Source organism: Neoarius graeffei, chromosome 27 (genome assembly GCF_027579695.1).
Source record: "Neoarius graeffei isolate fNeoGra1 chromosome 27, fNeoGra1.pri, whole genome shotgun sequence".
Lineage (NCBI taxonomy): Eukaryota > Metazoa > Chordata > Actinopteri > Siluriformes > Ariidae > Neoarius > Neoarius graeffei.
The window spans coordinates 56,393,158-56,537,336 of record NC_083595.1 but is presented as its reverse complement, the minus strand read 5'-3'; the positions used below and the strand labels follow the sequence as shown (position 1 = coordinate 56,537,336).

Here is a 144,179-nt window from a genome sequence, read left to right as displayed (position 1 = left end):
GGTCCTGAAAAGTCAGCTGAATGGTAAGAACAAGGTCCGAGCCATCAACATGTATGCACTACCAGTCATCAGATACCCCGCTGGTATCATAAACTGGCCAAAGGAGGAGATAGAAGCCACAGATATCAAGACTTGAAAGCTCCTCACCATGCATGGAGGGTTCCACCCCAAGTCCAGCACCCTGAGACTATACAATAAGCGGAAAGAGGGAGGCCGAGGGCTAGTGAGCATCAAGACCACGGTCCAGGATGAAACATCGAAAATCCGAGAATACATCAGAAAGATGGCCCCAAAGGATGAACTGCTAAGTGAATGTCTCAGGCAGCAGAACCCTGATGAGAGTGCAGAGGAGGAGGAGGAACAGACAACCTGGAGGGACAAACCCCTACATGGCATGTACCACTGTCAGATAGAGGAAGTGGCTGATATCAAGAAATCCTACCAGTGGCTGGATAATGCAGGACTGACAGACAGCACAGAGGCACTAATCACGGCAGCACAAGAACAGGCCATAAGCACAAGAGCCATAGAGGCCAGGATCTACCAGAGTAGATCAGACCCAAGATGCAGACTGTGCAAAGAAGCCCCTGAAACAGTCCAGCACATAGTAGCAGGGTGTAAGATGCTAGCTGGATCAGCGTACATGGAGAGGCACAACCAAGTGGCTGGGATAGTATACAGGAACATCTACAACCAGTATGGAATAGAAGTACCCAAGTCCCAATGGGCCATACCACAGAAGGTGGCTGAGAACAACAGGGCCAAGGTTCTGTGGGACTTCAGCTTCCAGACTGACAAACAGATCCTGGCTAACCAACCGGACATAGTGGTGGTGGACAAAGAGCAGAAGAGGGTGGTGGTGATAGATGTGGCGATCCCAGCTGATGCCAACATCAGGAAGAAGGAACATGAGAAACTTGAGAAGTATCAAGGGTTGAAAGAGCAGCTGGAACGGATGTGGAAGATCAAGGGTTGCATGGTCCCCGTGGTAGTGGGGGCACTTGGGGCAGTAACCCCCAAACTGGGAGAGTGGCTCCAGCAAATCCCAGGAACAACATCTGAAGCCTCAGTCCAGAAGAGCGCAGTCTAGGAACATCGAAGATACTGCGCAGAACCCTCAAACTCCCAGGCCTCTGGTAGAGGACCCGAGCTTGAGGATGACATGGATACCACCCCCCCGCCGGGGGTGAGAAGGAGATTTTATATATATATATATATATAAAATTAAATGAAGCGAGTCCTCCTGGATACAGTTATATACACCAGCCTCGTCTAACTGGCAGAGGAGGAGGCGTTGTGGTTATTTACAGTGGTGCTTGAAAGTTTGTGAACCCTTTAGAATTTTCTATATTTCTGCATAAATATGGCCTAAAACATCATCAGATTTTCACACAAGTCCTAAAAGTAGATAAAGAGAACACAATTAAACAAATGAGACAAAAATATTATACTTGGTCATTTATTTATCAAGGAAAATGATCCAATATTATATATCTGTGAGTGGCAAAAGTATATAAACCTCTAGGATTAGCAGTTAATTTGAAGGTGAAATTAGAGTCAGGTGTTTCCAATCAATGGGATGACAATCAGGTGTGAGTGGGCACCCTGTTTTATTTAAAGAACAGGGATCTATCAAAGTCTAATCTTCACAACACATGCTTGTGGAAGTGTAGCATGGCACGAACAAAAGAGATTGCTGAGGACCTCAGAAAAAGCGTTGCTGATGCTCATCAGGCTGGAAAAGGTTACAAAACCATCTCTAAAGAGTTTGGACTCCACCAATCCACAGTCAGACAGATTGTGTACAAATGGAGGAAATTCAAGACCATTATTACCCTCCCCAGGACTGGTCGACCAACAAAGATCACTCCAAGATCAAGGCATGTAATAGTTGGTGAGGTCACAAAGGACTCCAGGGTAATGTCTAAGCAACTGAAGGCCTCTCTCACATTGGCTAATGTTAATGTGAATGAGTCCACCATCAGGAGAAGACTGAACAACAATGGTGTGCATGGCAAGGTTGCAAGGAGAAAGCCACTGCTCTCCAAAGAGAACATTGCTGCTCATCTGCAGTTTGCTAAAGATCATGTGGACAAGTGAAAAGGTTATTGGAAACATGTTTTGTGGATGGATGAGACCAAAATAGAACTTTTTGGTTTAAATGAGAAGCATTATGTTTGGAGAAAGAAACACTGCATTCCAGCAGAAGAACCTTAACCCATCTGTGAAACATGGTGGTGGTAGTATCATGGTTTGTGCCTGTTTTGCTGCATCTAGGCCAGGACAACTTGTCATCATTGATGGAACAATGAATTCTAAATTATACCAGCGAATTCTAAAGGAAAATGTCAGGACATCTGTCCATGAACTGAATCTCAAGAGAAGGTGGGTCATGCAGCAAGACAACGACCATAAGCACACAAGTCATTCTACCAAAGAATGGTTAAAGAAGAATAAAGTTAATGTTTTAGAATGGCCAAGTCAAAGTTCTGACCTTAATCCAATCAAAATGTTGTGGAAGGACCTGAAGTGAACAGTTCATGTGAGGAAACCCACCAACATCCCAGAGTTGCAGCTGTTCTATACAGAGGAATGGGCTAAAATTCCTCCAAGCCAGTGTGCAGGACTGATCAACAGTTACTGGAAACATTAAGTTGCAGTTATCGCTGCACAAGTGGGTCACACCAGATACTGAAAGCAAAGGTTCCCATACTTTTGCCACTAACAGATATGTAATATTGGATCAGTTTCCTTGAAAAATAAATGACCAAGTATAATATTTTTGTCTCATTTGTTTAACTGGGTTCTCTTTATCTACTTTTATGACTTGTGTGAAAATCTGATGATGTTTTAGGCCATCATTATGCAGAAATATAGAAAATTCTAAAGGGTTCACAAACTTTCAAGCACCACTGTATAACGATTATCTAGGTGTAACACAAAAACCTGGTTATAAATTTAATACATTTGAAGTTCTTCATACTCATATAATGTATGTAGCCTCAAAAAATAAGTCTACCCAGTTAATTCAGTTATTTATTATTTACAGGCCCCCGGGGCCATATTCTGAGTTTCTTTCTGAATTTGCAGATTTTATCTCAGATCTGGTTATTTCCTTAGACAAAGCGTTAGTTGTAGGAGATTTTAATATTCACTTCGATAACCCAGAAGGCCCTTTAAAAACAGCCTTTGTGTCCATCTTAGATTCAGTAGGGATTAAGCAGAATGTCATAGGACTGACCCATAATGGTGGTCACACCCTCGATCTAATACTAACATTCAGATTAAACGTAGACAATATAGTCATACTTCCACAGTCTGAAGTTATCTCAGATCATTATCTCATCTCATTCAAACTATGTCTGAGTAATAATATATGCACCTCACCACGCTACTGTATTAAACATACTTTCACGTCAACTACTGCACAGAGCTTTATAAATGATCTCCCAGAGTTATCAACTTTGATTGGGTCACTGTCAGCCCCTGCAGAACTTGATCAGGCAAGTGAATGCTTAGAGTCAACATTCCGCCATACTTTAGATAATGTAGCTCCTCTAAAAAGGAAAATAGTCAGAGACAAAAAATTAGCACCCTGGTATAATGATGACACTCGCACATTAAAACAGACCACTCGAAAATTGGAACGTAAATGGCGTCAAACAAAATTGGTAGTGTTCAAATTAGCTTGGAAGGAGAGCTTCCTGAAGTATAGAAAAGCTCTTAGTGCTGCGCGATCAACATATTTTTCCTCCCTAATAGAAGATAACAAAAATAATCCTAGATTCCTATTTAATACTGTAGCAAAATTAACCAGGAATAGGTCCACTATTGACACATGCACACCTGCAGTATGTAGTAGCAACGACTTCATGAATTTTTTTAATGACAAAATTGAGAATATCCGACAAAAAATTCAAACTACTAATTTAAGGTCAGACAATGAAAGTGACCTTGTAGTTAACTATATAACTGTATCAGATCATCAGTTAGAATGTTTTACTCCCCTTAAAGAAACGGAATTACTTTCATTAATCTCTACATCAAAAGCCTCAACTTGCGTACTAGATCCCTTACCTACACATCTATTCAAACAGATAATGCCTGGAGTAATTGAACCGCTTCTAAAAATAATAAATTCTTCTCTTACAATTGGCTATGTACCCAAATCCTTTAAACTAGCAGTTATCAAATCCCTGATTAAAAAACCTGACCTTGATCCCTGTCAGCTGTCCAATTATCGGCCAATATCAAACCTCCCCTTTATCTCCAAGATCCTTGAAAAAGCTGTGGCACAGCAGTTATGCTCATATTTACATAGGAATAACATCCATGAAATGTATCAGTCAGGATTTAGACCTCATCATAGCACAGAGACAGCACTGGTTAAAGTAGTAAACGACCTACTGTTGGCGTCTGATCAGGGCTGTGTCTCGCTGCTTGTGTTGCTTGACCTTAGTGCAGCATTTGATACCATTGATCATTCCATTCTTCTGGATAGACTAGAAAATGTTGTGGGAGTTAAGGGAGCGGCCCTCTCCTGGCTCAGGTCTTATCTAACTGATCGTTATCAGTATGTTGATATAACTGGTGATATTTCTAGACATACTGAGGTAAAGTTTGGTGTTCCACAAGGTTCTGTCTTGGGTCCACTGCTTTTTTCTCTATATATGTTCCCTCTGGGTGATATTATTCGTAAACATTGTATTAGTTTCCACTGTTATGCTGATGACACACAGTTGTATGTCTCTGCAAAACCTGATGAGAGACATCAGCTTAATAGAATTGAGGAATGTGTTAAGGACATTAGACACTGGATGCTTATTAATTTCCTTCTGCTTAACTCTGACAAGACTGAAGTACTTGTGCTAGGACCACATACAGCTAGAAGTAAGTTTTCTGATTACACAGTGACTCTGGATGGCCTTTCTCTTTCTTCACGTGCAGCAGTAAAAGACCTCGGAGTGATTATTGACCCCAGTCTTTCATTTGAAACTCACATTGATAACATCACCTGGATAGCTTTCTTTCATCTCAGAAATATTGCAAAGATAAGAAATTTAATGTCATTGCATGACGCAGAAAAACTAGTCAATGCTTTCGTGACTTCCAGGTTGGATTATTATAATGCCTTACTGTCTGGATGTTCCAATAAGTGCATAAATAAGCTCCAGTTAGTTCAAAATGCAGCAGCAAGAGTCCTTACTAGAACTAGAAAATATGACCACATCACGCCTGTCTTATCCACACTGCATTGGCTCCCAATCAAATTTCATATTGATTATAAAATACTACTATTGACCTTTAAAGCACTAAATGGTCTCGCACCACAGTACCTGAGTGAACTTCTGCTCCTCTATGACCTGCCACGCCTACTTAGATCAAAAGGTGCAGGTTATCTGCTGGTACCTCGTATAGTGAAGGCTATATCAGGGGCAGAGCCTTTTCTTACAAAGCCCCACAGTTATGGAACAGCCTTCCAAGTAATGTTCGGGAATCAGACACAGTCTCAGCATTTAAGTCTAGGCTGAAAACATATCTGTTTAGTCAAGCCTTTTGTTAATGGTGTTTATGAGGTAAAGGTGTAGATCTAGAGGGTCCTCAGACATAGAGTGTTTTGGTAAACTGGGCTGTATGGATGCTGTCAGTCCCCACTCGCTTGCTCACTCGAGTTTGTTGATGGTGTAGAGGCTGGCTGCTTTATGTCCCAGGGCTCCCTCATGCCTGTGTTACCTTCTGGCTCTCTCCTTTTAGTTATGCTGTCATAGTTAGTTGCCGGAGTCCCTGCTTGTACTCGGTGCAATATGTATACTGCTCCTACTTATTCAGGTGACATTGAGCATACCTAACAACCTGCGTTTTCTTCCCCCCCCACCCCAAATCTGTCCCTCTGAGTTACATGGTGTCAACAGGAAATCTTTTGGTGGACAGGGTGGAGACCTCGACTGGCTATCGTAGCCTGCAGGGAATCGGCTGTCAGACATTCTGTCGCATGTCCCAGACCCAGTGAAATGTAACTGAATTGTCTTGGCCAGCCCTAAGGGTCCCATCTGCATCTCATCATTGCTGAGGAGTGTGCTCCCATCACCCAATCAAGCATCCAGCCAGAGCAGGTCATGATATTTTTTAACCATATTAACATGCCATTGTTGTGTTATGCCTGATGTCAAGACTCTCATCTCTGCGAGCCTACCACACAGATTTAATACTTGTCATTTTTAGGGCATACCTAACAACATGTGTTTTCTTTCTCTCTCTCTCTCTCTTCCCCCCCCCAATCTGTCCCTCTGAGTTACATGTTGGTCCTGGGATTGAGATGCTGGCCTCTTCTGCCCCTCGGACCTGCTTGATCCATCCTGGTGCCCTGTGTCTGGTCGGAGTTTTATCGCGTCGCTCCTGTGAAGGACGGCCCCATGAGGACAGTTGAGGGTTATACCTGGAGGATGCTCTGGACTCTTACAGTAATGCTTTTATGGCTGAGGACTACAGTTGACTTGCTAACTTTAGGACTGCAGTTGTCATGAACAGTTTTGCACTCAAGTTTCCATCAGTGAAGAGTTTATAACATCAACAAAACTGACTTCATGTTAAAACTGTTAATATTATAGTCATGCTGTCTGTTGTTGCCCAAATGAGGATGGGTTCCCTTTTGAGTCTGGTTCCTCTCGAGGTTTCTTCCTCATGTCATCTGAGGGAGTTTTTCCTTGCTACCGTCGCTACAGGCTTGCTCATTGGGGAAAGATTAGGGATAAAATTAGCTCATGTTTTAAGTCATTCAAATTCTGTAAAGCTGCTTTGCAACAATGTTTATTGTTAAAAGCGCTATACAAATAAACTTGACTTGATATATATATGAGCTAAATTGCCAGCAGGCCAGGAAAAACAAGAAATTCCCTCTTAGCTTGTTCTCTCTGCCAGGTGGGGAGAGGAACATGGCTATTGTGCTGAATCATTGTGTCCACATGGCTGTCCCTCTTCTTCTACATCCCAGGGCATGGAACATTTGCTCCTGCCTGCCCCTTCTGTTTGGGAATAAAATTGCAGCATGTATGTGCCTGAGTGTCTTCTTCATCCCAGGGCATGGAACATTTGCTCCTGCCTGCTCCTTCTGAATGGACCAGGCTGAGGGAGGAGAAACAGGCCCAGCAACACCTTCAGCAATTCCTTCCCTCTGCTCCCGCACCTGGTCCCTTCACCTGTCGTCACTGTCCCAAGATTTGCCAGTCCAGGCTCAGGCTTCTATCTCATGAGCGGGTGCATGAGAGACAGTGACAGACAGTGACAACCCCAACAGCAACAGCAGCAAGACCTGGGAAGGCAAAGAAGACAACGAAGAGGAGGACCTCGTCATTGTTGAATATCAACAGACAGCCATAAGCAAAATAACCATAAGCATAATAAATAATATCCCATATATAAGAATGTCTTATTGTATACATGTGAACACTCTAAAGTGTTAGATGAGTGTATAATAAGTATTATGACATTATATACATATTTCGTACATATTTATAATAAAAAATAATGTCATATATGTGTAAAATAAGTTTTGTATACGTAAAACATACAAACACTAAAGACTTTTATAAGTTTAATAATCCTTGGTATCTAAGTTTAATTCTAGTTGTACCAGATAAACTTTTCTGTTTGAAGGTAAATTGTGTTCACCTGACGCAGAAGAGACAGCCCCTTAAAGCATATACACAGAGCCTTGGCCTCACTTTTGTTTATAAATGCCTTGAGACCTCAAGAATGGCACAGGAATAGTTTTAAGCATTAACAATAAATCTAATATAGTAATTTTTATGATTAAAGTAATTTATATAGGTAGCGGTCTGAGTGAATGACCTTGACGTCCGTAATGTCACAACAGGAAGTCTATCGGTCTCATTGCCATTTCTGCTATACTAAAACACAGAGCTGACTGCAACTCCGATCCTCCATTTTGAGCTAATTTATTGCCATGCCATGTAGATGTGTTTTTGGCCAGTGCAGCAACATGACAGAAGCTGGAATTACATTGCATTAATGGTCCAAGAATGTTCAAACTGCAAAGATTTGGACACATTTTGTGAGAAGTTCACGGGCACATTGGGCGCCTATGAAGTGGTCTCTCCTCTGCTCTGTACATTTTACTGAGGACTCATAAGAAACCTCTGATCTGTTGGCTATAAGCCCATATTGAAAGAGGGTGCAGTATCAACAATTAAAGAAAAAGAAAACTACAAGAAAAGGAAAGTATTTATTTATTTATTTATTTTAAAGGAAAGTGAGTTCAGTTGCACCAGTCCTCCCGGAGTGAGCTGAGGGTCGTTGCTAAAACCCGGGATGGAATGTGACGTGACATATCCCTTGGGCAGTGACCTCCCCGCGGTTGTTGCTAAAACCGGTGACATCCTGTTCTGTCCTGGGTTTTAGTAATTGCCTGAGCCGAGCAGTAATGGGGGACTACACGGTATGAAGAAAAGTGAATGAGTGGCGCAGCCATCTTATTTCTAAACTGGATATTGCTGCCATCTCTCCCTTATGTGGAAGATGTACTGGGGACATCTTTGGGGGTTACACACAGGAAGTGTTTTAATAAAAACAGTACACTCATCTGATGGACGCTACTCTCAGCCTCCGTGATTCTTACCGATAATAGTACATGGTGTCAGAAGTAAAAAAATGTGTTCCTGTAAAATTTTGTAAAGGAAAGACTTTAACTCCGGAGCCTCACGATGGAAAAAAAAAAAAGGAGGAGGATCGGTAACAGTATGGGACTTACTTTCATGAACGTGAACATTCTTCAGGTTAGTGTGTTCAGAGCTAGCTAAAACCTGGCGGGCTAGCGCGCACTCACGACATCGCTGGCAAGGACAAAGACCGGATTTTTTTTTTTGTGTGTGTGTTGCCTTGTTTGTTTCCCGGAGCTTCGTGGAGCGGAGGAAAGACCACATTCTTCAGGTGGAGCACAGTAAATGGATACTCCATCGCCAGCCGATAACCAGCAACAAGAGGAAAGTGGTGCTTCACTCTCGCCAGAAGATAGTCAAGTGGAAAGAGTTGATCCACCCTTGCCACAGGACAACCAGCCAGAGAGGAGTGTAAGCATACCCCAACAAGTACAAATACACACGATGGCTACCGCTGCTGTACAAATTGCACCACCAGATAGCTTTGATTTTTCAAACTCTGCTAATTGGCCAAAATGGATAAGGAGATTTGAACGCTTTCGTATAGCATCAGGACTCATTGATAAACCAGACGAGTACCAAGTGAACTCTCTCCTGTATACTTTAGGAGATGCAGCTGATGACATTTTAAGTGTCTTGCCACTGTCAGAAGCAGATAAAAAGAAATATGACAAAGTGAAAAGTGCTTTCGAAACCCATTTTGTAGGAACACATAATGTAATCTATGAAAGGGCAAAATTCAATTTGAGACACCAGGAGCAGGGAGAAAGCGCCGAATCCTTTATAACATCAGTACACACTCTGGCCGAAAACTGCAAGTTTGGCGCACTCCGCGACGAACTAATAAGAGACAGGATAGTTGTAGGGATCCTGGACAAAAAGCTGTCAGAACGCTTACAGCTAGACTCAACTTTAACTCTGACTAAAGCCATCACAACTGTATGTCAAAACGAAATGGTGAAGAAACAGCAGTCGCTACTCCATGGCGAAAATACCGATCACAATGTTGATAGCATCCGTTACAAAGGAAAGGGGCCAAGACCTCAAGGAGAAAAGGGGAAATTTTCCAAAGGAGGGAAGCCCCTCAGTACAAGTGGAACAGCTTCCGTGCAGAGAGAGAGTGCAAGTGGTGCGGCGGAACACAGTACCACCAATGGAAAGACTGTCCAGCAAGAGATGCAAGCTGTAGAAAATGCAAAAAAAAGGGCCACTACGCTGCACTTTGTCGGTCCGCGAAAGCAGTCCACACTGTCATGCAGCAAAGGTGGCAGGAAGACGATGAGGAGGAGTACGAGTTCCTCGGGTCAGTGACAGTCAGCACAGTCAGCGCTCGCTCAGTGACAGAGTGGATGGAAACACTATCCTTTAATGGAGAACCTGTCACATTCAAACTGGACACTGGCGCAGCAGTGACCGCCATTCCCCAAGAACTATTCAAAGTGGAGCGCGATGGTCCTCTCACAAAACCCAGCAAAGTCCTGTATGGTCCGGGAAATAACATTCTGGAGGTCCAAGGTTGCTTTAAGAGCACACTGTCAGCGAAAGGCCACAGCGCAGCACAGGAGGTGTATGTGGTGACAGGACTCTCAAAGCCCTTACTGGGTTTACCTGCAATCGAAGCCTTGCACCTGGTACAAAGAATCGAGGAAGTGAGAGACACTCCAGACGATTACAAGGCTGCATACCCGACAGTGTTCCGCGGCTTGGGATGTCTCAAGGAAAGCTACACAATTGAGTTGGAGGGGAACACCATTCTGTTTGCTCTCTCTACGCCATGCCGAGTTCCAATTCCCCTATGAGGTGAAGTCCGTGAGGAGCTCAAGCGCATGGAAGCAATGGGAGTCATCTCAAAAGTCACACAGCCCACAGACTGGTGCACGGGGATGGTCGTCATTCTGAAAGCAAATGGGAAGATAAGGATCTGCGTTGACCTCACCCACCTCAACAAATGGGTGAAACGAGAGCGGCACATCCTACCTTCCGTTGACCAGACTCTGGCGCAACTGTCTGGAGCAAAAGTGTTTTCCAAGCTTGACGCCCGGTCTGGTTTCTGGCAGATACCTCTGGCCAAGGAGTCAGCGCTGTTGACAACTTTCATAACTCCCTATGGCAGGTACTGCTTTAACAGACTCCCTTTCGGAATCTCGTCGGCTCCTGAACATTTCCAGCACCAGATGTCCCAGATGTTGGAGTCACAGGAAGGCGTGCTCTGCCACGCCGATGACATCCTTGTCTTTGGAAGAAATAAAGAGGAACACGACAGACGATTACACCAAGTATTACAGAAAGCAAAAGAGGAAGGGCTGACACTCAACGAGAAGTGCGAGTTTGGGCGTGACAGCTTGATCTTCGTCGGCCACACAGTCACAGCTGCGGGGATCGAGCCCGACCCCGGAAAAGTGAAAGCCATCATGAACATGCCTGAGCCCAAGAACGTAGCTGATGTACGCAGACTGCTGGGGATGGCCAACTACTTGGCAAAATTTATTCCCCAACTTGCAACAATCACCACACCACTGAAGGAACCTCTCAGCAACAGAAATGAGTGGTGTTGGGGTACAAGCCAAGTCGAGGCATTCAAACAGGTAAAACTGGCTTTGAGTTCTCCACAAGTGCTGGCGCAGTATTCACCAACAGCGGAGACGAGAGTTGCAGCTGAAGCATCTTCTTACGGCATCGGAGCCGTTCTCACACAGAAACAACCAGACCACACATGGTGGCCTATCACGTACATCTCCAGGAGCTTAACAGAAACTGAAAAATGTTATGCTCAAATAGAGAAGGAGGCCCTGGCCATCACCTGGGCTTGTGAGCGCCTCTACTCTTACCTGCTTGGATTAAGGTTCACACTCATAACAGACCACAAACCCTTACTACCGCTGCTGGGATCCAGAGGCCTTGATGAACTTCCTCCGCGCATATTACGATTCAGCCTGAGACTGCTAAGATTCACCTATGAGGTTCAGCATGTCCCTGCGAAGTCGCTCATCACCGCCGACACGCTATCACGGGCACCCATCAATGATGCACCTTCAGTCGCAGAACGCCAACTTGAGAGGGATGCCCAGGTGTTCGTGGACACAGTGCGTGCTGCGCTGCCAGCATCAGAGCTGCGCCTGCAGCAGATAAGCGAAGCCCAGCGGGCAGACAAGGCGTGTACCTGCATGGTGAGGTATTGTCTTCAGGGATGGCCAGAGAAAAGCGAACTGGAGCCGGAGGCTAAACCTTTCTGGTCAGAGAGAGGAAACCTCCACCTGGTCGGCAATCTGCTCCTGAAAGACGAGAGGTTAGTGATACCTTTATCTCTTCAGAAAGAAACCCTGCAGCAGCTCCACAAGGGCCACCAGGGTATCACTAAATGCCGCGCACGTGCCCAGCAGGCAGTGTGGTGGCCAGGACTGTCAAGGCAAATCAAAGACATGGTCATGAACTGTAAATCTTGCCAGATCCACCAGACCACCCACAGAGAGCCAGTGCAGTCTACCCCCACTCCAGATCGTCCATGGCAGAGAGTGGGCACAGATCTGTTCACCTGGAAAGAGAACACTTACCTGTTAATTGTGGATTACTTTTCTTGATACATCGAGGTAGCCCGCCTCACAGCCACATCCTCATTGGTCGTCATAGCTGCACTGAAAGAAGCCTTCTCCAGGCATGGCATCCCCGATACCTTGGTGTCAGATAATGGGCCCCAATACTCTTCAGAGGCCTTCAAAGACTTTGCCACTGCGTACCAGTTTCAGCACGTTACCAGCAGTCCCCACTACCCTCAAGCGAATAGGGAAGCTGAACATGCAGTAGGCACAGTGAAAAGCCTCTGGAAAAAAGGGACTGATCAGTCCGAGGCCCATCTTGCTTACCGAGCAACACCCTTGGAGCACGGGTACTCTCCAGCCCAACTACTTATGGGGAGGCACCTCCGAACAACTGTCCCACAGCCAGTGAAATCACTCGTCCCATGATGGCCTAACCTGGAGGAGTTCAAGAAGGCTGACAGACAAGGACGTCTTAAACAGGAGACACGTTTCAACCATCGTCACTTGGCACGCCCGCTGCCAAACCTGCCACAGGGGCAGGAGGTCTGGATCACAACAGACAACATTCCTGGAGTGGTTGTCAGGCAAGCAGAGACCCCTAGATCTGTCCTTGTTCAGTCGGACAGGGGTGTATTCAGGCGAAACTGCATTCACCTGCGTGCAGTGGGAAACCCTCCTGAGGTGCCACCTGAGCCACACCCGGGCCCGCTGCAAGCAGACACCCAACCTGTCACCACCACCCGTTCAGGGAGAGTGTCAAGACCCCCAGATAGACTGGACTTTTAGGGGGATAGGTTTTGAGACTGTGAAATGTTCATCTACACTGCTGGGTTAGATACAGCAAGGAAAAAAAAAGATGGTTGACAAGATGTGCTATTGACATGTTTACTTAAAAGATGTTTTACAGATGTTCCAAGACGTTTACTCTAAAAGGTGTTTACAAACGTTTACAAAAAGGTACTTACTCCAGTAATGATAATTGATTTACTTTTATTTAGGAAGTTAAATGTTTTATTCAGACTTGATTTACTTTTTATTTAGGAAGTTAAAAGGAGGAGGTGTACTGGGGACATGTTTGGGGGTTACACACAGGAAATGTTTTAATAAAAACAGTACACTCATCTGATGGACGCTACTCTCCGCCTCTGTGATTCTTACCGATAATAGTACAGAAGAAGTGAATGAATGGAGAACTGAACGAACAACTGAAAGTCATATTTGTTTCAAAACAATCGGCCACAAGATCGGCCCTCAAGAAGTGAGAACACAGATGGGTAAGCTACGACTTTCATTTGGATAAAAAAAACAACAAAAACAACACATTGTTTACCTGCATTTAGATTAATACATGTAACTTGCATTGTGTGTTTAAGTTACCGGAATACAATTATTTAATTTGCTTCAGAATCAGTGGTGGCTGGTAGTCTTTCAAACAGGGGAGGCTGGTCAGTTACGATATTTCCAGATTTTAAAAGAAAAAACACATCAATTTTGCCCATACTCTTGCCTCTGATCTGACTGATTGTTGGCAGCATCACAAACTGTGAAATAACAGGTTCTTTTGGCCCATTAGCCTACTGTCCAATATACACGATGGTGGTGTTGGGGGGGAGGGGTATATTTTAACATTTTATATTTTAAAATTGTGGCATGTTGTTTAAAAATTGATCATTATTGAAAGCAGCTTTTTGTCAGGAACCTCAGCAGTAACAGCAGAGTGTTCTGGAATAGGCACAAGCACTGACCTTGGGGAGCCAAACATAGAGCTGGGTGCCACACATTTCATTCAATGACACTTTCCCTATATTTTACTTATTTTGACTGAGAAATGTTTTATTGACAATTTTGATAACCCTTCACTTTTAATCCAGGTCTGTAGTGTGAAATGTTCTCAGCTGTGTTTTTGTTTAAAAATGTTTTCCAAATTGTAGCTGTGTTTAATTCATATCCAGAGAAATATATATTCCAATATAATATATTCAGCATAAACATTTTAAATAGATTCTATATTTTTGGTCCATCCATTACTAAAGTAGCCTATTTACTGTTGTTGATGTGGGTCACTTGCTGTTAGCCAATTCACTTTCTCATACCAGGAGAGCTGAAAGGAACGAGTATTATTCCCTACCTTTTTCATCAAGTCAATTTGAGGCATTGGTCTACCCTGCTCTTTAATTTTAATTTTTTCCTCGAAAGGAAGACTGGCAAATGGCTTCGCCAAAATTAAATCAGCAATGCTTGGCATCCGTGAGCAGCTTTCTTGCTAGCTGACTAGCCCCCTCAAGTTCAAGTTCAGTCACTCAAATAAATGAAATTTCTGGAACTAAGATAGCAAACTTGACAACACTATATTTACACTTTATTTACAATGAAAATATATACAAACTAAAAAAGCTGGTAGAAACCGTATGTAATGAATGAAATCGAAATGTAAGCTGATCTCTTACAATACACCACAGCACTTGTGAATCCGCATGGGACTGAACTGAAATTCACCGCTGCCTGTCTATATTTGAAACGAGCTGTCAATCAAAGAAAATATCCGGCCGCTTTCACCAATCACCAGTCTCCTCGCAGAAAGCTTTGCCATGTCCCTCCCACTGTGAGGTTGGGAGTCCGTGGGGCGGGCGTTTTCGCAGTATTTGTCCAATAATCGTCTTGCATTTTGATATTGAAAAGCGCATAGCTCCCAAATGCCATTGAAGTCCACTGAGGCTGGGAGTCCGTGGGGTGGGCGTTTTCGCAGTATTTGTCCAATAATCATCTTGCATTTTGATATTGAAAGCGCATAGCTCCCAAATGCCATTGAAGTCCACTGAGGCTGAGCTGCATCGCGTTGTCACGAGGGGGAAAAACTCACGCGCACATTAGGCGAACTGGGGAAAGTTATAATGGAATGATTTCCCACTGTAGTGGGTTGAGCACATATATTTCTATGATTCTGGATCTGAAATAGCAATGTTATAAGGTTGGCTATAACATAAGCCTAGCGCAATTCATCCTACACGATGTTCAACATTTTTAGAGGAGGTTGAGCCTCCCTTGTTGTCTTAGAGCAATCGCCTGTGTTCAGAATGTGATTGTCTCAGTTCATCTGATTATTAAATGACATAAACGCTGTCTAGTGTGCATACTCTCTACATACTCCTTTGCGCCTGTGATGTCACTTCCTCTGGCGGGAAACTTCGGAAGAGCAGTGAGCTGGCTGTGCGGATACAGCAGACCCGGTGCAGGTAGATCTCCCAGCAAACAGCTTTATTGTGCCAATAAAAATTGGCGACATGGGTCCGAAGAAGAATACGACGGCAGAGGAAGTCAACGATATTAAAAAATTGCTAGACTTCATAACGGAGGAAGTGTCTGCTGTTCGGCTGCAGCAAAAGAGCATACTGAATCTGGTGGAAGAAGTGAAGGCTTTGCGGCTGCTGAATGCCAAAAAAGAAAAGCGCATCAACTACCTGGAAAGCAGAGTGGTGGACCTGGAGCAGTATATGCGGGTCAATGATGTGATCATCACCGGTCTCAAAATAAATACCCGGTCATACGCTCGAGCGGTGACCAAGAGCAACGGGGGAGAGCCCGGTGAGCTGGATGCTGACTCCGCAAAGCAACAGGTGGCTGACTTCCTACAGTCCAAAGGAATCAAGTTGGACTGTAATTACATCGAGGCATGCCACCCTCTGCACAGGAGGAATGCCAGCGACAGACCAGCCGTAATACTGCGATTCACAAACAGAAAACACAAGAGCGCACTTCTGAAACAAGGAAGAGAGCTAAAGGGAACAGATGTCTTCATAAACGAGCACCTAGCCAAACACAATGCTGATATAGCCAGAAAAGCGTGTCAGCTCAAGAAACAGAGGAAAATACAAAACACCTGGACTTCAAACTGCAAAATATTCATAAAACTAAATGGGACCCCTGAGGAAGCCAAGGTGATCTGCATCAGGAATATTGCTGAACTGGACAAACTCCAATGACTGTTGTGAACTGGACTACAGCTACTGGAACAATGATCGTCATGATCCGGACTGGTCTGGGTGAACTGTACTGGACTCTGGGTAACAACAGAACACAACCATGACAAACAACGACAGAACTCACTCTACATCTGGGGAATATAGGCACATAACACAGAGGATAAGTAAATAACAACTGCAAATGGAAGGATTTGAACACTCTGATTACAATATGATGGATTTGGAATGGGATATAGATCCTGACAGCAATTTTTTTATCCGCCATAAAAAACAATTGCTGCTACTACACAGATGATCAATACAACCAGAACATTAATCCTGAGGGCAAATTATCAATCATTCATTTCAACAGTAGAAGCTTATATGCAAATTTCAATAACATCAAGAATTATTTTCATGCATTTTATAAGCCATTCAATATAATAGCAATATCTGAAACATGGTTTGACACTGAAAAAGGTATAGACTTTGAATTAGATGGCTATGAACTCAGGTATATAAACAGACAAAATAAGGGTGGCGGAGGAGTTGCTATGTATATTGATAAATCTTTAGACTTCAGGGTTTTGAATGGAATGACAGTTGGGATTGATAATCTACTTGAATGCTTAACAATTGAAATCTGCATGAAGAATAAAAAAGTTATTGTTAGCTGTATTTATAGAGCACCAGGGTCAAGCATAGATACATTCAGTGAGTGGATGGAAAGTGTATTTTTGAAAATAGGTAATAAAACTATTTTTATGTGTGGGGATTTCAATATTGACATATTAAATCCAAATAAACACCATGCTACAGACGAATTTATCAATACAATATATAGCATGAGCCTAATTCCAAGAATCACTAGACCCAGCAGAATTACATCTCATTCTGCCACTCTCATTGATAATATTTTCACCAATGACATTGATAATAATACAATAAGCGGATTATTAATCAATGACATAAGCGACCATTTGCCGGTTTTTACAGGTTGTGACATCAGACACAGGAAAAAGTCAAACAAACAGTATATAGGCAAGGCAAGTTTATTTATATAGCACATTTCATACACAGTGGCAGTTCAATGTGCTTTACAGAAGTAAAAGCAGAACAGTAAACAATAGAAAATAAAATTACATAAAATAATTGGGGAAGAAAAATAATAAGAATTAAACAATAGTAGAAATAAAATAATAAAATGAAATAAAAGTTCAAAAAAGGAATCAGCCTCGAGATTAATTATTATTATGGGTTTAACTCATAAAGTGCGCTCTTCCCGTGGCTCTTCCACGAGGATCACCAAAAATCATCCCGCAGACACAATCTACGAGGATCACCAAATAAAATCGTCCCGCAGACAAAATCTACGAGGATCACCAAAAATCATCCCGCAGACAAAATCTACGAGGATCACATAAAGCGCGCTTCCTGTGGCTCTTCCACGAGGATCACCAAAAATCGTCCCGCAGACACAATCTACGAGGATCACCAAATAAAATCGTCCCGCAGACAAAATCTATGAGGATCACCAAATAAAATCGTCCCGCAGACAAAATCTACGAGGATCACAGTAACAAAGAATTAAAGTAAAAGTAAAATCATTAAAATCCAAGATTAAAAAGAAATTAAAATAAAGAAAGTAAAATCATTAAAATCAAAATTAAAAGAAATTATGTTAAAGGAAATTAATTACTTAGGTAAAAATTAATCAAGTGAAAGCATATGAAAACAGCTTTGTCTTGAGCCTGGATTTAAAACTAACAACAGTAGGAGCATTTTTGATCTCATCTGGAAGTTGGTTCCAAAGCTTAGCAGCATAGCAACTAAAGGCTGCTTCACCACACTTCGTTTTGACAGCTGGTATTACTAGCAAGTTTTTCTCCTGTGATCTTAGAGACCTAGTTGGTGCATATAATTGAAACATATCCAGTAGGTAGCTGGGTCCCATCCCATTTAATGTTTTAAATAGAAGAAGTAGTGCTTTAAAGTCAATTCTATAGCTCACTGGGAGCCAGTGCAGAGACCTTAGGATTGGAGTGATATGGACTACCGTTTTTGTTCTTGTAAGAACCCTTGCTGCTGCATTTTGGATTAGTTGAAGCTCTTTGATGGTCTTTTTTGGAAGACCTGTGAAAAGGCTATTGCAGTAATCAACCCTACTGGAGATGAAAGCATGAATAAGTTTTTCTAGATCATGTTTTGACATGAGACCCCTGAGTTTAGAAATGTTTTTTAGGTGATAGAATGCAGACTTTTTTACCACTTTCATATGACTGTTGAAGTTAAGTTTGCTGTCAATAAGGACACCAAGGTTTTTGACAGTATTCTTTGCTTTAAGCCCCTTAGTTTCAAGAACAGTGGCAATCCTAAGCCTTTCCTCCTTTTTGCCAAATATAATTGCTTCAGTTTTATCTGCGTTCAGCTGAAGAAAATTGTGAGACATCCATTTGTTAATTTGGTCAATGCATCTATGAAGAGACTCAAGAGGGGCATAGTCATTAGGTGACATAGCTAAGTAAAGCTGAGTGTCATCTGCATAGCTATGGAAGTTTATTGAGTTATTCTTAATAATTTGTCCAAGTGGGAGCATATAAAGGTTGAATAGTAATGGTCCCAGGATTGAGCCCTGGGGAACCCCACAGTTCAAGGACACGGGTGATGAACTGTGGCCTCCAATGGCCACATAAAAAAAATCTTTGTTGTAGGTAAGATTTTAACCAGTTGATTACTATACCAGTAAATCCAACCCAATGCTCCAGTCGATGTAACAGTATGGAATGATCTACCATGTTAAATGCAGCACTTAAGTTTAAAAGCACCAAGACTGATGTTTTACCAGCATCAGAATTAAGACGTAGGTCATTCATGACTTTAGTAAGAGCTGTTTCAGTGCTATGATTGGCACGAAAACCTGACTGAAACTTATCAAAACATCCGTTTAATGTCAGGAAGGCAGTTAATTCTAATCCCATCTCTAGCCGCTTTATCCTGTTCTACAGGGTCGCAGGCAAGCTGGAGCCTATCCCAGCTGACTACGGGCGAAAGGCGGGGTACACCCTGGACAAGTCGCCAGGTCATCACAGGGCTGACACATAGACACAGACAACCATTCACACTCACATTCACACCTACGGTCAATTTAGAGTCACCAGTTAACCTAACCTGCATGTCTTTGGACTGTGGGGGAAACCGGAGCACCCGGAGGAAACCCATGTGGACACGGGGAGAACATGCAAACTCCACACAGAAAGGCCCTCGCCGGCCATGGGGCTCGAACCCAGGACCTTCTTGCTGTGAGGCGACAGCGCTAACCACTACACCACCGTGCCACCCCGGCAGTTAATTGATTAAAAACAATTTTTTCAATTATTTTACCAACGAATGGCAAATTGGATATGGGCCTGTAGTTATTGAGTACTGAGACATCCAGATTATTCTTTTTCAGTAGGGGTTTTACAACCGCTTTTTTCAGAGATGAGGGAAACATGCCAGTTCGTAAGGAGGTGTTGATAATCTGAAGTACCTCGTCTGATATTAGGTGAAGAACAGATTTGAAAAAGACTATAGGTAAAATGTCCAGTTCAGATGTGGAGGAGCTGAGACTTTGTACTGTTTTTCTCAGAGTCTCAACATCAATTAAACTAAATGTTGACATTGTATTACGACCCCCTCTCTCGTTATCCAATGGTTCCAGATTTTGAAGTGTTTGCACCTGTGTGGCTATATTCATACGTATTTTATCAATCTTTCCTTTGAAAAAAGATGCAAAGTCGTTGCATGTGTTAACTGAGAGAAATTCAGAAGGCATTTGTTTTGATGGGTTTGTTAGCTTTTCAACTGTAGAAAATAGCACACGGGCATTGTTGATATTCCTATTAATAATGTCAGCAAAAAAAGACTGTCTTGCTTTAGAAATTTCTAAGTTGTATTTACATAACATCCCTTTGTAGATTTGATAATGAATCTGGAGTTTAGATTTACGCCATTTTCTTTCAGACTTTCTACATTCCCTCTTTAACATTTTAACTGTTGGATTTAGTTTCCAGGGTGCTTTTCCTTTGTCTATGACTCTTTTGGTTTTTAAAGGAGCAATAGCATCCATAATATGATTCATTCTTGAATTAAAAATTTCCATTAGATCATCTGCACAATCTGAAGATTGACATGGGAGTTCTGAGAGTGCCTGCTCAAAAAGAGCTGCTGTGCCATTGGTAATTACCCTCTTTTTTACAGTCACAGTTACAGTCACACTTGTTTTGAAAGTGAGGGGAAATGGAAACATCAAAGAAAACAGAAATGATCGGATATACCCAGGTCCATGACACTAGTAGATACATTAAGACCCTTAGTGATGACAAGGTCGAGGGTGTGGCCATGGGAGTGTGTTGGCCCTTGTACATGTTGTGTTAGGTTGAAGGCATCAATCAGTGTAAGAAATTCATTTGCATACGTGTTATCTGGATTATCAACATGGAAATTAAAATCCCCAGAAATAATAAGATTGTCAAACTCTAAACAAATATTTGACAACAGTTCCCCAAACTCCTCTAGGAACAGTGGTGCAGAAAGTCTTGGTGGTCTGTAAATAGTCAACACTAATATGTTAGAAGAACATTTTAGGATTGCACTTAGGTATTCAAAAGATGTAAAATCACCAAGAGTTGTCTGTTTGTACTGAAAACATGCCTTGTATATATTTGCTATTCCTCCTCCCCGTTTATTGGCTCTTCCAACACTCATGAAATCAAAGAATGGGGGAGTTGCTTCAATAAGAGTAATAGAGCTACTTGATTGTTCAAGCCAAGTTTCAGTAAGAAGCATAAAATCCAGTTTGTGTGTACCGATGAAGTCATTAATTAAAAAAGGCTTATTAAGTGATCTTACATTCTGAAGAGCTAGTTTTACAGTGAATGTGGGGATAATTTCCACAGAAGCGTTCTGTGGTTGTTTTGGAACTGGAAGGAGATTTGACGAGTTTACCCCATTGATAGGATGAATAAGAACACCTCTCCTTCTTGTTAGCACAGGAATAGAAAAGTACATCATGGGTCCCAGCTTATTTTCAAAACTACCATCTGGACCCAGATTATATCAGTTCGTTCCAACATGAAGGTCTTCACTGCTGCTGGTGAACTGTAGCTGTGCACATGGTCCTTGAGTCTTATCTGTAATCACAGGGGGAGGTGGTGCCCTCTGTTTCTTGGGTGCTGTGGCAGTTGGATATATCATATCCAACATATATAGATGAGTAAGAACAGAAGAATCCATTAACACACTAAAAAATGAATTATTGGAGTATAATTGGGATATAATATATAAAGAAAAAGATGTTGACCTTACATATAACGAGTTTCTAAGAATATTTTCCTCATTATATGATAAGCATTGTCCAATTAAGAAATATAACAGAAAACTAGCATATACGAATTGCCCATGGATTACAAAAGGTCTACAAAATGCTTGCAAAAAGAAAAATACACTCTACAGAGATTTCATAAGACAGAGAACTAAAGAGGCAGAATATAAATATAAAAAACATAAGAACAAGTTAACTGATATTATAAGGGCAAGTAAGAAAGATTACTATAAGAGGATATTAAATGACAATAGAAATAACATTAAAGGAATATGGAAAATACTAAACAATATTATAAGAAATGGATCTAAACACAATAATCTGCCAAAGTATTTCATTGGTAAGGATATTGAAAATTATAACATGAAAGATGTGGTAATAGCTTTAATGAATTCTTTGTAAGTGTTGGATCTGATCTTACAAGAAAAATCCCTGATTCGGGTACATATAATGAACAGTTTGAGAGAGAAATCCTTGCTCATTGTTTCTTCAAGCAGTAGACGAAAATGAAATTTTGAATATTGTTAAAAAATGTAAGAACAAACAGTCCACTGACTTTAATGATATCAATATGTCACTGATAAAAAAGGTCATTGAGGGCATTGCTTAGCCATTAACATACATCTGTAATTTATCATTTCAAACCGGTTCATTTCCAAATAAAATGAAAATAGCTAAAGTTATACCTCTGTTCAAGGCTGGAAACAAACATCATTTCACAAACTATAGACCTGTCTCCTTGCTCCCACAATTCGCAAAAATACTGGAAAAACTCTTCAACAATAGATTGGACACATTTTTAGAAAAACACAAAATTTTTGCAGAGAATCAGTATGGGTTTAGGTCAAACAGATCAAAATCATTGGCAATAACAGAGGCAATAGAAGAAATCACAAATGCTGTAGATAGCAAGCAATATGCTATTGGAGTATTTATTGATTTAAAAAAAGCTTTTGACACAATCAACCATGAAATATTAATCAAGAAACTGGAAAGATATGGTATCAGGGGAATAGTGCTGGATTGGGTGAAAAGTTATTTAAGCGAGAGACAGCAGTTTGTGAAATTGGGTGACTGTGTTTCTTCATGTTTGGACATTGCTTGTGCGGTTCCCCAGGGGTCTGTGTTGGGCCCTAAGTTTTTCATTTTGTACATTAATGATATATGTAAAGTCACTAAGGTATTACATTTTGTGTTGTTTGCTGATGACACAAATATTTTGTATTCTGGGGATAACTTACAAAAATTACAGAGGGACATCACTACAGAAATGAACAAACTAAAAAAATGGTTCGATAGAAACAGGTTATCACTAAATCTGAGCAAGGCAAAAATAATGTTATTTGGTAATTGTACACTGAATACACAGGTACTAATAAAAATAGATGGAGTTGAAATAGAAAGAGTTCAAGAAATTAAATTTTTTTGGGTAACCATAGATGACAGAATCAATTGGAAATCGCATATCAGACACGTACAAACTAAAGTCTCAAGAAGCATTGCAATAATAAACAAAGCAAAAAAGGTTTTGGATCAGAAATCACTCCATACTCTTTACTGTTCCCTAGTCTCACCATACTTTCAATACTGTGCTGAGGTTTGGGGCAACAACTACAAAACATCAATACGGCCACTAACCATCATTCAAAAAAGAGCAATATGGATCATTCACAACGTTGGCTATCAGGAACACACAAACTCATTATTTTTACAGTCCAAATTACTAAAATTTACAGACATCGTGGATTATCAAACAGCTCAAATAATGCTCAAAGCTAAAAATAATCTATTACCAATAAATATACAAAAATTATTCAGTATCCATGAGGGGAGTTATAATTTAAGGGGAAAAATTAACTTTAATTTAACTTTATTTTGTACAAACAGGAAAAGTTTTTGTGTTTCAGTTAGCGGGGTGAGACTATGGAACAGGTTCATCATGGAGTTGAAGCAGTGTCCAAACATGAAACAGTTTAAAATGAGGTTCAAAGATACTATTTTCAAAAGGTATAGGGATGAGGGAGGCTCACCAAAAGTAACAGAAAAGTAACACTTTTCTCTTACTTTTCGTGTCTGTGTGCGTGGATTGTGCATGCGTACTGTATGTGAAGATGTATGCTTATAATAGATATAATTTATATGGGTATATGTATGTATGGGGAGGTGTGTGTATATAGGGATGTACAACCCTGATTCCAAAAAAGTTGGGACAAAGTACAAATTGTAAATAAAAACGGAATGCAATAATTTACAAATCTCAAAAACTGATATTGTATTCACAATAGAACATAGACAACATATCAAATGTCGAAAGTGAGACATTTTGAAATTTCATGCCAAATATTGGCTCATTTGAAATTTCATAACAGCAACACATCTCAAAAAAGTTGGGACAGGGGCAATAAGAGGCTGGAAAAGTTAAAGGTACAAAAAAGGAACAGCTGGAGGACCAAATTGCAACTCATTAGGTCAATTGGCAATAGGTCATTAACATGACTGGGTATAAAAAGAGCATCTTGGAGTGGCAGCGGCTCTCAGAAGTAAAGATGGGAAGAGGATCACCAATCCCCCTAAGTCTGCACCGACAAATAGTGGAGCAATATCAGAAAGGAGTTTGACAGTGTAAAATTGCAAAGAGTTTGAACATATCATCATCTACAGTGCATAATATCATCAAAAGATTCAGAGAATCTGGAAGAATCTCTGTGTGTAAGGGTCAAGGCTGGAAAACCAGACTGGGTGCCCGTGATCTTCGGGCCCTTAGACGGCACTGCATCACATACAGGCATGCTTCTGTATTGGAAATCACAAAATGGGCTCAGGAGTATTTCCAGAGAACATTATTTGTGAACACAATTCACCGTGCCATCCGCCGTTGCCAGCTAAAACTCTATAGTTCAAAGAAGAAGCCGTATCTAAACATGATCCAGAAGCGCAGACGTCTTCTTTGGGCCAAGGCTCATTTAAAATGGACTGTGGCAAAGTGGAAAACTGTTCTGTGGTCAGACGAATCAAAATTTGAAGTTCTCTATGGAAATCAGGGATGCCATGTCATTCGGACTAAAGAGGAGAAGGACAACCCGAGTTGTTATCAGCACTCAGTTCAGAAGCCTGCATCTCAGATGGTATGGGGTTGCATTAGTGCATGTGGCATGGGCAGCTTACACATCTGGAAAGACACCATCAATGCTGAAAGGTATATCCAGGTTCTAGAGCAACATATGCTCCCATCCAGACGACGTCTCTTTCAGGGAAGACCTTGCATTTTCCAACATGACAATGCCAAACCACATACTGCATCAATTACAGCATCATGGCTGCGTAGAAGAAAGGTCCAGGTACTGAACTGGCCAGCCTGCAGTCCAGATCTTTCACCCATAGAAAACATTTGGCGCGTCATAAAATGGAAGATACGGCAAAAAAGACCTAAGACAGTTGAGCAACTAGAATCCTACATTAGACAAGAATGGGTTAACATTCCTATCCCTAAACTTGAGCAACTTGTCTCCTCAGTCCCCAGACGTTTACAGACTGTTGTAAAGAGAAAAGGGGATGTCTCACAGTGGGAAACATGGCCTTGTCCCAACTTTTTTGAGATGTGTTGTTGTCATGAAATTTAAAATCACCTAATTTTTCTCTTTAAATGATACATTTTCTCAGTTTAAACATTTGATATGTCATCTATGTTCTATTCTGAATAAAATATGGAATTTTGAAACTTCCACATCATTGCATTCCGTTTTTATTTACAATTTGTACTTTGTCCCAACCTTTTTTTGGAATCGGGATTGTATGTAGATATGTATGTATGTATGTATGTATGTGTATACATATGTGTTTATGCTTATGTGTATATGTATGTATGTACGTATGTATATATGGGTATGGATATATGTAAATTACATTTTGTTTTTTCTAAATACAAAGTCAGAAATGCATTTTATTTATCTATAAGTATCAGGCATGAGCATCTAGATAGGTAACAAGGAAGCTTCTCATCTCATCATCTCTAGCCGCTTTATCCTGTTCTACAGGGTCGCAGGCGAGCTGGAGCCTATTCCAGCTTACTACGGGTGAAAGGCGGGGTTCACCCTGGACAAGTCGCCAGGTCATCACAGGGCTGACACATAGACACAGACAACCATTCACACTCACATTCACACCTACGCTCAATTTAGAGTCACCAGTTAACCTAACCTGCATGTCTTTGGACTGTGGGGGAAACCGGAGCACCCGGAGGAAACCCACGCGGACACGGGGAGAACATGCAAACTCCACACAGAAAGGCCCTTGCTGGCCCCAGGGCTCGAACCCAGGACCTTCTTGCTGTGAGGCGACAGCGCTAACCACTACACCACCGTGCCGCCCCACAAGGAAGCTTGTTATTGTTATTCATTATTTAAGGAGAAGAGGTGGGAGTTTATAAGTTATACTTCTTCTCACTCCTTTTTGAATATGTATTTCTATGTATTATGTTTAAATGTTTACTTTATTTTTCTTTTTATTATTTTGATTTTCATATTCAAAATAAATACTTCAATCAAATCAATAAAAAAAATCAAATTAGCCTTTTACATTTTATCAGTGAAAATGCATGCATGTACATAAATGTTGCATAAGTTATAACATCTATCCTGTTTTAATGAAAGTCAACCCACAATCAGTGAAGTAAAATCAGTCTTAGTTAGCCAACCAGTAACGGTATTTCTTACTTTCACGATAAATTTTTTATTTATATGACTTTGATCTATAGCTATACAGTAAAAGGCCTCAGCCTTAAAACCGGTTCCTGCTGTGACGTCACGCACTCAGGCATGGCTGGCTCAGCGGGGCAGTTCAAATGCCAACTTTGAGGTCGATTTTAACTCTCAAAAATATATATATTTTTATTCTCATTTATGCAGCATACAAGAGTCAAGGATGGAGATACTATCCACTCAGAAATGTATTTAAAAATAAAGCCTCTGTGCATCTCCTTTAAAGACTTAGAAGAGAACAAGAAATGTATTCTTACCTTAGCGCAATTTCTTTTGACGAGATGTCCATGGGGTCTTTTTATTCAGTGAAGTCTTCAGATCAATTAATAATCTCAATACTAAGCTTTGTCTTTTAACAAATCACCCTCAAAGGTTTTCGGTTTATTAAAAGTATATAATGTAATTAGTATAATATTTGAGTACAAAAATAATCTGAAACAATATTAAATCTCCTACCTTTCTTCCTGCTTTGGGATCTAAATGCACAAATCCTATAACAAAGTATAATAACATAATATACATATATGCCTTATAGTTAAATAAAAATAATTAAAACTCAACAATTGGCTCACATGAACTGGGCCACAGCATAATGCAGCATGCCGATTTTGGTGGACATGCGTCACACCACTGGACATTTACGACCCTTTCATTGGGACATCTTGGCCCCAAAAAGGCTAAAGGGATGGAATGATGATTAATTAACAAAATTACATAAAGGATTATAGTTATACACATGTGGTTTGGATTATGTCATCTGCATTTTCCACAGTTTTCATTTGACATATTTCAATGCTCTTGGTGCTTTGCAACATGTCTTGAAATTCTGTGTAGGCCTCAGTTTTATTTATTTATTTATTTATTTTAAAAATATTTATATAAATTCCGTGAATACAGTTACATGCCTGTTTTTTGGGCTATGTCATCTACATATTCCACAGTTTGGGCATGCAGAGTTTCAAAGCTCTGTGCTTTCATTGCCAGTCTATGTAGGCCACAATATTGTAGTTACCGTATTTCTTTGTAGTTTCTCACAGACGCCATGATATGATGCCCATATATTATAATACAACATAAAACAAATAAAACAAAAGCTGACAAGAAACCTCCCTGTAAAACAAAGAGATAAGTAATGGTTTGAAAACAAAAACACTTATACTGAGATGAAAGCTCCAAGAGCATCAATAAAGATTTTACAGTAGCAGGAATGTTTAATATTATTTTGGTGTCCTGCTCTTGCCACATGTTTGGCTTACATGCAGTAATTAGATGTTGTGCAGCTTTATCTGCCATCTAGTAGTGTGGATGAAGAGCTTCACTGTAATCTGTGCTACTGTGCATGTTATAAAGGCTATGTTTAGGCTGTCAGTCAAAATCAGATTTAGGTGCATATCTGATTGGAATCCGATCATATGTAGTGTAGTAAGTCTGAACAGACAAAAATCACATGAGATCTGATTTTTACAAGTCTGTTTCAGACCACATTCTTAGGTGGTTTGAAATATGATTCAAATAGCATTTTTACAAATCCATTTAGATGTGATGGCTGTGATCGGATTTCAGGGTTTTTTTTTTAACACCTGTGACTTTTTATGCCACATAAACTTCATGTTTATGTACAGGAAACACATGTACAGGAAAGCAGAGCTGTCAAGGCTCCTCCGTCTGTAATGCTGTATCATTATTTTTATAAACCCTGCGCTGCAGCTCCATATTGGCCCATTTTATTACCATCCATTTTGATTTGTTTATCTCCACTGCTTCTACATTTAGGTGCAATGTTATTACTATTTCCAGGGGCAATGTCATTACTCCAGCAACCAATGTGAATATGGCTTATGTGAATGAGCTACAAAGACCCACAGATTGGATCTGATCACTTGCAATATGTAATGCAGACAGTCAATCAGGAAGATAAGATTCAGATTGCATATGCAAAATTTGGATTTGATCTGACAGTCTAAACATAGCCATATTATTTTAGGGTGTTTTCAGACTTAGGTGGGGTTTACATTAGACCGTATCAGCGGATCATCAGATTAACGTTTTTAAAAGGATTAGTGTGCACACAGCAACACCAATACACGATTCGCGTGCACACAGCAATGCCAATACACTGATACGCTCGCCTCCGCAAGCATCCTGCGCTCCAAATCACTCCGCCCTGAACAGCGAGTGCCCTCTGGAGGGTGCGCACTCCGGCCCTGCGCAGCTCACAGATCGCGCGAGTGAAGTGCACAAGCAGTGATTCGGGACTGAGCCGCTGTGTGTGTGATCCCAGCGCACATCACTTACTACTTGCAAGTGGAAGGATGGCAAGCCTAAAGACAATCATAACTACACAATGGGCAGTATTTGCATCAGTATTTGCAGTATTTTCATACTTTTATACTCTTTAATGAAAGATAATACAAGGCGGAAGTCCGCACCGTTTTTCAGCAGTCGCGTCACATGACCAACGCCAGCGAATCAGGAAGGTGGATGTCACAGTGACGTTGTCCAATGACGACGCCAGCTAGAGCTCAGCACAGCGTATCCGCGTATTCTCAATGTTTACACAGCACCGGATCAGACACGATCTAGATTGAATACGTGGACCCTGGTGGATTCCCGTTTCCCGGCGTTTTAATGTAAACGGACAGTGCATCCGCGAAGAAAACGAGACAGATACGGTCTAATGTAAACTTGGCCTTACTCAAAATGCCTGAGTCCACACTTAAGACCAAATCTGTTTCAGGAGGAGCTCATCATTGCAGGTTTACATTCACATAAAAGATTGTTCTGCAAACCATGTAATGATTGCACACTTCCATATGTCTCTGTTATGCACACAGGTTTGCAAAATGGTAGGCACTAGGTTCATCCATTTGCAATTTTTATTATTTTATTTGGTACCAACAGTCAAGTGGCAAAAAACCCCAAACAAACAAACAAACAAACAAACAAACAAACAAACAAAAAGAACCCAGACCCCCCCCCCCAAAAAAAAAAAATTTAATTTAAAAAAATTAATAAAATAAAATAAATAAATAAATTGTGTGCAGGCCATGGCATCATGCAAAATTTCACAAGATCTCCCTTTTTTTTTTTTTTTTTGCTGGGATCACTTTACAAGTGGTTGTGCTATAAACATGAGCTAATTACAATACGCCTGTGGTATGAAGATCTGTTTTATTTATCAATAAACATAATATGCATTTCCTTGTGTACATGATGTGTACACAAAATGTGACAGGGTTGAACCAATCATGATACTTGCCATGCAGTTCCAAGTGCAAATAGATTCCACACCTGATGACAATTTGATTCAATCTGCTGCTGATCGAACCATGTTAACTGTTGGAGATAATAAATAAATCTGTTGTTTAAAAGTAAACATACGTAACCATTTGATTGCCTTTTCAACAAACATGGAGAAATGCTTAAAAATTTAAATGTAGGTTATTATATCACACTTTCAAGATAATATTTTGATTTGTTATATTAATTACATAACCCAAATATTTTTGATAATTCAATGTGCTTTACTGCAAAGAGAATATTCCAATAGTTTGAAGGATAAAATGACAGCGTTCAGCTGCTCCATGTACACTAATGTCTCTGATTAAAATGTGTCCCCTCTAAGGATGTAACTATACACTCTGGTCACAATTCAAATTGATTTACAATACTGGCTTCGTGATTTCAATTTGATTCTCAAAATATTGTGAACATCCATCCTGGACATATTGCCAATCTATCGCAGGGCTAACACAGAGACAAACAACCATTCACACCCATGGGTAATTAAGGCCAAGTTTACATTAGACCGTATCTGTCTCGTTTTCTTTGCGGAAGCACTGTCCGTTTACATTAAAATGCCTGGAAACGCCGGGAAATGGGAATTCGCCAGGGTCCACGTATTCAATCCAGATCGTGTCTGGTCCGGTGCTGTGTAAACATTGAGAATACGCGGATACGCTGTGCTGAGCTCTAGCTGGCGTCGTCATTGGACAACGTCACTGTGACATCCACCTTCCTGATTCGCTGGCATTGGTCATGTGATGCGACTGCTGAAAAACGGCGCGGACTTCCGCCTTGTATCACCTTTCATTAAAGAGTATAAAAGTATGAAAATACTGCAAATACTGATGCAAATACTGCCCATTGTGTAGTTATGATTGTCTTTAGGCTTGCCATCCTTCCACTTGCAAGTGGTAAGTGACGCGCATGCCCGACATGCACTGAGATCACACACACACAGCGGCTCAGTCCCGAATCACTGCTCGTGCGCTCCACTCGTGCGCTCTGTGAGCTGCGCAGGGCCGGAGTGCGCACCCTCCAGAGGGCACTCACTGTTCAGGGTGGAGTGATTTGGAGTGCAGGATGCCTGTGGAGCCGAGCGTATCCATGTATTGGCATTGCTGTGTGCATGCGAATCGTGTATTGGCGTTGCTGTGTGCACGCTAATCGTTTTAAAAACGTTAATCTGATGATCCGCTGATACGGTCTAATGTAAACCCCACCTTAGAGTAGCCATTTGACCTAATTTGCATGTCTTTGGACAAAGTCAAAGTCAAGTTTATTGCATCCATATCAATGGAAATTACATCTGGAAGTGGAAGGAAACTGGAGCACCCAGAGGAAACTCACACAGACATGGGGAGAACATGCAAACACCACACAGAAAGACCCCAGTCAGCCATGAGGTTTGAATCCAGAACCTTCTTGCTGCGAAGCAACAGTGCGAACCACTGTGCCACCCACTTTAGGAGAAATTATTTATTAAAATATTAAGAACAGTGGTGTTGTCTTTTGCGGAACAGATGAACATTGTGATAAAACAATTTGTTTGGAAAGCAGTATAGAACTGGGAGCTTTCATCAGTGCACAAAATAAATGCTAATAATGAATGCTTTGTTTTTACTCATTTCATCTGGGTGATTTAAATATTTATTCCAGCAAGCAGATGATTCCTCACTATGTGTGTTATAGATGAACATAATCAGTGTCAGGCAGTGAGGGTTCATAGATCATTGCTCCAGGCTAGAATTAAAACCAAAAGCAGGAATATTTTAGTGAAAAAAGCAAAAACATCCATTAATCCATGAAACCAAATGCTGAGTGAAAGAGTATCAGTGACAAAATCCTACTGCACTGCAACCCCGCTATCACAAACTCCTTGGAGGATGTCCAAATATTTTGTTATACTGAAAAGTTTGTAATACCAAATGAACCCACTTGTCATACCAAACACTTGCTCTTACATAAAACAAGACCAACTGTGTTTAATTTATGTTTAATTAACTTACATATTTATGAAGTAAAGGAAATGTCACTTGAAAGGGAAGGAAATAAGTCACATTCACCATTGGTTGCTTATTGCATCTTCTTTCTTTTCAGCCCATCATATTGATTGAAGTTATGGACAACATCTTGGAGCTCTTTTCCTTTAAAAGTTGAAAGTGAAGTTTTCAGGATACCATTTTCTTCAGCCAAATTTGTTGCTTTCTCACCATGCTTTAGACGGTGCAGAATATGAAGTTTGTCTTCGACAGAGATGGTCTTACATTCATGTGCAGCAGTAAAAGACCTCAGGGTTATCATTGACTCCAGTTTTTCATCTGAAACTCATATTGATAACATTACCTGGATAACTTTCTTTCATCTCAGGAATATTGCGAAGATAAGAAAAATAATGTCACTACATGATGCAGAAAAACTAATTCATGAAACAGCCTTCCAAGTAGTGTTCAGGAATCAGAAACAGTCTCAGTGTTTAAGTCTCAGCTGAAAACACATCTGTTTAGTCAAGGCTTTTGTTAATAGTGTTTATGAGGTAAAGGAGTAGATCTGGAGGATCCTCAGGCATAGAGAGTTTTGGTAAACTGGGATGTATGGATGCTGTCAGTCCCCCCCCCCCCCCCCCACACACACACTGGATCACTCGGGTTTGTTGACAGTGGAGTGGGTACTGCTTTCAGTCCTGGGGCTCCCTCATGCCTGTGTTACCTTCTGGCTCTCCCCTTTTAGTTATGCTGTCATAGTTAGTCTCGCTGGAGTCCCTGCTTGCACTTAGTACGAAATGTAGCCTGTTCTTATTCATTAGGTGATGTAGGTGCAATAGGCTTATCAAATCAGTCTCATGTAAAAAGGGATCAGTCTCATAAATTCATTAATCATTAATTCAGGTGTCTAATAGTTTATAGCTAAACTATTAAAATCAATGGAATAACTGAGTGGTGATGTTGCTATAGTTTATTGAGTATTGTAGCTCTAATGTAATATGTTTACTCTAGATCTATAACATTCATATAACAACCAAATGGGTGAAGGCAATTAGAATACTTATTTGGCAGAGGTTGGCATTCAGTGGATGTTGTAGCAATAAACAGGACAGTTTATTCCAAAGATACCATTTATTGAAATAGCTGACATGAATTAGCAAACTAATACTGATCAGATATAGCAACAATAGCAGCCAAGGAATAATTCAATATAAATGGTGATACAATGTATACAAATAAGAATCAGTAGTGCATATGATAATTAAGGCACTAGTGGTGATCAGAAGTAATAAGTTATATGTCAGTGTTACAGTATAGGGGTGAGTGGATGTTAAAATGTGATAGGGAAATCATGTGTTTGTGTGTGTGGGTGTGTGTGTATGAGTAGGTGTGTGTGAGAGACTGTTTGTGTGTGTGTGAGTGTGTGTATGGAATGCAAATGGAATGCGCGAGCCTTGTGCCAGACCGCACCCAGAGGGGGATGGTCAACACAGGGAGAGCACGCAAAAAAGAAGAAACAAAGGAATCTGTAGTTTAAACTAGTCTCGGCTAGGCCTTAAACCCAACTCCTACTTAAGCCTTAGCTACTCCTGAAATCCCAATGTTGAGGAGTGGAGTACGACGGAGGGAGTTAAAAGAGAAAGAGAGAGAGAAAGCATCCACGATCTAACTAAATACAGATAGTAAACAAAGTAAATCAAACAACACGCGGTCTAAGACCGACTTTCATGTGAATCAAAATGCATACATTTAAACCATAAATTTAATTTGAATAAACAACACTCTTCACATTAACTAGCCACAACTAAGACTAACAATTGCCCAGATGCCAGCCTTACTTGAGATCGCTCTTGCTTGAAAGTGCGCCTTCTGTTATCCAAAGACAGCATGGAGTGCAGGTCCAGGGAGAAGACAGTTTTGTTCCTTTCGCTTTTACAGCTCATCAGCTGAAGATCTTCGGTGCCCTGTCGGTCATCCTATAATCTGGAAGGAATCTTGTTTATAGTTCGTTGACGTGAGAAAGGGAAAAGGGATCTGGTTGCCTTTTCTCTTTGAAATACTGTGTGGGCTGCAGTAACTAACTGGTTCAGTTATTATTACAACTCTGCAAAGGTCAAATACATTGAACTTTGGCTAAAGGTCCGGTATCAATAGCTCATTCTTTGTTCTTTGTCGTTCTGTAGCACAGATGCACGGCTTCTCTTTCACGCGTGGAATCCGCCACCAGAGAGAAAGAATTTCGATTTCGCCACGGGCTTTAAGCACAGTCGTGATGTCACTGTATTTGGTATCCAGTATCATATCTGTAGCCAATACCATTACCGGGAGTCAGAAGAATGGGCAGAGAAAGAACATGGCATCGAGTACAAGGATTGGTGTGTTCAGTGGTTACTATGGTTATGGGCATGGCAATCCATCCTGACAGTGACATTGGGCATACCTAACAAGTCAAGTTTATTTATATCGTGCTTTTAATAATAGACATTGTTGCAAAGCAACTTTACAGAATTTGAAAGAATTAAAACATGAGCTAATTTTATCTCTAATCTATCCCCAGTGAGCAAGCCTGTGGCAACAGTGGCAAGGAAAAACTCCCTCAGATGACATGAGGAAGAGACCTCAAGAGGAACCAGACTCAAAAGGGAACCCATCCTCATTTGGGCAACAGCAGAAACATGACTATAACATTAACAGTTTTAACATGAAGTCAGTTTCGTTGATGTTATAAACTCTTCATTGATGGAAACTTGAGTGCAAAACTGTTCATGACAACTGCAGTCCTAAAGTTAGCAAGTCAACTGTAGTCCTCAGCCATAAAAGGATTACTGTAAGAGTCCAGAGCGTCCTCCAGGTGTGACTTTTAACTGTTCATCTGGGGCCGTCCTCCACAGGAGCAATGCAATGAGACTCCAACCAGACACAGGGCACCAGGATGGATCAGGCAGGTCCAAGGAGCTCACAACCTGTGCCCCCATCTCTTCCCTCTATCTGTCCCTCTCTGTTGAGTTACATGTCGATCCCAAGAAACCAGTGATGCTATAAACCAATAAAGCAATACACATTGACACAGCAATACACAGGCTGAGTAACGTGAGACACAAGGCACAGTGCATGTACTTCAGAAATTCTGTGTGTATAGGGAGTCCTGATAAGTGTGAGTGCTGTGATTGCATTCTAATCCAGAATAACTGCATGGTAATTAGTCCTAATGGTGTTGTGTGTATACTCAGTGCATGAACGAGTAGCCATGATAACAGTGCTTACGGAGTAAAAACTCAAGTAAAACTCTTTTTAGCTTGTAAAATAAAGTCCTTTTAAGGGATTTTTTGAAGTCAATGATTGCCGTTCTTGATAATTGTTAGTGATTGACACTTAAGCAAGGCTAGTTAGGATTTTTTTTATGGCAGTAAAACGTTGTTAACTTGATTGCTGATCTGATTACTTATTTTTTCTCTCTGGTGTCAAATGTCAAAAGAAAAGTTCAGAACAATAATTTTATTATAAAGAAACAACTTTATTTTAACTGGTGTTTGCAACATGGCATTTTTTAAATAAATGAATGAATTACTCAATCACCATCTTAATAAAAATAAACATTATCAAAGACAAACATCAACAATGGACATGTTAATTTACTTATTCAAAAAATAGCACAATTTCTACAGACTGAAAATAAAACCTGGTGAAACACACACACACACACACACACACACACACACACACACACACACACACACACACACACACACACACACACAATTACTCACTCATCAAACACAGACACACATAAATGAAGTCATGAGAAACTGATCAACAGCTCATGCAAAAATAAAACCTTGAAACACGTTGTACTATTTTACTGAACAAACTTTTTCCAAAGACTGAAAAAAGTAATTTATTAAAATAATCAAATACAAAGGCAATAAAAATACTCTAAATTACAATGTAAGGGAGATTAAATTATTAAATAATATGTGAGAAACAGTGGTGCATCCATTCTGTGTGTGTGTGTGTGTGTGTGTGTGTGAGAGAGAGGAGTGCTAATTCACCTAGACACACACTCTTGCTCACTCGCTTTCCCTCATATATATATATATATATATATATATATATATATATATATATATATATATATACACATCCATTATCTGTAGCTGCTTATCCTGTTCCACAGGGTCGCAGGCAAGCTGGTGCCTATCCCAGCTGACTATGGGCGAGAGGCAGGGTACACCCTGGACAAGTCTCCAGGTCACTGCAGTGTGTCAATATAGTAAAAAGAAAATCACACGCTGGCTTGAAGAAGTGGAGTTTATCTTCTAGTATTTAAAAACTCACATTTTTCATACGAAATACATCGCAGACCTGAGTGACATATTTCCCGATATTTCACTCTGATGACATCACTCCCAGTGTTTTCCCGCTGACTAGACGTGCGTCGTCAAAATAGTGAACTGATTCAAAATTTTAATTATTTTGATTAACTTGCGTATTTTTTTTGGATGTGTCCATATAATATAAAGAATATTACATAGTGGGGTGAAGATATGAAGTTCATCTTCTTGTGTTGAAAATATTTTCACTCATTCGTTTCACTTACTTGTGATATATATACTCCCCACTCGAAGATAAACTTCATATCTGTGTAATATCATATATATATATATATATATATATATATATACACACACACACACACACACACACACATTATATTTTTCCATGCTTTTTATATGGTCCAATTATCATGAAACTGTGGAAATAATCAAAAATTTTCCTGTTTTTTTTTTTTCTCTTGCTTCTTTTTGCTCTGCTGTGAATCATCTTTAACGTGTTGAAACAGTGAACTAATCATATTTATTGATCTGTTTGTGTGGTTATTGATGTCCTGGTATTTGGTAGGTAAATGATTGGCATTAGTTTTTTGTTTTTTTTGTAATTTTCATTCAGAAGACCATGTAAAAGATCAGCAGCATGATGCACATCAGTGGCTCCACAGTCACCATGGCAACGGAACCTAAACAACAACACAAATACAAATAAACATTGTTACTATTCAATTCACTGAAACCAGAGCTTATATACCATGTTAATTATCATACATGATACTGATTAGGCTTGAGTGATTTTACAGTATATCAGGGTGTTCAGAAATACTGACAGTCTGATTTTTCATGCACCATCATTACATGACATGACAGGCATTTAGCAGATGCTCTTATCCAGGGAACCATGAGCTGCCTTAGTGGTTAGCATGTTTGCCTCTCAACTGGGAGATTGTGATTTCTACTCATGCTCCGGTCATACCAAAGACCATAAAAAAATGGTACCTACTGCCATCATACAGATGTGAGTAGGGAGTCAAACTCTCACGATTACTGGAAAACCAGCCTCCCACTGTAACCGGAGCTATGTGAGAGGCCAAGGGCTACTGAAACAGTGATCGGTGCCACCCAATGTGACATGGAAAGGATTTTTCTTATCCAGAAAGACATACAGTGAACACACACACAGAGCGCAACCTGGGGCAAAGTTGGGGTTAGGGGCCTTTCTCAGCCATTGATGTTCCTGCTGGTCCAGGGAAACGAACTGGTGATCTTTTGGGCACAAGGCTGCTTCTCTAACCTTTAGGCCATGGTCAGGTGAGAAAAGAGTTGATTACATTGTGTGTTCTACAACAATGAGGAAGTAGTGGTGTTGTCTGTGAAGATTCTCAGTCATCCAGGTCATAGTAAACTGAGGGTGGTAAAAGAGAGCAACTGGACTTGCTTGAAGATTCTTGAAGACATTTCACCTCTCATCCGAAAGGCTCCTTCAATTCTGTCTGACTAATAGGGAGTATTAGGTGTTTATCCTCTCATGGATAAAAAGCAGTCCTAAGGTGTCGTTGAGTCATCCTGTTGGTGTGGGTCACTGGGGGCTGGGTGTGAACGGCCTAGAGAGTCGTTGGGGTGATCGGTGGGTTGTTGGTTCTCTCTGTCCTCCTGTGAGTCACCACGCACTGGAACACAAATTGGGGGTCATTAGGGCCTTGCAACACAGGGCTCAGAACATTCCTACAATGGTAAAAGGAAAAGAGAAGGAGCAACATCACATCAAGAAAGAACTTCAGAACTGCAGGTATCCCAACTGGGCTTTCTTCAAGAGCAGAAAAAGGAACATAATGGACAAGGAAGATAATAGGAACAAACGCAATAACATTGTCATTCCCTACATTTCTGGTCTATCTGATAAACTCAGGAGGATCTTCTACAAACACAACATTCCGGTACATTTCAGACCCAGTAACACCCTGAAGCAGAAACTGGTCCACCCTAAGGACAGAATACCCAGACACAAACAGGACACCATAGTGTATGCAATTCAGTGCAGTGAGGAATGCACAGACTCGTATATTGGGGAAACAAAACAATCGCTTCACAGGCGCATGGCTCAATACAGGAGAGCCAGTTCCTCAGGCCAGGACTCTGCTGTCTATCTTCATCTTAACAACAAAGGACACTCATTTCAGGATTGCAACGTATGCATTTTAGCCAGAGAGGATCGTTGGTATGAGCGAGGAGTTAAAGAAGCCATTTTTGTCAACCTGGAACGGCCATCACTGAACAGAGGTGGGGGTCTAAGACACCATTTATCAGCCACCTACAATGCAGTCCTTGGCACACTTCCCAGACAACTGAATGCACACCAAAACCTAGCTGTTTTCAGGGACTCACAGGAGGACAGAGAGAACCAACAACCCATTGATCACCCCAACGACTCTCTAGGCTGTTCACACCCAGCCCCCAGTGACCCACACCAACAGGATGACTCAACGACACCTTAGGATTGCTTTTTATCCATGAGAGGATAAATACCTGATGCTCCCTATTAGTCAGACAGAACTGAAGAAGCCTTTCGGATGAGAGGTGAAACGTCTTCAAGAATCTTCAAGCAAGTCCAGTTGCTCTCTTTTACCACCCACAGTTTAAGTGGTGGTGTTGAAATAAACCAAGGGGATAATCGAGCATTTGAAATGTATAGCAGTCATGTGAGGGTGAGGCAGTCAACTATCATTAGCCTTCCATTGAGTTCCATTCATTTTGGCTTTTTTTTAACATCAGATAACTTTATTTTTGAAACCTTCTGTCCTTTTATATGATGGTTGTTATTTTCTAGAGAAACACAACACTGTATGAACAGTTCCATAATCTTGTAACTCACTTTATGGCCATGTAATATATATTTTTCTCCAATATTTTTGCTAAAAATTATACCACAAACCTGCGACATCCAGTCGCACAGGAGAGCAGTGACTGTACTGTTTGGATAAGAAGCTCTCAGGGAATCTGAAAGACTTATTCAGCCATCACTGCATAGACAGCAGCATCAGTGATGTTTTGCTGGATTGTGTTTTGGCTAAACTCAGAAAAAAAGATGTTAAAGTCGCATTCAAAGTCAGGAAGTGAGCCAAAATAACTTTTTGGGGTACAGCTACTAGACAAGAAATGTGTTTCCAGGTGTGTTCTTCCATTGCTTTACATTCCCAAACTGAGTCTCATGCTGTGCAGCAGACGATCAACACAAGTAGCCCCAATCCGACTTCACAGCTCTCCATTCAAACCCTATGGAGTGGCTCCATCTACTCTTTTTACTGTCTATGAAATAAATGAATGGTGATCTTTTAAATTCTTCAACAAGGAGTTGTCTCTGCATTTCCTTAGCACTTAACTTTTCCTCCTCCCATTTAATCTCAAATGATTCTGGAGTTTCCAGTGCATAAACCGATCAACATGAACCGAGCCTGAGCTGTTATTAATGATTGTCGCTATGGTTGCAGTGTGATCTGTATAAGTGAAGGAAATTTCCCCATTGTGGGACAATAAAGGTATTCTTATCTTATGGCTAATGCTAATGACTTTTTTAATGATAAATACCATTATATACCATATACCCTGGTGAAATATCATGCTGATATAAAGGTATGAAAAAATAGATACCGCCCAAGCCTAAACCCAATACACTGTTGTCCCTTAGTTCTTTATCCAAGACCCTGAAATGTTCAGCTACATTTTATACATTTTATAGAGGTGATGATGATAACAAGGTTAGGAAATGTGTAAAAGTCTCATATGCTAGCTTGTTATGCTGTAAATATAATTAATGTAATGTAAATCCTCAAAGTTGTACTTTAAAAATATCCCAGTTCTGCAGGAAAACTGTGCACTTGGAACTGCTATGTTTAAACTCTGACCAACATGCATGGCACTACCTCAGACCTAATTTTACTAATTTACACAAAACCAGCAGCACTAATTGCTGTACTTCTCTTTTTCACTTTCTGCACCGTTTTCCTGCAGAGACAGAACACTTTACTGTGAGCGTTTAAGCCTCATGCACACTACACTGTTTTATCCCCAATAATCCCAGCATGACTCATTTTCATGACTCATTTTCCCTTGGTGACTACTCGCTGCTTGCTCCAGTGTGCACCATCCAGTGGTGCAATTTTCTCAGTCTGCGAGAGATCACAAAGTCTTTGATATTTTCAAGCATGTTTGATTTTGTTTGCAAAGAATCATGTAGTTTGACACCCATGTGTCTAGTAGCAAGTAAAATGAAGAGAAACAGCCAGTGAAAGCCTGTAGTATAGTTATAAAACGCGAGCTACAGGGGCTGGGGAGGATTCAGTTAGATTAGAACCAGGCGTGCACGCCATGTCATGTTATAGGGTTCCAAATAAAGGAAACTAAATGAAGACAACATGTTTCGTTATTGACCAACACTACATTTATGGCGACGAGGATAAACAAAGAATCGAGAGACATTGAAATGAACAGAAGAACAACACGGATTTAACGTTTCAAACCGACTTTGAAAACTTTTGGATCTGACTGGATTCCGCTAGCTAGCAGAGTTAGCTAAGTTGGAGCAGCGAAATGACGGACGAAGCTGGTGGAGATGCCGCTGCTGCTGGCCGTGGTCGGGGAGGTGCACCCCCTGCTCCTGCCCCTACACCCGGACAAGCACAGCAAGGTGGGAATACGATTGTACAAATATCACCGCCCAACCCTTTGAACATGGGAGCTGCAGATCTGTACACGGAATATATGCTTTGGATGGACTCTTACAGGATTTTTGAAATAGCCAGTGGATCCATATGTAGCACAGATGAGGTGAGGAGAGCTACTTTGCTACATTGTATAGGGACTTCAGTCCAACGGATTTTTGCCAATCTACAAGGTCCGAAAGACACTTATCAACAGACGATAGCCATGCTAGATGCATACTTTACACCACGCAGAAATGTTGTGCTTGAGAGGCATAAATTCAGGCAGAGGACTCAGACTCAAGACGAGACTATTGATGCCTACGTAAATGCACTCAGAGAACTGGCCAGATCGTGTGATTTTGGAGCGCTAGAATCAGACATGATATGTGACCAAATCGTGGAGAAATGTGCAAACAGAAAGCTACGTGATAAATTGCTGCAGGAGGAAGGGCTCACATTGGAGAGAACGCTTACAGTTGCAAGAGTTTTCGAAGCTGCACAAGCAGAAGCCAAAGCACTGTCAGACAGCACTAGACAAAAGGATAGCACTGTGAACTTCACCAAAGACAGACGCACACAGCCTCGACGGTCTGAAAAGAAAGGCGTCGGGAAAGGTGAGAGTGACAATGAAGACGGTAATATGTGTTACAGATGTGGATTGACTAACCATAAGGCAGATGACTGCGGGGCCAGAACAGCTAAATGCATGTACTGTAAGAAAGTGGGTCATTATGCTCGAGTTTGCAGCAAGAAGAACAATTCTGCTACAGACAAAGAGAGCAGTAAGAGCAACACTAATTCAAAACAAAGAAAATCAGAGTCAGACAGAACCAAATCGGAGAAACTAAGAAATGTGGATGAACACACCTCAGACAATTCTGATGAGTTTGTTTATTCAGTCGACCCTGAAGGAAAAGAACCAATTCAGATTAATGGACAAAGAGTGAGAATGGTAATAGACACAGGAAATAGCAGAAACTTCATATCTGACAGTCTTTACCACAGACTACTCAAAACAAACACAAAGCTGAAAGCGACAACGAAAAAGTTTTATGCATATGGGCAGAAAACACCATTGCCGTGCATTGGATTTTTCGAAGCTGATCTTTGCTGGAAGGGAAGCAGAATAAAGCACGATGTCTATGTGATCAGAGGTGATGTTGAGCCACTTTTAGGAAGGATGTCCAGCTTTTCGCTGAAAATACTGAACAAGAGAGAGACAGTCAAAGCAGTAGAACATTCTCAAAGATTTCAGAACCTGTTTGAGGAATATGGAGAACTATTCAAAGGATTAGGAAATGTCAAAGGATACGCACACAAAATAACTGTGGATAAATCTATACCACCTGTGGCACAGAAATTAAGACAAATTCCATATCACATGAAGGAAGCTGTGAATCAAGAATTAGACAAAATGCTTGAACAAGATATAATTGAAGAAGTTAATGAAGGATCTGAGTGGGCTTCGAATTTACTGCTCACACCAAAGAAAGACACGGCTGAAATGAGGCTCTGTGTAGACCTTAGAGAGGTGAACAAAGCTGTGATTAGGGAAAGGCATCCAGTACCGACTGTCGATAGTATTCTGCAAGCAGTCCAGGGATCAAAAGTCTATGCAAAACTGGATGCAAGGAAAGGCTTCTGGCAAATTGACATATGCCGCTTTTCCACTACAAACGCGGCTGAGTCGGGCTGAGCCGTGCCGTGCTGAGTCGGGCTGAGCGGGGCTGTTGGAGTTGCATTTCGACTACAACCGCGCTGAACCGTGCTGGCTGGAAGTGGGTGGACACATTGGGTGGAGTTAGCGAAAGTGGGTGGACGTCAGGTGATGTCGTTAAGCAGCGCAAACAGTGACATCAGTGAGCTTTTAAGCGGTAGTCTCACGACCCGAATAGTAAACAATAAACATGGAGGACATGGAGTCGTTAGTGTTGCTGGTCTTGGTGCTGTGGCATGTTGTCACCGACAATGCGGACAGATACTGGCAAGAGCGTATAGATGAGGCGAGGCACATAAGGCTTCAGAAATTCTCGTAATTCTTCTTCTTCCGGGTTTACGGTGTTTACAGATCCCAGCGTGCTCGCGGGGCGTGTGTGGGCATGTGAGGACACTCCTCCTCACCAATCAGTGCACAGGGGAGTGTCTGCTCACGCCCCCAGCCTCACTCGGCACGGTTTGGCTCGCTTCAGCCCCACTCCAAAACGGTGCGAGTTTTAGGGGCTAAGCAGGGCTGAAGCGAGCTGAGTCGTGCTGGTTTTTGGTAGTCGAAACGCGAGCCGTGTCGGGCTGAAGTGAGCTGAAGCGAGCTGAAGTGAGCTGAAAAAGGGTAGTGGAAAAGGGCCATTAGACCCAGAGTCAAGACACCTGACCACATTCATTACACACAGAGGCTGCTACAGGTACAAAAAGGTACCGTTTGGATTATCTTCAGCACCAGAGGCTTATCAGAAGGCTATGGATTCTTTGCTTAGTGGTATGCCTGGAATTGTATGCTACATGGATGACATGGTCTTATATGCGGATGACGAGGAACAGCTGGAAGAGAGACTGAGGAGAGTGTTCAAAAGATTTCAGGAGAGAGGACTGACACTTAACAAAGACAAATGTGTGTTAGGATTGAAACAAATTGAAATACTAGGTCATGTGATCTCAGGAGAGGGAATAAAACCAGATCCAAGAAAAGTGGAAGCCATAAGCAAAGCACCAAGACCCGAGAATATTGCACAGCTACGTTCATTCTTAGGCACATGTGGATTTTTGATGAAGTTTATACCAGATTATGCAAACCTGTCAGAACCACTCAGACGACTGACACGAAAAGGCGAAGAATGGCAGTGGACCACAGAGACTGAAAAGTCCTTTAAAGACATGAAAAGAGCAATGGTAAGTCAACCATGCCTAGCTTATTTCAAGTTAGATGCACCGACCACTGTAATTGCAGATGCCAGTCCAATAGGATTAGGAGCTGTCCTACTTCAGAAACAGTTCAATGGACAAAACAAACCAATAGCGTATGCAAGTCGCTCACTGACCGCCACAGAAAGACGCTATTCACAAATCGAACGAGAGGCTCTTGGATGCGTCTGGGCCATAGAGCACTTTAGAACATACCTATGGGGCGGCAAGTTTACCTTACAAATGGATCATAAACCACTGATATACATGTTCAATCCAGAAAAAGCAACAATGTTGCCACCACGAATTCAGAGACTGGGGATGAGACTGCACCCATTTGAATACAAAATAGAACACGTGGTAGGCAAGTGTAACATAGCAGATTCTCTCTCCAGACTGCCTTTGTCTGCAGCAGAAGACAGTGAGTATGTTGACACATATATGGAGAGGGTACTCTCCATCATCACAAGTGAAGTACCAGCCATGACACTCAATGACATCAGAAAAGACACACAAGAGGATGATACTCTGAACCAGCTCATCTCAATTATCGAGACAGGACAATGGCCAACACAAATGACAGAGGAGTTGCAATCATATAGGAGATGTGCAGAGGAATTGTCAACACACAATGGACTGATCCTTAGGGCACACAGGATTGTGCTGCCCAAAAGTAAAATAAAGCAGGCCATGAACATAGCACATGAAACACATCAAGGAGTAGTGCGGACAAAACAGTTTTTGAGAAACAAATTTTATTGGCCGAACATGGACATTGAGAGATTAATTAGAAACTGCAATGCATGCATTCTGAACCAACCTTTGCATGAAGATCAACCGCTCCAGCCACTAGAGCTACCCCCAAAGCTGTGGACAAAGTTAGGCGTAGATCTAGTAGGCCCAATTGACAACAAGCATATACTGACAGTCATTGATTACTATACGTCTTACCCAGAAGCAGTTGTATTGTCAGATATATCATCACAGACAGTCACTGGAGAACTAATGAAGATATTTGCAAGATTTGGATACCCCCTAGAGGTAGTGACTGATAATGGCAGGCAATTTGTGTCCAATCTTTTTGATTCTTTTCTCAGAACCTGTGGAATCAAACATATCCAGGCATCCCCTTATTACCCAAAGAGTAACGGCAAGATTGAGTGCTTTCATTGTTACCTGAAGAAAGCCTTCAGGGCATCTACGTGTGAGGGAAAGAACTGGACAGAAGAACTGTCAAAGATCCTGATGGCGTATCGTACGACCACTCACAGAGCATCAGGAGAAACCCCAGCCTATCTCATCTTTGGAAGGGATATGCGCACCAAACTACCAAATTGGGAAGAGGAAGAAAATGAGAACAGCGACATCAGAAAGCATCATGACGAATACAAGAACAAAATGAAAGAGTATGCTGATAAGAAACATGGAGCAAAAGAACACAGTTTTAAGATAGGAGACGTTGTATACAATGCAAATCTGGAGAACAACAAGTTGGATTCAAAATACAAAGATGTGCGTTATGTCATACTGAGAAGTACCTCTGACACTTCTTTTGAGCTAATCAATACTGACAATGGAAGTCATGTGAACAGGAATGTCAAGCACCTCCGACATGCACCCATGCTGTTGGAGGTCAGCATCCCAGAACCAGAGATTCCGGACATGGACATAAGAGTACCCGAGGATACACTACAGCCACCACACCTGCCGACTGCAGAGATACCGCAAGAGACTGTCACAGTCCCAGAACTGAAACCTCCAGATGAACTTACCACCATTTAATGTTGAAATGTTTTTAGGTCTCAGTGAGTTTGAATTTATTTAGGTTATGAGTTAAAATCTACAAGGGGAGGAAAATGTAGTATAGTTATAAAACGCGAGCTACGGGGGCCGGGGAGGATTCAGTTAGATTAGAACCAGGCGTGCACGCCATGTCATGTTATAGGGTTCCAAATAAAGGAAACTAAATGAAGACAACATGTTTTGTTATTGACCAACACTACAAAGCCCAAGAGGAACTCAAATTCATCTGCTCTCATGTGTTACATATTCCTGAATCCAGTTTCCTGATTATCCAGATCATCCATCTATTTCTGTCAAAATGTAAGCAATGCTTCTATAAGACATTATTTGGCATGTCAAACCTACATTTGAACATGAAAACAGCAAAAATAACGCCAAACATGACATGATTCCTACTCACACACAGTTTAAAAATAACTTACCAATATTTTTCTCCATATATATATTATTTACCACCTGGGAGGTCCGTATCGTGACATACCGTAACTGAGGTCTTGAAAGTACTGACCGAGGCCCTCTGGGCTGAGGTCAGTATTCAAGGCTGAGGTCATGGTATTTCACCATCAAGCTGGAGCCTATCCCAGCTGACTATGGGCGAAAGGCGGGGTACACCCTGGACAAGTCACCAGGTCATCACAGGGCTGGCACATAGACACAGACAACCATTCACACTCACATTCACACCTACGCTCAATTTAGAGTCACCAGTTAACCTAACCTGCATGTCTTTGGACTGTGAGGGAAACCGGAGCACCTGGAGGAAACCCACGCGGACACGGGGAGAACATGCAAACTCCACACAGAAAGGCCCTCACTGGCCACGGGGCTCGAACCCGGACCTTCTTGCTGTGAGGCGACAGCGCTAACCACTACACCACCATGCTGCCCCGGTAAATAATATATTTATTTTTTTCTTTACCAAATTCTAACAGAAAATGAAAGTGCCCGAAAGGGAAAACTGAGCCGAGGCGAGCCGCCATTTTGAATCCTCATTCACGGCTGTCATGCAAATGGCTTCCTCCTCAGTATACAAGTGCACTTCCCTGGCAGGAAAAAAACTACATTTTGCCGCCTATGTAGTCCCCTATTTATACAAAATCGTAGGATACGGACCCACTTGCCAGCCAATCAGAGTGCAGGATTTGATGGAAACCGTCTCGTCTCGTCTCCTTCCGCTTTATCCGGGACCGGGTCACGGAGGCAGCAGTCTAAGCATGGAAGCCCAAACTTCCCTCTCCCCAGACACCTCGGTCAGCTCCTCGGGAAGAACACCGAGGCGTTCCCAGGCCAGCCGAGAGACATAGTCCCTCCAGCGTGTCCTGGGTCTTCCCCGGGGCCTCCTCCTGGGGGGACATGCCTGGAACACCTCCCCAGGGAGGCATCCAGGAGGCATCCGAAAAAGATGCCTGAGCCACCTCAGCTGGTTCCTCTCGATGTGGAGGAGCAGCGGCTCTACTCCGAGCTCCTCCCGAGTGACTGTGCTTCTCACCCTATCTCTAAGGGAGCGCCCAGACACCCTGCGAAGGAAACTCATTTTGGCCGCTTGTATCCGCGATCTTGTTCTTTCGGTCATTACCCAAAGCTCATGACCATAGGTGAGAGTCGGAACATAGCTCGACCGGTAAATTGAGAGCTTCGCCTTTTGGCTCAGCTTCTTCTTCACCACGACGGACCGGTAAAGCGACCGCATCACTGCGGAGGCTGCACCGATCTGCCTGTCGATCTCACGCTCCATCCTTCCCTCACTCGTGAACAAGATCCCGAGATACTTAAACTCCTCCACTTGAGGCAGGACTTCTCCAACAACCTGGAGAGGGCAAGCCACCCTTTTCTGGTCGAGAACCATGGCCTCGGACTTGGAGGTGCTGATTCTCATCCCAGCTGCTTCACACTCGACTGCAAACCGCCCCAGTGCATGCTGGAGGTCCTGGTTTGAAGAAGCCAACAGGACAACATCATCCGCAAAAAGCAGAGATGAAATCCTGTGGTTCCCAAACAGGATTCCTTCCGGTCCCTGGCTGCGCCTAAAAATTCTGTCCATAAAAATTATGAACAGAACCGGTGACAAAGGGCAGCCCTGCCGGAGTCCAACATGCACTGGGAACAGGTCTGACTTACTGCCGGCAATGCGAACCAGACTCCTGCTCCATTCGTACAGGGACTGGACAGCCCTTAGCAAACAGCCCTGAACCCCATACTCCCGAAGCACCCCCCACAGAATACCATGGGGGACATGGTCGAATGCCTTCTCCAGATCCACAAAGCACATGTGGACTGGTTGGGCAAACTCCCATGAACCCTCGAGCACCCTATGAAGGGTATAGAGCTGGTCCAGTGTTCCGCGACCAGGACGAAAACCGCATTGTTCCTCCTGGATCCGAGGTTCGACTATTGGTTGAATTCTCCTCTCCAGTACCCTAGAGTAAACTTTCCCCGAGAGGCTGAGAAGTGTGATTCCCCTATAATTGGAGCACACTCTCCGGTCCCCTTTCTTAAAAAGAGGGACCACCACCCCAGTCTGCCACTCCAGAGGCACTGTCCCCGACCGCCACGCGATGTTGCAGAGGCATGTCAACCAAGACAGCCCCACAACATCCAGAGACTTGAGATACTCAGGGCGGATCTCATCCACCCCCGGTGCCTTGCCACCGAGGAGCTTGCAAACCACCTCAGTGACTTCGGCTTGGGTAATGGACGAGTCCACCTCTGAGTCATCAGCCTCAGTCTCCTCAATGGAAGACATGACAGTGGGATTGAGGAGATCCTCAAAGTATTCCTTCCACTGCCCGACAATGTCCCCAGTCGAGGTATCAAGGACCGTGACGTTGCCCGGTATGGCGCAGCCGGGGCCCCACCCTGGAGCCAGGCCTGGGGTTGGGGCTTGTATGCAAGCGCTTGGTGGCCGGGCCTTTGCCCATGGGGCCCGGCCGGGCTCAGCCCGAAGAGGTGACGTGGGCCCGACCTCCTGTGGGTTCACCACCCACAGAGGTAGCAGTAGGGGACTGGTGCAGTGTGGATTGGGTGGCAGTCGAAGGCAGGGGCCTTGACGACCTGATCCCCGGACACAGCGGCTAGCTGTTGGGAAACCAGACCGCGAAAAAATAATTTCTCTTATTTCTCTTTTGTCTTGTGTCTGTACAAAATATTGGCAAATATTTCATACAAAATAAGTCACATGACAAATTTTGGAGATCAGGTGTGTTTCAGCGGGGGATTTCTCCAGGTGAAAGATAGTGAACCGTTCTCACTTCGCACATGTCAAATACTGAAGCATTTAGTGCCACTGCACAGACTCAAAAGAGTGCCTTTGGCTTCACTATACTGACTCACTAATCCTGTGGCAAAATTAAATCCCATTTGCTTCAGCCTTCCAACGCAAAAACTAAACACATTTACTGGCTTTGTGGATGAATCTGATGCTTTAGAGGTGAATGAATGATAATATAGGATAACACCTTTTTTCTATTCATGTTGTTCTTCAGTGAGAGATCTATTTGCATATGGCAAAATATTTTCATGATACAGCATCTTGCAAAAGTATTCATCCCCCTTGGTGTTTCTCCTGTTTTATCACATTACAAGCTTGAATTAAAATTGATTTTTTGGGGGGTTCATACCATTTGATTTACACAACATACCTACAACTTTAAAGGTGAAAATTGTTGTTTTATTGTGACACAAACAAGAATTAAGATGGAAAAAAACAGAAATCTGCAGTGTGCATAGGTATTCACCCCCTTTCGTATGAAACCCCTAAATAAGAGCTGGTCCAACCAATTCACTTCATAAGTCACAGAATCAGTTGGTTAAGATCCACTTCTGTGCAATCAAAGTGTCACATGATCTGTCACATGATGTCTGTATAAATCTACCTGTTCTAGAAGGACCCTGACTCTCTAACACTACTAAGCAAGCAACATGAAAACCAAGGAGCCTCCAAACATGTCAGAGACAAAGTTGTGGAGAAGTATAGATCAGGGTTGTTTTGTAAAAAATATTCCAAACTTTGAATATCCCATGGAGCTCCATTAAATCCATTATAGCAAAGTGGAAAGAATATGGCACCACTACAAACCAGACAAGAGAAGGCCTCACCCACCAAAACTCACAGACCGGGCAAGGAGGGCATTCATCAAAGTTGCAACAAAGACACCACAGATAACACTAAATGAGCTGCAAAGATCCACAGTGCAGACAGGAGTATTTGTCCATAGGACCACTTTAAGCTGTACACTCCACAGGGTGGGACTTTATGGAAGAGTGGCCAGAAAAAAGTAATGGCTTAAGAAAACACATTTGGAGTTTGCCCAACAGCATGCAGCAGACTCCCCAAACACATGGAAGAAGACTCTCTGGTCAGATGAGCCTAAAATTGATTTTTTTTTTTGTCATCATGGGAAATGCCATGTGTGGCGCAAACCCAACACCCTGAGAACACCATTCCTACAATGAAGCATGGTGGTGGCAGCATCATGCTATGGGGATATTTTCATCTGCAGGGACAGGAAAGCTGATCAGGACTGAAGGAAAGATGGATGGCACTAATTATAGAGCAATTCTGGAGGAAAACCTATTTAAGTCAACCAGAAGTTCGAGACTGGGACAAAGGTTCACATTCTAGCAGAACATACTGCTAAAGCTACAGTGGAGTGGTTTAAACAGAAACATTTAAATGTCTTGGAATGGCCTAGTCAAAGCCTAGACCTCAATCCAATTGAGAATCTGTGGCATAACTTGAAAATTGCTGTACACCAACGCAACCCATCTAACTTGAAGGAGTTGGAGCAGTTTTGCCTTGAGGAATGGGCAAAAATCCCAGTGGCTAGATGTGCTAAGCTAATAGAGACATACCCCAAGAGACTTGCAGCTGTAATTGCACCAAAAGGTGGCTCTATAAAGTATTGACTTTGGGGTGAATACCTATGCACACTCCAGATTTCAGTTTTTTCATCTTAATTATTGTTTGTGTCATAATAAAACAACAATTTGCACCTTTAAAGTGGTAGGCATGTTGTGTAAATCAAATAGTGCTAACCCTCCAAAAATCCATTTTGATTCCAACTTGTAATGCGACAAAACAGGACAAACACCAAGGGGGATGAATACTTTTGCAAGACACTGTACTCAGTACATTGGGAGAAGAATGCTGAAGATGGAGCTGCCAGACAAGATGAAAAGAGGAAGGCCAAAGAGGAGGTTTAAGGATATGTGGTGAGAGAGGACATGCAGGTCACAGAGGAAGCTGCTGAAGACAGGATCAGATGGAAACAGATGATCTGCTGTGGTGACCCCTAATGGGAGCAGCCAAAAGAAGAAAAAGAATATGTATTTTAATTCACATCCAAGGTTTGGCACTGTAAATATAATGTTAAGATAGAGAAACACATCACTGTCCACATGTGTTTCTGTTCAGTGTCAATTTGTTCTGTATGCAGTGAAGGTTACAGGGAGGAGTTCTTTAGGAGATCTTTAGGAATGTTTTACATCATGAATACATTTTCTTCACTTGTTCTGTTTCAATGATTCCAAGTAGCATTTGTATTAAAATACAAAACAAACCTTTGTAATAAAGCTACATCCAATTAAAACTATTCCCTCTGTCACTGTCATTATATTAGCAAACTGTGAAAGTGTGAAACAGTACCAGTGCATCAGATATAATAGAACCATAACTATACATTGTTTTACTCTGTGATAATGGATGTAACTGCCTGTTTCACATCTCTCAATCACCTCTGTTTGTTTTACTTATTAGACTACAACTCTTATCTAATCCTTACAGTATGTATATAGTTGCATGCAGGCTATACACTAGTTTTACACTGAAGCAGGTTACATAACATAGGTAGAGTGTAAGTGGAATTTCTGGCATGTGAAATACTAGCGTTCTGTTTCTCTGGATGTCTTTTTTTCCTCTTATGTTGTGTGTAAATTAGCTCTAGCATTGCCTGTGCAACTCAATGCCAAAGCATCATGAAGCTGAATCAAACTTGCTTTTAATCAGCACATTTTTGGCAACTGCACTTTCTATTGTTAAGGTCCAACAACCACTCTGCATTATAGATTAAACTTGGGCCAACCTTTTCCTTGTAAATATGATCAAAGATCCAGTTGTACTGGAGGTTACATGACTGTAGGATTCCATATTAGATTCTTCTACATGATAATATTTCAGTGTTTTTTTTGTTTTGTTAGTGTCACTGCTGCATCAGCAGACAAAAGTGCTAGACACCATAGCCTGTGCTCTCATCTAAGGAGGAGTGCCATACTCTCTCAACTGTCAGTTACATCAATGCTAGCCAATCATAGGTGTCTGTGAGCTCATGCATATGGAAGTGGGAGGATCGCGTTTTCCTCCGAGTGTGTTACGCGCCACGACATTGCTTGAGCAGCAACTCAAAAAGAAGCAGTTGGCTGGTGACACATGCTTCGGAGGAAACACATGATAGCCTTTGCGCTCTCTGGTTGGTCGCTGTTGTGCGATAGGGGAGAGCTGTCTTGCGGGTGGAAATTAGCCAAGACTAAATTAGTGAAAAACTGTAAAAATAATTTTGCAGTTAAATGTGTGCATGTGTACATTTACACTGTGGATTGTTCTGTCCAACAAGTAATCTTTTTGGCCTACTTTCTCTTGAAGAGCTCTGATTGGCTCACTCTATATCAGGGGCGCAGATAGGATTTTTGAACTGGGGGGGACTGAGCTGTCAGCAAATGATTCCATTTTGTGTGTATATATATATATATATATATATATATATATGTGTGTGTGTGTGTGTGTGTGTGTGTGTGTGTGTGTGTATATACATATATATATATATATATATATATATATATATATATATACACACACACACACACACTACCGTTCAAAAGTTTGGGGTCACTTTGAAATGTCCTTATTTTTTAAAGAAAAGCACTGTTCTTTTCAATGAAGATCACTTTAAACTAATCAGAAATACACTCTATACATTGCTAATGTGGTAAATGACTATTCTAGCTGCAAATGTCTGGTTTTTGGTGCAATATCTCCATAGGTGTATAGAGGCCCATTTCCAGCAACTCTCACTCCAGTGTTCTAATGGTACAATGTGTTTGCTCATTGCCTCAGAAGGCTAATGGATGATTAGAAAACCCTTGTACAATCATGTTAGCACAGCTGAAAACAGTTGAGCTCTTTAGAGAAGCTATAAAACTGACCTTCCTTTGAGCAGATTGAGTTTCTGGAGCATCACATTTGTGGGGTCGATTAAATGCTCAAAATGGCCAGAAAAATGTCTTGACTATATTTTCTATTCATTTTACAACTTATGGTGGTAAATAAAAGTGTGACTTTTCATGGAAAACACAAAATTGTCTGGGTGACCCCAAACTTTTGAACGGTAGTGTGTATACATGTTATTTCACCTCCCTCACTGCCATCACCGAGAACTACCTGCAGGCCAGGACAATGATAACATTTTAACATAGCCTATGGAAATCCAAAGTTTACACATTATCATCATGCACAGAAACTGCAAAACTAGTTTTAAAACCGCTAAGTTCCAACTGTTCAACATGCGAGAGGCTGGGCTACGTGTGTGTGTGTAAAGTGTAAACCAGTGCATCCTGACTTTCTAACTATGCCTGTGTGTTGCGTGAGCGGCAGTCAGTCAACAACTCTTCGCAAAGTTTCCTTATGAAACAATATGCTCGCTGAAATTATGGCAGGGAACGCCAGATTAAACATTAAAACTGCCTTCTGAGCACTGTATCTACAGGCTGCCACCGAAAGAAGGAGGCTACCAGAAAGGCATCTCTACTCCGTACAATTTTACTTTCACTACGACATTACTTTGAACAGACTATCAAAAAATTGCAAGGTGATATGATAAAGTAAGGCACAGTTTACTTACAGTCGGTTTTGTTTTGTTTTTTGAAAAAACGATGCAATCATTTTCTGCCTTTTGGCACCCTTCATCATGCCATGTTGGGGTCCTGAACTAGGAGCAGCTGTCCCCGATATGCCTGTCAAACTTGTTGTGGGTAACCATAGCAACCAAGCTCGAGCTCGCAACCTGTGCAGTCTGCGCAGTTGCAACTATGTATGTACTGCTGTGCACCTCAATAAACCGAATGGTAATTAGTCTTGATTTTTCCGTGAGGTTTGCCTTATGCAAAGAAAGACAGCATAGATGTTTTTTCCTCCCTATAAGTGTGGGGGACCGAAAGAGGTGAATTTAAATCTGGGTGGGACGAATCCCCCCGTCCCCCCCTCTATCTGCGCCTGTGCTCTACATTGGTGTCATGACATATTGGACATCTCTCCTGAAACTTGCTCCTGATATTATTGCTGAGCCATTAACTTATATTTTTAATTTGTCCTTAAAGCAAAATATTATTCCTGACTCTTGGAAAACAACATATGTAACACCCCTTTTAAAAGCTGGGGATCTAACTACAGTGTCTTGCAAAAGTATTCATCCCCCTTGGTGTTTGTCCTGTTTTGTTGCATTAAAAGATGGAATTAAAATGGATTTTTGGAGAGTTAGCACTATTTGATTTACACAACATACCTATCACTTTAAAGGTGCAAATTGTTGTTTTATTGTGACACAAACAATAATTAAGATGAAAACAGAAGTCTGGAATGTGCATATGTGGCAGATCACAGAATCCAGGGACACATGTCGGCCGAAACGAATCCGAGATAATCGCAAAAGAAGCATTTTTTTTTCGAAATTTGTGATTTTTGTTTTTTTCCATCATGTGCAAGTTGAGATCTTGAAGAATGCAATCAGTATTTCAGATAATAGATTGTTTTGTTGGAAAAGCATACATTTTTTGTTGCAAATTGTCTCGTTTTTGTCAGGACTGTAGCCTGCTGGGGGGTGTGGGTAAATTACCATATGGGCCATTCACATGAAGATTTAAGTCATTTGTTTTTTTTTCCGCGAATCAGCTGTATGATCCGAGTTGAGCGCATGGCTACTTAACCTGCATACAGGCGTGTGATTTCACTATGGAATGAGTTACTAAACAGAGCGCAGAGGAGCAAACACCGCGAAGCAAACAGACACTCGGTATTTACATCAGAGATCACCATTTCTAGCAAAAAAAACCCGCAACCTCGTTTTCCAGATTGAATGGAATACTTGAATGATTGGATGATACATGGACCGTGGAGGCATTGGTGTGTGCAAGGCGCCGTTTCTCTTTCTGATGGGGTAAGTTTATTAATCTAAGGCTGTGTGGTTATTTTTGCATGTAACGGAGAGTGTTGTGGTTTGGTTAAGCCTAGGTCACAACCGGATGTATGATTTTTTGGCTGTGTGATTTTTGGCGTTTCCCAAGTCACTGCGTTTTTTTTGTTCACGGAGAGAGACGCGCGTTGGCCGTAAGTTTGTCTTGCAACCTGAAAAAAAGTAAGCGCCCGTAGAGTTTGTTTGACATGACAACAAACCTCTGCGGCCAGTCTGCGGCTCGAAAATCAACACATCACACGCGCGCTCTCGTGCTTTTCACACGCGCGCTCTCGTGCTTTTCATGCGCGCGCTCTCGTGCTTTTCATGCGCGCGCTCTCGTGTGTTTCATGCGTGCTCTCCGTGCGTTTCTTGCGTTTTTTGCATGTAGACCGGCCGTAGGAGCGCGTACTGTACGGCCAGTTGTGACCGAGGCTTTACATGAAACTAGTATTGTGTTAGTTGTGTCATCATCGTGCTATCTTTCTTTCTTACGGTGTGAGTAATTTTTCAACCACAAAACGTTAAAGTATACTTTAGGACTTATTTTTGTACTTCATAATTGTGTTGGGCATACTTTGCATGGAAGGAAAATTGACATGGTGATCTTTGTTTACATGAAAGTAGCATCGTGCTAGCTCGTAGGGGGTAGGGCTTTCCTTAATGTCATGCAAATGAGCACCATTATGTGCCCGCCCTGCACCCAGAGTAGCTGAGATGGAAAACTTTGAGGGCGATTTTCTCCCTTTTCTGTTTTAAGAAGTATACACTTTCAAAAGGCCACACATTCTTCAAATATTGTCAGATCTCCACATGGAAGGCATCATTGGAAAGCTTAGAAACTGTACTTTCTGAATCTGTCAATAACTCAAAATGTCCCCGGGCAGACATGTGTCCCTGGATTCTGTGATCTGCCACATATGTATTCCACCCCCCAAAGTCAATCTCATCTCATCTCATTATCTCTAGCCGCTTTATCCTTCTACAGGGTCGCAGGCGAGCTGGATCCTATCCCAGCTGACTACGGGCGAAAGGCGGGGTTCACCCTGGACAAGTCGCCAGGTCATCACAGGGCTGACACATAGACACAGACAACCATTCACACTCACATTCACACCTACGGTCAATTTAGAGCCACCAGTTAACCTAACCTGCATGTCTTTGGACTGTGGGGGAAACCGGAGCACCCGGAGGAAACCCACGCGGACACGGGGAGAACATGCAAACTCCGCACAGAAAGGCCCTCGCTGGCCCCGGGGCTCGAACCCAGGACCTTCTTGCTGTGAGGCGACAGCGCTAACCACTACATCACCGTGCCGCCCCCAAAGTCAATACTTTGCAATTACAGCTGCAAGTTTCTTGGGGTATGTCTCTATTAGCTTAGCACATCTAGCCACTGGGATTTTTGCCTATTCCTCAAGGCAAAACTGCTCCAACTCCTTCAAGTTAGATGGGTTGCGTTGGTGTACAGCAATCTTCAAGTTATGCCACAGATTCTCAATTGGATTGAGCTCTGGGCTTTGATTAGGCCATTCCAAGACATTTAAATGTTTCCCTTTAAACCACTCCAGTGTAGCTTTAGCAGTATGTTTAGGGTCATTGTCCTGCTGGAACATAAACCTTCATCCCAGTCTCAAACCTCTGGCCGACTCAAACAGGTTTTTCTCCAGAATTGCCCTGTATTTAGTGCCATCCATCTTTCCTTCAGTTCTGACAAGCTTTCCTGTCCCTGAAGATGAAAAAAATATCCCCATAGCATGATGCTGCCACCATCACGCTTCACTGTAGGAATGGTGTTCTCAGGGTGTTGGGTTTGCGCCACACATGGTGTTTCCCATGATGACCAAAAAGTTCAATTTCAGTCTCATCTGACCAGAGAATCTTCTTCCATGTGTTTGGGGAGTCTGCCACATGCTGTTGGGCAAACTCCAAACATGTTTTCTTAAGCAATTACTTTTTTCTTGCCACTTTTCCATAAAGCCCTGCTCTGTGGAGTGTACAGCTTAAAGTGGTCCTATGGACAAATAATCCCATCTCTGCTGTGGATCTTTGCAGCTCCTTCAGTGTTATCTTTGGTGTCTTTGTTGCATCTCTGATTAATGCCATCCTTGCCCGGTCTGTGAGTTTTGGTGGGTGGGGCCTTTTCTTATCAGGTTTGTAGTGGTGCTATATTCTTTCCATTTTGCTATAATGGATTTAATGGTGCTCCATGGGATATTCAAAGTTTGGGATATTTTTTATAAGCCAATCCTGATCTATACTTCTCCACAACTTTGTCTCTGATATGTTTGGAGGCTCCTTGGTTTTCATGTTGCTTGCTTAATAGTGTTAGAGAGACAGGGTCTTTCCAGAACAGGTGGATTTATACAGACATCATGTGACAGATCATGTGACACTTTGATTGCACAGAAGTGGAGCTTAACCAACTGATTTTGTGACTTATGAAGTGAATTGTTTGGACCAGCTCTTATTTAGGGGTTTCATACAAAAGGGGGCGAACACCTATGCACACTGCAGATTTCTGTTTTTTCCCCATCTTAATTCTTGTTTGTGTCACAATAAAACAACAATTTTCACCTTTAAAGTTGTAGGTATGTTGTGTAAATCAAATGGTATGAACCCCCCCAAAAAACCATTTTAATTCAAGCTTGTAATGTGATAAAACAGGACAAACACCAAGGGGGATGAATACTTTTGCAAGACACTGTTTATTGGATAATTATCACCCTATTTCTAAACTTTAGTTGTTGGCTAAAATTTTTGAATCTCTAGTAAGTGATCAATTGAAAGTGTTTTTAACTTACAGCAGTATTCTTAGTCCTTTCCAATCAGGCTTCAGGAAGAGGCACTGCACCATCACAGCAGCCATCAAAGTGACTGACGATATTGTCAGTGCTACTCATTGTAAAAACTCATATGCAGCGCTAGTTGTTGATCTTTCTAAGCTCTTTGATGCAGTAGACCATGACATTTTGTTACAATGTTTGGGTAAAATTGGTGTGTCTGCAAAAGCTTTGGGGTGGTTTAAAAACTATCTTATAAACAGATATAGTGTGTTCTATGTATTGGTATTATATCAGAGAAGGCTGCTATTAAGATTGGAGTTCCACAAGGCTCCAATGTAGGGCCATTGCTATTTACTGTTTACATAAATGACATTTGTACACATATCAAGAATGCAAGTATGCACCTGTATGCAGATGACACCATTATCTATTGCTCTGCCCCCTCTGCTTTGGAGGCACTGGTGAAACTTCAGGAGGCAGTAATAGTACTGCAAGAAAATTTACTTAAATTAAAATTGTTGTTAAATTCTAAAACAAAACAAAACAAATATTTATTATTATTTATTATTTACTTTATTATCAGTTATTTACTGATTCCCATATTTGATCTTTGCCTCAAGTTACCACCTTACAGGGGCAAGAAATAGAGAAGGTGTCATCCTATAAATATTTTAGTGGGGCTGTTAAGCTCTTATTATCAGAAGAATTGTGCACAAAATGAAAAAAGCATGAAACTTTCAGAGTTTGTTCTTGAAGGCATAAGCTTTAATTTGAGATGTGGAGGCATTCTCAGTTTGACCTCTGGGGTCAGCTAGAGGTCATTGACCTCCATGATGGCACATTTCTATGCATGAAATTCGAAAAGGCTGTATCTTAACATCTAAATGTGATGTAAATGTAAAATAAATGTGTTTTTCCATGTTACTGGGCATGAAAAAATCATATATAATACTGATATTCCTCTTAGGGGTAACTTCAGGGGTCAGGTAGAGGTCATTGACCTTTGAAATTTGAAGTTTCTATGCATGACATTCTAGACGGGTGTATCTTAGGATCTAAATGTGATAGAAATGTGAAATTAATGTGTATTTCCTTGTTTCTGACCATGAGAAACCCATTTTTAATACTGGTATTACTCTTACAGGTCATCTCTGGGGTCAGCTAGAGGTCACTGACCTCCAGCATAATGCATATCTATGCACGAAATTAGAAACGGGTGTATCTTAGGTTCTAAATATGATAGAAATGTAAAATAAATGTGTATTTCCATGTTTCTGGCCATGATAAACTAATTTCTAATACTGATATCATTTTTATAAGTCACCTCTGAGGTCAGCTAGAGGTCACTGACCTCCACGATAATGCATTTCTAAGCATGAAATTAGAAACAATCTATCTTTGGATTAAAATGTGAAATACTGTAAATGTAAAGTAAATATATGATTCCATGTTTCTGGACATGACACAACTCATTTCTGATAAGTAAAACATCTCCAGTGGTCACAAACTATGTCAGAAGCTGAACACAGTTGCCCCATTTCCATTGATAATTTCAAAGTGAGTAATGTTTTGGAGCATTTGCTCTCATTTGCACTAGAGTTGAAGAATACAGCTGATACTCGTCTGTTTCTTCATGTGGCAGATGCAGCCAACAAGGGAGCCAGAAAGGTGATGGTGCGAACTGTTGACTCTGATGTGGTCATCTTGGCAGTGGCTGTCTTTCAGAAAGTCAGTCTTGAAGAAATGTGGATTGCCTTTGGAGCTGGTAGCAATTTCTGTTATATAGCCATTCACAAGGTGGCTGCTGCACTGGGTCCTTCCACTTGTCCCACACTTCTAGCATTTCATTCTTTCACCGGCTGCGACACAACTTCCTCATTCTGTGGTCGTGGTAAAAAGACTGCCTGGGATACATGGCGTGTATATCCAAAGGTTACAGAGGCTTTCCATGAAATGTTGCAGATGCCACAAAAGTTGAGTGATCTTTCTTTGTCTACACTGGAACGTTTTGTCGTGCTTATGTATGACAGAACAAGTGCATGCTTAGATGTGAATGAGGAAAGGAAGCATCTTTTCACCCAGAGGTCAAGATCACTGGAAAACATCCCCCCTACACAAGATGCTTTGAGGCAACACATAAAAAGAGCAATGTACCAGGCTAATATATGGAACCTTGCTTTGGTTTCTCAACCATGTTTGCCCAGTCCATCAGACTGGGGATGGATTGACACCGATGCTGGATGGCAGCCACTTTGGACAACACTCCCTGAAGCTTCACAGGCTTGCTATGAACTTGTGCACTGTGGTTGCAAAAAGGGTTGTACTGGGCACTGTAGATGTAAAAAGGCAGCCTTAAAGTGCACAGCACTGTGCACATGCTCTGGTGACTGCAGCGACTAAATCAGTGTTCTGTAGTTACAATTTGTAGGCCAACATTGTAATCCCCAAAGGTCAAGGCCCTTAGAATAAATGTAGATACTATAAGTGATTTTAAAATGTTCTTTATGGAACCTGTTCAACTGTTTACACTGCATTTAGAGTTTTGATTGTAGTTCAAGTTTTTGATTAGTTAAAGTTTATAATTTCTGACAAGTTGAAGTATATTTCTGTCATGTTCATATTCATATGGAATTGTTTCTTACAATCCAAAACACATGAGATTTTTATATAGATTTATCAAAATGTGGGATGTTTCCCAACCTTGCCTGTTCTCCATGATGTTGACCTCTCAGAATGATATCAGTATCAAAAATGGGTTTCTCATGTACAGAATCATAGAAATACAAATTTAGTTTACATTTCTATCACATTTAGAACCTGAGGTACACCCGTTTCTAATTTTATGCATAGAAATGCATTATGCTGGAGGTCAGTGACCTCTAGCTGACCCCAGAGATGACCTGTAAGAGTAATATCAGTATCAAAAATGGGTTTCTCATGGTCAGAAACAAGGAAATACACATTAACTTCACATTTCTATCACATTTAGATCCTAAGATACACCCGTCTAGAATTTCATGCATAGAAACTTCAAATTTCAAAGGTCAATGACCTCTACCTGACCCCTGAAGTTACACCTAAGAGGAATATCAGTATTATATGTGATTTTTTCATGTCCAGGCACATGGAAAAACACATTTATTTTACATTTACATCACATTTAGATGTTAAGATACAGCCTTTTCTAATTTCATGCATAGAAATGTGATATCATGGAGGTCAATGACCTCTAGCTGACCCCAGAGGTCAAACTGAGAATGCCTCCACGTCTCAAATTAAAGCTTATGCCTTCAAGAACAAACCCTGAAAGTTTCATGCTTTTTTCATTTTGTGCACAATTGTTATGCTTAACAGGCCCACTATTTGGGGGGTTTTTTGGACAAAAATCTCTCTTTCAATTCCCATGTTGTTAACTTGGTAAAGCAGCTTAAAATAAAGCGAGGTTTCTAGCGGAGCTCCTGCATGAGTGGAGCCCCATAGGCATAGAGTGTGGATACATAAAGAAACCCATCGAGTTGTTTTCTGATGGTTTTGGTCCTGTTCGTGCCTCCACCATACCAGTGTTAGTAATGACCAGTCATACACACCACCTAGTGGCCAGTGTTAGAATTACCAGTCCTAAACACCGCCTAGTGGCCAGTGTTAGTAATTAAGCAGTCATATGCACCACCTAGTGGTCAGTGTTAGTAATTATCAGTCATACACACTGCCTAGTGGCCAGTGTTAGTAATTGCCAGTCATACACACCGTCTAGTGGCCAGTGTTAGTAATTACCAGGCATACACACCACCCAGGCGGCACGGTGGCGTAGTGGTTAGCGCTGTCGCTAACCCTGTGATGGTTTTGGGCTTAAGCCCTGTGAGGGTTAAGTCAAGCCCTGTGGCCGGCGAGGGCATTTCTGTGTGGAGTTTGCATGTTCTCCCCGTGTCCGTGTGGGTTTCCTCCGGGTGCTCCGGTTTCCCCCACAGTCCAAAGACATGCAGGTTAGGTTAACTGGTGACTCTAAATTGAGCGTAGGTGTGAATGTGAGTGTGAATGGTTGTCTGTGTCTATGTGTCAGCCCTGTGATGACCTGGCGACTTGTCCAGGGTGTACCCTGCCTTTCACCCGTAGTCAGCTGGGATAGGCTCCAGCTTGCCTGCGACCCTGTAGAACAGGATAAAGCGGCTACAGATAATGAGATGAGATGAGATGAGATGAGATGAGAGACACACCACCTAGTGGCCAGTGTTAGCAATTACCAGTCATACACACTGCCTAGTGGCCAGTGTTAGTAATTACCAGTCATACACACGGCCTAGTGGCCAGTGTTAGCGGATGTCGCTGTGTGTCGTGTACTCATGTGCCTACCATCACAGGCAACCCAATCATGGTGGGAAACTCTTCATGCACGACGCGCGCGCGTCATGCCTGAATTTTTATTTTTAAATTTTTTGCTGATTCTCGATAAAAACAAAAACAAACTCATTCTTCTTCATTCTACATTTTGCATAAAAGTCGATAAAATATATACTTCTTTTTATTTTTTAAAATCATAACGTAAATTGTACATGTTGTAAAAAAAGGGTGATTACAAAAAAGAAAACCAACCGAAGAATTGCAAGAAGAAGTTGACAGGAGAGCAAAAAGAAAGAAAATGACAGGAGAAAAGGTGATGGGAGACAGTCAAGTCCAGCTTGTCAGAGGAAGATAGAGAGAACAAGAGAGAAAAAGAGAGAAAGAAGAAGAAACATGTCAGAAGAGGAGAGGAAGAGAAGGCAAGAAAAAGAAAAGGAAAGACAAAGGAACATGTCAGAAGAGGAGATGAGAGAAGGCAAGAAAAAGAGTGGGAAAGATGGAGAAATGTCAGAGGAAGAAAGGGAGAGAAGGTGAGTAATGAAAAGAGAGCAAGAAAGAAGGAGAAACCAATGTGACATCGCTAGTGCAACAAACTGTTGTCTACTCAAGCGAACAGCTGCTGAGAATTTTGATTAATTAAATAATCCAGCTACAGTACATGCCTAACAACTCTAAATCCCGAGGAAAACTAATACGGCTGACTGTTGACAAGTTTTGAAAATCTTTCCTACAGAATCTATGTCAATGGAAATGCCCACTCACCAGCAAGTTGAGCAAGCTGAAAGTTATGGTGTCAGGCACGCATGCACAGTCCTGTGTGTGCATGCCTGCCACCATAGGAAACCCAACAGCTGAATAGTGAGTAACCCATCAAGTTGTTTTCTGATGGCTTCAGTCCTGTGCGTGCATGCCTGCTACCACAGGAAACCCAACAACTAGTGAAGTGAGCAGTGAAGTGTGAAGTAGAGTAGTAGTCAGGACAGTATAGTAGTGAGTAACTTCTCACTGTTGACGCCCCACATTTTGTACAACATAAGGAAACAGTATAGTAACTATAATGGTAAAGAAATAAAAGAGGCTGGTTATGATATGAGAAAATTCTACAACCCAGAAACAGATGGGAGCTCCGCTTTTAGGCAGTGCCTAAATCTATATATTATTTTAGAAATAAGGCTTGTTTTAATTTAAAAGCGAGAAAAGAACTTGTTGCAGCCACTTTTTTAATCTGTTTTACAGTGGTGCTTGAAAGTTTGTGAACCCTTTAGAATTTTCTATATTTCTGCATAAATATGACCTAAAACATCATCAGATTTTCACACAAGTCCTAAAAGTAGATAAAGAGAACCCAGTTAAACAAATGAGACAAAAATATTACACTCTGTCATTTGTTGATTGAGGAAAATGATCCAATATTACATATATGTCAGTGGCAAAAGTATGTGAACCTTTGCTTTCAGTATCTGATGTGACCCCCTTGTGCAGCAATAACTGCAACTAAATGTTTCTGATAACTGTTGATCAGTCCTGCACACCGGCTTGGAGGAATTTTAGCCCATTCCTCCATACAAAACAGCTTCAACTCTGGGATGTTGGTGGGTTTCCTCACGTGAACTGCTCGCTTCAGGTCCTTCCACAACATTTTCATTGGATTAAGGTCAGAACTTTGATTTGACCATTCCAAAACATTAACTTTATTCTTCTTTAACCATTCTTTGGTAGAACGACTCGTGTGCTTAGGGTCGTTGTCTTGCTGCATGACCCACCTTCTCTTGAAATTCAGTTCATGGACAGATGTCCTGACATTTTCCTTTAGAATTTGCTGGTATAATTCAGAATTCATTGTTCCATCAATGATGGCAAGCCGTCCTGGCTCAGGTGCAACAAAACAGTCCCAGACCATGATACTACCGCCACCATGTTTCACAGATGGGATAAGGTTCTTATGCTGGAATGCAGTGTTTTCCTTTCTCCAAACATAATGCTTCTCATTTAAACAAAAACGTTCTATTTTGGTCTCATCCATCCAAAAAACATTTTTCCAATAGCCTTCTGGCTTGTCCATGTGATCTTTAGCAAACTGCAGACGAGCAGCAATGTTCTTTTTGGAGTGCAATGGCTTTCTCCTTGCAACCCTGCCATGCACACCATTGTTGTTCAGTGTTCTCCTGATGATGGACTCATGAACATTAACATTAGCCAATGTGAGAGAGGCCTTCAGTTGCTTAGAAGTTACCCTGGGCTTCTTTGTGACCTCGCCGACTATTACATGCCTTGCTCTTGGAGTGATCTTTGTTGGTCGACCACTCCTGGGGAGGGTAACAATGGTCTTGAATTTCCTCCATTTGTACACAGTCTGTCTGACTGTAGATTGGTGGAGTCCAAACTCTTTAGAGATGGTTTTGTAACCTTTTCCAGCCTGATGAGCATCAACGCTTTTTCTGAGGTCCTCGGAAATCTCCTTTGTTCGTGCCATGATACACTTCCATAAGCATGTGTTTTGAAGATCAGACTTTGATAGATCCCTGTTCTTTAAATAAAATAGGGTGCCCACTCACACCTGATTGTCATCCCATTGATTGAAAACACCTGACTCTAATTTCACCATTTCCTCAATAAATAAATGACCAAGTATAATATTTTTGTCTCATTATTTTGTTTAACTGGGTTCTCTTTATCTACTTTTAGGACTTGTGTGAAAATCTGATGATGTTTTACAGTGTAGGTCATATTTATGCAGAAATATAGAACATTCTAAAGGGTTCACAAACTTTCAAGCACCACTGTAGATTATGGTGCCATTCTGTATATGCACGCTGCAAAGACTGTGTTGCGCTCACGGGATTCTGTTTATCATTCCACATTCTGCTTTATAACTAAGGCTGGGTTTCCACTTACCACTGCAGTTTATACAGTTTATCTGGTTGACCTCCACTGTCAATACGTAGACAGCTTCATTGGCTCATTTTCATTTATAAAGTGGTTACTGGTTTATTACCATCTTATTTATTTTCTCACAAACAACTAACAATAGATATAACCCCAGGTCTAACAATATTATCCTTTTAAATGTACCAACTGTGAAATCTGAATTTAGTAAAAACAGCTTTTCGGTACAATGCCCCTTCATCCTGGAATGCACTTCAGAAACAGTTAAAACTTGATGTACTCATTCCATTTTCTGATTTTAAACTTTGTATTGCAAACACTCTAAACTATCACTGTGAATGCTTTTAGATTGTCATTATTATATTTTCCTTATTTTGTTTAGTTCCTTATTTCTTTTGTAAGTTGTATTGTGTTTTATGTTTGTATATTTTATATTATAGCTAGGTGCTGCCCGTTCTTAGCCAGGGCTCACTTGGACAAGAGATTTCCATCTCAATATGATTTACCCTGGTTAAATAAAGGATAAAAAAAAAAATTAAAACCTTTGAGTTAATCTGTATGGCTTTTGAAAAATGTGTGAAAACATTTATTGGCAACATTTTTACTTTTTTAATTTTACAGTTTTACAACTCTTAATCCGGGAGATGAAGCAGGATTAGTGAACATCGTACAGTGAAACCAAAGGCTCTGTGTGTGTGCAGAAACATGAAAGGATTCTTTCTGACTGTGCTTCATATGGGAGGGAGTGAGAATGGCTCACACACACACACACACACACTCATAATTTTCCACTACTGTTTTATTTTAGTGCATTTTTACGGGCCCTTCTGCCACATTTTCATTTTCTCGAAGAACACCTTTTTTTCTGGAGCAAAGACAGCAAGCGGCAGCCCTCCAAATCGGATCTGCCTTAATACCAACAAATCTTTGACTTAGGTACATGAATCATTTATCATGGCACACCTTCAGCTTGTTCAGTGTGCTGAGTGCAACATGTTTAGTCATTCTTCCTCCATCATTAGTAACAGCTTTATTTGTGATAAGTGCAGATTAGTTAGCTCTCTGACGGAGAAGATTGCAGCTTTAGAAGTTTGCATCCAGACTCTAGAGAGGGTTTGTGAGAATGAGAGCAGTGTAGTTTCTGTCAGGGAATGTCTGGATGCCTGAGGTAGAGTCAGCAATCTCCCACTCCAGCATTAGAGCCCTCACAGCAGGGTGAATGGGTGAAGACTTAGCTGCATAAGCATAGAGCCAAAGCTAACAGTAAGGTGGGGTTTACATTAGACCGTATCAGTGGATCATCAGATTAACGTTTTTAAAAACGATTAGCGTGCACACAGCAACACCAATACACGATTCGCATGCACACAGCAACGCCAATACACGGATACGCTAATCACATGACTAATTAGACGGCACGTAAGTTGAAATGTGTAAATGTGTAATGTGTAATTTCTCCTCAGCGGCTCGGCTCCGCAGGCATCCTGCGCTCCAAATCACTCCGCCCTGAACAGCGAGTGCCCTCTGGAGGGTGTGCACTCCGGCCCTGCGCAGCTCACAGAGCGCGCGAGTGAAGCGCACGAGCAGTGATTCGGGACTGAGCCGCTGTGTGTGTGATCCCAGTGCATATCGGGCATGCGCAAGTCACTCACCACTTGCAAGTGAAAGGATGGCAAGCCTAAAGACAATCATAACTACACAATGGGCAGTATTTGCATCAGTATTTGCAGTATTTTCATACTTTTATACTCTTTAATGAAAGGTGATACAAGGCGGAAGTCTGCGCCGTTTTTCAGCAGTCGTGTCACATGACCAATGCCAGCGAATCAGGAAGGTGGATGTCACAGTGACATTGTCCAATGACGACGTCAGCTAGAGCTCAGCACAGCGTATCTGCGTATCCTCAATGTTTACACAGCACCGGACCAGACACAAACTGGATTGAATACGTGGGCCCTGGCAGATTCCCGTTTCCCAGAGTTTCCTGGCGTTTTAATGTGAATGGACAGTGCATCCGCGAAGAAAACGAGACAGATACGGTCTAATGTAAACTTGGCCTAAGACTCTTCCTGGATCCAGTAACATACACCAGCCTCATCTCACTGTCAGAGGAGGAGGTCATTTACAGTTATTTATAATTTTTATCTGTGTCACACACTCTTGAGCAGTGTTTGTTTGTGGCCCTACTGTCACTGTCTAATGGTCTACATCTGTGTGTATAGTGCAATATGCAAGTCTGTCTAGCTGTCTAGTATGTTTACTTATTGTTGTCTTGTGTGCATTTACTGTAACATGTTTATTGTACATACCAGCACATTGGATTGTGGGGAAACACTTTCTTTCAGCCGTGCACTACTTGTTGTATGGTCTGAATGACAAAAAAGTTTGACTTTGACTTAATATAGTGGCACAGTGGTGCAGCGGTTAGCACTGTTGCAACAAGCAGGTTCTACCAGTCAACCAGTTCCGTGTAGAGTTTGCATGCTGTCCCTGTGCCTGTGTGGGTTTCCTCCAGGTACTCCGGTTTCTTCCCACAGTCCATACATGCAGATTAAATCTACATGCAGATTAAATTAAGGCTACTCTAAGTTGCCCATAGGTGTGAATGTGAGTGTGAATGGTTGTTTGTCTCTATGTTTGCCCTGCAATAGACTGGCAACCTGTCCAGGGTGTACCCCACACTGCAAAAATTATATCTTAACAAGTTAGAATAGCTTGAATATAGTTGAAATGATCTAGCACAGTGATTCTCAAACTGTGGTACGCGTACCACTAGTGGTACACGGGCTCCATTCTAGTGGTATGCCAAAGAATCACTTAATTAAATATAAATAAAATTTAAAAAAATTAAATAAAACGTGAAATACTATCCATAATATCTGAATGGATGAAAATATCTTATCAACCGATGACAAGAAAATGAAAGGAGATACAAATTAAGTTAATAATTAAAAAAAAAAGTTTGCAAGTGCTTCTGGGTAGCCATACGTAGCGTACGTACGCATTCCCGCCGGTTCCGCTGACAGACGGTTATCCGCCATTGGTAGACTAGGCTGTGATGGGAAAAGGTGGAGGTGGCTTTGCTAATTATGACGAGTACGACAAAATTACTGTCGTGGCTTAAATCTGCGAATGGGAGCGTGGATCAGGGGAGAGGGAGAACTGAAGAGGACGTGTGTGAGCCGAGCGCAGATGCTAACGACAGTGGCAAAAACAGCCCCAGAACTGCTAGCAAATGGCAGAAACCAGTGAGGAGGAAGTATGACGAAAAATACATAAAACTGAGATTCATTTGGAGCGGGACAGAGGAGCCGCCCAGGCCGCAGTGTGTTGTATGCGGGGAAGTTCTGAGCAATGAGTCCATGAAACCATCGCATCTCAAACGGCATCTTACAACCAAACACACAGCACTCAAGGACAAACCAATGGATTTTTTTTTTAATGAAAACGTGATGAACTGAAGCAGTCCAAGTCCACCATTCTGTCCTATGGTACACCTGTAGCCAAAGCACAGGAAGCTTCATATCGTGCCAGCCTCCTGATCGCCAGAGCCGGTAAGCCGCACACAATCGGGGAACTGCTGTGTTTGCCATTGGCCAAAGAGATGACACGTATCATGTGTGGAGAGAAAGCTGCCAGAGAGTTAAACTTGGTGCCACTTTCAAATGACACTGTGTCAAGGAGAATAAATGACATGGCTGACGATGTTAAAAAGACACTGATTGAGCGCATTAAGAACAGTAGATATTTTACCATACAGCTTGATGAGAATACAGATGTTGCAGATTTGGCTAATTTATTTGATTCATTATTTAAGTACAGTGTTTTATTTTCCTATATTTAAACACAGTGTTACTGTTCAAAGTACTGTGTGTAATGTTACAGTGGCCAACAATATACTTAATATTAAATATACTTGTTAAATAAAACCTCCGCCTTGTTTTTAATGAATACTTAGGCCTACTACGCTACTGTATTTTAATGTTGGTCATTATGGTGGTACTTGGAGAGCCAAGTATTTTCTGAGGTGGTACTTGGTGAAAAAAGTTTGAGAACCACTGATCTAGCATTTTCCATTAGAAGAATACAAGACACCAACTCTAAGATTATTAAAACTAACCGGTAGTTCTAGATTGTAACCAACTTATCCCAAGATGTCTTGTCAAGTAAAATTATCTTTTGAGGAATTTTCTCCTCAAATTCAGTTTTCATTTTTTTTGCAGTGCACTTCTTGCCCAGCTGGGATTGGCTCCAGCCCACTCACAACCCACAACGGATAAGCGGTATAAAAAATAAATGAATGAATGAATGAATGACCAATTAATATTTGGTTGCATAGCCTTTGCTTGCAATAACTGCATTAAGCTGGTGACCCACTGACATAACCAAACTGATTCTTTTGTGATGCTTTTCCAGGCTTGTAGCTCAGCCCCCCATTATTATTTGTTTAGGGGGTGGGGTTCTCCCTTCAGTCTCCTCTTCAGGAGGTGAAATATTGCACAATTGGTTAAGGTTTGGTGATTGGCTTGGCCAGTCTAAAATCTTCCACTTTTCCCCCCAATGAAGTCCTTTGTTGTGTTCTGGGTCATTGCCTTGCTACATGATGAAGTTCCTCCCAATTAGATTGGATGCATTTCTTTGTAAAATGGCAGACAGAATGTTTCTGTCAACTTCTGCTGATTTCACTGAATGTCATTTCTGGGTTTTCTTCACAGCTCTCAAATGTTTCTGTCAACAAACACTGTTGTTTTCCTTGGCTGACCTGTTCCATATCTGGGCCCTGTGCTACGAACGGAGGTTAACCTACCCAGAAGTAACCCAGGGTTCCCCCGCTAAACCGGGGTTGACAAAACCTGGTTATCTTGTTTGGGGTTAAACGGTACTACGACGCCAGTTATGAAGTTGATTTGTTGAACCTGGTTTAACCTAATCAGGGTTAATGCGCATTCACGTTAAAGGGGAGGTTATCAGCGCAAATCCCCACTGTTCACAATGGCACGGCCGCCGCACTTCACGGAGGAAGAATGCGCTGTCATAATGCAAAGCTACGAGGAGTTCAAAACAACATTAAGAGCAAAATCTAACACAGCGGCTGCCAATAAGGAGCGGCAAGCATGTTGGCAACGAATTGCCGATCGGGTAAATGCGCAAGTACATTCTCCCTTCTACATGTTCCAGAACAGAAGTATAGGATGAGAGAAAGCTTCATGATCAATCACAAGTCACAGAAAATGGTCCTTCGACGTGGCCCCAGTCATATATAGCTTGTTTAATGTCCGAAAAATCCTGAATAAAATTTGGTATGGTAAATTCATGGAGTAGCCTACTTAAACTGATATGTGCACAGAGTCACATGAATTAGGATGACTGACTGTTCAGTCCCTTTGACTAAGTTGGTGTATGTCCTGTGAACATTTCAGAGGCAACAGCAGTGCCAAACGCACCTGGCAACAGGTGAAAATGAAATATAAAAACATCATTCATAATGGTGTGTGTGTGTGTGTGTGTGTGTCGTTCTTTTTCTGTACTGTGTTTCAGATGAAAAAGCTTTTGCCCAAGGACAAGAAGTAGGCTAAACAGCATTTGCCTTTTATTTATTCAAGTTTTATCTGTTTGCCTAATAGTTCAAATTGTTTTGTATATAGTTTATAATGTAGTTGTGTGATATTAATGATAATATTGTGGAAAAACTACTTTGCACGGACGTTCATTTAACTTATTCTATCGTCATTTTGTTTGTTCTATTTTTGTGTATTTTATTTATTTATCTGTTTGTCTAGTTGTATCTATTTTTCTAATATATTTTTTGCATTAATTGTTTTTTCCTATTAAAATAATCTTGTGTTCTTGTTATAGCTTTATTTATCTGACTGTTTAGTTGTATCTATTTTTGTTACAATTTCAATATTTTTAATATGTTTTTTTCTATTAAAATGTTCTTGTTATATTTATTGTAGTTGTATCTATTTTATATCTCAGACTTAAATATTTTTGTAAAACAAGTGTTTTTCTATAAAATATTCTTGCGTTCTTGATAACTATGTTCTTGAGTGGGTTCTTTTTTTTTTTTTACAGAAAAGCCGTTCTGCATGGACATTCATTGAAGCCCTCATTGTTTTTTAATGGTTATTTATGAGCGTTTAGGGGTTACAATAATGTAAGTCTAGGTTGCTTTATATAAAAGGTATGTCCAGAAATATTGATGTCACTGTCTAAGCAGAGGGATCTGGCTTCTTTGGACGCTGTCTTCTTAAAACTGAATAAATATTTAAAAAGAGCCAAATGAGCCAGTCTTTTGAACGGCTCTTTTCAAAGAACGGATCACAAAGATGCGGATCCCGTCAAAGAGCCATAAATCCCATCTCTAATCTGCGCTCCGATATCGCACGGGTCATCCAGGTACGCTGGCATTGTCTCTAGAGGAAATGTCGGTGGAGAGGTGGTGTTTAAAAAGGGTGTGGTTAATCGGAAACCTCGGGTTAACCAAGAACATAACCTGAGACGAGCAGGTTTGAGATGCAGCGTAAGTTGCCATGGCAGCATACCTCGGTTTGAACATAGCCAACTTTCGTAGTATGGGTTAATCGGGAAGTTACGCTGCACGTGATCAAGTTACTCTCGAAGTTACCCTGGTAAGCCAGAAAACCCGCTTCGTAGTACAGGGCCCTGGTTGTTAGTATACCAGTGGTTTCTTTCTTCTTTTCAGAACATTCCAAAAATCATTGTATTGGCTAAGCCCAATGCTTGTGCAATGGATCTGATTGATTTTCCCTCTTTTCTCAGCATCAAACTGGCTTGCTTTTCATCCATAGACAGCTCTCTGGTCTTCATGCCATTTAATCATTTTCAGTTTTCACAGGTGAAACCCAGGGTTAGGGTTAGCCTCACTAGTAAGGATACTGATTAATTTTTTTGATAAATTTGGGTATTTTTTTTTATTTAAGAATGTATCTATATAATGCATATTTTTTATGTGGTCTTGTGTGGGTGTGTTTTTTTTTTTGTCTGTTCTATTCCTATGTGGTCTTGTTCTATTTTATGTGGTCTTGCACTTTAAGGTTAGCTTTTAATTTCATTGTACTTGGTACTTCTTCTTCTTCTTCTGGCTGCTCCTGATTAGGGGTCGCCACAGCGGATCTTTCGTCTCCATTGCTCCCTGTCTTCCGCATCCTTCTCTACCACACCTGCCACTTTCATGTCCTCTCTCACCACATCCATGTATCTCCTCTTTGGCCTTCCTCATTTTCATGTGCCTGGCAGCTCCATCCTCAACATTCTCCTTCCCACATGCTCTGCATCTCTTCTCAGGATGTGCCCAGACCATCTCAGTCTCATCTCTCTTAGCTTCATTCCCAAGCTCTCTACTGTACATGTGCTGTCCCTCTGATGTGCTCGTTCCTTATCCTGTCCAACCTTGTCACTCCCATCGCAAACCTTAACATCCTCAACTCTGCCACCTCCAACTTTGCCTCCTGTCTCTTCGTTAAGGGTACGGTCTCCAATCCATACATCACAGCTGGTCTCACTACTCTCTTATACATCTTACCTTTCACTTTTGCTGGGACTTTCCGATCACAAATGACTCCCGAAATCCTTCTCCAACTGCTCCACCCTGCCTGCACTCTCTTTCTCACCTCACTATCGCAGCCCCCATTTTCCTGCACAGTTGACGCCAGGTACTTAAATTCACCAACTTTCTTTATGTCTGCTCTTTGCATCTTCACTACACTCTCATCCCCATTCTCATTGTTACACATGTATTCTGTTTTGCTACTACTCACCTTCATTCCTCTTCATTCCAATGCATACCTCCATCTCTCCAAACCCAACTCAACCTCCTTTCTACTTTCACCATGTATCACAATATCATCCGCAAACATCATGTTCCATGGTGACTCTTGCCTCACTTCATCCGTCAAGCTATCCATCACTATGGCAAGCAAAAAAGGACTCAAAGCAGATCCTTGATGGAGTCCCACCTTCACCTTGAACCGTTCAGTCGTTCCAACTGCGCACCTCACTGCTGTTTCACTGTTCTCAAACATGTCTTGCACCACTCTAATATACTTCTCATTCACTCCACTCTTTCTCATACAATATCATAACTCATCTCTCGGCACTCTATTGTATTTTTTTTTCTCTCTGTGCTCTCAGGGAAGGCGGTCGCATTTCTCTGCTCTCTCCTCTCCTTTTTTTTCCTGCTTTTGCTCTTTGTTTTGTCTCATCTGCCTATACTTTTTTTTTTGAGAGACTCTCTCCGCATTGAATTTCTAAACAAAAAAAGCATGGATTTGATAAACTGGTCTCCTAATGAAATTGACACAGTTTTCTCAACGAGAAGCCTGGGTTCGGGGGAACCCGCCTGTCCTGCCGGAATGTCTGTAGAGGACAGTGAAGATATCTACCTATTCGGAACCATGATTACCGGACTTTTGCTGATTGGATTAGGCATTGCCCTGGTATATCGAGGAAATCAGACAATGATGACAGCTGTTCAAAGCCCCACAAAGCTGCCCGATATGATTGAAGTGATGGGCAAAGCTGTCGGCACTCAGACTGTGGCTATTAGAACTTGAACCACAACATGGTTGTCATCTTGGAGACACTTTCGGCTTTGCAAGGAATAAGTATTTCAGAGACCAAATTGAATTGAACAGAATGGACAAAATGGACAGATATGGACGAGTGGTGTGGACGTGTAAAGACTGCGTCTGTTCGAAAGACCAAACAATCTCTATCTTATCGACATTCGGCTCCCTGAACAGCATCAGCCTCGATCAAGGCCGTTGCTGGGGAAACATTTCCTCCAGAAGGTCACTGCTGGGAGACACTCTCGCATTCTTCGCATTCCTTCCCCAATTTTCTGCAGTTGCCGTTTTTCACCCCCAGTGTGACAAGCGGGTGCGTGACCAGCGCCCTCATGGCTGCAGGAGCGGACAGCTGCTTGCTTACGCTGGGTTACCTCTACCTCCTCCCCCCCTTACCCCCCACCCCTGATTGCCCCCTCCTATCCCCCCTCAAGTCCCGTGTTTTAAAGTGTACTTGTGTTATTGTGTGCTTTGTGTGGAGGTTTTTTTAAATGCTCCCACACTGTACTCCTGATAGGAGCATAGTGGGGGGGGGGGGGGGGTTCTTTTTTTCCTCATCTTTCCTCATGTTACTACTGTGTTTCTTTTTCTTTTATCCCTGTCTTCCTGTCCTGTTCCCCCTCTGTAAGGACAGGTTGATGGTCAATTTCACTGGTACAGTGATAATACGTTATCACTGGTACAGTGAAAAACGGTATCCATCCCACTCGGGAAGGTGCTGCTCTCATTTCCTGCAGCATAGGTCATAGTCTCAGAACAGGCCTAGTTAATTTCTGACAATCCAGAGCCAAGGCCAGGGAGCAGACGAACAGGCTAAACCGACTGTCTGCTAGCTGCACAGAGTCGTCACTCAGGGCCCACTACATCGAGACTGTGTCTGTTCCCCGAGCTCAACAAAAAGGTAGAAATTTTCAGAGAGTTTGTTCCAGTAACCTAATCAATATAAAATTAGATCAGACTGACTGTACAGCTGCTGCCAGCACCTTTGATCTAAAGGTGGGGCTATTAAATATTAGATCTCTTACATCTAAAGCGCTAATGGTTAATGAACTCATTACTGATCAGGAGTTTAATGTACTGTGTTTAACAGAAACATGGATTAAGCCAAATGAATATATAGCATTAAATGAAGCGAGTCCTCCTGGATACAGTTATATACACCAGCCTCGTCTAACTGGCAGAGGAGGAGGCGTCGCGGTTATTTATAACGATTATCTAGGTGTAACACACAAACCTGGTTATAAATTTAATACATTTGAAGTTCTTCATACTCATATAATGTATGTAGCCTCGAAAAATAAGTCTACCCAGTTAATTCCATTGCTTATTATTTACAGGCCCCCGGGGCCATATTCTGAGTTTCTTTCTGAATTTGCAGATTTTATCTCAGATCTGGTTATTTCCTTAGACAAAGCTTTAGTTGTCGGAGATTTTAATATTCACTTTGATAACCCAGAAGACCCTTTAAAAACAGCGTTTGTGTCCATCTTAGATTCAGTCGGGATTAAGCAGAATGTCATAGGACCGACCCATAATGGTGGTCACACCCTTGATCTAATACTAACATTCAGATTAAACGTAGACAATATAGTCATACTTCCACAGTCTGAAGTTATCTCAGATCATTGTCTCATCTCATTCAAAATATGTCTGAGTAATAATATATGCACCTCACCACGCTACTGTATTAAACGTACTTTCACGTCAACTACTGCACAGAGCTTTATAAATGATCTCCCAGAGCTGTCAACTTTGATTGGGTCACTGTCAGCCCCTGCAGAACTCGATCAGGCAACTGAATGCTTAGAGTCAACATTCCGCCATACTTTAGATAATGTAGCTCCTCTAAAAAGGAAAATGGTCAGAGACAAAAAATTAGCACCCTGGTATAATGATGACACTCGCACATTAAAACAGACCACTCGAAAATTGGAACGTAAATGGCGTCAAACAAAATTGGTAGTGTTCAAATTGGCGTGGAAGGAGAGCTTCCTGAAGTATAGAAAAGCTCTTAGTGCTGCGAGATCAACATATCTCTCCTCCCTAATAGAAGATAACAAAAATAATCCTAGATTCCTATTTAATACTGTAGCAAAATTAACCAGGAATAAGTCCACTATCAACACATGCACACCTGCAGTATGTAGTAGCAACGACTTCATGAATTTTTTTAATGACAAAATTGAGAATATCCGACAAAAAATTCAAACTACTAATTTAAGGTCAGACAATGTAAGTGACCCTGTAGTTAACAATATAACTGTATCAGATCATCAGTTAGAATGTTTTACTCCCCTAAAAGAAACTGAATTACTTTCATTAATCTCTACATCAAAAGCCTCAACTTGCGTACTAGATCCCTTACCGACACATCTATTCAAACAGATAATGCCTGGAGTAATTGAACTGCTTCTAAAAATAATAAATTCTTCTCTTATGATTGGCTATGTACCCAAATCCTTTAAACTAGCAGTTATCAAACCCCTGATTAAAAAACCTGACCTTGATCCCTGTCAGCTGTCCAATTATCGGCCAATATCAAACCTCCCCTTTATCTCCAAGATCCTTGAAAAAGCTGTGGCACAGCAGTTATGCTCATATTTACATAGGAATAACATCCATGAAATGTATCAGTCAGGATTTAGACCTCATCATAGCACAGAGACAGCACTGGTTAAAGTAGTAAACGACCTACTGTTGGCGTCTGATCAGGGCTGTGTCTCGCTACTTGTGTTGCTTGACCTTAGTGCAGCATTTGATACCATTGATCATTCCATTCTTCTGGATAGACTAGAAAATGTTGTGGGAGTTAAGGGAATGGCCCTCTCCTGGCTCAGGTCTTATCTAACTGATCGTTATCAGTATGTCGATATAAATGGTGATATTTCTAGACGTACCGAGGTAAAGTTTGGTGTTCCACAAGGTTCTGTCTTGGGTCCACTGCTTTTTTCTCTATATATGTTACCTCTGGGCGATATTATTCGTAAACATTGTATTAGTTTCCACTGTTATGCTGATGACACACAGTTGTATGTCTCTGCAAAACCTGATGAGAGACACCAGCTTAATAAAATTGAGGAATGTGTTAAGGACATTAGACACTGGATGCTTATAAATTTCCTTCTGCTTAACTCTGACAAGACTGAAGTACTTGTGCTAGGACCACATACAGCTAGAAGTAAGTTTTCTGATTACACAGTAACTCTGGATGGCCTTTCTGTTTCTTCACGTGCAGCAGTAAAAGACCTCGGAGTGATTATTGACCCCAGTCTTTCATTCGAAACTCACATTGATAACATCACCCGGATAGCTTTCTTTCATCTCAGAAATATTGCAAAGATAAGAAATTTAATGTCATTGCATGATGCAGAAAAACTAGTCCATGCTTTCGTTACCTCCAGGTTGGATTATTGTAATGCCTTACTGTCTGGATGTTCCAATAAGTGCATAAACAAGCTCCAGTTAGTTCAAAATGCCGCAGCAAGAGTCCTTACTAGAACTAGAAAATATGACCACATCACGCCTGTCTTATCCACACTGCATTGGCTCCCAATCAAATTTCGTATTGATTATAAAATACTACTATTGACCTTTAAAGCACTAAATGGTCTCGCACCACAGTACCTGAGTGAACTTCTGCTCCTCTATGACCCGCCACGCCTACTTAGATCAAAAGGTGCAGGCTATCTGCTGGTACCTCGTATAGTGAAGGCTACATCAGGGGGCAGAGCCTTTTCTTACAAAGCCCCACTGTTATGGAACAGCCTTCCAAGTAATGTTCGGGAATCAGACACAGTCTCAGCATTTAAGTCTAGGCTGAAAACATATCTGTTTAGTCAAGCCTTTTGTTAATGGTGTTTATGAGGTAAAGGAGTAGATCTGGAGGGTCCTCAGACATAGAGTGTTTTGGTAAACTGGGATGTATGGATGCTGTCAGTCCCCACTCGCTTGCTCACTCGAGTTTGTTGACGGTGCAGTGGCTGGCTGCTTTATGTCCCGGGGCTCCCTCATGCCTGTGTTACCTTCTGGCTCTCTCCTTTTAGTTATGCTGTCATAGTTAGTTGCCGGAGTCCCTGCTTGTACTCGGTGCAATATGTATACTGTTCCTACTTATTCAGGTGACATTGGGCATACCTAACCACCTGTGTTTTCTTTCTCTCCCCCCCCCCCCCCCCCCCAAATCTGTCCCTCTGAGTTACATGGAGTCAACAGGAAATCTTTTGGTGGAGACGGTGGGGACCTCGACTGGCTATCGTAGCCTGCAGGGAATCGGCCGTCAGACATTCTGTCGCATGTCCCAGACCCGGTGAAATGTAACTGAATTGTCTTGGCCAGGCCTAAGGGTCCCATCTGCATCTCATCATTGCTGAGGAGTGTGCTCCCATCACCCAATCAAGCATCCAGCCAGAGCAGGTCATGATATATTTTTTACCATATTAACATGCCATTGTGCGTCATGCCTGATGTAAAGACTCTCGTCTCTGCGAGCCTACCACACAGATTTAATACTTGTCATTTTTAGGGCATACCTAACAACGTGTTTTCTTTCTCTCCCCCCCCCCCCCCCATCTGTCCCTCTGAGTTACATGTTGATCCTGGGATTGAGATGCTGGCCTCTTCTGCCCCTCGGACCTGCTTGATCCATCCTGGTGCCCTGTGTCTGGTCGGAGTTTTATCGCCCCACTCCTGTGAAGGACGGCCCCATGAGGACAGTTGAGGGTTATACCTGTTAAAACTGTTAATATTATAGTCAGGCTGTCTGTTGTTGCCCAAATGAGGATGGGTTCCCTTTTGAGTCTGGTTCCTCTCGAGGTTTCTTCCTCATGTCGTCTGAGGGAGTTTTTCCTTGCCACCGTCGCCACAGGCTTGCTCATTGGGGATAGATTAGGGATAAAATTAGCTCATGTTTTAAGTCGTTCAAATTCTGTAAAGCTGCTTTGCGACAATGTTTATTGTTAAAAGCGCTGTACAAATAAACTTGATTTGATTTGATTTTGATTTAATAAAGGGTTCATTTGTATGCCTTCTCCAGGTCTACAAACACACAATGTAGTTTTCTCTGGCCTTCTCTGTACTTCTCCATTAACATTCTTAGAGCAAAAATTGCATCCGATGTGCTCTTCCTTGGCATAAACCCGTACTGCTGTTCACAGATTGCTACCTCTCTTCCCAATCTCACCTCCAATACCCTTTCCCATAGCTTCATGGTGTGGCTCATCAGTTTTATCCCTCTGTAATTACTGCAGCTCTGTACATCTCCCTTATTCTTGTATATTGGGACTAACACAGTCTTTCTCCATTCATTTGGCATTTTCTCATTCTCTAGGATCTTATTAAACAATCTTGTTAGGAACTCCACAGCCATCTCACCCAAACATCTCCAAGCCTCAATCGGGATGCCATCTGGTCCGACTGCTTTCCCAATCTTCATTCTTTTCATGGCTGCCCTCACCTCATCCTTACTAACCAACTCTGCTTCCTGATTTGCTGTCTCCAATGAATCTGACCTTTTCTCTCTTGGATTCTCCTCATTTAATAAATCCTCAAAGTACTCTTTCCACCTTCTTAATACACTCTCTTTGTTTGTCAGCACATTTCCATTTACAGCTTTCATCACTCTTACCTGCTGTACATCCCTCGCTTCCCTGTTTCTCTGCCTAGCTAGTCTGTACAGGTCTTTCTCGCCTTCTTTGGTGTTCAGTCTTTCGTACAACTCCTGGTATGCATCTGCTTTTGCCTTCGCTACCGCTCTTTTTGCCTTCTGTCTCGTCTCTCTGTATAAGCACCTGCTTTCCTCGTCTCTCTGCTCGTCCCAATTCTTCTTTGCTTGCCTCTTCTCTTTTATAATTTCCTGCACTTCTTTGTTCCACCACCATGTCTTCCTTCCTCCTTCCCGATGACCACCCTTGCACCTTCCTTGCTGCCTCTCTTACTAGTACAGCAGTAGTATTCCAATCTTCCAGCAGACTTCCATGACCACTCAATGCTCATCTCATTTCTTCCCTAAACTCCTTCTGATGTTCAACCTCTTTTAGTTTCCACCACTTAATCTTTGGCTCCACTATTTCACGCTTCCTCTTTTTCACTTTCAGGCTCATCCTGCACACAGCCACTTGATGTTGTCTAGCTACACTCTCCCCTGCCATGACTTTACAGTCTCCAATCTCCTTCAGGTTACCCCTTCTGCAGAGTATGTAGTCCACCTGTGTAGATCTTCCTCCACTCTTAAACGTCACCCTATGCTGCTCTTTCTTCTTGAAGTATGTATTGACTATTGCCAAATTCATCCTCTTTGAAAAATCAACCACCATTTGCCCTTCCACATTTCTCTCTCTTACACCATATCTGCCCATCATGTCCTCATCTCCTCTGTTTCCCTCGCCAACATGTCTGTTGAAATCTGCTCCTATCAGCATGTGCTCCTCCCTCGGTATACTTTCTACCACTTCATCCATCTTTTCCCAGAAAGACTCTTTCTCTTCATTCTCACATCCAACCTGTGGGGCGTATGCACACACAACATTGATTACCACTCCTTGAATCTCCAACTTCATGCCTATCACTCTATCTGACACCCTCTTCACATCAATCACACTGTTGACCAACTCTCCCCTCAAAACAATACAACACCATTTCTCTTTCCATCCATTCCATAATAAAACAACTTGCATCCATCTCCAATGTTCTTGGCCTTGCTTCCTTTCCACCTCGTCTCCTGCACACACAAAATGTCCAACTTCCTTCTTTCCATCATACCTGTTAACTCTCTCACTCTGCCAGTCAATGTTCCCACATTCAGTGTTCCTACCCTCAATTCTAAGCTCCTTCCCTTCCATCTTTCACACTCTCTCCTAACACGCCTCCCCCCTCTCTTTCTCCTTCTCCGTTTTGGCGCAACAGTAGCACACTTTCCACCGCCACCCTGTTGACCAACAGTACCAGAGGTGGTCGTTGTTAACCCGGGCCCCAACCGATCCGGTATGGTATTTCTCTTTTCATTCCGCATGTTAGATTTGGCACAGTTTTATGCCGGATGCCCTTCCTGACGCAACCCTCTCCAATTTATCCGGGTTTGGGACCGGCGCCAAGAGTACGCTTATGCAACCCCAGTGGCTGGATTTCATTGTACTTGGTACAATGACAATAACCAACAGTATTGTAATAAAATGTATTTGTAAAACAATAAAACAGTAAAACAATATTTGAAATAAAATGATGAAAGAAATAATATAGATAAAACTAAATCTTTGATGTGAATACTCTATTCAGAATTTGGCAAAAATTCTGCAAATTTGTGGAAAAATGGCAGCTTGATCTGGGACATGATAAATGGTTGACTTACATCGCATTTTCATTGTACTTGGTACAATGACAATAAATTCTGATTCTGAAAATAAAATCACATGTTGGCTTGAAGATATTAAGTTTATCTTCCCGTGTCGAAAAACTCATAATTTTCATATGAAAGACATCCCAGACCTGAATGACATATTTTCCAATATCTTCAGTCTGACGATGTCACTCCCAGTGTTTTCCCGCTGACCTGATGCATGTTGTCAAAATGGCAAACCAGTTCAAAATTAAAATTCTTTTGATTAACCTTTTTTGTGGATGTGTCCAAATAGTAAAAAGAACATTATATGGTAGTACAAAGATATTAAGTTTACCTTCTTGTGCTGAAAAATATTTCACTCATTCACTTCACTCATGAAATATGTTCACTACTCAAAAATAAACTTCATATCCATCCATTATCTGTAGCCACTTATCCTGTTCTACAGGGTCACAGGCAAGCTGGAGCCTATCCCAGCTGACTATGGGTGAGAGGCGGGGTTCACCCTGGACAAATTGCCAGGTTATCGCAGGGCTGACACAGAGACAAACAACCATTCACACTCACGGTCAATTTAGTGCCACCAATTATCCTAACCTGCATGTCTCTGGGGGAAACTGCAGCACCCAGAGGAAACCCACGCAGACATGGGGAGAACATGCAAACTCCACACAGAAAGGCCCTGGTTATATATATATATATATGGGTCTGTCTCAGAAACTGGGTACTGTGGGGGTTCCCCACTAAATATACTCACAGTCAATAAACTACATGGTTTTGAATGGTGATGTTGGTTTTAATTTGAAATAAAATGATGAAAGAAATAATACAGCTACAACTAAATCTTTGATGTGAATACTCTATTCAGAATTTGGCAAAAATTCTGCAAATTTGTGGAAAAATGGCGGCTTGATCTGGGACATGATAAATGGTTGACTACATCGCATTCCCTTAAAAAGGTTGTAGTCCACTGAAAAGTCTACAGTTATCACTAATTGTATTTTAAGTTGGAACTTTATATACCTAAGGATTGGTGCGCTCACAGAATAATCATAACCGTAATAAAACATCACGCAAAATATTTGATCACCGTAGTAACTTCATTTTCCGCAAACCCAAAACCAATACGATCGTGTGTTTTGATCTAAATGGAAAGCCTCAGGGTCAAGGTCACTACCTCACCAAAAGTAGTAACTTAAAATCACTACGCCATATAAAAATTTAGTTATAAATCCGTGATTTTGTTCTTTAAAACGAAAGCTGAAAGTTAGGTATAGAATATGTTTCTGACAGAATATGTTACGATGGTAGCTGGTCTTGTATGAATTTCTGAGCTATAAAATGAGTTGTGGTCTATTTTTTACTGTAGCATGTTATTTGTGTGCGGGGAAGGACACACATTAACAATTTGCATGTGTAGAATGGAATTTTCCACTCCAACAGTGGCCCTTTTCCACTACCCTTTTTCAGCTCACTTCAGCTCACTTCAGCCCGACACGGCTCGCGTTTCGACTACCAAAAACCAGCACGACTCAGCTCGCTTCAGCCCTGATTAGCCCCTAAAACTCGCACCGTTTTGGAGTGGGGCTGAAGCGAGCCAAACCGTGCCGAGTGAGGCTGGGGGCGTGAGGAGACACTCCCCTGTGCACTGATTGGTGAGGAGGAGTGTCCTCACATGCCCACACACGCCCCGCGAGCACGCTGGGATCTGTAAACACCGTAAACCCGGAAGAAGAAGAATTACGAATTACGAGAATTTCTGAAGCCTTATGCGCCTCGCCTCATCTATACGCTCTTGCCAGTATCTGTCCGCGTTGTCGGTGACAACAAGCCACAGAACCAAGACCAGCAACACTAACGACTCCATGTCCTCCATGTTTATTGTTTACTATTCGGGTCGTGAGACTACCGCTTAAAAGCTCACTGATGTCACTGTTTGCGCCGCCTAACGACATCACCTGACGTCCACCCACTTTCGCTAACTCCACCCAATGTGTCCACCCACTTCCAGCCAGCACGGTTCAGCGCGGTTGTAGTCGAAATGCAACTCCAACAGCCCCGCTCAGCCCGACTCAGCACGGCACGGCTCGGCCCGACTCAGCCGCGTTTGTAGTGGAAAAGCGGCATTAGAAGTTGATCATGCTTCCATTTGCGGTCTTTCTGTTACGCAAGTGATCTGTTCGGACGTTATCACTGAAAAGGTGAGTTTTGGCAGTTTTATTTTGTTTTAGTCTTGCAGTATAAGGCAATAGAATGTTTCTTTTTAATCTTACTTTCAAATTTCGTAGTGTTTGCGTATTTTGGGCCAATATTTTGCAACCATGGTCAATATAGATCAAACTTTTGATAGAATCTATGGCCAGTCATTTTGCCCCGCCCCCACCTCGCACTCCGTCTGGTGCGGTAGTGATGTCCCATTGCAGCAGAGACCTGTGCGACCTTCAGCCGGTGCAGTAGCTGTTCTTTTACCACCGTCGTTATTCTCATCTATTCTGGTGTGTTCTTGATTTTTCCATTGTGTCCTATTTCACCATATCAAATACCCAAAATGTATCATATTATTAATATTTAAGTGAATAATCAATTCAGTCATCATAACTTGGCATTTTTAACCTAATCAATCAAAAAGAGGAAATTTATTCAATATTTTCACTCATCTGTGAAGGAGGGGCTTTAATTCTTCATGATGTACAACCCCGATTCCAAAAAATTTGGGACAAACTACAAATTGTAAATAAAAACGTAATGCAATAATTTACAAATCTCAAAAACTGATATTGTATTCACAATAGAACATAGACAACATATCAAATGCTGAAAGTGAGACATTTTGAAATTTCATGCCAAATATTGGTTCATTTGAAATTTCATGACAGCAACACATCTCTAAAAAGTTGGGACAGGGGCAATAAGAGGCTGGAAAAGTTAAAGGTACAAAAAGGGAACAGCTGGAGGACCAAATTGCAACTCATTAGGTCAGTTGGCAATAGGTCATTAACATGACTGGGTATAAAAAGAGCATCTTGGAGTGGCAGCAGCTCTCAGAAGTAAAGATGGGAAGAGGATCACCAATCCCCCTAATTCTGCGCCAACAAATAGTGGAGCAATATCAGAAAGGAGTTCGACAGTGTAAAATTGCAAAGAGTTTGAACATATCATCATCTACAGTGCATAATATCATCAAAAGATTCAGAGAATCTGGAAGAATCTCTGTGCATTAGGGTCAAGGCCGGAAAACCATACTGGGTGCCCGTGATCTTTGGGCCCTTAGACAGCACTGCATCACATACAGGCATGCTTCTGTATTGGAAATCACAAAATGGGCTCAGGAATATTTCCAGAGAATATTATCTGTGAACAGGCGGCACGGTGGTGTAGTGGTTAGCGCTGTCGCCTCACAGCAAGAAGGTCCGGGTTCGAACCCCGTGGCTGGCGAGGGCCTTTCTGTGCGGAGTTTGCTTGTTCTCCCCGTGTCTGCGTGGGTTTCCTCCAGGTGCTCCGGTTTCCCCCACAGTCCAAAGACATGCAGGTTAGGTTAACTGATGACTCTAAATTGACCGTAGGTGTGAGTGGTTGTCTGTGTCTATGTGTCAGCCCTGTGATGACCTGGCGACTTGTCCAAGGTGTACCCCGCCTTTCGCCCGTAGTCAGCTGGGATAGGATCCAGTTTGCCTGCGACCCTGTAGAACAGGATAAAGTGGCTAGAGATAATGAGATGAGATTATCTGTGAACACAATTCACCGTGCCATCCATCGTTGCCAGCTAAAACTCTATAGTTCAAAGAAGAAGCCGTATCTAAACATGATCCAGAAGCACAGACGTCTTCTCTGGGCCAAGGCTCATTTAAAATGAACTGTGGCAAAGTGGAAAACTGTTCTGTGGTCAGACGAATCAAAATTTGAAGTTCTTTATGGAAATCAGGGACACCGTGTCATTCGGACTAAAGAGGAGAAGGACGACCCAAGTTGTTATCAGCGCTCAGTTCAGAAGCCTGCATCTCTGATGGTATGGGGTTGCATTAGTGCGTGTGGCATGGGCAGCTTACACATCTGGAAAGACACCATCAATGCTGAAAGGTATATCCAGGTTCTAGAGCAACATATGCTCCCATCCAGATGATGTCTCTTTCAGGGAAGACCTTGCATTTTCCAACATGACAATGCCAAACCACATACTGCATCAATTACAGCATCATGGCTGCATAGAAGAAGGGTCCGGGTACTGAACTGGCCAGCCTGCAGTCCAGATCTTTCACCCATAGAAAACATTTTGCACATCATAAAACGGAAGACACGACAAAAAAGACCTAAGACAGTTGAGCAACTAGAATCCTACATTAGACAAGAATGGGTTAACATTCCTATCCCTAAACTTGAGCAACTTGTCTCCTCAGTCCCCAGACGTTTACAGACTGTTGTAAAGAGAAAAGGGGATGTCTCACAGTGGGAAACATGGCCTTGTCCCAACTTTTTTGGGATGTGTTGTTGTCATGAAATTTAAAATCACCTAATTTTTCTCTTTAAATGATACATTTTCTCAGTTTAAACATTTGATATGTCATCTATGTTCTATTCTGAATAAAATATGGAATTTTGAAACTTCCACATCATTGCATTCCGTTTTTATTTACAATTTGTACTTTGTCCCAACTTTTTTTGGAATCGGGGTTGTAGTTATTTTATATGAAAATCAAATTTACAAAAGCATTTGAATTGTAATCAAAACAATTTTCCACAGTGGAGGCCAGATAAAGCAAGATACTATCTTTATTCTTATTAAACATGACAAAAGAAACATTGAGTGTTAGGTAAATGCAAAAAAAATAGTAAAAATTAGAAACTGTATTTTTTGACCATCATGTCCCAAATGAGAGAGCAGTTTCTGAGATGGACCCATATTTTATTATATATATATATATATATATATATATATATATATATATATATATATACACACACACACACACACACACACACAGTAGTGCTTGAAAGTTTGTGAACCCTTTAGAATTTTCTATATTTCTGCATAAATATGACCTAAAACATCATCAGATTTTCACAGAAGTCTTAAAAGTAGATAAAGAGAACACGGTTAAACAAACGAGACAAAAATATTATACTTGGTCATTTATTTATTTAGGAAAAGGATCCAATATTACATATCTATGAGTAGCAAAAGTATGTGAACCTTTGCTTTCAGTATCTGGTGTGATCCCCTTGTGCAGCAATAACTGCAACTAAACATTTCCAGTAACTGTTGATCAGTCCTGCACACCGGCTTGGAGGAATTTTAGCTCATTTCTCCGTACAGAACAGCTTCAACTCTGGGATGTTGGTGGGTTTCCTCACATGAACTGCTCGCTTCAGGTCCTTCCACAACATTTCGATTGGATTAAGGTCAGGACTTTGACTTGGCCATTCCAAAACATTAACTTTCTTCTTCTTTAACCATTCTTTGGTAGAACGACTCGTGTGCTTAGGGTCGTTGTCTTGCTGCATGACCCACCTTCTCTTGAGATTCAGTTCATGGACAGATGTCCTGACATTTTCCTTTAGAATTTGCTGGTATAATTCAGAATTCATTGTTCCATCAATGATGGCAAGCCGTCCTGGCTCAGGTGCAACAAAACAGTCCCAGACCATGATACTACCGCCACCATGTTTCACAGATGGGATAAGGTTCTTATGCTGGAATGCAATGTTTTCCTTTCTCCAAACATAACGCTTCTCATTTCAACCAAAAAGCTCTATTTTGGTCTCATCCATCCACAAAACATTTTTCCAATACCCTTCTGGCTTGTCCATGTGATCTTTAGCAAACTGCAGACAAGCAGCAATGTTCTTTTTGGAGAGCAGTGGCTTTTTCCTTGCAACCCTGCCATGCACACCATTGTTGTTCAGTGTTCTCCTGATGGTGGACTCATGAACATTAACATTAGCCAATGTGAGAGAGGCCTTCAGTTGCTTAGAAGTTACCCTGGGGTCCTTTGTGACCTCACCGACTATCACACGCCTTGCTCTTGGAGTGATCTTTGTTGGTCGACCACTCCTGGGGAGGGTAACAATGGTCTTCAATTTCCTCCATTTGTACACAATCTGTCTGACTGTGGATTGGTGGAGTCCAAACTCTTTAGAGATGGATTTGTAACCTTTTCCAGCCTGATGAGCATCAACAATGCTTTTTCTGAGGTTCTCAGAAATCTCCTTTGTTTGTGCCATGATACACTTCCACAAACGTGTTGTGAAGATCAGACATTGATAGATCCCTGTTCTTTAAATAAAACAGGGTGCCCACTCACACCTGATTGTCATCCCACTGATTGAAAACACCTGACTCTAATTTCACCTTCAAATTAACTGCTAATCCTAGAGGTTCACATACTTTTGCCACTCACAGATATGTAATATTGGATCATTTTCCTCAATAAATAAATGACCAAGTATAATATTTTTGTCTCATTTGTTTAACTGGGTTCCCTTTATCTACTTTTAGGACTTGTGTGAAAATTTGATGATGTTTTAGGTCATATTTATGTAGAAATATAGAAAATTCTAAACGGTTCACAAACCTTCAAGCACCACTATATATATATATATTTTTTTTTTCCTAAATTCTATATATAATCCTGGGATCGAGGTGCTGACCTCTTCTGCTCCTCGGACCTGCCTGATCCATCCTGATGCCCTATGTCTGGTTGGAGTCTCATCACATCGCTCCTGTGGAGGACAGCCCCATATGGACAGTTGAAAGTCACACTTGGAAGACACTCTGGACACTTACAGTAATGCTTCTGAGGCTGAGGGCTACAGTTGGCTTGCTAACTTTGGGACTGCGGCTGTCATGAACAGTTTTGCACTCAAGTTTCCATTAATGAAGAGTTATAAATCAACGAAACTAACTTTATGTTAAAACTGTTAATGTTATAGTCATGTTGTCTGTTGTTGTCCAGGTGAGGATTGGTTCGCTTTTGGGTCTGGTTCCTCTCGGGGTTTCTTCCTCATGTCATCTGGGGGAGTTTTTCCTTGCCACCGTCGCTACGGGCTTGCTCATTGGGAATAGATTAGGGATAAAATTGGCTCATGTCTTGGGTCATTCAGATTCTATAAAGCTGCTTTGGGACAAGGTTTATTATTAAAAGCAGTATACAAACAAACTTGACTTGATTTGACTATATACATACAATTTAGAAAGAGACAAACTTTTTTTCTCCATGTCTGACAGTAAAACTGAGGAAACTTTTCCTGTTTTAGGTCAATTAGGATCCCCAGTTTTTATTTATTTATTTTTTTTTTTGGTAAAATGTCAGAATAATCAGAGAGATTTTTTTTAGAGAATTTTTAATTAATTTCATCAAAGTCAGAAGTTTACATTCACTTGCTTAGTATTTGGTAGAATTGCCTTTGAATTATTTAACTTGGATCAAGCACTTTGGGGAGCCTTCCACAAGTTTCTCACAATATCTTGCTGGAATTTTGGCCCATTCCTCCTGACAGAACTGGTGGAATTGAGTCAAATGCGTGGGCCTTCTTGCTTGCACATGCCTTTTCAGTGCCACCCACAAGTTTTCTCTAGGATTGAGGTCAGGGATTTGTGAGGGCCACTCCAATACTTTCACTTTGTTGTCCTTAAGCCACTTTGCAACTAATTTAGAGGTATGCTCAGGGTCACTGTCCATTTGGAAGACCCATCCACGCTCAAGCTTTAACTTTTTGACTGATGTCTTGAGATGTTGCTTCAATATATCCACATAATTTTCTTTCCTCATGACACTGTCTATTTTGTGAACTGCGCCAGTCCGTCCTGCAGCAAAGCAGCCCCACAACATGATGCTGCCACACCCATACTTCATGGTTGGGATGGTGTTCTGAGGCTTGCAAGTTTCCCCCTTTCTCCTCTAAACATAAGGATGATAATTATGACCAAACAGTTTAATATTTGTTTCATCAGACCACAGGACATGTATCCAAAAATTAAGATCTTTGTCCCCATGTGCAGCTGCAAACTGTAATCTGGCTTTTTTATGGTAGTTTTGGAGCAGTGACTTTCTCCTCGTTGAGTGGATTTCAGCTCATGCCAGTACAGAACTCGTTTTACTATGGATAATGATACTCTCTTACCGGTTTCAGCCAGCATCTTTACAAGGTCTTTCGCTGTTGTTCTGAGGTTCATTTGCACACTTCCCACCAAAGCACATTCATCTCAAGGACACAGAAGCTGTCTCCTTCCTTAGCGGTATGATGGCTGTGTGCTCCCATGGTGTTTATACTTGCGTATTATTGCTTGAACAGATGAACATGGGACATACAAGCATCTGGAAATTGTACCCAAGGATGAACCAGACTTGTGAAGATCCACAGTTATTTTCTTAATGTCTTGCTTGATTTCTTTTGATTTTCCCATGATGTCATGCTAAGAGGCCCTTGTGTCTGAATGTGTGCCTTAAAATACATCCACAGGTGTGCCTCCAATTAACTCAAATGATGTCAATTAGCCTATCAGAAGCTTCTAATGCCAAAACATCATCATGTGGAATGCTCCAAGCTGTTTAAAGTCACAGTCACCTTAGTGTATGTAAACTTCTGACTTTGATGAAAGTAATTAAAAATTCTCTAAAAAATTATCTCTGATTATTCTGACATTTTACAAATAAAAAAAATGGGGATCCTAACTGACCTAAAACAGGAAAAGTTTCCTCAGTTTTACTGTCAGACATGGAGAAAAAAAAAAAGTTTGTGTCTTTTTCTAAACTGTATGTAAACTTCTGGTTCCTGGAATTCCAATACAAGCTCACTTCATTTTACTTAATGAGGTCCTGATTAGGTGATCACCTGAATCAAATCTAATTTCACAAGGAAAAGTATAAAAACCACTACTGTGGTCAGCACTATCCTCTTGCAATAGGACCAGTTTGGATGGCAAAAACAGCGCTAGTAGGACCTTAAATTTGATTGGAATACAAAAATATCTATTCATCTTGTCAAAAGAGTTAAAAGGAAAAGTTTTGAGTGAGAAAAAGAAGGGTTTAATTCTGGCTTTAATGGCAGAAGGAAACAGTGAGCATCAGGTTGCTTCCATCCTCAATATTTCAAAGACAGCAGTTCATAAGAACATGGTCAAGCAGCAGACACTAGAGACAACAAAGTTACAGACTGGCAGAGGGTGAAAATGACTCTCCACTAACTGGGATGAGCATCAACTGCTTCGAATGTCACTCAACAACTATAGGATGACCTACAAAACAAATGGTAAATGGCAGTTGGGGTTAAGTGCATGGCAAGGACGGTTCAAAACAGGCTCCTCCGGGTGGGGTTGAAGACATGCAAAGCTAAAAAACAGCCCTTCATCAATGAGAAGCAAAGAAGAGCCAGGCTGAGGTTTGCTAAAGACCATAATGATTGGACCATAGAGGACTGGAGTAAGGTCATCTTCTCTGTTGAGTCCGATTTTCAGCTTTTCCTGTCACCTGGTCATCTCATGGTTAGACGGAGACCTGGAAAAGCCTACAGGCCCCAGTGTCTCACACCTATTGTGAAATTTGGTGGAGGATCGGTGATGATCTGGAGGTGCTGCAGCAAGGCTGGAATGGGGCAGATTTCTGTTTGTGAAGGACACAGGAATCAAGCCATGTATAAGGTTATCCTCTAAGAAAACTTACTTCCGCTCTGACAATGTTCCCTAACTCTGAGGATTGGGTTTTCCAGCAGGACAATGCTCCATTCCACACAGCCAGGTCAATCAAGGTATGGATGGAGGTCCATGAGATCAAGATCCTGTCATGACCAGCCCAATCTCCAGACCTGAACCCTACTGATAACCTCTGGAATGTGATCAAGAGGAAGATGGATGGTCACAAGCCATCAAACAAAGCTGAGCTGATTGAATTTTTGCACCAGGAGCAGCATAAAGTCACCCAAGAGCAACGTGGAAGACTGGTGGAGAGCATGGCAAGACGCATGAAAGCTGTGATTACATGTCAGGTTTATTCCACCAAATATTGATTTCTGAACTCATCCTAAGTTCAAACATTAGTATTGTGTTGTTTAAAATTGAATATGATCTTGATTTCTATGTATTATTCAAAGTCTGAAAACACTTCATCTTTTTTTTTAATTATTTTGACCAGTTGTCATTTTCTGCAATTAAATGCTCTAAGTGAAAAATATTTTATGTGGAATTTGGGGGAAATTATGTCAGTAGTTTTTATGGAATACAACAAAAACTTTCCTGCTCCTCAAACACATACCTATAAATAGTAAAACCAGAGAAACTGGTAATTTTGCAGTGGCCTCTTAATTTTTTTTCCCCAGAGCTGTGATACACACACTTCTTGGCCAAGAAAAGGTCACCATTTGGATTGAAACAAGCAATACTTAAGAGCCTTTGACATATCTTGTGATCATGAAAAATATGTTACTGTGTTTCAGAAGGGTCAAATTATTGTCCCACATCAAGCAAAAAAGACATCTAAGGAGATTGCTGAAATTAATGGAATTGGGTTAAGAACTGTCCAACACAGTGGTAAAACCTGCAAATGGTAAACCATCAACTTCATGGAAGAAATGTGGTTGGGAAAAACTCCTAACTGACCATGATCAGAGACCATGTACACACTTGGTGAAGTTGAATCGTAAATTGGTTATGTTTAATAGTGAAAGAGTATTTCCCCATGCACAATGCAAAGAAAAATCACAGGATTGGGAATAAACATGTGGTCATAAGAAAAGACTTCAGTTTGTTAGGGAACACAAAGATTGGACTCTGCAGCAGTGAAAAAAGGTCATGTGATCTGATGAGTCCAGATTGACCCTGCTCCTGACTGATGGGCATGTCAGGGTAAGAATGGAAGCTCATGAAGCTCCACCCCATCATGCATAGTGTCCACTGTCCAAGCCTCTGGATGCAGTGTTATGATCTGGGGTTAATTCAGTTGGTCAGGTCAAGACTCAGCAATGTTATGGGCCAATAAAATGAAGTCAGCTGATGACCTGAATGTACTGAATAACCAAGTTCACATCAGTGGGGTTTAATTCCCTGATGGAATAAAATTAGGGCTCAGAGAGTGAAAGAATGGTTCAGGTAGCACGAGGAATCATTTACACATGAATTAACCACCACAGAGTCCTGACCTTAACCCCCACTGAGAGTCTCTGGGAAGTGGGAGATGATTTTACAGAGAAATTCCACTATCCTGTAGTCAAGACAAGATCGCAGAGAAACATTAATGCAGCTCTGGATGGAAATAAATGTTGGGCCATTGCATAAGGTTGCTGAAACAATGCTATGGCGACTTCACACTGTAATCAAAGGTAAAGGCGGTTCAACAAAAAATTAGTGTGCGACTGTTAGTGTATATAAACTGATCCTATAATATATACATTGATTAATCTAAATATGAAATTAATATTGATATTACTTATATTATTAATGATAATGTTTCTGCATGAAAGCATTTAGAGTTCACGGAATTCTGTCTCTCTCTTTCTTTCTCTATCTCTCCCCCTCCATGGTTTCTCTCCTGTGTGATTTTTTCATCCATGTGGTGGTGCTGTTGCTCCATCACTCACCGGTCTTGTGCTGCTGTCTGTTGGAGGCGTTAGCAGTGTGTGTTGAGGCCGTGGTAAGGGTTGATGGTGACGATGATGGAGGGATTGTGTGGTTCTTTCCCTGATCCGGTTCGTTAGTGGCTCGTGCTGCACTCTTTAATGTCCAGCGGTTCTGGATATGAGACACAGCCTCCTCAGCGAGCATGCTGTCCTTTGGCGTCACGCGAAGCGTCGCCTGCACTTTAAAGTCTTGTGTGTCATCTGAGTATAAATTTGACACACGACACTCATACACCCCCTCATCCTCCTTCCCCACCTGGGACAGGCTGAGCTTGTGGGAGATGGCATTTCCCTGCACACGCACCGTCTGAGACCAACACAACAGAAAAATCCAAAGAGATATTAAACTCATCATTAACTATTTTCACACAACAATCAGTATCTCACTACAGCTGCACAAGGGAGGTGTTCAGTGTCCTGTGTGTGTGTGTGTGTGTGGTTAATACTATTTTAACAATTTATTATTAAATTCACAGAAAGGGAATTTACATTAATAATAATGCTAAAATAAAATAAAAATTAATTACAGATTGACTCTATAAATGACTCTGTGCAGTGCTGTGTTGCAGACTGTGTGATGTGTGAGAACTGCGTTTCCTTCCTGTGTTCAGGTTATATTCAGTGCCCAAATGCAAGGTTACATGATGACAGAAAGGTGCATTAAAAAATGTATATCTGCACCAACCCGCATATGGTTTTTTTTTTGGTTACCATAGTAACTCTCAAACCATATTTGATTAAAATCCCTGTTTATTTGCACTTACACTGATCTTAGTGGCGTCTCTGGGAGCAACCTGTAACATAAACAACACAGTGAGAATCTGAAGCACACATCATTCTTACCACGCACACGCATGTACACAGAGAGAGAGAGAGAGAGAGAGAGAGAGAGAGAGAGGGAGAGAGACACAGATTGTAGTATTTAGCTTCATAAACAAACCATTAGAAGATCCTTAAAATGTGGTTTTATCTATCATTATGGTTAATGTGTCCATGTCGGTATTTATGTACAATGGAAGGGACTGAAGGGGTGAGTATAGTGCTGAAGGGGTAAGTGCATGACTGAAGGGGTTAGTGTAATGCTGAAGGGGTTAGTGTAAGAATGTAGGGATGAGTGTAGTGCTGAAGGGGTTAGTGTAAGACTGAAGGGGTGAGTGTAGTGCTGAAGGGGTGAGTGTAGTGCTGAAGGGGTTAGTGTAGTGCTGAAGGGGTTAGTGTGAGACTGAAGGGTGAATGTAGTTCTGAAGGGGTGAGTGTAGTGCTGAAAGGGTGAGTGTAGTACTGAAGGGGTTAGTGTAAGACTGAAGGGGTGAGTGTAGTGCTGAAGGGGTGAGTGTCAGATTGTAGGGGTGGGTGTAGTACTGAAGGGGTTAGTGTAAGACTGAAGGGTGAGTGTAGTGCTGAAGGGGTGAGTGTAAGACTGAAGAGGTGAGTGTCAGATTGTAGGGGTGAGTGGAGTACTGAAGGGGTTAGTGTAAGACTGAAGGGTGAGTGTAGTGCTGAAGGGGTGAGTGTTGTGCTGAAAGGGTGAGTGTAGTACTGAAGGGGTGAGTGTAGTGCTGAAGGGGTGAGTGTAGTGCTGAAGGGGTGAGTGTAGTGCTGAAGGGGTGAGTGTAGTGCTGAAGGGGTTAGTGTAAGACTGAAGGGGTTAGTGTAAGACTGAAGGGGTTAGTGTAAGGGTGAAGGGGTGAGTGTAGTACTAAAGGGGTTAGTGTAAGACTGAAGGGTGAGTGTAGTGCTGAAGGGGTGAGTGTAGTGCTGAAGGGGTGAGTGTAGTACTAAAGGGGTTAGTGTAAGACTGAAGGGTGAGTGTAGTGCTGAAGGGGTTAGTGTAGTGCTAACCGTCTAATGTTTAATGTCTCTACTGTACATTACATATATACTATATATATATATATATATATATATATATATATATATATATATATATATTTTTTTTTTTTTTTTTTTTTTCTGTATTGCTAGAGAGACACCACCTGCCTGAACCAAATTCCCTCTGTGTGTCAGTCTACTTGGCCAATAAACCTGATTCTGATGTGGTTCATGTCGTGCTGACAGGGTTTGTGTCAGACTGAAGGGGTGAGAGTGGTGATGAAGAGGTTTATTGCAGGATCCAAACATCCCAAACACAGATATCAATTTCTCTCTCTCTCCGGTTTTTTTTTTTTACCTTGGCTCGGTTGCCTGTATGCGTGTTTTCATGTGTGTCCCGTGGAGTCGCCTCCTTTAGGTACCACCACTGAATCTCCAGAGCAAACGGAGACACACCAACGGCACGAAACGCACACGGCATCTCCACGTCCTCACCCTCACACACACTCACATCTGTGGGCACTTCAGTGAAGGCAGCTGTCACACACACACACACACACACACACACACACACGTAAGTATGTCAAGGCATCGCTTCGAAAAAAAAATTATTTTCATTTCATTTTAACTGACTCAGTTAAAACATTTCTAGGTGTGTGTGTGTGTGTACGCGCGCGCTCACCCTCTCCATACAGCAGTAACGGTGTGTTGAGGATGAGACAGTAAAGCCTCCGCAGCTCCATGTTAATCAGCGCGCGCAGATGTTTTATTTCCTCATGCCGTTTATTCGCTTTGATCCTCGCGCTTTTTCATTCCGGTTTAAATCCCAGACACTGAAGGAGAGCATACAATCCACAGGCGCAAGAAGCAACAATAACAGCTGTATGGTTCTGTGCAGCTGTAAAGCTCCGAACCGAGTCGATATTTCCGTTTTTCCGTTAGATGATCCCAGTGTACTTTATATCCGGGAGGAATCTCACTCCGCTGCGCGAAGCTTTATGTCCGCCCATCTCTCTCTCTCTCTCTCACGCGCGCACACACACATACAGAAAATACAACAACAAACACACCGGCGCAACACCACAGAATCACGAGTGTAAACACGCAGATCCGGAAAGAGCGAGACGCGCGCGCGCTTTGCTGCTCCGGGATTCACAGTGCAGCGGCAGCAGACGCGCTTCCCGCGTGCGTGCTTCAGGGCTCCTCTCAGCGCGCGCGTTTCCCGAGTGTGCGAGCTCTGTGAGCTGTGCGCGCGCGCCTCCCTCACAAATCTCAGCCTCTACGGAGCGCGCGCGCACTGACGCCAAACTGCAGCAGCAGAAAAACCGCCGATTCTCAGATCTTCTGTTTCAAATTTGAGATGAATGTAAATTCTGACACGTGATCTTCACTGGGTCCAAAGCGGGCAGTTCTGCCTCACGTTTAGCTGAGTATGCAATGGTCATGTGACAGATTACCGTTTCAGTTGAGTGAGAAAATCTGAGGAAAAAGGAAAGTGTCCCTCTGTTTTACAAATTATCTCCAAAAATAAAATTCCAAAAATGTTACAAACGAAATGTAAGTTTATCGAGCAATAAGAGTCCAAAGCACGAGCTAAAACCGAGGGCAAGAATTTTTAAAAATGTTTTAGCATTTTCGAGAAAGCATTAGGAAAGATATATAGTCAACACTTTAAAACTCAAATGACAACATGGTTTAATTCAAACTATTCAGAGTTCTTCATCTCATCTCATCTCATTATCTGTAGCTGCTTTATCCTGTTCTACAGGGTCGCAGGCGAGCTGGATCCTATCCCAGCTGACTACGGGTGAAAGGCGGGGTTCACCCTGGACAAGTCGCCAGGTCATCACAGGGCTGCACATAGACACAGACAACCATTCACACTCACATTCACACCTACGCTCAATTTAGAGTCACCAGTTAACCTAACCTGCATGTCTTTGGACTGTGGGGGAAACCGGAGCACCCGGAGGAAACCCACGCGGACACGGGGAGAACATGCAAACTCCACACAGAAAGGCCCTCGCCGGCCACGGGGCTCGAACCCGGACCTTCTTGCTGTGAGGCGACAGCGCTAACCACTACACCACCGTGCCGCCCCATTCAGAGTTCTTATTTTTATAATACAACCCCGATTCCAAAAAAGTTGGGACAAAGTACAAATTGTAAATAAAAACGGAATGCAATGATGTGGAAGTTTCAAAATTCCATATTTTATTTAGAATAGAACATTGATGACATATCAGATGTTTAAACTGAGAAAATGTATCATTTAAAGAGAAAAATTAGGTGATTTTAAATTTCATGACAACAACACATCTCAAAAAAGTTGGGACAAGGCCATGTTTCCCACTGTGAGACATCCCCTTTTCTCTTTACAACAGTCTGTAAACGTCTGGGGACTGAGGAGACAAGTTGCTCAAGTTTAGGGAGAGGAATGTTAACCCATTCTTGTCTAATGCAGGATTCTAGTTGCTCAACTGTCTTAGGCTACATTTACATTAGACCGTATCTGTCTCGTTTTCTTCGCGGATGCACTGTCCGTTTACATTAAACCACCTGGAAAAGCCGGGAAACGGGAATCCGCCAGCGTCCACGTATTCAATCTAGATCGTATCTGGTCCGGTGCTGTGTAAACATTGAGATACGCGAATACGCTGTGCTGAGCTCTAGCTGGCGTCCTCATTGGACAACGTCACTGTGACATCCACCTTCCTGATTCGCTGCCGCTGGTCATGTGACGTGACTGCTGAAAAACGGCGCAGACTTCCGCCTTGTATCACCTTTCATTAAAGAGTATAAAAGTATGAAAATACTGCAAATACTGATGCAAATACTGCCCATTGTGTAGTTATGATTGTCTTTAGGCTTGCCATCCTTCCACTTGCAAGTAGTAAGTGATATGCACTGGGATCACACACACAGCGGCTCAGTCCCAAATCGTGGCTTGTGCACTACACTCGCGCGCTGTGTGAGCTGTGCAGGGCCGGAGTGCGCACCCTCCAGAGGGCACTCGCTGTTCAGGGCAGAGTGATTTGGAGTGCAGGATGCCTGCAGAGCCGAGCGTATCCGTGTGTTGGCGTTGCTGTGTGCACGGCTAACGGTTTTAGTGTAAACGCGAATCGTTTTAAGAACGTTAATCTGATGATCCGCTGATTCGACGTAATGTAAACATAGCCTTAGGTCTTTTTTGCCGTATCTTCCGTTTTATGACGCGCCAAATGTTTTCTATGGGTGAAAGATCTGGACTGCAGGCTGGCCAGTTCAGTACCCGGACCCTTCTTCTACGCAGCCATGATGCTGTAATTGATGCAGTATGTGGTTTGGCATTGTCATGTTGGAAAATGCAAGGTCTTCCCTGAAAGAGACGTCGTCTGGATGGGAGCATATGTTGCTCTAGAACCTGGATATACCTTTCAGCATTGATGGTGTCTTTCCAGATGTGTAAGCTGCCCATGCCACATGCATTAATGCAACCCCATACCATCAGAGATGCAGGCTACTGAACTGAGCACTGATAACAACTCGGGTCGTCCTTCTCCTCTTTAGTCCGAATGACACGGCGTCCCTGATTTCCATAAAGAACTTCAAATTTTGATTCGTCTGACCACAGAACAGTTTTCCACTTTGCCACAGTCCATTTTAAATGAGCCTTGGCCCAGAGAAGACGTCTGTGCTTCTGGATCGTGTTTAGATACGGCTTCTTCTTTGAACTATAGAGTTTTAGCTGGCAACGGCGGATGGCATGGTGAATTGTGTTCACAGATAATGTTCTCTGGAAATATTCCTGAGCCCATTTTGTGATTTCCAGTACAGAAGCATGCCTGTACGTGATGTAGTGCTGTCTAAGGGCCCAAAGATCACGGGCACCCAGTATGGTTTTCCGGCCTTGACCCTTAGGTGCGGAGATTCTTCCAGATTCTCTGAATCTTTTGATGATATTATGCACTGTAGATGATGATATCTTCAAACTCTTTGTAATTTTACACTGTCGAACTCCTTTCTGATATTGCTCCACTATTTGTTGGCGCAGAATTAGGGGGATTGGTGATCCTCTTCCCATCTTTACTTCTGAGAGCTGCTGCCACTCCAAGATGCTCTTTTTATACCCAGTCATGTTAATGACCTATTGACAATTGACCTAATGAGTTGCAATTTGGTCCTCCAGCTGTTCCTTTTTTGTACCTTTAACTTTTCCAGCCTCTTATTGCCCCATCCCAACTTTTTTGAGATGTGTTACTGTCATGAAATTTCAAATGAGCCAATATTTGGCATGAAATTTCAAAGTGTCTCACTTTTGACATTTGATATGTTGTCTATGTTCTATTGTGAATGCAATATCAGTTTTTGAGATTTGTAAATTATTGTATTCCGTTTTTATTTACAATTTGTACTTTGTCCCAACTTTTTTGGAATCGGGGTTGTATAATATACAGCGGTGGACAGTAACGAAGTACATTTACTTGAGTACTGTACTTAAGTACACTTTTTGAGTATCTGTACTTTACTTGAGTATTATTTTTTTTTGGAAACTTATGACTTTAACTTCAGTACATTTGAAAGACAAATATCATACTTTTCACTCCACTACATTTCTATCAAGCTCCTCGTTACTCGTTACTATGAAGCAGCTTTGAAAGTGGATTTTTTTTCTTTTCTTTTCTAAAACGTGATTGTTTTTTTTTTCGCAGGTGACACTGAGAGCTGATCAGTAATCACTAGGGTCACGTCATGTCCATAGACTGGATAAAATCAAAATCAATTATTTCTCCGCAGCATTATTTAACATGATCAGTTGATGGCAGAATGGAAGGAGGCAGTTCTTCTGGGGAATGAATGCACCCATGATTCTATAACTAGAACCCATGTTTCAGTTTTCTGAAAGGATTAAAGAGTTGCTTCATTTTAAATGTTTGCTTTGTTTGCCTAAAACGAACCACACCACAGCCTACAAAAACTCGCTGTCCAACTTGCAGAAGCATATTAAGGTCTGTAAGCGTTTTATTGCAAGAGAATAAAATCCAACCCTAACCCTAGGTGTTTCCAAGGTGTTTGAAGTCCAGTGTGAAGTTTCAAATTAAATCCAAAATTTACTTTCATCTGAAAAGAGGACTTTGGACCACTGAGCAACAGTTGGTTCTTTCTCTCCTTAGTCCAGGTAAGATGCTTCTGACGTTGTCTCTGGTTCAGGAGGGGCTTGATATTAGGAATGTGACAGTTGTAGCCCCTTTCCTGAAGACATCTGTGCATGGTGGCTCTTGATGCACTGACACCAGCCTCCGTCCACTCCTTGTGAAGGTCTCCCAAGTTCTTGAATCAACTTTTCTTGACAATCCTCTCAAGGCTGTGCTCATCCCTGTTGCTTGTGCACCTTTTCCAGCCAGCCTTTTCAGCAATGGCCTTCTGTGGCTTACCCTCCTTGTGGAGGGAGTTGATGATCATCTTCTGGATCATCAGCCTGCAACAACTAGCTCCATCAGGAGGTGGTCCCCTGAAATGGAAGATGCCTTCGGGGACTGTTATGACATCATGGACTGGGATGTGCTGCTTAGCCCACACTGTGAGGACATAGAGGGGCTGACACACTGTCTAACGGATTACCTCAACTTCTGTGCAGATGTGGTCTCCCCCACTAAGACTGTACAGTGTTACCCTAATAACAAGCCATGGGTAACACAGGAAGTCAAAGCTGTCCTCAACAGGAAGAAGGCCGCCTTCAGGAGCAGGGATAGGGAGCCGATGAAAGCAGCACAGCAGAAGGTAAAATGCTGCATGAGGGAAGCTAAGGACAGCTACAGGAGAAAGGTGGAGCAGAAGCTGAAGGAGAACAGCATGAGGGAGGTCTGGGAAGGTGTGAAAAACATCACAGACCACAATACAAAGACCAGAGTCGTTGAGGGGACAGTGGAGAGAGCGAATGAGTTGAATGACTTTTTCAATCGGTTCAACCAGCCCACATCCCCCCCACCCTCTCCCTCACTGCAGCCATCTCTCCTTCTTCCCTCAACACACCTCCCCCCAGTCATCACAGCAGCCCCCTGCTCCCCCTCCTCCCCCACCTCAACACAGACTCCTCCATGCATAACTGAAGACCAGGTCAGAGGTCAACGGAGGAAGCTTCACCCCAGGAAAGCAGCAGACCCGGACAAGGTGTGTCCCGACTACTGAAGACCTGTGCTGCTGAACTGGGTGAACCACTCCAACGCATCTTCAATCTCAGCCTGCAGCTGGGGAGAGTGCCAACCCTCTGGAAGATATCATGTATCATTCCAGTTCCCAAAAAGAATTGACCCAGCGAGCTGAATGACTTCCGACCAGTGGCACTCACTTCACATCTGATGAAGACGTTGGAGCGGCTCTTCCTCAGCCTCCTCAGACCCCAGGTACAACATGGCCAGGACTGTCTGCAGTTTGCATACCGGGCAGGTGTTGGTGTGGAAGACACCATCCTCTACCTGCTACACTGAGCCCACTTGCATCTGGATAAGGGAAATGGCAGAGTGAGGATCCTCTTCTTGGACTTCTCGAGTGCCTTCAACACCATCCAGCCCCTATTGCTTCAGGATAAACTGAACAGGATGCGAGTGGACCCATGCCTGATCACCTGGATCTCCAGCTACCTCACTGACAGGCCACAGTACTTCAGGCTGAAGGACATCACATCTGACACTGTGATTAGCAGCACCGGAGCACCCCAGGGCACGGTGCTGGCCCCTCTTCTCTTCACCCTTTACACTGCGGACTTCTGTTACAACCCGGAGCTGTGTCACATTCAGAAGTTTGCCGATGACACAGCCATTGTTGGGTGTATCAGTGACGACAGAGAGGAGTATAGGAGCCTGGTGAGGGACTTTGCTGTGTGGTGCAACAGGAACCATCTGCAGCTCAACACCTCGAAGACCAAGGAGCTGGTCATTGACTTTGAGAGGTCCAGACCAAGGTCACAACCAGTTCTGATCGAGGGAGTTGAGGTGGAGGCTGTGGATTCCTACAAGTACCTCGGGCTGTGGCTGGACAGCAAGCTGGACTGGACTTGCAACACCAAACACTTATACAGGAAGGGACAGAGCAGGCTATACTTCCTTAGGAGGCTGTGGTCCTTTAACATCTGCAGGAAACTCCTGTGGATGTTCTATCAGTCTGTGGTCGCCAGTGTCCTGTTTAACACCGTGGTGTGCTGGGGGGGCAGCACATCCAAGAAGGACACATCCAGGCTGGACAAACTGATCAGGCAGGCCGGCTCTGCGGTCGGCATGAAGCTGGACTCTCTGGTGACGGTGGGAGAGAAGAGGTCTATGGACAAACTATTGAACATCATGGACGATGCCAGTCACCCTCTGCACACCGTCATCAGCAACCAGAGGAGCCTGTTCAGTGACAGAATGCTCCTTCCCAAGTGCAGGACGAACAGACTCAAAAACTCCTTTGTCCCTCACGCCATCAGACTGTACAATTCCTCTCTGGGGGGAGGGGTAACAGGAGGACAGAGGATGGGAAGGAGCAGTAGCCTAGCCTAACAATAAGCAATACCGGACAATGTGCAATATAAAGTACAATATCTCTCCTGCCCCCACCCCCCTTTTTCTATCTTTTCCCCCCTTCCCCCCTTCCCCCCTTCCCCATATCTTATTCTTTTTATATTTGTATATGTAAATAATTTATTTTAATTTATCTAGAAGTTTTCTCTACTTATTTTCTTTGTTTATCTGTAATGATGCTGCTGGAATCTTAATTTCCCTGAGGGAACCCTCCCAAAGGGATCAATAAAGTTTTATCTAATCTAATCTAATCTAATCTAATCTAATCTAATCTAATCTAATCTAATCTAATCTAATCTAATCTAATCTGTCGAGTCAGCAGTCTTCACCATGATTGGGGTTGTGTGGACTGAACGAGACTGAGAGATAGGTGGAATTTATGCTTTTTTACTTAAACTCAAACTGAAGCCATGGCTTAATGTTTAGAGAAGCAGATTTGGGACCAAAAGGTGGCTGGTTTGATTCCCTGGACCAGCAGGACTGGCTAAAGTGCCCTTGAGCAAGACACCTAACCCCAACTGCTCTGGCAAGAGTGGTGTATATTGTGTCTGATTATCCAAAGAAGAAATGATGATGTGATTATCAGTTCAGGTGGTGCCCAGCCAAAATAAAACTTGAAATGAAATATTCTAATATAATTTGAGATACTGGATTTCTGATTTTCATTAGCTATAAGACATGATCATCTAAGTTAATACAAAAAAAAGGCTCGAAAATTACACTTAACATGTAATGAATATAGAATATATGAAAGTTTAACTTTTTTAATTAAATTGTGAAAAAAGTGGGTTCCATTAGAGGACTACCTGTTACCAACTCACCTGTTTACCTGTAGAATATTTAAAACAGGTGTTTTTTAGCTTTCCACAACATTCCCAGTCTTTGGTTGTCACTGTCCCGACCTTTTTGGAATTGGGGTTATAAAAACCCAGACTTTGAACAAACAAATTTCACCACTACCAGAAGCTAATTCCTTTTTTCTATTACATGTTCTTTTACATTCAAGTGAACTGGATCTTCTTTCCCCCCACAGGCTAATTTCATTCACAGCTGCTCTGGTTGGTTCTTAAATTTAAATCTAACATGATGGAAGAATGAGTGTATGTGCTGCTCTACAAAATATCTCTACTTCAGTGTACATCAAGCAGAGATGTTTCATTCTGATTTCTTTTCCTTCACTGTGGAGTCCCTGTGGGTTCCATTAGAGGACTTTTTTTTTTTTTTTTGGATACACACCAGTGGGTCATGTAACCATTTTTTTTAAATGGTACCCAACTTCATTACTATGTGCATAGTACAAGGCTGCCATTCCTCATACTTCATACCTCAGTGCTCTGTATTCCCTCAGCTACTCTGGACACTAACATATTCCACTGAATGTGGGATTCCTTCAAATTTACTAACTTCTGCGCTCTATAGTGAATAGGGTCTGGTTTTGCAGATATAGGCATTGGCTATAGATTTTTAAAAACACTCACCATGAATAAAAAGTAAAACAGGAAACAGAAGTCCTTTTGTTCTGCCTAAATTAGCTAAAAGCATTGAGAAACATTGGGGCATTCAGTGGAACACATTCCAGAAAAAATGAGCATTTCAAAATGGTTTCTTCCAGAACAAAAATATTGTCAAGAAAATTATGCATGTTATCGTTCCATCCTCCTGTGATGACTGTAATTATTCACGTGAGTGACAGTCCAATGTCTTTACTTCTATTAACATCACAATTTCTGCCATTAATCTAAAGAACTACTGCTGTTACTGTATTAAATGTTCCTAATGTACTTTTCCCTTCTTATCTCTCTCACTCTCACACACACACACACACACACACACACACACACACACACACACACACACACACACCACTCTATATCCACACTACACATCGCAGTGGGAAAGCACTAAAGAAGTTCATCTTTACATTCAGTTGATAGTGCAGCTCAATTCACACACACACACACACACACACACACACACACACACACACACACACACACACACACACCCCTTAACTCCCTTCCAGCTGCCTTTCTGCCAATAATGCAGCACTTGTTTTACCAACACTGCTTTAACTAGAGGCAGAGAGAGAGAGAGAGAGAGAGAGAGAGAGAGAGAATCAGATGTGAACCATTTCAGAAGCATTTTTGTTAGAATTTTGTTGATTTTGTTTTGGTTATTGAATATATCTTCCAAATCCCTATACAACTGAACACATTTCCAACATAAAATGTAAAGCGAGGCAAAATAGAAAGATCTTTGGTTTTTTTTATTCCATTTGGCATGAGTAAGATTTCAAATGACTACAATGAGATATATGAGTAATGTGTATGACATCATTAAATAATTGTACTTTTTAAAAAATGTGGACTGACAACTGGTGATAAATGGTAAGAGATGTTCACAGAGGAAAGAGGGACACAGCTTGAGTCAAACACGACTCAGGAATTACGTTAATGAACTCATGGTGCAGTTGGAACCATCTGCATCCCCCAGACAAACCCTTCAGGACAGGGAAGTAAAATTCCTGCTGTAAGCAGACGAACTGCTGCTGCCGTCACCTGTTGTGCAGGACTCACAGCAGAACCTGGACCTGCTGGATAATTGCTGCTAGCACTGAGCCTTCACATGCTCTTCCAGAAGAAGTCCAGAGGATCACAGAGAGCAGTTCACCATCAGCAGCAACATGAGACACTTGACTGCCCTCAGGCTCATCATCACTGCTGCAGGGAGCTTCAGCACTTCACTGAAGTCACTAAAGGAAAAGCTCACAGAGCAGTACACATGATTAAGAAGAAACCTCACCACATTGAAAATACAGTCCGTTGCACTGTTTGGAATACAGGTATGGAGATGTGTTATCACCACAGCTACAGTGCTGCTTGAAAGTTTGTGAACCCTTTAGAATTTTCTATATTTCTGCATAAATATAAACATCATCAGATTTTCACACAAGTCCTAAAAGTAGATAAAGAGAACCCAGTTAAACAAATGAGACAAAAATATTATACTTGGTCATTTATTTATTGAGGAAAATGATCCAATATTACATATCTGTGAGTGGCAAAAGTATGTGAACCTCTAGGATTAGCACTTAATTTGAAGGTGAAATTAGAGTCAGGTGTTTTCAATCAATGGGATGACAATGAGGTGTGAGTGGGCACCCTATTTTATTTAAAGAACAGGGATCTATCAAAGTTTGATCTTTACAACACATGCTTGTGGAAGTGTATCATGGCACGAACAAAGGAGATTCCCGAGGACCTCAGAAAAAGCGTTGTTGATGCTCATCAGGCTGGAAAAGGTTACAAAACCATCTCTAAAGAGTTTGGACTCCACCAATCCACAGTCAGACAGATTGTGTACAAATGGAGGAAATTCAAGACCATCGTTACCCTCCCTAGGAATGGTCAACCAACAAAGATCACTCCAAGAGCAAGGCGTGTATAAGTCGGCGAGGTCACAAAGGACCCCAGGGTAACTTCTAAGCAACTGAAGGCCTCTCTCACATTAGCTAATGTTAATGTTCATGAGTTCACCATCAGGAGAACACTAAATAACAATGGTGTGCATGGCAGGGTTGCAAGGAGAAAGCCATTGCTCTCCAAAAAGAACATTGCTGCTCATCTGCAGTTTGCTAAAGATCACGTGAACAAGCCAGAAGTCTATTGGAAAAAATGTTTTGTGGACAAATGAGACCAAAATAGAACTTTTTGGTTTAAATGACAAGCGTTATGTTTGGAGAAAGGAAAACATTGCATTGCAGCATAAGAACCTTATCCCATCTGTGAAACATGGTGGTGGTAGTATCATGGTTTGGGCCTATTTTGCTGCATCTGGACCAGGATGGCTTGCCATCATTGATGGAACAATGAATTCTGAATTATACCAGCGAATTGTAAAGGAAAATGTCAGGACATCTGTCCATGAACTGAATCTCAAGAGAAGTTGGGTCATGCAGCAAGACAACATTCTGTGCTATGTAGCATTCTGTGCTATGCACTTCCTGGTTCCCGAGTTGTTTGCGACGAGTCTTTTTTTCTGTGAGTGTTGGCATTAATTACTAATCTTTAAAAAAAAAATTCTACAAATACAACCTGATTCCAAAAACTTTGGGACAAAGTACAAATCTCATCTCATCTCATTATCTCTAGTCACTTTATCCTGTTCTACAGGGTCGCAGGCAAGCTGGAGCCTATCCCAGCTGACTATGGGCGAAAGGCGGGGTACACCCTGGACAAGTCACCAGGTCATCACAGGGCTGCACATAGACACAGACAACCATTCACACTCACGGTCAATTTAGAGTCACCAGTTAACCTAACCTGCATGTCTTTGGACTGTGGGGGAAACCGGAGCACCCGGAGGAAACCCACGCGGACACGGGGAGAACATGCAAACTCCACACAGAAAGGCCCTCGCTGGCCACGGGGCTCGAACCCGGACCTTCTTACTGTGAGGCGACAGCGCTAACCACTACACCACCGTGCCGCCCCAAAGTACAAATTGCAAATAAAAACGGAATGCAATGATGTGGAAGTTTCAAAATTCCATATTTTATTCAGAATAGAACATAGATGACATATCAAATGTTTAAACTGAGAAAATGTATCATTTAAAGAGAAAAATTAGGTGATTCTAAATTTCATGACAACAACACATCTCAAAAAAGTTGGGACAAGGCCATGTTTCCCACTGTGAGACATCCCCTTTTCTCTTTACAACAGTCTGTAAACGTCTGGGGACTGAGGAGACAAGTTGCTCAAGTTTAGGGATAGGAATGTTAACCCATTCTTGTCTAATGTAGGATTCTAGTTGCTCAACTGTCTTAGGTCTTTTTTTGTCATATCTTCCATTTTATGACGCGCCAAATGTTTTCTATGGGTGAAAGATCTGGACTGCAGGCTGGCCAGTTCAGTACCCAGACCCTTCTTCTACACAGCCATGATGCTGTAATTGATGCAGTATGTGGTTTGTCACTGTCATGTTGGAAAATGCAAGGTCTTCCCTGAAAGAGACGTTGTCTGGATGGGAGCATATGTTGCTCTAGAACCTGGATATACCTTTCAGCATTGATGGTGTCTTTCCAGATGTGTAAGCTGCCCATGCCACATGCATTAATGCAACCCCATACCATCAGAGATGCAGGCTTCTGAACTGAGCGCTGATAACAACTTGGGTCGTCCTTCTCCTCTTTAGTCCATCCCTGAGTTCCATAAAGAACTTCAAATTTTGATTTGTCTGATCACAGAACAGTTTTCCACTTTGCCACAGTCCATTTTAAATGAGCCTTGGCCCAGAGAAGACGTCTGTGCTTCTGGATCATGTTTACATATGGCTTCTTCTTTGAACTATAGAGTTTTAGCTGGCAACGGCGGATGGCACGGTGAATTGTGTTCACAGATAGTGTTCTCTGGAAATATTCCTGAGCCCATTTTGTGATTTCCAATACAGAAGCATGCCTGTATGTGATGCAGTGCTGTCTAAGGGCCCGAAGATCACGGGCACCCAGTATGGTTTTCCGGCCGTGACCCTTACGCACAGAGATTCTTCCAGATTCTCTGAATCTTTTGATGATATTATGCACTGTAGATGATGATATGTTCAAACTCTTTGCAATTTTACACTGTCAAACTCCTTTCTGATATTGCTTCACTATTTGTCGGCGCAGAATTAGGGGGATTGGTGATCCTCTTTCCATCTTTACTTCTGAGAGCCGCTGCCACTCCAAGATGCTCTTTTTATACCCAGTCATGTTAATGACCTATTGACAATTGACCTAATGAGTTGCAATTTGGTCCTCCAGCTGTTCCTTTTTTGTACCTTTAACTTTTCCAGCCTCTTATTGCCCCTGCCCCAACTTTTTTGAGATGTGTTGCTGTCATGAAATTTCAAATGAGCCAATATTTGGCATGAAATTTCAAAGTGTCTCACTTTTGACATTTGATATGTTGTCTATGTTCTATTGTGAATACAATATCAGTTTTTGAGATTTGCAAATTATGGCATTCCGTTTTTATTTACAATTTGTACTTTGTCCCAACTTTTTTGGAATCGGGGTTGTAATTTTCCAGTATCCTCTTCATTATTATTGTACTGTCAGTTTCCTTTTTGTACTTTCCACTTTCGCTTTCCTTTTTCTGTTTTTTCTCTCTCTTTTTTCAGAAGAACGAGACTGGAAGCTTTCTTTTTTCTTCTCCTGTGTAAAGACCACAAGCAGAGGCCATCCACATCGGATCTGCTTTAATATCAACAGATCTTCGATTAAGGTACATGAATCTTTTCATCATGGGACACCTTCAGCCTGTTCAGTGTGCTGAGTGCAGGATGTTTAGTCATTCTTCCTCCATTGCTAGCGATAGCTTTATTTGTGATAAGTGCAGATTAGTTAGCTCTCTGATGGAGAAGATTATAGTGTTAGAAGCACGTATCCAGGCTTTAGAGAAGGCCAGTGAGAATGAGAACAGTATAGTTTCTGTAGCAGAAAGTCTGGATGCCCTAGGTGAAGTTAGCAATCCCCCAACTCCGGCATTAGAGCCCTTACAGCGGGGCGAATGGGTGACGACTCGGCGGCATAAGTGTAGAGCCAAAGCTACCACTGAGGCTCACTCACAGGAGCACCACTCCTCTCCGCATCACGTGTCGAACAGGTTTGCTCTCCTTAGTGATGCACCCGCTGAAAAACCTGAAAGAGCTCTGGTTATAGGGGACTGTATCATACGGCATGTGAAATTAGCTCAGCCTTTAGGGGCACCAGCAGCTTTAGTCAGGCGTATACTGGGAGCCAGGGTGCCGGACACAGCAGGTAATCTTAGGGTCCAAGGAAAGCATAGGTTCTCAAATATATTTATCCATGCAGGAGCTAATGATATACACCTTTGTCAGTCTGAGGTTACTAAGAGAACTTTGTAGAGGTGTTTAAATTAGCGAAGGCGATGTCCGATGCTGTAGTATGCTCTGGCCCTATCCCAATGCAGCATGGCGATGTAGCTTACAGCAGGTTATGGTCGCAGAACTGCTGGTTGTCCAGGTGGTGCTCTGAAAACAGTGTGGGCTTTATAGACAATTGGGCTAATTTTGAGGGCACTGCTGGCCTGTTAGGGTGGGACGGTATCCATCCCACTCGGGAAGGTGCTGCTCTCATTTCCTGCAGCATAGGTCATAGTCTCAGAACAGGCCTAGTTCATTTCTGACAATACAGAGCCAAGGCCAGGGAGCAGACGAACAGGCTAAACCGACTGTCTGCTAGCTTCACAAAGTTGTCACTCAGGGTCCACTACATTGAGACTGTGTCTGTTCCCCGAGCTAAACAAAAAGGTAGAAATATTCAGAGAGTTTGTTTCAGTAACCTAATCAATATAAAATTAGATCATACTGAATGTACAGCCGCTGCTAGCACCTTTGATCTAAAGGTGGGGCTATTAAATATTAGATCTCTTACATCTAAAGTGCTAATGGTTAATGAACTGATTACTGATCAGAAGTTTAATGTACTATGTTTAACTGAAACATGGATTAAGCCAAATGAACATATAGCATTCAATGAAGTGAGTCCTCCTAGATACAGTTATATACACCAGCTTCATCTAACTGGCAGAGGAGGAGGCATCGCGGTTATTTATAATGATTACAGTGGTGCTTGAAAGTTTGTGAACCCTTTAGAATTTTCTATATTTCTGTATAAATATAACCTAAAACATCATCAGATTTTTACACAAGTCCTAAAAGTAGATAGAGAGAACCCATTTAAACAAATGAGACAAAAATATTATGCTTGGTTGTTTATTTATTGAGGAAAATGATCTAATATTACATATTTGTGAGTGGCAAAAGTATGTGAACCTTTGCTTTCAGTATCTGGTGTGACCCCCTTGTGCAGCAATAACTGCAACTAAATAGTCAGAGAAAAAAAATTAGCACCCTGCTATAATGATGAAACTCACACTTTAAAACAGACCACTCGAAAATTGGAACGTAAATGGTATCAAACAAAATTGGTACTGTTCAAATTAGCGTGGAAGGAGATCTTCCTGAAGTACATAAAAGCTCTTAATGCTGCTAAATCAACATATCTCTCCTCCCTAATAGAAGATAACAAAATAATCCTAGATTCCTATTTAATACTGTAGCAAAATTAACCAGGAATAAGTCCACTATAGACACATGCACACCTGCAGTATGTAGTAGCAACGACTTCATGAATTTTTTTAATGACAAAATTGAGAATATCCGACAAAAAATTCAAACTACTAATTTAAGGTCAGACAATGTAAGTGACCCTGTAGTTAACAATATAACTGTATCAGATCAGCAATTAGAATGTTTTACTCCCCTTAAAGAAATGGAATTACTTTCATTAATCTCAGCATCAAAAGCCTCAACTTGTGTACTAGATCCCTTACCTACACGTCTATTCAAACAGATAATACCTGAAGTAATTGAACCGCTTCTAACAATAATAAATTATTCTCTTACGATTGGCTATGTACCCAAATCCTTTAAACTAGCAGTTATCAAACCCCTGATTAAAAAACCTGACCTTGATCCCTGTCAGCTGTCCAATTATTGGCTAATATCAAACCTCCCCTTTATCTCCAAGATCCTTGAAAAAGCTGTGGCACAGCAGTTATGCTCATATTTACATAGGAATAACATCCATGAAATGTATCAGTCAGGATTTAGACCTCATCATGGCACAGAGACAGCTCTGGTTAAAGTAGTAAACAACCTACTGTTGGCGTCTGATCAGGGCTGTGTCTCGCTGCTTGTGTTGCTTGACCTTAGTGCAGCATTTGATACCATTGATCATTCCATTCTTCTGGATAGACTAGAAAATGTTGTGGGAGTTAAGGGAACGGCCCTCTCCTGGCTCAGCTCTTATTTAACTGATTGCTACCAGTATGTTGATGTAAATGGTGATATTTCTAGACATACTGAGGTAAAGTTTGGTGTTCCACAAGGTTCTGTCTTGGGTCCACTGCTTTATATATATATATATATATATATATATATATATATATATATATATATATATATATATATATATGTTACCTCTGGGTGATATTATTCGTAAACACTGTATTAGTTTCCACTGTTATGCTGATGACACATACAGTTGTATGTTTCTGCAAAACCTGATGAGAGACACCAGCTTAATAGAATTGAGGAATGTGTAAAAGACATGAGACACTGGATGCTTATTAACTTCCTTCTGCTTAACTCTGACAAGACTGAAGTACTTGTACTCGGACCACATGCAGCTAGAAGTAAACTTTCTGATTCCACAGTAACTCTGGATGGCCTTTCTGTTTCTTCACGTGCAGCAGTAAAAGACCTCGGGGTGATTATTGACCCCAGTTTTTCATTTGAAACTCACATTGATAACATCACCAGATAGCTTTTTTTCATCTCAGAAATATTGCTAAGAAATTTAATGTCACTACATGATGCAGAAAAACTAGTTCATGCTTTTGTTCCCTCCAGGTTGGATGATTGTAATGCCTTACTGTCTGGATGGTCCAATAAGTGCATAAACAAGCTCCAGTTCATTCAAAATGCAGCAGCAAGAGTCATCTGTGGTTGGTAGAAGAGAGCAACTGGACTTGCTTGAAAAGTCTTGAAGACGTTTCGCCTCTCGTCCGAAAGGCATCATCAGTTCTGTCTGTCTAATAGGGAGTATCAAGTATTTATCCTCTCATGGATCATAATAGAATCCGAATCAGAATGCTGATGGCTGCATTGAAGGTGGCTGATAGATGCCATAGACACCCACCTCTGTTCAGTGATGGTCGTTCCAGGCTGACAAAAATGAACGATCCTCTCTGGCTAAGATGTCCGCCAGTTTTCTGGAGGTCCTCTCATACTCCCGCACCAGTCAAAGGGAACTCATCCCAAAGTGTGTAGAAACATATCTGTGAAGATACTCAGTCGTCCAGGTACATAGTAATCTGTGGTTGGTAGAAGAGAGCAACTGGACTTGCTTGAAAAGTCTTGAAGACGTTTCGCCTCTCGTCCGAAAGGCATCATCAGTTCTGTCTGTCTAATAGGGAGTATCAAGTATTTATCCTCTCATGGATCATAATAGAATCCGAATCAGAATGCTGATGGCTGCATTGAAGGTGGCTGATAGATGCCATAGACACCCACCTCTGTTCAGTGATGGTCGTTCCAGGCTGACAAAAATGAACGATCCTCTCTGGCTAAGATGTCCGCCAGTTTTCTGGAGGTCCTCTCATACTCCCGCACCAGTCGAAGGGAACTCATCCCAAAGTGTGTAGAAACATATCTGTGAAGATACTCAGTCGTCCAGGTACATAGTAATCTGTGGTTGGTAGAAGAGAGCAACTGGACTTGCTTGAAAAGTCTTGAAGACGTTTCGCCTCTCGTCCGAAAGGCATCATCAGTTCTGTCTGTCTAATAGGGAGTATCAAGTATTTATCCTCTCATGGATCATAATAGAATCCGAATCAGAATGCTGATGGCTGCATTGAAGGTGGCTGATAGATGTTATAGACACCCACCTCTGTTCAGTGATGGTCGTTCCAGGCTGACAAAAATGAACGATCCTCTCTGGCTAAGATGTCCGCCAGTTTTCTGGAGGTCCTCTCATACTCCCGCACCAGTCGAAGGGAACTCATCCCAAAGTGTGTAGAAACATATCTGTGAAGATACTCAGTCGTCCAGGTACATAGTAATCTGTGGTTGGTAGAAGAGAGCAACTGGACTTGCTTGAAAAGTCTTGAAGACGTTTCGCCTCTCGTCCGAAAGGCATCATCAGTTCTGTCTGTCTAATAGGGAGTATCAAGTATTTATCCTCTCATGGATCATAATAGAATCCGAATCAGAATGCTGATGGCTTAGACAGACAGAACTGATGATGCCTTTCGGACGAGAGGCGAAACGTCTTCAAGACTTTTCAAGCAAGTCCAGTTGCTCTCTTCTACCAACCACAGATTACTATGTACCTGGACGACTGAGTATCTTCACAGATATGTTTCTACACACTTTGGGATGAGTTCCCTTCGACTGGTGCGGGAGTATGAGAGGACCTCCAGAAAACTGGCGGACATCTTAGCCAGAGAGGATCGTTCATTTTTGTCAGCCTGGAACGACCATCACTGAACAGAGGTGGGTGTCTATGGCATCTATCAGCCACCTTCAATGCAGCCATCAGCATTCTGATTCGGATTCTATTATGATCCATGAGAGGATAAATACTTGATACTCCCTATTAGACAGACAGAACTGATGATGCCTTTCGGACGAGAGGCGAAACGTCTTCAAGACTTTTCAAGCAAGTCCAGTTGCTCTCTTCTACCAACCACAGATTACTATGTACCTGGACGACTAGCCCTAACCCTATGTACCTGACGAGAGTCCTTACTAGAACTAGAAAATATGACCACGTCACCCCTGTCTTATCCACACTGCATTGGCTCCCAATCAAATTCTGTATTGATTATAAAATACTACTATTGACCTTTAAAGCACTAAATCAGGGGTGTCCAAACTGATCCATAAAGGGCCGTGTGGCTGCAGGTTTTCATTCCAGCCATGCAGCAGCACACCTGACTTGGCTCATTCAATCAACTGAACTGTCTTCACACAGTCAAATACTTGCAGCCACACCCACCCTTGATTAAAGGATGGGTGTGTCAGTTGATTGAATAAGCCAAATCAGGTGTGCTGCTGCATGGCTGGAATGAAAACCTGCAGCCACACGGCCCTTTATGGATCAGTCTGGACATCCTTGCACTAAATCGTCTTGCACCACAGTACCTGAGTGAACTTCTGCTCCTCTATGACCCGCCACGCCTACTTAGATCAAAAGGTGCAGGCTATCTGCTGGTACCTCGTATAGTGAAGGCTACATCAGGGGGCGGAGCCTTTTCTTACAAAGCCCCACAGTTATGGAACAGCCTTCCAAGTAGTGTTCGGGAATCAGACACAGTCTCAGCATTTAAGTTTCTGCTGAAAACATATCTGTTTAGTCAAGCCTTGTGTTAATGGTGTTTATGAGGTAAAGGTGTAGATCTGGAGGATCCTCAGACATAGAGTGTTTTGGTAAACTGGGATGTATGGATGCTGTCAGTCCCCCACTCGCTTGCTCACTTGAGTTTTTGACAGTGTAGTGGTTGGCTGCTTTATGTCCCGGGGCTCCCTCATGCCGGCGTTACCTTCTGGCTCTCCCCTTTAATAATGTTGTCATAGTTGCCGGAGTCCCTGCTTGTACTCAGTGCAATATGTATACTGTTTCTACTTATTCAGGTGACATTGGGCATACCTACCAACTTGTGGTTTCTCTCTCTCTCTCTCTCTCACCCCCAAATCTGTCTGTCTGAGTCACATATCAATCCTGAGATCGAGATGCTGAACCTCTTCTGCTCCTCGGACCTGCCTGATCCATCCTGGTGCCCTGTGTCTGGTTGGAGTCTCATTGCATCACTCCTGTGAAGGGCGGCCCCATGTGGACAGTTGGAGGTCGCGCTTGGAGGACACTCTGGACTCTTGCAGTGGTGCTTTTGTGGCTGGGGACTGCAGTTGACTTGCTGACTTTTGGACTGCAGTTGACTTGCTGACTTTCGGACTGCAGTTGACTTGCTGACTTTGGGACTGCGGTTGTTGTGGGCAGTTTTGCGCTCGGGTTTCCATCGGTGGGGGATTTGTGGCATCAGTGAGGCTGGCTTTGTGTTGGGACTGTTGATGTTGTGGTCTTGTTGTCTGTTGTTGCCCGGGTGGGGGTGGGTTCCCTTTTGGGTCTGGTTCCTCTCTGGGTTTCTTCCTCGTGTCATCTGGGGGAGTTTTTCCAGGCCGCCGTCACCACAGGCTTGCTCATTGGGGATGGATTGGGGATGGAATTGGCTCATGTTTTGAGTCATTCAAATTCTGTAAAGCTGCTTTGCGACAATGTTTATTGTTAAAAGCGCTATACAAATAAACTTGACTTGACTTGAGTTGACAACAACCCTTAGCACAGAAGTCATTCTACCAAAGAATGGTCAAAGAAGAATAAAGTTAATGTTTTGGAATGGCCAATCAAAGTTCTGACCTTAATTCAATCAAAATGTTGTGGAAGGACCAGAAGTGAGCAATTCATGTGAGGAAACCCACCAACATCCCAGAGTTGAAGCTGTTCTGTACAGAGGAATGGGCTAAAATTCCTCCAAGCCGGTGTGCAGGACTGATCAACAGTTACCGGAAATGTTTAACATGCCATTGTTGTGTGTTATGCCGGATGTAAAGACTCTCATCTCTGCGAGCCTACCACACAGATTTAATACTTGTCATTTTTAGGGCATACCTAACAACGTGTTTTCTTTCTCTCTCTCCCTCCCCCCCCCAATCTGTCCCTCTGAGTTACATGTTGATCCTGGGATTGAGATGCTGGCCTCTTCTGCCCCTCGGACCTGCTTGATCCATCCTGGTGCCCTGTGTCTGGTCGGAGTTTTATCGCACTGCTCCTGTGAAGGACGGCCCCATGAGGACAGTTGAGGGTTATACCTGTTAAGACTGTTAATATTATAGTCAGGCTGTCTGTTGTTGCCCAAATGAGGATGGGTTCCCTTTTGAGTCTGGTTCCTCTCGAGGTTTCTTCCTCATGTCGTCTGAGGGAGTTTTTCCTTGCCACCGTCGCCACAGGCTTGCTCATTGGGGATAGATTAGGGATAAAATTAGCTCATGTTTTAAGTCGTTCAAATTCTGTAAAGCTGCTTTGCGACAATGTTTATTGTTAAAAGCGCTATACAAATAAACTTGATTTGATTTGATTTGATTTAGTTGCAGTTATTGCTGCACAAGGGGGTCACACCAGATACTGAAAGCAAAGGTTCACATACTTTTGCCACTCACAGATATGTAATAGTGGATCATTTTCCTCAATAAATAAATGACCAAGTATAATATTTTTGTCTCATTTGTTTAACTGGGTTCTCTTTATCTACTTTTAGGACTTTTGTGAAAATCTGATGATATTTTAGGTCATATTTATGCAGAAATATAGAAAATTCTAAAGGGTTCACAAACTTTCAAGCACCACTGTACATCAGGACACTACACTAAGCCTGTAATACACACCAGCCCTTCACTGAACATGAAAGAGCACTTCCTCCTGGCCTCATAAGCCACCTTTGCACACACCAATGATGAAGAATCATGGTCATCTTCGAAACCGAAGGACGAACATCAATCAAGAAGAAGAAGAAACCTTTATTTGTCACATGCATGCTTCAAGCACAGTGAAATTCATCCTTTGCATTTAACCCATCTGAAGCAGTGAACACGCACACAAAGCAGTGGGCAGCCTCACCAGAGTGCCCGGGGAGCAGTCAGGGGTTCGGTACCTCGCTCAAGGGCACCTCAGCCCAAGGCTGCCCCACATCAACCTAACTGCATGTCTTTGGATTGTGGGGGAAACCAGAGCACCCGGAGGAAACCCACGTAGACACAGAGAGAACATGCAAACTCCACACAGAAAGGCCCTCGCCAGACCCTGGGTTCGAACCCGGAACCTTCTTGCTGTGAGGCGACCATGCTAACCACTACACCACCATGCTGCCCTTCATCCTGTAGGTTTGCTTTTGGTCCACTAGAGGATAAATACCTGGAACTCCCCACTAGTCAGACAGAACTGAAGAAGCCTTTCGGATGAGAGGTGAACCGTCTTCAAGGATTTCTAGCAAGTCCAGTTGCCTTCTTTAGCACCTACAGTTTATGATGACCTGGATGACTGAGAACCTTCACAGACATGGCCCAACCTGAACCGTCAAGATATGGAAAAGGCTTGGATAATGGTAAATGAGACAATTAATGCCTCCTGCGCAATTGCTTTGTACATCAATGAAGAGGGAAAGCAGTCAGGCTACGCTGAACTGAAATGCTGCAAGGAGCTCAGCCATAGACAAATCAAAGCTAACTGCAGGCAAGTAAGATAGAAGTATTTTCACTCATGATTAAATCTAACACCCATCCATGAAGTTCATCTCTCTATTGATTCTGCCTCAGGTGGACGAGTGCCTGCTGAGTCTCTGAGAGGAGCCGTTCAGATGGATCATTCTTTGATGTCATGCAGCAGCAGCACTGGCAAAACATGTGTTCCAGCTCTGTATTACTGCTCTGTGTTAATGCTGATATTTTATTTCTAATCCATCATTTAAAAAAGTGATTTTCTTTTCTGTAATAGCACAGCATCGTGTTAGAAGGGTGAGGCTTTGGGCTTGGGGGGACATGGGGAGGCATGGTAGGGTAAGACGTGAAGGGATGCTTGCACCACATGGGACTGTTACAGATATGAATTTATGCATATTCTTATATTCTTTATAAAGGTAAAAGTAAAGTATTTCTTCGAGGTCATTTTAGTCTCTGGGCATTAAACATAGATTAGCAGTGTATTATTTAACACAGATTGCTTTAATGGTTTAAAATAATACTTCTGAGGTACTTTAACATTTTCTCAGCAGCAGCACTGATAATTATTGCAATTTTCTGAAAGAGAATGAAAGAAAGAAAAATGACATTTTCAAACTTATCAGCTCTCAGACTAATAAAACACACAGACCTTCAGTTGAACTGGCTGGTACCCACAATGCAGTGGAAAATGATGACATGCACTTGACCCCAACAAATCAGCACATCTTAATGGACTCTATTAGAAAAGTCATTAAATATAAATAAGACATCTTTTGGCCAAAATGAACTCATTTCATATTGTATTGTAGAATAATAAAGAACCTGTATGACGTCTGTCTCACTCACATGCGGTCTCACTGCAGTGACCTACCAAACTCCACACATGACTTCAAAATGAACACTACACCTGTGTCTTACTCTCACTCCTCTGTCTTACTCTCACTCTTCTGTCTTACTCCCACACCTATGTCTTACTCTCACTCCTCTGTCTTACTCTCACTCCTCGGTCTTACTCTCACTCCTCAGTCTTACTCCCATCCCTCTGTCTGAGGCTTCATCCACAGTAATATGTTTTAGATTTAAAACAGTGTTTTAACACAAAAACTATCTCCATATAGATGAGTGTTTTAGCTCCATATCAGAAATAATGTCTGTCTATACTAACATGCCTGAAAATACAGATCACATGACCATTCACTTGGCATGTGCATGCCAGTATAAACAGCTGATGCTGTTTGTCTTCTTCTGGAAAACATTTCAGAGTGTAATGAATCAGAGAAGGATATGTCGTGACTGATGAGACCCAATCAGGAAGTGAACATGCAGTGTTGGGCAAGCTACATGGAAAGTGTAGTGAGCTAAGCTACCGGTACCAGTTACTCTGCAATAAATGAAGCTTCACTACACAGAAGCTACCACCCAGAAAAATGTAGTAAGCTAAGTTATACAAACATAGCAAAGTGTGTTCACTACATGAGAAGCTAATTATGCATGCCTCTGTTTGGCATGCTCCCGTTCTTCTTCCAAGGAGGCCATAGTGGCTGTGTGTATTCTCTAGAGAATAAATATTGATTCATGTGGCTGCTAGTACACGTAGCCTAATTGGTTGCAATGTGAAAGGAATTTTAGGTCGTTTCTCTAATAGACTACCTATCCAATAATTTTGTCTGGCCACCATACTTTGATTTTATAGATTGTGGGCTGACCCTAAAAAACCAAACCAAACCAAAACAAAACAAAACAAAACAAAACAAAACAAAACAAAACAAAACAAAACAAAACTACAAATGTGATATTTAAGTTATCTTTGTGTTTCAACTTTTCCTTTGTTCCTTCATCCCTCTTATATATTGGCTACTGTGTTCATTTACCCTAAGTTTGTATTTTGCATCCCCACCCCCACCATTGAACATTACTTTCAATCATTGCTGCAAATGCTACACTAGAAAAAAAATCATATGTTATCTAGCCTAACTTATTCACTTATCACCTGAATGTGTTCTCAAATTGTATTTGAGGTCTTGGACGTTGAAAGAAGCTTCTTCTTGGGGTTGCAAAGCAGGCACCTAAATAAGTAAGTTTTGTCTGTGGTCTCACACAAGCTCATATATTTTTTGATATGTGGCCAAGGTGACTGGGTACATGATTTCTCTCTTCCATCTGCTTCTGCCCAGGATAAAGCGGCTACAGATAATGAGATGAGATCTGCTTCTGCCATTGTTCCATTAATTAAGCTAGTGTCATTCTTATTCAGCCATGTGGAGCTTTGGTCTTCTTTTCTTCATTCAGTTTATTAGATGATTCTGCACGATTTGATACATTACTGCCATCTAGAGATGAGGATGTTTATGCTTACAACAATCTGATTGGGCTTCCACGTCGCATCAAAGTCAGGGCTTTTCCAAACTAGCTACTTCGCCCTCCCCCTACTCATTTCCACTCGCTTTGCCCATTGCCTTATAATGCATCAATCGAGTGGAAGTGAGTAGGAGGAGGGCAAAGTAGTTAGTTTTGGAAAGGGTCACAGAGTGCTTCCGCTGGTGACGCACACAGCTGTGTGCATGTTTCGCTTTCCCATACGATCCTGAGTGCTTGTGTTGCAGGGATATTTTTTAGACTGCAGGTGGCTGCTCCGCTGTGTTTAGCACAGAAATACCCAATAAAAAAAGTAACTTGCATGACCGTTACCATGCTACTTGATCAATAAAAGAGTTAAGCTACTGAAAAGCTACTTGATTCAGGAAACAGTGATGTTACTGCCAAGCTACTGAGAAATGTAGTTAAGTTACTAATGATGCTACTTGTAGCAACGCTACTGCCCAACACTGTGAACATGGGTGTCTGTGTCATCGTTTCCAGACATTTCGGTTTTCACCTGTGTACACTAATGCACTACCCCAGAGCTTTCAAGCTAAAATGAGGCCAGCAGTGTTTCCAAAATTCTCAGTTTTTGAGGCTTGAAACCTCCAGACTAGTGTGGACACCAGGTGTAAACTGAGCAAAAGTGATGTGTTTTAAAACTAAAATGTACTAGTGTGGATGTAGCCTTAATATCACACCTCAACAGAGGGAATTCACTTTAAAGCAAGGAGAGTAAAAGAAATCTTCAGGTTACAGACAGTACTATCTGACTACACAAGGGAGCTACATGACCTGTGTGTTTTGCCATAAAAACAGCTTTGTCCTGAATGTCACTAAGATCAAGGAGTTCATTGTGGACTTCAGGAAAAAGAGGTATTCACACTCATCATCATCATCATGATCATCATCAGCAGCAGCTCACTGGTGCACAGTCAGCAGTTTCACACTCCCTTTCTGGTCCCTAAACACCAGCAGCATTTCACGAAAGTGCAACACAATTCTCTCTGAGGAGGCTCCAGAACATAACTATGAAATCTATTCCTGTGTGTAACTTTCACCATGAAGACTATTGTGTTGTGTCTGGATGATTCCCAGTGTCACTGTGGTGCTGATCTATCTGACAACCTTCACACCTACATGTCCTGAATGCAGATGAGGGCTCAGTCCATCATGATGGGTGCCTTCCACCCAGTTCATGCCCTCTTCTTCTACAACCTTCTCTAATATAATATATGAATTCCTTTTGAATGTTACAGCATAGTATTTGAAAAATCACAGTGATTACCATCCATCTCAGAAACAGTTTCTTCAGTGCTGAACAACAACTCAGAATCAGAATTGGACTCCACTACATTTCAGTCATCAGGAGCTCAAGTTAAATGTGTCACTTCCTGTTGGGCTTCATGTTGAACACTTATCAGGGACACATGCACACTTTTAATTGTTTGGTTCACTTTCTTTGTCTCTTTATACAGTACAACATGTTATTTGTGTGTGTGTGTGTGTGTGTGTGTGTGTGTGTGAGGGCTGAGTGAAGGCCATGTGTGATTTGCTATTATTCTCAGTAAATTAATAGAGAACTGGTGCCGGTTGCCTCTGGCAAGTGTTGCCATGGTGTTTAATTCCTCCAGTATAAAATGAAATTACGTTAACCTGTGTGGAATAGATACAATGATAAGAGAAACATCTGATTAGAGAGTAAGGATTTAAGGCTAGTGATATCTTTATTTGTAAAAAACAAAACAAAAAAAAAATCAAACAGTAATGCACATAATAGAATATGAGATTCAAAGTAGTGAGAGAGCTTGGTGTGAGATTTAAATTTACAGAATGCTATTTAAATGTTAAACTCCCCCTGAACTCTACAGCATGGTGTTTACATTTCAAACTCTTCCTGACCTCCATTCTACAGTGTGGTGTTTAAACTCTTCATTGACATAAATGTGATGTCAGTGGACTTCATTGTGTGAAGGTTTATTATTGTGCTAAAGGTTGTACTATAAAACTGAGGGTTTAATTACTGCACCCATCCCAATACCAAACACATATGACATCACCATGGTGACCAACATTCTCCTTCATTTAGGTGGTTAAGGGTAAGAGAAGATGGAAACACTGTTGCTGAATAATTGATGCGAATTTTGAAACCACTTCACAGGTATTTCTTTACTCTGTGATGAATTTTTAAAGAATCCCAAACAGAAGATTTATTATTAACAAAATTCATTCCTGAGAGCTGAAGATGCTTACTTTTGTTTCTTATCAGAAACTCATTCAGGCACAAACTCAGAGTGCTTTATAGGAAAAAGGAAAAATAATAAGCTACATGTGATCAAAACTCACAGTCAGAGAATAAAAATGAGTCACACCTGCATAAAATGGTTTCTTAAAGCCCTGAAAAATGATTGGCAGATATCATGCTGTGGAGTGTGTGTTTGTGTGCACGCACGCATGCTGTGCTGTGGAGTGTGTGTTCTCTGCTGTGTCTTAGCTGAAAACACATGTGTTTAGTCAAACCTTTTGTTAATAGTGGAGGTAAAGGTGTAGATCTGGAGGGTCCTCAGACATAGTGTTTGGTAAAATGGGATGCATGGATGCTGTTAGTCCCCCACTCACTCACTCGTTTGGGTTTGTTGATGGTGTAGTGTCTGCTGCTTTATGTCCCGGGGCTCCCTCATGACTGTGTTATCTTCTGGCCCTCACCTTTTAGTTATGCTGTCATAGTTAGTCTTGCGAGAGTCCCTGCTTTCACTCAGCGCACAATATACACTGTTCTTAACCATTAGGTGACACTGAGCATACCTAACAACCTCTCTCTCTCTCTCTCTCTCTCTCTCAAGTTGCATGTCACTCCTGAGACCCCAGTGATGCTGAACCTCTCCTGCTCTTTGGACTCGCCCGATCCATCCTGATGCTCTACTTCTGGTTTGAGTCTCATCACATCGCTCCTGTGGAGGATGGCCCCATATGGACAGTCTAAAGAAACACTTAGAAGATGCTCTGGACACTTACAGTTTTGCTCCGATGGTTTAGGACTCCAATCCCCATGATAACTTTAGGACTGCAGTTGTGATGAACAGTTTTACACTCAAGTCTCCATCAATGAACAGGTGATAACTTCAATAAAACAGACTTCCTGTTAAACTATAATGAATTTCCTGGTTACACAGTTGTATTTTGTGACTCTATAGGACACAGTTATAGAAGTGAGTTATTTATAATCACGCTATCTGTTATCACCCAGATGGGGATGGGTTCCCTTTAGAGTCTGGTTCCTCTCAAGGTTTCTTCCTCATGTTGTCTGAGGGAGTTTTTCCTTGCCACCTTAACCTCATTAGGGATAAATTCTATGTTTAAAATTTATATTCAGAATTTATATATTTCTGTAAAGCTGCTTTGTGGCAATGTCTTGTTAAAAGCACAATAAAAATAAATTGAATTGAACAGGTCAGTCTTCTCTCTTGCAAAATCTGTTCTTATCAGCGATTTCTTGCATATTGGCAAAACGTCGTGCACTCACAGACTCCTAAACAAGTAATGAAACAACACATAGTTGTGTCTGATGCTAAATGCATATTGTGCATATTTTTAGCCAATTATATCCATCCATTATCTGTAGCTGCTAATCCTGTGCAGGGACACAGGCAAACTGGAGCCTATCCCAGCTGAGAGGGTGGGGTACACCCTGGACAAGTCACCAGGTCATTGCAGGGCTGACACATAAAGACACACAGCCATTCACAATCAATTTAGAGCCACCAATGATCCTAACCTGCATATCTTTGGACTGTGGGGAAAACCAGAGCACCCACAGGAAACCCACACAGACACAGGGAGAACATGCAAACTCCACACAAAAAGGCACCTGTCAGCCACCAGGTTAGAACCCAGGACCTTCTTGCTATGAGGCGACAGTGCTAACCACTACACCACTGTGCCGCCCTAGCCAATTATATGAATAGCTAATTAGTGCATAGCTTCAGTGCATGTCACCTTCTGAAATGTCAAATGAAAGGTTTTGCAAGTTTTTTTTGAGCTTTTGGCAGATAGATTGAGAAGCCGATATCAAACTTCTGCTCATCTCATCTCATTATCTCTAGCCGCTTTATCCTTCTACAGGGTCGCAGGCAAGCTGGAGCCTATCCCAGCTGACTACGGGCGAAAGGCGGGGTACACCCTGGACAAGTCGCCAGGTCATCACAGGGCTGACACATAGACACAGACAACCATTCACACTCACACCTACGGTCAATTTAGAGTCACCAGTTAACCTAACCTGCATGTCTTTGGACTGTGGGGGAAACCGGAGCACCCGGAGGAAACCCACGCGGACATGGGGAGAACATGCAAACTCCACACAGAAAGGCCCTCGCCGGCCCCGGGGCTCGAACCCAGGACCTTCTTGCTGTGAGGCGACAGCGCTAACCACTACACCACCGTGCCGCCCTCAAACTTCTGCTATTTGCTTTAATTTTTTAATTGTATTTTTTATTTTAGAGTCTTTACACTCCACTTGTGAAACAAAATGTGCTCATTAGTACAAAATAATACTTCTAAGACAATTCATGAACAAGTGCTTTCTTACTATTTTGAAAATAGATCTAGTTCACAGCACTGTATTTTGAACAAAACACAGTAAACAAAATTGGTCACCAAAATACTACAAGCCCTGATGCTGCTCACAGCTTGCTGATGCTTACAAGAGATGAGGTGAGTAGAATTGTTAACATGTATATATGCTATATTTACTGTCTGAACATATCAGAAAACAATTTTATTTATAAGCAATAACCACATGAACCGATAGGGTACCTACCGTATATATAGGTACAATTTTATTTATACACAATTACCACATGTACCCATAGGGTACCTATATATATATATATATATATATATATATATATATATATATATATATACATACAGGGCTGCTGACAGCTTTGGCTGGGCCCGGGACAAAATGCTCTGAATGGGCCCCCCCTAACAACCCCCCCCCACACACACACCTCTCTTATCCCAGTCTCTACTTACACGATTGGGGTGCTCTTGAAGGAGCAGCGATGGACGGGGGATTTCGGGCAGGGCTGGGGGCGAACATAGTATACTGTACGTGCGTACTGTCCAGTGTGAAAAGCAGAGAAGAACACACCGCTCGAGAAATGGCGGGATATGATTGCGGGCTAATGTGAATATTCTTAGCTTCAATCAGATATATGAAACACAATGTTATTAAGCCGTTGTGGTTATGAAATGATTCAATGCCCTGTGCGTTTGATATGGTGTTCAGTGTGACTTGCTCTCCCCTCGTTTGTAACATGAATTGCGTGCCGCACGTGCCTTGGTTGGGGTTACTTTACGGGGCTGGAAAAAGTTGGCTGTGTCTTACCTGGCTCAGCTGCCCCACTGCCTTTGCTAGTACCTGCTGCATCATCCGAATCTTTTTTAAAATATTTATGCAGTGAACCCCTGAGTCTCTTGGTTTCTTCCTCTCTTTTTCTCTTTTCTTTTCTGTGCTCCTGACTTGTGCATGTTGGCAAATGGCACGCACGCTGATTGTCGAAGGGCTATGATCGAACGATGTCGTTTTTTTCCCCCAAAAGGTGGAGTACGAGATTTTGGAATAACGGTTCCCGCAAGCCATATTTTGAAAAGAAACACGCCCACCCTCGCCATGCTCCCACTCCCCGCGTCTCCACCCCCCTCCCCCTTATAAAGCCTGAGAAAATCTGGCTTTATAATGGGTGTCTATTGCGTTACACACCAGTGGAGCTCGTTAAGTTAGAGTGTAGAGAGCTTGGAAAAATAGCTCAAACTTTCTCATTTAAACTGTGTTTCCAGCCCCAATTTTCACTCCACACACATAATTTTCTCAAAAGTAGTAGCCACACTTGTCCTGATTCACACAATGTGTCTACCTACATGATAGGATTTACAGTTTTTCAATGAGAAGCCTGTAAGTGAGGAGAGGACAGGCGCTCAGCCCCATTGACTGCCATTATAAACTTGGCAGAAAAGTCACTCGTTTTTAACTCGCTCTAGTGACCTCATTTTTTACACTACAGACAAAAAAATTACATCAGTGTGTTCAGGAGAGCCTTGTGGTGCTCACTGTGAAAGAAATTTGTGAATATCTCCTTCTGTTTTCGTGTAAATGTTTCGTGTTGTTTGGAGGGAGCGCAGAGAAAATCCTGCGACACTCTGCTCGCAGCGTGCGGGTTGGGGGAGGGGCTGCTCGCTCGCTCTCACACACACACAGAAGGGACGGGCTGAAAGAGTCAGACCAAACCATTTTTGCATTAGGGGTGGTAGGGGGTTCTTGACGCCTTTTTCAAAGACAATAAAGGCAAAAGATCTAGAAATCATTTATTGAATGCAAATATAGCACATTTCTCCCCCAAATCAACACATTTTGAAATGAAATAAGATAATCGCAACTTCATGAGAGCCCAGTTCTGGGCCCCCCCCCCATTCCTGGGCCCGGGACAACATACCCGTTTGTCCCCCCCTGTCGGCGGGCCTGTATATATATCTCATCTCATCTCATTATCTCTAGCCGCTTTATCCTTCTACAGGGTTGCAGGCAAGCTGGAGCCTATCCCAGCTGACTACGGGCGAAAGGCGGGGTACACCCTGGACAAGTCACCAGGTCATCACAGGGCTGACACATAGACACAGACAACCATTCACACTCACATTCACACCTACGCTCAATTTAGAGTCACCAGTTAACCTAACCTGCATGTCTTTGGACTTTGGGGGAAACCGGAGCACCCGGAGGAAACCCACGCGGACACGGGGAGAACATGCAAACTCCACACAGAAAGGCCCTCGCCGGCCACGTGGCTCAAACCCGGACCTTCTTGCTGTGAGGCGACAGCGCTAACCACTACACCACCGTGCCGCCCTGTATATATATATATATATATATATATATATATATATATATATATATATATATATATATATAGGCACAATTTTATTTATAAGCAATAACCACATGTACCCTATGGGGGTACCCTATCGGTTCATGTGGTTATTGCTTATAAATAAAATTGTTTTCTGATATGTCCAGACAGTAAATATAGCATATATACATGTTATCAATTATACTCGCCTCATCTCTTGTAAGCATCACCAAGCTGTGAGCAGCATTAGGGCTTGTAGTATTTTGGTGACCAATTTTGTTTACTGTGTTTTGTTCAAAATACAGTGCTGTGAACTAGATCTATTTTCAAAATAGTAGGAAAGCACTTGTTCATTAATTGTATTAGAAGCATTATTTAGTACTAATGAGCACATTTTGTTTCACAAGTGGAGTGTGACTCTAAAATAAAAAACAAAATTAAAAAATTAAAGCTAATTGTCTTTCACACTGTAAGATAAATTATATATATATATATATATATATATATATATATATATATATATCTTGTCTTCTTCCGCTTATCCGGGACCGGGTCGCGGAGGCAGCAGTCTAAGCATGGAAGCCCAAACTTCCCTTTCCCCAGACACCTCGGCCAGCTCCTCGGGAAGAACACCGAGGCGTTCCCAGGCCAGCCGAGAGACATAGTCCCTCCAGAGTGTCCTGGGTCTTCCCCGGGGCCTCCTCCCGGGGGGACATGCCTGGAACACCTCCCCAGGGAGGCGTCCAGGAGGCATCCGAAAAAGATGCCCGAGCCACCTCAGCTGGTTCCTCTCGATGTGGAGGAGCAGCGGCTCTACTCCGAGCTCCTCCCGAGTGACTGTGCTTCTCACCCTATCTCTAAGGGAGCGCCCAGACACCCTGCGAAGGAAACTCATTTCAGCCGCTTGTATCCGCGATCTTGTTCTTTCTGTCATTACCCAAAGCTCATGACCATAGGTGAGAGTCGGAACGTAGATCGACCGGTAAATTGAGAGCTTCGCCTTTTGGCTCAGCTCCTTCTTCACCACGACGGACCGGTAAAGCAACCGCATCACTGCGGAGGCTGCACCGATCCGCCTGTCGATCTCACGCTCCATCCTTCCCTCACTCGTGAACAAGATCCCGAGATACTTAAACTCCTCCACTTGAGGCAGGACTTCTCCACCAACCTGGAGAGGGCAAGCCACCCATTTCCGGTCGAGAACCATGGCCTTGGACTTGGAGGTGCTGATTCTCATCCCAGCCGCTTCACACTCGACTGCAAACCGCCCCAGTGCATGCTGAAGGTCCTGGTTTGAAGAAGCCAAGAGGACAACATCATCCGCAAAAAGCAGAGATGAAATCCTGTGGTTCCCAAACAGGATTCCTTCCGGCCCCTGGCTGCGCCTAGAAATTCTGTCCATAAAAATTATGAACAGAACCGGTGACAAAGGGCAGCCCTGCCGGAGTCCAACATGCACTGGGAACAGGTCTGACTTACTGCCGGCAATGCGAACCAGACTCCTGCTCCGTTCGTACAGGGACCGGACAGCCCTTAGCAAAGAGCCCCGAACCCCATACTCCCAAAGCACCCCCCACAGAATACCACGGGGGACACGGTCGAATGCCTTCTCCAGATCCACAAAGCACATGTGGACTGGTTGGGCAAACTCCCATGAACCCTCGAGCACCCTATGAAGGGTATAGAGCTGGTCCAGTGTTCTGCGACCAGGACGAAAACCGCATTGTTCCTCCTGGATCCGAGGTTTGACTATTGGTCGAATTCTCCTCTCCAGTACCCTGGAGTAAACTTTCCCTGGGAGGCTGAGAAGTGTGATTCCCCTATAATTGGAGCACACTCTCTGGTCCCCTTTCTTAAAAAGAGGGACCACCACCCCAGTCTGCCACTCCAGAGGCACTGTCCCCGACCGCCACGCGATGTTGCAGAGGCGTGTCAACCAAGACAGCCCCACAACATCCAGAGACTTGAGATACTCAGGGCGGATCTCATCCACCCCCGGTGCCTTGCCACCGAGGAGCTTGCAAACCACCTCAGTGACTTCGGCTTGGGTAATGGACGAGTCCACCTCTGAGTCATCAGCCTCAGTCTCCTCAGTGGAAGACATGACGGTGGGATTGAGGAGATCCTCAAAGTATTCCTTCCACCGCCCGACAATGTCCCCAGTCGAGGTCGACAGCTCCCCACCCGCACTATAAACAGTGTTGGCAGAGTACTGCTTCCCCCTCCTGAGGCGCCGGACGGTTTGCCAGAATTTCTTCGAGGCTGACCGATAGTCCTTCTCCATGGCCTCCCCGAACTCCTCCCAGTTCCGAGTTTTTGCCTCCGCAACTGCCCGAGCTGCAGCACGCCTGGCCTGCCGATACCTGTCGGCTGCCTCAGGAGTCCCGGAGGTCAACATGGCCCAATAGGACTCCTTCTTCAGCTTGACGGCATCCCTTACTTCCGGTGTCCACCACCGGGTTCGGGGATTGCCGCCACGACAGGCACCGGAGACCTTGCGGCCACAGCTCCGAACAGCTGCGTCCACAATGGAGGTAGAGAACATGGTCCACTCAGACTCGATGTCCCCCGCCTCCCTCGGAAGCTGGGAAAAGCTCTCCCGGAGGTGGGAGTTAAAGACCTCCCCAACAAAGTGCTCGGCCAGACGTTCCCAGCAGACCCTCACCATACATTTAGGCCTGCCAGGTCTGTCCAGCTTCCTCCTCCGCCAGCGGATCCAACTCACCACCAGGTGGTGATCAGTTGACAGCTCAGCCCCTCTCTTCACCCGAGTGTCCAAGACATAGGGCCGGAGATCAGATGAAATGACTACAAAGTCGATCATCGACCTCCGACCTAAGGTGTCCTGGTGCCACGTGCACTTATGGACACCCCTATGCTCGGACATGGTGTTCGTTATGGACAAACCGTGACTAGCACAGAAGTCCAATAACAAAACACCACTCGGGTTCAGATCGGGGAGGCCGTTCCTCCCAACCACGCCCCTCCAGGTGACACTGTCGTCGCCCACGTGAGCATTGAAGTCCCCCAGTAGCACAATGGAGTCCCCAGTCTGAGCACCCCTCAGTACCTCTCCCAGGGACTCCAAGAAGGCCGGATACTCTATACTGCTATTTGGCCCGGAGGCACAAACAACAGCAAGAGCCCTCTCCCCAATCCGAAGGCGCAGAGAGGCGACCCTCTCGTTCACTGGGGTAAACTCCAACACATGGCGGCTGAGCTGGGGAGCTATAAGCAAGCCCACACCAGCCCGCCGCCGCTCACCACGGGCGACTCCAGAGAAGTGGAAAGTCCAGCCCCTCTCGAGGAGCTGGGTTCCAGAGCCCAAGCTATGCGTGGAGGTGAGCCCGACTATCTCTAGCCGGTACCTCTCAACCTCCCGCACAAGCTCAGACTCCTTCCCCCCCAGTGAAGTGACATTCCATGTCCCAACAGCCAGCCGCTGTGTCCGGGGATCAGGTCGTCGAGGCCCCTGCCTTCGACTGCCACCCAATCCACATTGCACCAAACCCCTACTGCTACCTCTGTGGGTGGTGAACCCACAGGAGGTCGGGCCCACGTCACCTCTTCGGGCTGAGCCCGGCCGGGCCCCATGGGCAAAGGCCCGGCCACCAAGCGCTCGCATACGAGCCCCAACCCCGAGCCTGGCTCCAGGGTGGGGCCCCGGCTGCGTCCTACCGGGCGACTTCACGGTCCTGGATTTTTTCTCCATAGGGGGTTTTTGGTGAACTGCTCTTGGTCTGGCCTGTCACCTAGGACCTGTCTGCCTTTGGAAACCCTACCAGGGGCATAATGCCCCCGACAACATTGCTCCTAGGATCATTCAAGCACACAAACCCCTCCACCACAATAAGGTGGCAGTTCTAGGAGGGGATATATATATATATATATATTAAAATTTATCTTACAAGTTTTTCTCATTTTTTCATTGGGCTGAAGACACTGCCAGCACTCCAGAGAGATTAAGTAATGCATTAAGGACAAGCCAACGAAGTGAGGCTTCAAGTTGTTTGAAGTCACATCTGTAGATATTCAGTGTGTACCAGGGGAGAAGATACTGTGTAGAAGAAGAAGAAGAAAAAACAACAACAAGACCAATTTTCAAATGCAGGTCTTGTGACCTGCCACTTTGTATCATTCCAGATTTGAACTAAAATCCAGTATAGCGACGTACTGAAACTGGAGACCAGCAGCTGTCTGGTAGACTTTTTTTACTCTTTTTACAAGTTAATTACTGTTGCAGTTCATGTTCAGACTTTTTAGTGTTTATACAGGTATTTCGTGTCTCCATTTCTTTTGCCTCCTAAAATCTGACCCCTTGTCCCCATCACAGGAGGTGGTAACAGCATACTGTGTGTGTTGCACAGAGTGAATAGTGTGAAAGATATTACTAAAGGAAAACACAATTTTTTTTAAATAATTGGATCACTAACCTGCAACCACTATCGATCCAAACCCTTGAATTTGTTTTTTTGGGTCAAGATTCGACTGCTATCCCTTGAGATAAACCTTCTGAGCATATGTTTGGACAGAATGTTGAACCCCCAGGTATGTATTCTTCGTAAAAGATAGCAGTGCACAGGTGATATGAAAGCTTCCAATTAACTGTTGAGTCAAAGTAACAAAGTCTTGTTGAATTATGGTGTAGGTATGAAAACTGTGCATTTGGAGAGGTGTTTGGCCACTTGGTGAGGACACCTAATGGCACCTTTCAGACACTGTCTTATAGAATTTGAATGGCTTGAGATCGCTATAACAATTTTTTTTGCCAATGTTGAAAATAAGATTGTGAGCTAAATAATGTTAAGACTGGTTTACTATATCTCCCCACACACATTTCTGTGCATTCACAGGTCATAATTATTTTTAAAAAATTATGCAATAAAATATTTTTAAACTATAATCTATAATAAGAATAGAATAATAGAATTAGTTAAAAAAACAGGTGGAAATGACCCAATCTTGCCCTCTGAGCAAAGGGATTATTTATTAATGGGATCAATTGTTTGTGTTTTAAACATCTGCAGTGTCATTAAGAGCATAAATAATAACTGCAGAAGAAATATCAAAGCAACGTGCTGTGTGAGGTTCGTCCAGAGAGAAGGATGCATTCCTTTGTAGTGGAACTAGCTTCTGTCTTCACTCTGGCTGAATCTTTATTTCTTCTACAATAGACCATCCTTTTCCTCAAACATTATGTTGGTGAACACCTCATTTTCTCAAATTGGCTGCTTTTTAAAGACTTCACAGGATATGCTCTGCATACTCTCAGGGGATGAAAGTGGGTGGCACAGTGGTGTAGTGGTTATCACTGTCACCTCACAGTAAGAAGGTTCTGGGTTTGAGCCCAGTGGCTGAAGGGGGGGCCTTTCTGTGTGGAGTTTGCATGTTCTCCCCATATCTGCGTGGGTTTCCTCTGGGTCCTCCAGTTTCCCCCACAGTCCAAAGACATGCAGTAGGTTAACATGGGATGGCCTTGGGCTGAAGTGCCCTTGAGCAAGGTAACCAACCCCCAACTGCTCCCTGGGCACCGTAGTGTGGCTGCCCACTGCTCTGGGGGGTGTGCATGTGTTCACTGCTTCAGATGGGTAAATGCAGAGGATGAATTTCATTGTGCTTGAGTGTGTATGTGACAAATAAAGGCTTCTTCTTCTTTTTGCAAATGGAATAAAGGACAGAAATTGTGTGGCATGAATTGATGTCTTTCCACTGTTAAAAGTGTGATACAAATAAAACTGATTGGAATTGAATTGAAAAAAGAAGCTCATTCCACCACTAAGATCCAGATGCTAAAACAATGAGCTCTGATGCGAAAAGCATGTTTACAACACAGAGAAGAACACACCATCATCCCTGAGGATGAGAACATGAGCATGTAAGTGTGTAGTCCTGAAGCAAGGTGTGTGGACAATGTGGTGCAGGTCATTGGTGCCTGGAATGCAAAGACACAAAGTTTGGATGTGATTCTTGCTTAAACAGAAAGCCAGTGGAATTCCTCAGTAGGGGGTCACATGAAATAACTTCAGGAGGTGCTGAAGCAGGTGAGTAGCAGTATCCTGGATTATCTGTAGAGGAAATGTAGAGTTCAAGAGGAGTTTAAACACCACACTGTAGAGTTCAGGAGGAGTTTAAACATCACACTGTAGAGTTCAGGAGGAGTTTAAAGGAGATACGCAGAACCTTTATTTTTAAATAAATTTCTGAGTGGATAGTATCTCCATCCTTGACTCTTGTATGCTGCATAAATGGGAATTAAAAAAAATATATTTTTTGAGAGTTAAAATCGACAGCAAAGTTGTCATTCGAAGAAATACCATTACCCACTTGCTCAACTAAGACTGATTTGACTTCATTGATTGTGGGTTGACTCTCATTAAAACAGGATAGGTGTTATAACTTATGCAACATGCATGTACATGCATGCATTTTCACTGATAAAACATAAAAGGCTCATTAAATAATCAGATGAACTGAGACAATCACATTCTGAAGCAAATTAAATAATCTTATACCGCTAACTTAAACACACAATACAAGTTACATGGATTAATCTAAATGCAGGTAAACAACGTGTTGTTTTTGTTGTTATGTAACCAAATGAGAGTTGCTTCTTACCCATCTGTGTTCTCGCTTCTTGAAGGCTGATCTTGTGGCCGATTGTTTTGAAACAATCTAACTTTCAGTTGTTCATTCAGTTCTCCATTCATTCGCTTCTTCCATGTAAAGGCGAGATATTGCTGCTGAGTCAAGCATATCCAGTGGAGAAATCAGATGGCTGGTTCACTCATTCTCCATTTTCTCCATACTGAGTACTCCGCCATTACTGCTCAGTTCAGACAATTACTAAAACCCAGGACGGGACGGGATGTCACTGGTTTCAGCAACAACCATGGGGAGATCACTGCCTGAGTGATAATATGTCATGTCCAGTTCCATCCCGGGTTTTAGCAACAACCCTTGGCTCACACTCTAGGAGGACTGGTGCAACTGAACTTACTTTCCTTTAAAAAAATAAATAAATAAATAAATACTTTACTTTTCGGGCGGCACGGTGGTGTAGTGGTTAGCGCTGTCGCCTCACAGCAAGAAGGTCCTGGGTTCAAGCCCCGGGGCCGGCGAGGGCCTTTCTGTGTGGAGTTTGCATGTTCTCCCCGTGTCCGCGTGGGTTTCCTCCGGGTGCTCCGGTTTCCCCCACAGTCCAAAGACATGCAGGTTAGGTTAACTGGTGACTCTAAATTGACCGTAGGTGTGAATGGTTGTCTGTGTCTATGTGTCAGCCCTGTGATGACCTGGCAACTTGTCCAGGGTGTACCCCGCCTTTCGCCTGTAGTCAGCTGGGGTAGGCTCCAGCTTGCCTGCGACCCTGTAGAAGGATAAAGCGGCTAGAGATAATGTGATGTGGTGTGACTTTCTTTTTCTTGTAGTTTTCTTTTCCTTTAATTGTTGGTACTGCACCCTCTTTCAATATGGGCTTGCAGTCAACACTCCTCAACAGATCAGAGGTCTTGTACGAGTCTTCAGTAAAACATGCAGAGCAGAGGAGAGACCACTTCACAGGTGCCCAATGTGCCCGTGAACGTCTCACAAAACGCGTCCAAATCTTTGCAGTTTGAACATACTTGGGCCATGAATGCAACATAAATCCACCTTATGTCATGCTGCTGCACCCGCCAGCAACACATCTACGTGGCATGGTGATAAATTAGCTCAAAATGAACAATCGGAGTTGCAGTCAGCTCTGTGTTTTAGTATAGCGGAAATGGCGACGAGACCGATAGACTCCCTACTGTGATGTCACGGACGTCAAGGTCATTCACTCAGACCGCTACCTATATAAATCACTTTAATCATAAAAATTATTATATTAGATTTATTGTTAATGCTTAAAACTATTCCTGTGCCTTTCTTGAGGTCTCAAGGCATTTATAAACAAAAACTAAGGCCATGGTTCTGTGTACCTGTATATGCTTTAACCACCACACTGTAGAGTTCAAGAGGAGTTTAAACACCACACTGTACAATTCAGAGGAGTTTAAACACCACACTGTAGATTTCTGGAGGAGTTTAAACACCACACTGTAGAGTTCAGGAGGAGTTTAAGCACCACACTGTAGATTTCTGGAGGAGTTTAAACACCACACTGTAGAGTCAGGAGGAGTTTAAACACCACACTGTAGAGTCAGGAGGAGTTTAAGCACCACACTGTAGATTTCTGGAGGAGTTTAAACACCACACTGTAGAGTCAGGAGTAGTTTAAACACCACACTGTAGAGTCAGGAGGAGTTTAAACACCACACTGTAGAGTCAGGAGGAGTTTAAACACCACACTGTAGAATTCAGGAGGAGTTTAAACACCACACTGTAGATTTCTGGAGGAGTTTAAACACCACACTGTAGACTCAGGAGGAGTTTAACTCTTTACCCCTTAATGATGACATATGACAACCCCCTGTATATCCCATAATGACGACATACGACGCCGGCATGTATGCACCATAATGACGGCATTTGATGACTCTGAATTTGCCTCTACATATGTATTTTACCCTTTACAGGTATCCCAGATGAATATTTATGATAAAATGTATGAGTTTTGAAAAGATAATTGAACATTATTTAAGCATCTTTGTAAAGTTGCATTAATCATTTATTGTACACTGTGGCAGCAGGGGCGTGGTCAAGCATCGGTCTGTGACCGGAGGGCAGAGTCAGGGAAGGTAAGTGGCAGAATCACTGCACCTGATGTCAGTTAACATGTGTTAGTGTGTCTCCCCCAGTGACCACGCCCTATATAAGGAGAGAGAGAGCAGAGGAAGAGAGCTCTCTCCCCAACCAGACAACCTGTGTGTGTGGCTGGGAGAGTTTAAAAAGTCATTGAAAAGTGCCAATAAAGAGGTTTTTTTTTAATTCAGTTCTGGCCTTCCATCCTTCTGTGCTCCACCCACCCGTCCGAACTTCCACAGTGGTGCCAAAACCCGGGATTCGGAGCACAGAGAAGAACAGCTCCATGGAGTCTTCCTCCTTTGCGGACCTGGTTCATGCCCTCACCACGGCCCAGCAGAGCCAGCACCAGGTGCTGGTCACCCTCCGGAAGGAGCAGGAGCAAAGGTTCGAGGCCCTGGTGCTGGCACAGCAGGAAGATTGTCAGGTGTTCCGGCACCTCCTTGCGTCAGCGGGGTCCACCACCTCCACCACTGCGGGCCCTCCCCACCTCACCCTAATGAAGATGGGCCCACACGATGACCCCGAGGCCTTCCTTGTGCTCTTTGAACAAGCAGCAGAGGCCTTGGGCTGGCTGGTGGAACAGAGCGCGGCGCACCTCCCCCCCGCTAATGGGCGAGGCGCAGCTGGCTGCACTACGGCTCCCTGCCAACAGCCGGCTGGTCTATGCAGACCTCTGCTGGGCCATCCTCCAGTGTATGGGGCGCACCCCAGAACAACATCGACAGCACTTCCGTGCTCTGCACCTGGAGGAGGTTGGCCGGCCATTCGCATTTGGCCAGCAACTCCGGGACGCCTGCTGGTGGTGGCTGAGGGCTGACAACTGTGACACTGAGGGAATCATTGATCTGGTGGTATTGGAACAGTTCATCGCCTGACTACCCGAAGGGACCGCAGAGTGGGTCCAGTGCCATCGCCCGGCGTCGCTGGATCAGGCCATCAAGCTGGTGGAGGACCATTTGGCGACTATTCCGACAGCAGGACAGCAGACCTCCTCTTCTCCCCTCTCCCCTCTCTCTCTCTCCCCTTCCCCTTCTGTGTCTCGTCCTAGCCCCGTTCCCCCACTGTGGAGGCGGGGGCCAGCTCCACTCCAGCTGGCCCGCTGCACCTGCGGTGTCCTACCATTTCCCACTTCCATGTCTGTCTCTCCCCCTCTCAGGTGAGTGAGCCCCAGAGTGCTGGTGCAGAGAGAGAGCCCGGGCTGGTTTGCTGGCGGTGTGGGAAGCCGGATCACCTCCAGCAGCAGTGCTCAGCAATGGAGGTGGGCGTGGTGGTCCGGATCCCTGACATGCCAGGAACCGCCCTCGATTGGGCCAGAGCATATTGCATACCAGTGAGTGTCCAAGGGGATACGTATCAGGCTTTGGTGGACTCTGGCTGTAATCAGACCTCAATCCACCAAATCCTGGTGCAAGACAAGGCACTGGGGGAAGCACAATTGGTGAAGGTGTTGTGTGTGCACGGGGATGTTCACAACTACCCTTTAGTGTTGGTCCAGATTCTATTTCGAAGGGAAAAATTTAGTGAAAAGGCGGTGGTTAATCCTCGCCTTACCCACTCAATAATTTTGGGGACTGATTGGCCGGGATTTCAGGAATTAATGACTCATTTAGTGAAGAGTGGGTCCTGCCGTAGTTCAGCAGGGGGAGGGCCCAGTGTGGCATTAGCGGGAGCAGCTGTCACAGAGCCGTCTATGTCATCACTGAATCAGAGCGAGGAGCCGCTGGCTCCTCCTCCCTCTCTTGGGGAATCCCTCATGGATTTCCCGTTAGAGCAGTCACGAGACAAGACTCTGCGGCATGTGTTTGACCAAGTGAGAGTAATCGATGGTCAAACGCTCCAGCCAAACGCCACCCCATCCTTCCCCTATTTCTCCATTATGAGAGATAGATTATACCGAGTGACGCAGCACACTCAGACTAAGGAGCCGACTACACAACTTTTGATTCCAAAGAGCCGCCGGGAATTGGTATTCCAGGTGGCTCACTTGAATCCCATGGGTGGACACTTGGGGCAGGATAAGATGAGATTCTAGATGTACTGCGGGAAAACTGGGAGGAGGGACTTTCCCCGAGCAAAAATGAAATTCAATACGTTATTGACCTGCACGCAAAACTTCACACACTCACACACCTAAATCAGGAGAATTTGCGGCAGGCCCAAGAACAGCAAACCCGCCTGTACGACAGGGGTAGGTGCCTTAGGGAGTTCACACCAGGAGATAAAGTACTTGTACTGTTGCCCACATCGAGCTCCAAATTAGTCTCCAAGTGGCAAGGACCCTTTGAGGTCACATGGCAAGTCGGGACATTGACTAAGAGGTGAGGCAAATGGACAGGGGTGGGGCGCTACAGATTTACCACCTCAATCTGCTCAAACTCTGGAATGAGGAGGTCCCTGTGGCGTTGGTGTCAGTGGTTCCAGAGAAGGTGGAGCTGGGGCAGGAGGTTCAAAAAGGAACATTGATATCGCTTACCTCTCCAGTCCTCTGTGGAGACCACCTCTCCCCGACCCAACTCACGGAGGTTGCCCAGTTGCAGACCGAATTTTTGGACGTGTTCTCACCCCTGCCTGGCTGCACCTGCCTCATAGAACACCACATTGAGACGCCCCTGGGGGTGGTAGTGTGCTGCCACCCTTACAGGCTACCCGAACACAAGAAAACAGTGGTTCGGGAAGAACTCGAGGCCATGCTGGGACGCCCTTTCACCCTCTGTTCGGACCACGTGCCCATCCAGTGGCTCCACCGCATGAAGGATGCTTGAAATGGGCATCATTGAGGAGTCCCACAGTGACTGGAGCAGCCCGATGGTCTTGGTTCCCAAGGCTGACGGGTCGGTCCGGTTCTGTGTGGACTATAGAAAAGTCAACGTGGTGTCTAAATTCGATGTGTACCCAATGCCAGTGGACGGAGCAATGCCAGCGGGCTTTCTCTGAGGTGAAGGCTGCACTGTGTGGGGGACCACTGTTACACTCCCCTGACTTTTCTCTCCCCTTTATGTTGCAGATGGACACGTTGGACAGAGGGCTGGGGGCTGTTCTGTCCCAGGAGGTGGAGGGGGAGGATCGACCCGTGCTGTATATCAGCAGAAAGCTGTCGGTGCGTGAGGGGCGCTACAGCACAAAAGAGAAAGAGTGCTTGGCCATCAAGTGGGTGGTCCTCGCCCTCCGCTACTACCTGCTGGGACGCCCTTTCACCCTCTGTTCGGACCACATGCCCCTCCAGTGGCTCCACCGCATGAAGGATGCCAACGCCCGGATCACCCATTGGTATCTAGCACTCCAGCCCTTTAACTTCAAGGTGATCCACAGGCTGGGGGCACAGATGGTCATGGAGGACTTCCTCTCCCGTCAAGGGGGGGAGTCGGCTGCAGGCCGGACGGCTGCCTGGCCTGAGTCGGGCAGTGGGGGTATTTGGCAGCGGGGGCGTGGCCAAGAGTTGGTCTGTGACCGGAGGGCGGAGTCAGGGAAGGTAAGTGGCAGAATCACTGCACCTGATGTCAGTTAACGTGTGTTTGTGTGTCTCCCTCAGTGACCGCGCCCTATATAAGGAGAGAGAGAGCAGAGGAAGAGAGCTCTCTCCCCAACCAGATGACCTGTGTGTGTGGCTGGGAGACTTTAAAAAGTCACTGAAAAGTGCTAATAAAGAGGTGTTTTTTGAACTCAGTTCTGGCCTGCCATCCTTCTGTGCTCCACCCACCCGTCCGAACTTCCACATACACCATTTGACATGAATGCTTCATGTAAAATGTGAAGACTGGTTTTCACACAGGTATTACTCACCTTTCAGACACTACATGTGAGTTGGTGAACGTTGAAACATAACTTTGAGTGATTTTTGTATTCTGTGTCATGCCCTCTTTTCAAACATGTATATGTCATGATTGTTTCAACATAATGAAGGAGAAAACTGATATGAACAAAACCTTGTCTTTAGATTTTTTTTCTTGTAAATATGTTCTAAGGGTGAACAGTATATACATATACAAGGGTGGCTGTAGCAACTGCTTTAAGGGGTAAAGAGGTAAACACCACACTGTAGATGTAGTGGAAGTTCATTATGTCTCACTATTAAAGCTATTTTAAGTTCGTTTCTTAAGACAAGGATTTTTTAAGATGTTACCTTGTTGACAGTTTCGGCGAGAATCTTCCGCCTTCTTCAAAACAGTCACCAGATGTCGAGTGGTGATGTGCCTTATCAGCTGATGTTACGCTATGGAGGCGTGAACATCCCGCCCAATTTGACAGGTAGTTCACGCCTCCTGCTCTCAGGTCGCTCCCCAGGACTGCGCTCCAGGTGTGCGACAGTGCGTACGCTCCCTCATCCCGGTTCATTGTCCTCTGCGCCCGCTTGCGTATCTCCACTGCCTCTAAAATCCAACGCTGGTATCTATTTTCTTCAGCGCGAATGACTCTGGCCTCTTCCCAATTCATTATATGATTATGTCATTTGCAGTGGTCTGAAATGGCTGATTTTAAGTTTTCTTGGTTTGCTTTTTCTTTTTTGGGTCTTGTGAGTCTTTTTGTTGTTTCTTTTTCACATTCTATTTGGTGTTCTTTCCTACGAGTATGGAAGCATCTGCCCGTTTCACCAATATAGACTTTATTACATGAACGGATTGCCGAGATAGAGATAATGAGATGAGATGAGAAGTGTCCAAAAATTGTTGACACAGGTCATTTAGTCCTGTTAGTACTAAATGACACACAAATATTCTCCCTTTCATGGAATCCTTTTGGCTTGCATGGGGAGCTTTAAAAAAAAAAAAGGTTTTTTTTAACTTATCTGAACTCCATTGTATCTCATCACTTCTAAAAAAAATAAAACTCTCCACGTTAAATGTTATGTAGATGCTCCATACCCTACACAAGAGTGTACATAACAAAATGGACAAGATTTGAACATGCATGTTGTGGTAGCGGGGGCATGGCCAAGAAGCAGTCTGTGAATGGAGGCTGGAGTCAGGGAAAGTAAGTGGCTAAGTCATTCCACCTGCTGTCAATTAATGTGTGTGTGTGTGTGTGTGTGTGTGTGTGTGTGTGTTACAGGGATGGAGCGTAAAAGGAGAGAGAGAGCAGAGAAAAGGCCCTCTCTCCCCGACCACAATGCATGTGTGAGTGAGTGAGTGAGTGAGTGAGTGAAAGAGTGAAAGAGTGAAAGAAAGAAAGAAAGAAAGAAAGAAAGAAAGGAAGGAAGGAAGGAAGGAAGGAAGGAAGGAAGGAAGGAAGGAAGGAAGCTGAAAAGCTCAATAAAGGGTTTATGTGTAAACATCAACTCTTGCCTGCTGTGCTTCTGTGCTCCACCCACATCAGGAACTGTTAGAGTGATGCTGAAACCCGGGAGCACAGAAGGGAACCACCCCATGGAGTCCTCCCCATTCGAAGGGCTCATCCTTGCCCTCGCTACCACCCAGCAGAACCAGCATCAAGCGCTGATCACCATCCGAAAGGAACAGGAGCAACGCTTCAAAGCGCAGCGCAGCAGCTCCCTGCTGACATTCAACTAGTATATGCTGACCTGAGGAAAGCTATCGTGCAGTGGCTTGGCTGCTCCCTGGAACAACATCGCCAGCGCTTTCGGACGCTGGCATTGGAGGAGGTCGGCCTGCCATTTACATTTGGTCAGCAACTCCAGGATGCCTGCTGGCGGTGGCTGAGGGTGGAAGACCGCGACACTGATGAGATCATCAATCTGGTGGCACTGGAACAGTTTATCTCTCGGCTTCTGGAAGGAATGGTGGAATGGGTCCAGTGCCATCACCCGGTGTCACTGGAATGAGCCATCGAGCTGGCGGAGGACCATCTGGAGGGGGCTCTGATGGCAGGCAGACGAGGCATCTCCCCTTGCTTCTCTTCTCTCTCTCTCTTTTCCCCCTTGTCTCTCATCCCCCTCCTCACCCCGTTCCCCTGACACGGAGGCGGTGGCTAGCTCCTCCCCAGCCGACCCGTCACACCCATGGTGTCCTCCCATTGCCCTCTTCTGTGTCTGTGTTGTCTCCCCCTCAGGTGAGTGACACCCATAACACCAGTGCAGAGGGAAAGCCTGGGCCAGTGTGCTGGCGTGGCGGGGAATTGGAGCATCTTCAGAGTCGGAGCTCCACAAGGGGGGTGGGAACTGTAATTCAAATCCCCAACGTGCCAGAAACCGCCCCCGATTGGGCCTGAATGTATCACATACCAGTAAGTATTCAGGGGGATACATATCACACTTTGGTGGATTCCGGTTGTAATCAGACCTCAATTCATCAATGCCTGGTGCAAGGTGAGGCATTGGAGAGAGCACAAGAGGTGAAAGTGTTGTGTGTGCATGGGGATGTTCACAATTATCCCTTAGTGTCTGTCCATATTCTATTCCGGGGCCAAATGCATTAAGGCAGCGGTTAGTCCTCGTCTCACCCACTCATTGATTTTAGGTACTGATTGGCCAGGGTTTAAAAAACTGATGGAATGTTTAACACATAGTAGGTCCTGCACTAGTAGGTCACAAGAAGATCCCAGTGTGGCATTGGCTGGAGAAGCTGTCACAGAGCTGTCTACGTCAACACTGCATCAGAGGGAGGAGCAGCCCACTCCTACTCCCTCTCTCAGGGATTCCCTTGGGGATTTCCCATTAAAGCAGTCACGAGACGAGACTCTGCAGCATGTGTTTAACCAAGTGAGAGTAATCGATGGTCAAACTCTTCAGCCAAGCGTGGCACCGACCTTCCCTTACTTTGCTATTATTAAAGATAGATTGTACTGAGTGATGCAGGACACTCAAACTAATGAATGAATAACCCAGTTGTTAATCCCAAAGAGCCGTAGGGAACTCGTATTCCATGCGGCTGACTTTAATCCCATGGCTGGACACTTGGGGCAAGATAAAACACTAGCCCGAATAATGGTCCGGTTCTATTGGCCAGGGATTCGCGGAGATGTCCATCGGTGATGTGCGGCATGCCGTGAATGCCAATTAGTAAATCACGTGACCACTCCAAAAGCGCCGTTGCCCCCTCTTCGTCTAATCAAGACCCTGTTTGAACGAATTGGGATGGATCTCGTCGGGCCATTAGATTGGTCAGCACGGGGATATCACTTTATTTTAGTTCTGGTGGACTATGCAACATGATATCCGGAAGCAGTGCCTCTCTGCAATATCTCAGTATTGTGGAAGCGCTCTTCCACTTTATTTCCTGAGTCGGGATTCTGAAAGAAATCCTGACAGACCAAGGCACTTTGTTTATGTCACGCACACTGCGTGAACTGCATAGGTTATTGGGGATTAAGTCTATCCACACCAGTGTCTATCACCCACAAATGGATGGCTTAGTAGAGCGATTTAACCAAACACTCAAGAACATAATCTGGAAATTCGTAAGTGAAGATGCGCATAATTGGGATAAGTGGCTCGAATCCCTGTTATTCACAGTACAAGAGGTCCTGCAAGCCTTCATGGGGTTTTCTCCCTTTGAGTTATTATATGGGCATAAGCCGAGTGGCATTCTGGACGTGCTACAGGAACATTGGGAGGAGGGACCTTCACCTAGTAAAAATGAAATCCAGTACGTTCTTGACCTGTGCACAAAACTCCACACCCTCACGCACCTAACCCAGGAGAATTTGCAGCAGGCACAAGAACATCAAAGCCGGCTGTATGACAGGGGCATGCGCCTTAGAGAGTTCACACCAGGAGACAAAGTGCTTGTATTATTGCCCACGTCAAGCTCCAAATTAGTCGCCAAGTGGCAAGGGCCTTTCAAGGTCACACGGCGAACTGGGGTTATCAACTATGAGGTGAGGCAAATAGATAGGGGCAGGGCACTGCAAATCTACCACTTCAACCTTTTAAAATGCTGGAATGAGGGGGTCCCCATGGCATTGGCGTCAGTAGTCCCGGAGAAGGCGGAGCTGGGGCTGGAGGTGAAAAAGATAACATCTCGGTCCACTCTGGTCCCTTGTGGAGACCACCTCTCACTGGACCAACTCATGGAAGTAGCCAAGTTGCAAGAGGAATTTTCCAACATGTTCTCTCCCCTTCCTGGTCATACCCACCTCACAGAACACCACATCAAAACGCTCCCGGGGGTGGTAGTGCATAGCCACCCTTACCGCTTGCCCGAACACAAGAAAAAGGTGGCTCGGGATGAACTCAAGGCCATGCTCGAAATGGGCATAATCAAGGAGTCCCACAGTGACTGGAGCAACCCAGTGGTCCTGGTTCCCAAGACTGACGGGTTGGTCTGGTTTTGTGTGGATTATAGAAAGGCCAATGTGGTGTCTAAATTTGATGCATACCCAATGCCTCGCATTGATGAGTTGCTTGATCGGTTAGGCGCTGCTTGCTTTTATTCGACACTGGATCTAACAAAGGGATATTGGCAGATCCCCTTGACTCCTCTATCCCGAGAGAAAATGGCCTTTTCCACACCGTTTGGTTTCCACCAATTTGTCACGCTCCCTTTTGGGTTGTTTGGGGCGCCCGCTATATTCCAGCGGCTTATGGACAGGGTCCTCCACCGTCATGCTGCCTACGCGGTAGCCTATCTAGATGACATAATAATCTACAGTCATGATTGGCCGTGGCACTTGGAACACCTGAGGGCTTTTCTAAAGTCACTGAGGTGAGTGGGCCTCACTGCTAACCCAAAAAAGTGTGCGATTGGGCGGGTGGAAGTACAGTATCTGGGGTTCCACTTGGGCCATGAGGAGGTGCATCCCCAAATTAACAAGACTGCAGTGATTGCGGCCTGCCCAAGGCCCAAGAACAAAAAGGAGATGAGACAGTTCTTTGACCTGGCTGGCTATTATCATAAGTTTCTACCTAATTATTCGGACGTCACCAGCCCGCTAACCAAGCTCACTAAAAGGGGGCTCCAGATCTGGTCCAGTGGACAGAGCAGTGCCAACAGGCCTTCTCTGAGGTAAAAGCTGCACTGTGTGGGGGGCCACTTTTACACTCCCCTGACTTCTCTCTCCCCTTTATTTTGCAGACTGATGCATCGGACAGAGGGCTGGGGGCCGTTTTGTCCCAGGAGGTGGAGGGCGAGGAGTGCCCTGTGCTGTACATCAGCCGGAAACTGTCGATGCGCGAAAGCAAGTACAGCACAACTGAGAAGGAGTTTCTTGCCATCAAGCTGGCGGTCCTCATCCTCCGATACGACCTGCTGGGGCGCCCTTTCACTCTCTGTTCAGACCACGCGCCCCTCCAGTGGCTCCACCGCATGAAGGATGCCAATGCGCGGATCACCCGTTGGTATCTCACCCTCCAGCCATTTAAGTTCGAGGTGATCCACAGGCCGGGGGCACAGATGGTGGTGGCAGACTTCCTGTCCTGTTGGGGGAGGAGTCAGCTTCAGGCCAGACGACTCCCCGGCCTGAGCCAGGTGGTGGGAGTATGTGGCAGCAGGGGTGTGGCCAAGCAGCAGTCTGTGAATGGAGGTCGGGGTCAGGGAAGGTAAGTGGCTAAGTCATTCCACCTGCTGTCAATTAATGTGTGTGTGTTTATTACAGGGATGGAGCATAAAAGGAGAGAGAGCAGAGAACAGGCCCTCTCTCCCCGACCACAACGCATGTGTGAGTGACTGAGTGAAAGAGAGAAAGAAAGAGAGAAAGAAAGAAAGAAAGAAAGACAGGAAGCTGAAAAGCTCAATAAAGGGTTTATGTGTAAACATCAACTCTCGCCTGCCATGCTTCTGTGCTCCACCCACATCAGGGACTGTTACACACGTATTTGAGAACACTCCTACTATGTTCCATTCTACCTGTGTAGGAAAAGAAATGTTACAGCCACTATTTTTAATTGACTTTTTTCATTAAAGAGAAATAGGAATTTGAATAATTAAAAAAATCATTCATTTTCAATTTTTAAAATGAATTTTTCCTACCATTTTTTCTTAGAACAGCCAACAGATCTTCAAATGGTTC

The 144,179-nt window shown here is 42.9% G+C and overlaps 1 protein-coding gene across 1 annotated transcript; it reads right to left on the bottom strand.

Moving 5' to 3' along the window:
* Positions 1-36,490: 36,490 nt before the first annotated feature.
* Positions 36,491-94,626, bottom strand: vstm2b (V-set and transmembrane domain containing 2B). The gene is made up of 5 exons (XM_060911469.1): positions 94,530-94,626; positions 94,206-94,384; positions 92,800-92,829; positions 91,997-92,342; positions 36,491-36,570 (listed from the first exon to the last, which is right to left on the bottom strand). Exons 1-5 carry the CDS (start codon positions 94,588-94,590, stop codon positions 36,500-36,502), a joined length of 687 nt encoding a protein of 228 aa, XP_060767452.1. The 5' UTR covers positions 94,591-94,626; the 3' UTR covers positions 36,491-36,499.
* Positions 94,627-144,179: the final 49,553 nt, after the last annotated feature.

Coding starts and splice junctions, on each gene's coding strand:
- vstm2b (XM_060911469.1), bottom strand. CDS start 94,590: ATGGAGCTGCGGAGGCTTTACTGTCTCATCCTCAACACACCGTTACTG. Junction 94,385..94,529: donor GTTACTGCTGTATGGAGAGG/GTGAGCGCGCGC, acceptor TGTGTGTGACAG/CTGCCTTCACTGAAGTGCCC. Junction 92,830..94,205: donor ATACAGGCAACCGAGCCAAG/GTAAAAAAAAAA, acceptor TTTATGTTACAG/GTTGCTCCCAGAGACGCCAC.